Consider the following 121,896-nt stretch of genomic DNA (forward strand, 5'->3'; position numbering starts at 1 on the left):
GCGCACAGGGGGACCCAGTGGGGGCCCTGCCTCCGGGGCTCCTGCCTACAGGGCTAGAGGGGAGGGCGGCAGACACGCGGGCGGCAACTCACAGCACAGCCTGGAGGGCTTCCTGGAGGCAGAGGTGGGCCACTGACCGGGAGGGGCAGACGGATGTTGTGGGCGGCGAGGGAAGGAGGGGAGGGGCCCAGCAATGCCAGGGCTGGGGGCAACAGCCCTTGGGGGCTCAGAGGCTGACAGCAGCCCCGCCAGGGTGCGTGGAGACCATCATCATGACCCTGGTTACTTCGGGTCCTTTCCTCTTTCTCCTCCTCAGACGTGCAGAGATGTGGGCTATGACCTCACAGTCCTGACCTGTGTTCAAGGGCTCACGCCTCCTTCACACGTGAGCACGGTGGTGTCAGGGCAGAGGCTCCTTCCGTCCCCACACCAGACCCAGGAGACAGAGGTGCCACCTGACCGCCGGCCGCACCCTCCGGGGAGCAGAGACAGGGCTTGTCCCCAAGGAGAGCCGGCCAGGCCGGGCACGCCGGTGGGGCCACAAAGCCCAGGACCACCCGGGGTCAGAGGGCAGGACACACGGACACCTGGGGGCCACGGAGAGAAGAGAAGGCACCAGCTGCCAATGGGACAGAAACAGGGCCCCTTTGCTCGTTGAAGGCTGAGGAAGGGACGTGCAGGGGCAGCAGGCCTCCTGGGCCCGGGGCGGGGACCCTGGGTCTGTCCCTCCTCTGGTCAGTCAGATCTGAGGCTCCCTCCACACGACACCACACAGCTGCCCCTCCCTGGGGCCTTTGGAACGACAGACGGCTTAAGTGGCTGTTGGGCAGGGGAGGGAACCCACAAGGCCTCTCAGGACCCACCCTAGGGGGCCGGTGCCCACCCAACCCAGCCAGACCAGGAAGGAGCCAAAAGGCCTCAGCTGGGCTCATCCGGGATCCACTCAGGCCCTTTGTCTCCTCTCCTTTGACCCATCAAAGGACCGCCCCAACCCAGCAGCCAGGCCGTTCCTCCTGGCCTCCCAGATGCTGACGGGGGCCCCACAGCACTGGGTGCAGCTCCTGGGTCACCGTCAGGCCAGGCTGAGCCTGGGGCAGACGGGGGACAGCAGAGGGTGGCTGTCCTGCCTGTCTTGGTCTGTCCCTCCTGATGTGGGGTCCCACTCCTGAGCCAGGCTAAGTGACCGACAAAGGGAGAGAAGACACCAGGGGCTCAGGGCCACCCCAGGGCCACCCCCAGGCTGCACCACAGAAGCACCCTTGGGCTACTTGGGGAGGGGTGCGACCTGCCACAGGGCAGGGTTGGAGGGGTCCCCATGGTCTCAGGTGCGCCTCCCAGAGCCCCACCTACCACCCAGCTCCTGCACCGGTGTGTCCACCCTGCGGCCGGGCCCTTCATGCTCCACACATTCGCACCGTGTGTGCCCCCTAAGGGGAGGCCCTGCGGGGCTGAGCTCTTTCCACACTGCGCACCCCAGGCCAGCTGTCCCCCCAGCTGGTCGGCCTCCCCCTCTGGGCCACCCGCACTGCCTCTGGGAAAGGGGTCCGGGAGCCCCCAACACATGGGAGGAGGCAGACGTCAGTGGGGGCAGGTGGGGGGCCCCAGGATCCCTTCCCTGTGGACCATGGTGGTGCCTGAGCGCCCCAGAGCCCCGGGCTGTCCACCACCACAGAGTGTGACGCGGCGGCCGAGTGGGAGCCCCCCGGGGTGCACGCCCCTGCCCAGGGTCCCGCGAGCTGGCCGGTGGGGCGCCCAGGGCAGGCCGGCGCTCTCCGTCTGCATCTCTCCGTGTTCGGTTCTCGTTACAGCGTGGGGAGCACAACTTGTTTGCTGCTGTCTACAACTAGCCTTCAATTAACTTTTTATCTTGAGAGAACTATAGATTTGCATGATGTTATAAGAAACTATATAAAGAGATGCAATGTACCCTTTGCCCACTGTTCCCCGAAACTACCGATCACAGGGGGACGTTGACACGGACACGACGGAGACGCAGAAGGCCCCGCGGGGGTCCCTCGGGGGTCCCAGGGGCCCGCCCCCTCGGCCGGCAGCTGCTGGTCTGTCCGCGGGCCGCTGCGCCGGTGGAATCCTGCAGACAAGCCCGGGCCGGGCTCGCCCCCTCTCGCTGGGTGGCGTCAGGGCTGTGGACGTCCACCGTGTGCTTCGCGGTCATTCACTGAAGGACATCAAGCTGCTCCCAGCTTTGCAGCCGTGGGGCTTCCGAAATAACGCTCCTTCAACACGGAGAGACAGAGACGCCCTCGGAGGCCTTACAGGAGGGTGCTGGGAGCCACGCCTGGCCAGCCCTCTGCCCTCCGCGGGGGTCTCCCCACCACTGCCCCAGGGGACCCCAATCCAGCCTCGGCTGAACCAGGCTGGCTGCAGTGAGGCAGGCCCCGCAGACCTGGCCAGCGTCCTCGGCCAGCACCCCTCCTCCCCACGCCGAACCACCACCGCCAGCCGGCCCCCTGCACAGGCCCCGCCGGCACACAGGACCGGGGTCCTCCCTGTGGTCCCGCCCTCCCGTGGTGGGGACTGACGCCCTGCTGACCGCCGGGCCCTGCGACACACCTGCCCGCCTGGCTGCCCCGCCCTGACCCCAGCCCCTCCCTCAGAACTGACCGCACGCAGACGGTACGGTGCCTTCCGCGGCGGGGCAGGCCGGGGGAAGCGACAGAAATGGCCAAACCTCCTTGGGGGCCCTCAGCCCTCCAGGACCTGTGCTCCTTCCACGCTGTCAGGCGAGACCCCCACGCACCCCCTCCAGGCTTCAGAGGTGACTGGGGCCGCGCCCACCGAGCCCAGGCCGCGGGGTGAGGAGGACGAGGACACGCCGTGCTGAGACCCTCACTCTGCGCCACAGACGGTGGCAGGAAAGGGACACCAGAGACGGCCGCATTCGAGAAATCGGGGGGCAGACTCCAAACATGGCCCTTCCCGCGGGCTTCACCAGCGCAGAGGGGCGCGGGGGGGGGTGTGCCGGGACTCCCGCGCCGGCCCGGCGCTCCGATCTCCCGTCCTCAGACCCAAGGCCGGCCTGGAGCGAGGCGACCCCAAACCACGAGGGTGAGAACAAACCTGGAAAAACACACAGAGAGAGGAGAGGGAGGTGCGGAAGGCGCCCTCGCGGGCAGCACGTCTCCTGGAGACAATTTTTAAGCGTGAAGAATTACCGCTGCTGGATCCTTCTGGAAGGCCCCCTTCCTGCGCGGGGGACTTTTCTCTGCATAGTAATGTGTCTTTAAAAAAACAAGAACCACTGATATATGTTACAAGAAGTGTATCTCTTTCACCGAGACAGAACATTTTAATTCCCCGACACCTTTTAGTGATTGCTTCAATTTCCGAAGATTTTGATAAAATCGTGCGGTTTAAGAGACTGGGGAAGGAGCGCCCGGCGCGGGCAGAGCGTAATGAAATGCTCCTGCTTCGCAGTCTTCATTTGACACAGCCCAGCTCCAGGGGCTAATAAACGCCGCGTGATAAATGTGGGAGCCACGATTGTAAAAATATACTTGTAATTGAGTTAATATGCCTTAAAATACTGCCCATCAGTTACCTTTCTTTCTGCTCTCTGTGGCGTGCGCAGGGGTGCGTGTGGGTGCGGCACCGCTTCTCCGTCCCACCCGTCCTGTTTCCCTCCTGCTTCCCTCTACCCCTTCCCTGCCTGGCAGACCCTCCAACACCACGGCCAGATCATCTGGGGGGCTGGAGGGCAGAGGCGCGCCCCGAGCCAGGCCAGGCACTCGGCGGGAGCCATCACGCGGCGGGACACGTGAGCCGGGGGTCCTCAGGTGGGAGAACGGGGTGCTCTCCCCGTGACCCCGAGGCATGCGATAAGTGCCTCGCTCCCTGGGGGCAGGGTGGCCCTGCTCGTGGGCTGTGGGGTCTCGGGAGAGGGCCTCCTTCACCCAGCCCTGACTCTGGGCTGTCCCAGCGGCGGGGCCGGCTGGAGACCCGCAAGGTGCTGGTGAGGCAGGAGTGGGGGGCTGCAAGCAAGGGCCCTTTCCTCTCTGCTCTGAGGGGCAGCCCAGGTAGGAGCAGGGCCACGTGCCTGGGAGGACTGGGCTTGGCCCCAGAGCAGGGGTTAAGGGAGACACACTGAAGCTGCATTGAGGGGCTCAGATGGGACCCCAGGAGGGACCCCAGGATGGACCCCAGTGGCCCCGTCGTGGGACCACCAGGTGCAGCCCAGCCCTTCCTCCTCCCTTATTACCTGTTCTGCAGACAGAGGTGGGGTCAGGAGACAGCACTGTGTTCTCCACAGTAGCTGAGACCCTGGAACCTGCCCTCTGGATTCCCAGTGCCCAGACCATGGCCCGGCCCCAGCAGGGTCCTATGCATGGATGGGCGGCTAGTGGATGATGGAGAGAGGGAAGAAGAAATGGTGGGGAGAAGGATGGACACATGAATGGATGGACAGATGGGAGGATGGAGGGATGGATGGACAGATGGGTGGATAGATTGATAGATGAACAGATGGATGGACGGATGGATGCATGGATGGATGGACGGATGGATGGGTGAGGGAGGGAGGGAAGAAGGAATGGTGGGGGGATGGGCAGACAGGTATTTGGGTGGGTAGGCAGGTGGTGGTGGTGGAGGGAAGGATGATGGATGCCTATCATGCAGGGCTAGGAAGCACCTGGGGTCAACCTGGAGTACTGGGCGAAGTCGGAAGCTACTATGTGGAGGCCAGAAGGTTCGGGGGGCCTTGACTCAGACCAGAAGGGGCTCCCCTCTGCCCCCAGCAGGCCGGCCCCTGAAGCCAACGCTCACAGCTCACTCCCTCCTTGTTCTCGCTCTGGTCTTGCTCTCAGCCGACCCCCTGTCCCCCAGTTCCCGAGGAAGCAGACATGGGAGCTCCAAGATGGGGTAGAGACTGGCAAGGACCAGCCCGGGCACCTGAGAGGGACCAGGGGCTCAGAGCCAGCTTGATGGGGAAGGGGCCAGGGGAGCAGGCAGAGAGGAGGAGCCACGGCTCCCACAGCAGAGATGAGGAGGGGGGTGGTCAGCAGAGCCAGACGCCAGCGGTCTCAGCTCGACCCTGGCCCCACGAAGGCATTTGGAATGTTCTGGAAGCTCCACCCCTGAGGGATGGGCCAGCCAGCTGGGAGCCCAGCGCCTGGACTGTTCCCTGGGCCACAGATGAGAGCACATGACCCGCACGTTGTTCGGCCCGTTTCACGGACAAGGAGGCGAGGCCCAGTGAGTGAACTCCGAGGTGAGGGCCAGGCAGGGCGGGCCGCGCAGCTGCCGGCCTTACCGAGCACCCGAAAAACAGTCGCGCTCATGGCAGGGTATGTTGAAAAAGGACGACTCTGGCCTCAGCCCGGGTAAGCTGGGGCCCACCGCCCCCACCGCCCCCACCACCCCTCTGCAAGAACCCGGGCAGTGTGTGCGGCTTGGCCGGGCCAGGAGGCCACGCTCCTTCCCTGGCGCACACCCCCCAGACAGACAGACGGACGCACGCACACGCGCCGACCCCCCGTAGTAGGCCCCGCTTCCACCCCACCATGCACACCCAGCTGCTCTCACCCAGGCCTCCCCACCCCCACACGCGGCCCCCACAGCGCCCCGGGCCCCGCCTCCCACCCAAACCCTCACCCAGCTGGGACGCCTCACGCTCTCTTCTTCAGCCAACTTCTGTGGAACCCCGTGGCCTCCAACAGTTTCCCCCAGAAGGAGAAGCGTCGTGGGTCCCCTGGAGCAGAAGGAGCCGAGTGGGTGGGCACGCCTGGGGGCCCCCGTTGGCCTCCTTAATCCAGGAGAGTGGAGCACGAGGCCACACATTCCACCGCGACCCCCCAGGCCAGCCCTCCAGCTCTGGAGGCACATCAGACCCACCGCGGCCCGGGCGTGTGTGGTCACGAGGCAGGGGCAGGCCAGCACCGTGCGAGGCTTCCTCACACCACTGCGGGGCCCGCAGGGCAGGTGGGCAGGGTCCCACCAGGTTTAAAGGGGCAAGAGGCTCTGGCCGGGCTGGCCCCGCATGCGCCTGGCAGGTGGGGGCCCAGGCCAGGGAGGCCAGGCAAGGACGAGGCCACGGCTGGGAGGGATGGTCACCACTCAGGGTCACCCAGGAACTGTAGGTGGACCCCACATCTCAGGGCTGGCTCTCCCCACGGCTGACCCCCCAGGGACAGATCGCAGACTACCGGGCACCAGGCAGCCCCGGTGGCCAAGAGTGACTCTCCCTCGCCCCAGGGGACCAGGCCCGGTCACTACCCCTCGGGACGACATCAACGGGCCCTGCTAACTAGAGGCAAAGGGACATCGCAGCGGGGGTGACCCCACAGGGCTGGGGGGCGGCCTGGTTCCCCAATGCCGGAAAGCCTCTGTGCTGGGGCTAGGGGAGCCATGCACTGTTGGGGCGTCAGGGGAGGAGGGGGTAGGACAGCCTAGGGAGGGGATGGGCCGGGCATGTTACCCCGGAGTGGGAGTCGGGGAGGGGGTTCTCTGCAGGGGAGGGCTGCAGCCTGGGTGGGCAGGCAGGGGCCTTGTGTGTACCCGGGAGCCCAGGGAAGCAGACCCCTTGCGGGCTGCTGGCCAGAAAGAGCCAGAAGCACCGCATCTGCAGGCAGATGGGGCCAAGAGAGGAACAAACCTCAATAGCTCTGGTCCCCCCACACCCCAACCCCAGCCCTAGTCCCAGGGAGCTCCCACCCCCATGCACCCCTATCCACTGCCCCTCCAGTCCCCGGGCAGCCCTCAGGGACCAGGTTCCTGGGCCGGGCAGGTGAGCAGCTTGCTGTCTTCCTCTTCAAGGGCTGCAGACCATGGTGCCCCGTGCCCCCACCACACGCTGCCAGCCCCGCGCCCTTGACCCCGGGGCCCTTGCCTGGGGCCACCACTTCTGTGGCATCTTCCTGTCTTAGAAGCATCTGCACGTGCTGCTGTTAGCCCTCTCCAGAGCAGGTGGGCTGTAAAGACAGACAGACAGACCCAGCAGGCTCAGGCCACGCAGGGCATTGGACACTGGGGACCCCAGAATCCAGCCCTGCCCTTGGGGGCGCATGCCTGGAGGGAAGTGGAAAGGGGGTGTGAAGCTCCCACACCAGCAAGTGGAAACCCCAAAGGCCCCAGAGACCCCCCAGTGCCACACTTGGGGGCAGCAAAACAAGGGTCACCTGGTCTTGGGGCTGGCTGTCCTCTGGGACCCGAGACATCTCCCCGCTCTAGGCTTCACTGTGCGGCTGTCAGCCCAGCCCCGTTCTAGCCACCAGAGACACAGCCCCAACTCAATATGGCGGCAGGAGCTCCCCCGTCCCTCGGAGCCCCAGGCCCCCCGGTCCCACCTCCAGCCTCCCATCACATCCGGGATGAGGGGTGGACGGGCTGGTCCACGGCCTGTCTGCAGCACCGCCCAGAGCCGCCTGCCTGGGAGCGGGGCCCGGGGGCCGGCCGAGGCCCAGGGCTGGGTGCATAATTGGATAATTCCATCTTAAGAGACCAAGCACAGGAAGGGCCAAGCTGCGGCTCCAGCTCCCCGAACGGCCTCTAAATGAAAGTCTGTGTAGGCGGGGGGCGCGGGGAGCCCAGGGAGGCCGGGGGGCTGCGACCCACCCGCAGGGGGTGACGGCCTCGCTGTCGATTCCCAGGCCGGGACGGAGACGACAGGCTGGGCCTCTGGCCCACACAAAGGCAGCAAATGAAATGGTGTTCGCCTGCTTATGTGCAGTGATGAAACTTCAAATGAATCGCTGACCTTTCTGGAATGACAGGTGACCCGAGCCATATCTGAGGTGGGTATCGAAAATTGCCACTGCTGCCGAAAATAAACAATAAGACAGCAAATGTGGTCTGAGAGAACTGACTCACTTCGACATGGGGCGGGGGCGGCAGGGCGCGGGGGTGAATTATTTCGGCCGCCGCTCTGAGCCCTCAGCTCTGGCTCTCCCCTCCAAGCAGCCGTGAGGCAGGCCTGCCAGGAGACCCCCCAAGGCCTCAGCACCCCGGGCCCCAGGGCATAGGCCCGCCGCTCGTGGGAGGGAGGGGTCAGAGCCGACGGGCAGCCCTGGGTCCCGGGGAGACACCTTCCCGGCCAGGCTCCCAGTTACAGGCGGGGACTCTGAGGGCAGAGGTCCCCAGGGCGCTGGGGCCTCCTGCCCGGGTCACAGCCCAGCCCCCGGAGTCCTAGCGGGGAGCCGAGGATGCAAGGAGCCTCTGTGGGCTGCCCTGTCCGCGACTAAGACACGGGCGTGGGTGCGTGGGGCTGCTCTGAGCCGTGAGCTCAGCCAAAGGTCTCACGCCGGAGGCCGAACCAGCTGGAACCCAGGCCTCCCACCCCTATGGGCCAGCAACGGCAACGGGGTGAGGACGCCCCCCACAGGTGAGCAGTGCCTCCACGAGGTCGGGTGCCCTGGGCGCATGGGCGGGAGGTAGAGCCCTCTAACCAGGCGCAGGGTCAGAGCGGGGGAGGCCAAGGCTGGGGCCCCGACGGGGGGCTGGCCAGGCGTCCACGTGGGCAGGCGGGAGCCTGAGTCCCCCGGGCACTGCGAGGGGCCCAGGCCAGAGCACAGTGCGGCATCCTTCTGCCTCGGGTGCCCTCGGGTGCCCTCAGGGCTCCCCCTGCCCCACCACGTGCCAGGGTCTCTGACCCTGGTGGTACAGCCCCCCTACCCTTGGCAGCCCGTGTCACCTGCCCGTGACCGCTGACATTGCCCCTGCGGCCGCCCCTGCCCCGGCACCACCTCCCCCACCCCCATCCCCTGCCCTCGGCAAACTGGTTCTGACAGGCCACCCCAACCCTGATGGGCCTGCCAAGGGGGCCACGGCTCCCAACGAGGCCTCAATGTGGGGGGAGGGCCCATGGGGCTCAGTGGGGGAACCACTCCCCCAGAGCCTTTGGATGCCCTGAGGTCATCCCACACCCCTCCCGCAGGGTGTGCAAAAGTGGCAGTCCCCGGGCCTTCCGTCCACCCTGCTAGACAGAGACGGGCCAGCCCGCGGGACCTGTGCCCGCCCACCCTGTCCTGCAGGGCCTGATCCCAGCAGCGGCCCTCGGGGTCCTAAGGGACGGGTCTCCACTGTGGAGCCGCAGCACGCAGCTGCTCGCCTGACCTCCCCCACCCAAGGGAAGGCCTCCTCTGGGCCATGGCGACAGCCCAGGGCCTGTAAAACGTGAGACAGCGGACAACCGGCTCCCCGAGACCCCGAGAGCCTGGCCCTGGGTGAGCAGCCGCCCACCGCCCACTGTGCCACGTGGCTGGGCCCGCAGGGTGTCTGTCCCTTCTCTGTCCTTCCCCCCGGAGGCCCTCGGAGCTCCCCCATGTGAGGCCTGAGCAGCCACGTGGAGGGGCCCAAGCTCAGAGCCCCCACCCCAGAGCAGCAGTCCTGGGGCCTGGCCCGGCACGCCAGGACCGGCTCACAGGCTGCTGGGCGGGCACCTCCCTCCCCGGCTGTCCACCAACAGGGCCCACATGGCTGGTGTCCTATGCGCTTGGCCGACACTTCCGGCCACTTCGAGATGTGACCAAGAGGGGCTGTCGGAAGAAAGGATTCAAGCAAACTGAAAGAGAAAGAAGAGACGTCACAAAGTTGGGCCCCCCCGGGGGACAGAGGCCCCCAGGGCTGTGGAATGTGCGCAGTGAGCACCCCGAGAGCCCGCAGCAGACCGCCCAGCTCAGCATCCACTCTCCCTTCTGGGACAGGGCGACGCCGGCCCAGCAGGTCCTACACCGCCTAGCACAGCCACCGCCTCCGCCCCCTGCCACGAATACGCACGAATGCGCTGGCCGCTGTCAGGGACCGCCACCGAGGCCCCCTCCACGCCCAGGGCCAAGCAGAGCCCGTGGAGCGGCCGGAGGGTGGACAGCGGGGTCTTTCCCCCAGCCTGGCTGCCCACCCCTCCCAGCCAGACGTTAGGCTGCAGGTGGGAGTCTCCGGAAAGGCCCTGTGGAGAGCCAGGACGGTCCTTGATTCTGTTACCCCCACCCCCGCCTGGCCACAGGCAGAGGGTACCGGCTGGGCTCCTTCCAGTGGGAACGGGGTCTGCAGGGCTGCCCTGGCCTGAGGGTCCCAGCAGGGGACGGGGCCCGCATTGTCATGAGCTTTCTGGGGGCAGGAGGCCCCAAGGCCACACAGATGAGGACGTGGAGGTCACTGCAGGGCCTAGGAAAGAGTGGGAGGAAGGAGTGAGCTCGGGGTGTGGGGCGGGGGCGACAGCCTGCAGGGGAAGAGGTCAGCACATCCCCACCAGACTCCAGAGAGCGCCCCCCACACGGAGCCCTCCTCACCACAAATGCCCCCAGAACGATGCGCACTGGCAGCTGACGCCCTTCACGATGGCCCCGTCCTCCTCCGGGGACCCTCCCCACTGGGGCTGCCATGGCTCCCAGGCCTGGCTGCCCCTCCCACAGCCCCCTCCCCTCCAGCCAGAGCTGGCTGTGACCGGTTCTAGAACCTCCAGCCTCCAGCCCTGCACCGGACACCTCGCCCCCGCCCCATCCCGTCTACACGGCCCTCAGTCCGCTCCTGGCCCTCCTGTCCAGCCCCCCGCGGCCTCCCTGCAGCTCAGGCTCCAGCCGCCTCAGCTGATCCCCTCCTCTCAGCGGCGGGGGCCCCAGGTTCTGCCCCTCCTGCTCCCCGCAGGCGTAGAAGCCGACACCCCGGGCTCTATCCCGGTCCCTTCTCTGCTCTGCCTACACGCGCTCCCGGCGTCCGTTATCGATTAGAGCAAACAAACCACTCCGACACCCAGCAGCAAATGCCGCCAGTTTACTAAGCTCGCAGGCACATGGTCAGGAGCTTGGACAAGACCCAGCGGGGCTGGCCTCCCCCACCGTGTCTGAGCCTCACCTGGAAAAGCGCAGTGTCCGTCTGGATCTGCCCAAACCACATCTTCCCCCACAGCTGTGGCTGGGGCCTCGGGCCACAGCTCCCAACACTGCCCTGGGGTGCCGGGGCGTCCCCCAGCACCGGCCGCGTCCCAGGAGCCCCGTCCCAAGAGAAGCAGGAGGAGCAGTCTCGCTTTCGCTGACCCTAGAAGTCACCCTGCTTCCAGGGCCCCGCCTCCGGGGGAGGGGTCAGCCCCAGGGAAAGCCAGCGTGTGGGGTGGAAAGTAGCCTTGCATCCATCTGCACATGCGGCCCACGGGCCATGGCTCCCTCCACGCTCGCCCCACTTCCCCACCGGCCAGGCTCCGGCCCACAGCACCTCAACGCAGGGGGTCCAGGTAGGGGTTGGGCTCCTTGCAGTGGCCTCTCCGGGCAGCCCGAGTCCTTCCTGACAGGAGGGCCACCCGGCGGGCACCCGGTGGGCACCTGGCTTCCCAGGACCCGCTCCTTCCTCCTCAGCTCTCAGGCCCTTGGTCAGCTTCTGAGTGGCCTCCTGTTTCCAAAAACGTAGCCCACATTGGCTACTAAAGGGTTCAGGAGCCACAAACAGTCTTCATTCTGTGCCATCTCTGCCCCTTTCAGTCCAAACTAGAAGAGCTTCCTCGTGTTTGAGCAGCTTTGGCAGACCCGCGGGCCCCTGGTCCCGGTGTCCCGGACCACTGCTCCCAGCCTCCACAGCCAGGAGCCCCAGCGCCCTGTCCCCTCCCGAGTTCCCGGGGGTGGGGGACTTCTCCACCGCCCCTCGGGCCACTGGCACGGAAGCTGGGTCCACGTGTTAACAAGCACGCAAACATGTACGTGATATAATTCACATACCATGCAATTCACCCACTTAAAGTACATCATCCACTGGTTTTTGGTATATTACATCATTTTTTAATTGTGGTAAAACATATATATAATATTTTATAATAAAAATAAAAATTAAATAAATAAATATAATAAAAATATATATACTATTTTACCATTGTAACCATTTTAAACCGGCAATTCAATGGCATCAGGCACGTTCACACTGTTGTGCAACATTCCCACCCTCCACCTCCAGAACTTGTTCATCTTCCCAAACTGCCCCCAAGAAACACTAGCTCCCCATCTCTCCCCGTCCCCAGCCCCCCGACACCCACCATCCACTTTCTGTCTCTATGATCTGACTCCTCTGGGGACTCACGGAAGTGGGACCATCCAGTGTTGCCCCTTTGTGGCTGGCTCATGTCACTGAGCCCAGTGTCCTCAGGGTTCACCCAGGTGGCGGCCAGTGGCAGCACCTCCTCCCTGTTAAAGGCCGAATAACACTCCATCGTGTGGATTGTTGTCTGTTTTGTTCATCTGTCCAACCGTCCGTCCATCCATCCATTTGTCCATCTATCTGTTGTCCATCTGCTCGTCCATCTTCCCATCTGTCCATCTGTCCATCCATCCTTCCATCTGTCCATCCATCCGTCCGTCCATCCATCTGTTGTCTGTCTGTCCATCCATCTTTCCATCTGTCTGTCCGTCCATCCATCCATCCATCCATCAGTCTGCTGTCCGCCCACCTGTCCATCCGTCCGTCCATCCATCTGTCCACCCATCCATCCATGCATCTGTCCATCTGTCCATCCATCCACCCATCCGTCTTTCCGTCTTTCCATCTGTCCATCCATCCATCCTTCTATCTGTCCATCCATCTATCCTCCATCTGTCCATCTGTCCGTCCGTCCATCCATCCATCCATCCATCCGTCCATCCATCTGTCCACCCGTCCACGGGCACTGGGGTGCTTCCCTGTGTCAGCTGCTGGGCATGATGCTGCCGTGAACACGGGTGCCGGCATCTCATCGAGACCCTGCTCTCCGTTCTCCGGGGAACACACCCAGACGTGGAATGGCTGGGCCGTGGGCTCATTCTGTGCTTAGTGTCTTGAGGACCCTCCACGGTGTTTTCCACGGCGGCTGCACCCCACGGTGCACGGGGTTCCAGTTGCCCCACGTCCTCACCGAGGCTTGTCGGTCTCCGCTCCTTTGAGAGCAGCCGTCCTGCGGGGTGTGGGGTGGGGTCTGCCCGTGGTTTTGACCCGTGTTGTTACGGAAATGTAGGGAGGCGTGTGCCCCGCTGGGATGCGCCCACCCCACACTCCCTTTCATCCACATGTGCTCCAGGGCCTATTTCTAAGAACTGAGGAGACTTGTACCACAACCACAACGCCATCCACTGAACATGACCACGACTCAAGACGCGGTGTGGTCAGTGCCTCCCCGGCATTTCCTGACGCCCAGCTCGCCTGCACTACCCTCCAGGCCAAGCCCCCACCTCACACCCTCCCTGCACCGGAGAACAAAACCCCAGGACCCCCAGTGCCCCCACCCATCCCACCCTGAACCGTGTGCTGCTGCGTCCGTGTTCCCTGCCCCCTCCCCGGGGACGGCCCCGAGGGCAGGGTCAGGGGGCGACTCGATACTGCAAGGTCAGAACCCACCAAAACCCCAGCAGGGCTCTGGCCTCAGAGCAACTCACAACAGGTGCTCAACAACGGCCCCCCCAGCGCCTCGAAAGGTTCCAAACCTCTAAGCACCAGGCCTGGATGCAGCCAGTCTGCCGGGGGGTTGGGACAGCCCCCCAGACGGTGGACAGGTAAGCAGAGAGGCCCTTGAACCGGGTGCGGGGCGGGGGGAGAGCAAGTGCCGCAGGCAGGCCCACCAGGAGCACCGCAGGCCCCGGCCCCTGATGCAGCCTTGAGTGGCACTCTGCCCCCCCACTGCCCTCCCAGCTTCCCAGGGCCCAGCGGAAGTCCCCAGCCGGGGTCCCACACCCCGGGCCCCTGCCCCGTCAGCAGGGCCACCCACCCACCGGGCATCCAGATCCCAGTCCCCTCCCGGCACTCACCTGGCCAGGTAGGAGGGCTGAGGGCGGGCAGGGCCTGGCGCTCCGAGCTCCCGGTGGGCGCCCGTCGGCCTCTGTGGAGGCTGGGACGTTTATCACCCGCTGTCCTTCACCGGCCCCCTGCTCCTCGCCTGAGGGAGAGCCATTTGGACCTGCCCAAGCTGAACAATACAATATTTCTGTTGAGCTGTGAAGTTGATTAATAATTTGGAAATGAAATCAATATGGGCTCTGCTTTTCATTCCTGGAGTGTCCCCGCGCACAGGGACAGGGCTGAGGCAGCTGGCTTGCCCAGACAGGGGCCGCCAGGTGGGGCGGGGGCGGCTGGCCCTGACAGGCTCTGCCGGCCAGACTCACACTCGCCTCCACTCCACTGCAGAGTCCTGGCGCCTGGCCCTGGGAAGGGTGCTTGTCGAGACTCTACTGTGCAGCCTTGGTGACCGGGGGCCTCCACCTGGAGCCCCCTCCCCGCCCCGCCACGTCCCTCAACTCACGAGGAGGCCGCGACGGCGCCCCCACGGGGGTCTCTCGAAGCCTGGGCTTCCACTGAGACGGGTGGCTCGGCCCCATTCCCTGGGGCTTCCTGAGCCTGGGGTCATCTGTGACCCCGGAGGGTCGCTGCTGAGCCCCCTGCCCTCCTCACATCCGCACTAACTCCTCCCCCACCCCAGGACCTTTCTGCGGGGCCACCACGCCCCACCCACTGCACTCACCCCGCTAGTGTGCACCGAGCCTGGAGCCCCCACGCCTCGATCCACCTGCCAGCGCTCAACTGCTGGTCGGAGTCGGGCAGGGTTAGGGCTGGTCCTGCGGATCCAGCCCCCAGACCCAGAGCTGCGTGAGGGAAAACCTGCAGGTCCATCTCAGGGCACAGAGGAAGCAAGCAGAGGAGGGGTGGGTGAATGAACAAATGAATGAATGAATGAACAGACTAATGAGCAAAACACACCCAGGGCAAGGCTGAGGGAGGGGTGTGGAGGACCACAGGGAGCTCAGGGGAGGAGGGCGGTGGGGCCCAGAGGAAGCGGGGCAGGTCCTGGGGTGGGGAGGGAGAACCAACCTGAGGGCCACCCCCACCCCCCATCCCGGGGTTGGAACGCTGGGGTCACTGCACCTGCTCCAGAGGGAGGGCCCCTTGGAGTTCATGGTTCCCGAGGCCACCACACCGCACGCCCCTCCCAGCCCCCCCAAAGGCCCTCCTGGTCATGTCCTCCCCAGCTGCCCCGGCAGGTAAGCCCAGCACCCCAACCCTGGGGCCGTCCCCCCTGCAGCAACGAGTGTCCAGCAGGCCCGTCTCCAGGGCAATACGTGGGGGGCAGGGGCCTCCACCAGGGCTGCTGGGACCCCAGGCGCTGGGGCAGCTTCCACGGCCCCCATCATGCTGCTGAGAACGGCCTCACCTGAGAAAGCCCAGCTGCGCTGTGTTAGTCTAGACCTCATGGCTTTGACCCTGGCTGGTGACCCCCCGAGGCCCCAACCACCTGGCCTGGGAAACGGGTGCTCAGGACAGAGGTCCCGGGCCACCCTGGTGATGGGTTTCACCCCCAGCCCAGGCCTGGAGCAGGGAGCACACAACAGGGGCAGACATTTCTGTCCTCAGCCTGGACCAGCATGGAGGGGGCTGTGGGGTCCGGCCCCCCGGCCCCTGGAGATCCTCCTGCCGACAGACCCCAGTCTGATGCCTCGCTGTCTGCAGTCAGTCTACCTCCCCCCCATCTCAGAGACCAGCCCTCAACCCAGGCCCCGGCCAGGGAGGGCAGCCCTGGCCCGGCCCCAAACTCGTCTACCAGCTCCCCGGGTGGTGACCTGCCGGCCGGGCCGGTGACAGCTGACAGGGCCTCTCCTGGGAACTTCAGGCTCAAGAGAGGACAGGCAGCCTCCAGGCTAACCAGTCTGGAGTGTCCCCTCGATGGGCCCCGAGACCCAGACGGGCACTGTGCCAGGCTGCGTGGGGTCAGCTGCAGAGCGGGGCCCCTGCGGAAGCCTGGCTCTGAGCCCTGGGGTCCCGTCCACTCAGCAGACAACAGGCCGGCATGGAGCAGGCCCCTAGGTCAGCCCGGGATTCTCCGCGGGCCGGGGCAGCAGGCCCCCTGCCGCCGGGTGGGCTGCAGCACATGCGGGGGCCGGTGACCCAGGCCGCGCGCGGCACCCGTCGGCCAGTGGCTCCCCAAGAGCCAAAGTCCCTTGACCCGCGCCGGGCGGGGGAGGCGGCTTCATAGGGGCCATTGACCGGCAGCATTGATCCCCGAGAATGTATCGCACAAATCATTTTGCACTAAACTGCGGAATCGATGGAGAAATCTCCCGGAAAATTTATATTAAAAGTCTCTGTTTGCCTAAATGAGTTCCCTGTGCCCCATATTGAATATTTGGCTGATGAATTGAATGGGTTTAAATTTGAACATTGCAGACCCATTAAAGAATGAATTCTTAAATCAAACCCTGCCATTTATGATTGAAATGAGATTTCCTCTGTGATGGGCCAGCCGCTATATAAATCAGCTGTGCGTTTTATACCGAACCATAAACAAGATATAATTCTTCTAATACACAACAGGTGCCTTAAATCTTTTGATGCATCTTGTATTATCTGAAGTTGGGATTGCTGTATTTACACCAGGTCCGTGGGGGCCTCTGAGGGCGCTGCCCGGGGAAGGTGACAGCGGCCACGCCCGTGGGGTCCCGCCCCCAGGACCCTGCAGAGAAGCCCATGCGGGGCCAGGTGAGGCCACGCCCAGGCGTCCAGCAGTGCCCCCAGCCAGGGCCCCCGACACTCGTGGACAGACACACACACACGCTCTGTGTGCATGCCGTACGCGCACACACACGTGCCCGCGCGGACCTGCAGACGCACACACGTGCTTGTGCAGGTGAGCACGTGTGCACACAGTGGATTCACACACACACCTGCACACGGGCCCCATTCCGTACACACGTGCGTACACGTGCTCAAGCGTGCCCTATGTGCGCTCACTGACACACACACAGGCAGACGGCCAGGACACATACGTGCACAACTGCTCAGAGTCACTACCCCAGGAGCCGGGCCAGGCGGGCCCTCTCTCCACTGAGCCCACCGACCCTCGTGCACGGTGCCTTCCCAGGGCCGCGGGCTCCACCCCCACCGGGCCTGGGCTTCTGGGGGCTGAGAGGAGCCCCCCACCACAGTACGCGGCTACCCCACTGCCCAGGCCAGGAGGGGCCTCCGCACACGTGCCCTCCAGCTGCCCGTGCCCCCCCCCCACGCCAACACATCCTCTGGGAAGAGCGCAGCTGGGCACCAGGAACCTCCAAGCCATTAGAGATGCTAGCTGGGCACCCAGGAAAGCCTCCTGGGGGCGGCGATGCCAGCCCTGAGCCCAGAGGATGAGTGGTCTCCCCCCTTGGCTTGGGGGCAGAGAGGGGCTCCAGTCCAGCAGGCACGTCTGTCCTTCTCTCTCCTGAGCCTCTCCAGCCAGTCACCCCTGCAGACTCAGGGTCCCCCCGGCGCCCGGGCCTCCCGCTCCTGGGCCCTCGCTGCAGAGCTCAGCTGCGTGCACCCAGGGGCCCCAGAACCCGACCACGTCTAGCCAGCACCCCAAACCTGTGCCCCCAGCCCAGCCTGATCCTCTGCCCCGAGCCCAGCCCTCCCCAAGACCCCAGCCCTGGTGTCCTCACACTCAGAGCTCCCATGCTCGAGCTTCTCAGCGCTCACCCCGGCCTCTCACCGCAGCCGGCCTTCCAGGTCTGGTCCATGGCACCCAGAGCAAGTACGCAAAAGGCCATCCAGAAATGCATCAAAGTGCGTGTTCTGAAACGTCCACCCTCCCCCACACAAGGCGCCAGAGCCGGCCAGCCCCCAGCCTTCTCTAGAGGCTCCGATTTCCCTGCCCACCACAAGCGGCTCCAGAAAACAGAAGAGGGACTTCCCACCTCGGCTCACAAGGTGGGGGTGACCCCGATGCCAAAATGACGCACACGCGGCCAGCACAGAACAGAAGATCAGAACCTGGATGAGAGTATGTGGACGCGCATTGTGTCCACGCGTGAGCATGAAGACGCGTGCAGAGGTACACATGAGTGTGCGTCCACACGTGTGTGCTCACAGGTACAGACGCGAGTGCAATGCTCATGACCAAGCAGGAGGTGCCTCAGAAAATTCCTCAGTGGGACGCGGCTCGACCAGGAGCCCAGGCAGAAAAACCACACCATCAGCTCAAAAAATGCAAAACGGATACTTGGTAAACATCTCTTTCTGGTTTTTTTAATCTCTCCAACACTAGGAACGAGGGGTCACCGGATCATTACATGGAGAACAACGGAGCTGTCCTCTGAGCTCTGACCGCACACAAAGACAGAGGGCTGAGGCCACGTCAGCAAGTTCTGGAAACTGATACGGAGAAGTTGGAAAACTGAACTGAATAAATGAGCAGGGAACTCACAGAGGGAGGCGAACCCGTTGGTGAAGAGGTCGCCCCCGACAGGAATCCAATTCAACGTCAGACCCACACGGTGCCCAGTGGACAGAGCTGGCAGAGCCCCGAGGCCGGGGGAACGGGGTGCACGCAGACCCCATGCCGGGCTCACGTGGCTAGGCTCCTAGGGGCCCTGCATGTACGGGCCCATCGCGGGTGGGGTCATCAGCTGCCCAGAATCGGTCGTCAAGGGAGGGAAGAGAGGCGACGGAAGACATCCACACCGTGGATCTTTTTTTTTTTTTTAAAGATTTTATTTATTCATGAGAGACAGACAGAGAGAGAGAGGCAGAGGGAGAAGCAGGCTCCCAAGGAGCAGGGAGCCCGATGCGGGACTCGATCCCAGGACGCTGGGATCATGACCTGAGCCGAAGGCAGATGCTTAACCATCTGAGCCACCCAGGCGCCCCCACACCGTGGATCTTAACTCGAAGGTTACGTGGAAGGGAGCAAGGGTGGTCCGAGGCCACACGTAAGCTCAGCGGGTGCAGTCCATTCTCGCCGTCCGCGGCTGCCATGCTCTGGAACCGTGAACGCGGGACTGCGGGGTCCGCGAACACACCACCAGGGCTCCTGGGGAAATGCAGGGTCAGCTTCCTGGGAGGCTCTGGGCACGTTTTCATCAACGGATCAACACAGAACCGTGTGTTGTGTGGCTTCTGTTTAAAGGCACCTCATCGACTGTACGGTTGAGTCATCAAGGACCCATCCGGCCGGCATCACCGAACCTCACGCCTCAACAAAACCCACCCAGCACGCGGTTTTCTCTGTGGGCCCATCATGGCCTCTGGCGCTTGGAGCCCTGGGTGGGACCTCAGGACCATGCTGGGGGGTCGTTATAAACAACGGAGTCACCAGCCAAAAGCACGAAAATGCGGGACATGTGGCACTAGATCGACAACGGAAAGGACACTTGTTTCCAGGGCGAGCTGAACCGAGAAGGCAGGGAGTCGCCTTCTCCTGTCTCCGCCGGGGACTTCGGGCCACGCTCCGTCTTCGCTGCTCTGGGCACATCCCCGAACGACCACGGACGTGCCGGGAGTGTTGACTGTGGGCTCACAGACAAGTTTCAGTGAGCAGGTGAATTCACAATTCCGGGATCCGTGAATATTGAATATCGGCTGCAGAAGCACACCTCGCACTGTTTCCGGAAGCCATGCACACGAAGGGTGCACGGCCGGAAGCGAGGGCACCGTGTCTGCAGTCTGGGGGGCGCAGGAGAGGGGGCGCAGGTGCAGATGCTCTGGGGACACTGGCTTGGAGGTTCTGACAGAGGCCAGCTGGCCTTCACTGCACCCCCGGGAGGGAGAACCTCCCCACACGCCTCCCGCCCAAACTCGGTCACGTGGCCACGAAACGGGCCACAGGCCATCTTGGGGAGTTCAGTTCTGAAAAGCAAGGGGAGGCTGGAGGCCGGAGGCCGGTGAACCACAGCGAAACAAAACATAACATGGAACACGAAACAGAAGACGGGCCTCGCGCCTGCTGGTGAGGGAAGAACCGCGAGCGTGACTCGCTCTGCTCTCACCTCTGAGCCGAGGAACACCGCCAGGTGGGGGAGCGAGTGCCCGGGTCGCGGGGCGGGGGGCACCCGCCCAGGGGATGGTTCAAAGGCCGTTCATTGTTGTCCTTATTTGTTTCATTTAATATCCAAATTTAACCCCAGAGCATGTGAGTTTTGATGTGTGATGTTCTCGGTATCACCAGTTTCTAAATTGCCCTTAATGGCTGGGCTTTTGTTTCCTCTTTGAATCAATGGTTATTTAGGGAATAAAGAAAGAGATTAAATTTTTAGCTGGCTGTGAGGATGTTTAGTCGGTCCGGCTTTTGTTATTGATTCTAAGCATTATTATATTGTAGCCAGAGAATATAAATGGTGTCACTTCTGTTTGAGGAATTTACTCAGATTTTCTTTGTGGACCATCAGATACCTCTTTTTATTTTTTTTATTTTCTAAAAGATTTTATTTATTGGGTGCCTGGGTGGCTCAGTTGGTTAAGCGACTGCCTTCGGCTCAGGTCATGATCCTGGAGTCCTGGGATCGAGTCCCGCATCAGGCTCCCTGCTCGGCAGGGAGTCTGCTTCTCCCTCTGACCCTCCTCCATCTCATGCTCTCTGTCTCTCATTCTCTCTCTCTCAAATAAATAAAAAAAGATTTTATTTATTTACTTGAGAGAGAGAGCACATGGAGGGGGAGTGGCAGAGAGAGAGACTCCCCACTGGGTGCGGGGCCCGACGTGGGGCTCGATCTCACCAACCATGAGATCAGGACCTGATCCGAAACCAAGAGTCAGACGCTGAATGGACCGAGCCACCCAGGCGCCCCCAGATACCTCTTTTTAATTAATGTTCCTTAAATGCTTAAAATAAAGGTAATCTGAGTGTATAATCCGAGGTTTGAGGCGTCTGGAGCCGCTCACTACCGCCGTGCCCCTCCTGGAGTTCTCTCTGCTGTTAGAAGAGCTGTTCTCTAAGATACTCCGATGCTGCACTGTGCACCACAGGGAAGTACAGCTCCCATGCCTTCATTGTGGATTTTACCTACTACCAGTATAGACTTTGTCTCCCTTTTAATGCTTCCTACCTTGAATCACGCCTGGTCTGCGGACGTTCTTAAACACCCACAGGCGCTCCAGCACACCTCCGCTCAGGACGAGGCCACTAACTCCTGCCCCCGAGGGCTGGCGGGACACGGTGACCTGCTTCTCACAGAGTGAAGGACAAGTGGTCGTGGGTGACTCCGGAGGTCACTCCAGCGAGGCCGAGAGTGGAGGAATGGCCGCACGAGCCAGTCCCTCGGGAGCAGACCCCAGCCCCAGCTGAGCCATCGGATGATGCAGTCGACAGCGTACCCGTCACCCAGTGAAAGACCCCCAGCCAGAACCCCCCAGCCACGCTGCTCCCCAATTCCTGCCCCGCAGAAACTGAGACAGTCGATGTTTACCATTTGAGCTGCTAAGTGCTGGGTTGATTTACTGCACAGCGAAGGATAACGAATCGTTTTGTGACATTTGCACCTCACTTCCCTCTACAGCTCGGTGGGACGTAGCTTTGCCTCGGGCACGACCCGGCGGGATCCCGGCAGGAGGCAGCGACGACCCCAGCCCCACCGAGGAGGGGCGTGTGTGTGAGCGTGGGTGCTGCCCGCACGGCGAGGGCAGGTGGGTGAGCGAACACCCGCACGCTGCGTCCGGCCGAGCGGCAGACGCCCGCCCCCTGGGCGCCGTCACACCATCACACACTTGCCCCACCTCCACCGGATTCCGCCTGGTTCCTCATGCTTCCTGCTCTCGCCACTTCTGCCATCGGCTGAAGAGTTTCGTTTTCCTTGCTTTTTTCTCATTAGTGATTTTAAGAGTAAACATGCATCCTGTTTTAAAATTTATGTATGGTTATGTTTGCGTTAAAAACATGACCTTGAACTGCATTTCTCTGTTCATCAGTTATCCTTATCTTGATTCATCTTTCAGGAGAACATCTTCTTTTTTTAAGATTTTATTTATTTATTTATTTGAGAGAGAGACAGAGATAGCAAGAGAGAGCATGAGTGGGGAGGAAAGGGAGAAGCAGACTCGTGCCGAGCAGGGAGCCCAATGCAGGGCTCAATCCCAGAACCCCGAGATCATGACCTGAGCCAAAGGCAGACACTTAACCCACTGAGCCACCCGGGCGTCCCTCAGGAGAACACCTTTAAGTAATTTTTATTTTATTTTATTTTTATTTATTTATTTTTTTAAAGATTTTATTTATTTGACAGTGAGAGAAGGAACACAAGCAGGGGGAGTGGGAGAGGGAGAAGCAGGCTTCCCGCGGAGCAGGGAGCCCGATGCGGGGCTCGATCCCAGGACCCTGGGATCATGACCTGAACCAAAGGCAGACGCTTAACGACTGAGCCACCCAGGCGCCCCTAAGTAATTTTTAAAGGAAGGCTACATGGTGGGATATTCTCAGAGTCCTTTCATATTTGAGAGTGTATTTCAATATCTTTACACGTTATGGAAATGATTAGATCATAATCTTGTTTCAAAATCTTATCGCTTATTCACTGATGAAATTATCGCTCATGTGGGAAAGCCTGGCCTGCTAGGCAGACTATAAGACGCCATGGTGGTACTCACCCCTTACCTGCCCTCCCTCAGTGTGCACTGGACCTAGTGACTCCTGACTAATGCAGAGGATCATGCGGGTGATGGGCGTCACTTCTGGGATTCAGCCATGAAAGACTGTGGCTTCCTTCCCGGGCATCCTCCCTCCCTACCCTCTCTCTCTTGGGCCCCTCACCACATCAAGGGGTAGCCCGGGGAGGGTCTCAGGTGTGTGGGTTTCAAGTGGATCCCCACCCACCCCGGGGAAGCCATCAGATGAGACCATGGCCCCAGCCAGCAGCGGGACTTGTGAGACCTTGAGCCTGAGGCCCCCAGTTAAGCAACACCGCTACTGACCCTCAGAAACTGAGATCGTAAATAGCTATTGTTTTAAGCAAATAACTTCTGGGAATGATTTGTCAAGCAGCAATAAGTAGCTAACATCCTGAGGAATCCACAGAACTCCTACGAGAACTGACAAGCGGCTCTAGTGAGATCACAAGCTACAAGGTCAGTACACAAAATTCAGCTTTATTTCTATAAGTTGGTAGTTAACAATTAGAAAATGAATTTTTTAAAAATCTATTTAGGGGTGCCTGGGCAGCTCAGTCGGTTAAGCCTGACTCTTGGTTACAGCTCAGGTCATGATCTCAGGGTCGTGGGATCCAGCCCCGAGTCGGGCTCTGGGCTCAGCGGGGAGTCCGCTAGAGATTCTCCCTCTCCTCCCTCTGCCCCTCCCCCCCACTCGTGCTCTCTCTCTAAAATAAATAATCTTTTTTAAAAAAATCTATTTAAATCAGCACCAAAAATTAGATGCATGGGAATAAATCCAACAAAACGTGTGCGAGACCTCATGTGTATAACTGAGAAATCGCAGAAGACAAGTAAGTGGAAGACAACCCGTGTCCATGCATGGAGAACTCAATCACGTCAGAACAGAAATCCTCCCCTAAACTGGTACGTAGATTTAGCACAATCCCAATCAAACTACCAATAGCCTTTTTTGGTAAAACTTGCTGAGTCATATGGAAATGCAGAAAGCCTAGAATGGCCTAAAATTTTTGAAAGAAAGGAAAAGACCAGAGGACTCCACTCTCTGATCCCAAGTCTTACTTAAAGCCACAGGAACCCAGGCAACGTGACAGGGTAATGAGACAGGCCAGGAGATCAAGGCAACAAAACAGCCCAGGTATACACACTTTATTCTGACGAGACACCAGTGCCCGTTAATGGTGCAGAGCAAGTCTTTTCCAAAAATGGTGTTGGGACAGCAGGTGAGTGTGTAACCTCCCTCATAACACACCCCAAATTAAGTCAAGATAGATCGCAGAAACAAATCTAAAAACCAAAACTATTAATCTTCTGGAAAAAAGCCACAGGAGAACATCTTCACGACTTTGGGGATCATTTATGGGTTTATCTAAAGTGATTTTGAGTGCATCCCCTTATGGAGCTTTTGAGGTTATTATTTAGAGGCGCTCATCAGTTTGCTCACGTCTACACTGGCCCAGGGTCCTCATGGAGAATCACACGACCTGTGCTGTAGTTCGGCTGCGCCATGGGAGGGAATGCAGACGGCTCGGGAGCGGGTGTGGGGGGGTAAAGGCGAGGGCCGCCCAGCCCCCTAGAGCAAGCATGCGCCAGGGTGCGCCTCCCGCCTGATTGGGGCCTCGAGGTGGAGACAGGGTTGGTGGCAAGAAAGCAACCGGGCCGAGGCTGGGCCCCCGGGTGCAAACACGCTGACCGTGTGAGCCCCAAGTCTGCACCCCGGATGTCCGCCCCTGATGCCCACTTCAGGTGAGCCCCGACAGGTGAACCCGGAGAGGGGCCGTGCCGGCTCGGGATGCGCCCGATGCTGGCAGGGAGAGGGGCCTGGCGTGTGCGAAGACAGAGGAAAGGCTGTTTGGTGGCTTCAGGGTAGACCGGCCAGCTGCTAAGTGGTCACCCAGTCCCTCCCTTGCTCCTGGCACGGAGTGACCCTTGCAGTCCCCTTGGACAGCGGAACATCCCAGAACCACGGACCCAGCCCCAGAACCGGCTGTGCACACCTCCCTGTGTCCCCCTCTGGCAGGACCCTGGCATGACCTTGGGAGTCTCCTGTTGGCAACGGAAGGAGCACGGTCCCTGGGCCATGCCAGAGGAGAAACAAGCCCAGACCTGTGGGGACCCCGAGGGCTCAGGGATTGTCTGCAGCAGCTGCGGTGTGCCCTGAATTAATGCCATACGTAAGCAGGTTCCTGCACTCAAACACAGGACACCGGACCTGAGCTGCGGGGAGGGACCCCAGGCCACGCCCAGCCCGCAGATGGACACAGACCATCAGAGCAGTTGCACGGGGACCTGTGCCCCTCGTCCTCCCGCCAGGCCCCACAGGCGCTCGGCCACCCTCCTGGGCTCTGGCACCTTCCACACAGACGCTGGGGAGGGGCTGTTACCCTCCCCGCCTCACGGGTGAGCAGCAGTGAGGGACCAGCCGGGGTGCTGTCTGGCAGAGGCCCTGCCCTCGGCCCCCCCCCAGCACGCGGAATGAGGTGGGGGGAGAGCACTGCACGTGGGCACTGCCCGCCGTGGACCCTGGCAGGGCCAAGGCCCCGTAACCACCGGAGGGCGTGCAGGGCCGGCAGGACCCAGGGGCCCGGGGCCGAGTGCAGGTGGGGGGAGGCCACGCCAAGACTGTCTGAACCTTCCCACGGTGTTCCTGGTCTTCGTGCGCCCTCTGGCCTGTGCACACAGGGCTGTCCCCTCTGGGACACGCTACCCTCCTGGGCCCCTGCTTGCCGCTTCGGCTCTTTCCATCACCTGGGCCGTCAGCCCTGCCCACCTCCTGCGATCCCCTCTCTCCTCCAGGCCTCCTGAAGCTGTAGCGGCCACCACCCCACCCGCACCACCATCTCTGACCAACTGGGGCCCAGGCAGGAGGGGCCTGGGACCTCCCACAGGCCAGGGAAGCACCTTCCACTGGGGGCCAGGAGGGAGCAGAGGGCCCTGAGCCGGGGAGTGCAGACAGGCAAGCTGGGAACAGGGGAGTGGGGGGGCGGGACGGCCTCAGTGGTCCCACAGGTCCCCTGGGACCCAAGCTGGCTCCCCTCCGATGTCTCACGCAACCACCTTATCTCTACGTTTTATCTTGTGTCTCCACGTTTCCTGATGATACGTTAAAAAACTCCAGTGATGCCTCATAAAGTGTGGTTTCGTTTTCTCGTGGGAGAGCGGTCCAAGTGTGTTTGGCCACCCACAGCTGCTGAATGAAAGGACCCTCCTTTTGCAGAACCTCCCACAGGACCCACCCCGAGCACGTTGCTTTCACTCTGTGCCCAACAATGCAGGCCTTTCCAGGGAGCTGTGTCCACATGGGGCAGATTCTCCTTGGTTCCTGCCTCAGTCGGGAATGGTGCTGGCTGATCCCCCACCAAAACACCAACCCCAGAAATACCACCACCAAGAGTGGCTTCCGTAAGTTACGAGTTCATTTCTCGTGGAGGAGACAAGAGCTGGAGGTGGCCAAACCAGGGCTGGCCTGGGTCCCACAGTCATCAGAGAGCCAGGTGCCTCCATCTTTCTGCTCCACCTCCTTGCGCGGGGCTTCCTGCCTCAAGGTCGCCTCCTAGTACAAATAGCTGCCAGAGCTCCAGCCATCACACCCCTGTTCAGGAAGCAGGAAAGAAGAAATGCTTTTCCCAGGCAGGTCAGCCACTTGTAAGGAGCTTTTCCCAAAGTTCTGGCCAACGCTTGTACTCACATGGGCCAGAAGAGTCACAGGACCCCACCCAGCTGCAAGGAAGATTGGGGAATGTGGTCCTGGGAAGGTATCTGGCTTGATCCTGACAAGCAAGGGCCACAGCAGCTTGGGATAGGGGCCCCAAGGCACAAGTCTGCCCCCCAGCTGCAGAGAGCAAGGACAGGGTCCCGGCCAAGGACAGAGGGCCAGCACCAGCCCCTCCCTGTGGGACTTGGGCCGACCCCCATGCCCTCTCCCTCCCTGACCCACGGCCCCACCCCCTCCAGCTCCGAGATCCCAGCAGGACCCACAGATAGGGGCAAACGTCAGGGCTTGCACGGTCCCCATCGCGGCACCCAGGGCTGATGTCCCCCCAACTCCACGGTTTGGCACCCTGCAGTCAGCTCAGGATACAAGCCCACCCTCAGGTCACACTGCTCAGCCCGTGTGACAGCCAAAGCTCAGGCCTGGCCGCCTGGGCCGACAACCCTTCCGCAGGGGGCTCCTCAGCCCCTGGGCCCCCAGCTGGACCCTCGAGGGGTGGTACCCCACCACCTCTTCCCCTGGGCCTCCCCCACCTCAGAGCCCTGCTCCTCCCCCACTGGGCCCACAGGGCCACCCCCACAGATGTCGCCCGCAGCCGTTCTGCCTCCCTCTGGCCCAGCACAGGGGCCAGCCCTCGGGGTTCCACATTTCCAAACACCCTGAGGGTCTCCAGGAACTCCCCATCAGGCCAGGCAGTGCACCGGCCCCTCGAGGGTCCCAGGGCAGGGGCAGAATGGGAGCTGCTACCTCCCCCTGCAGATCAGCATGCAGCAGGGGAGGCCTGGACAGCATAAGCCGAAAGGAGGGGCCCCACGTAGGGGCTCAGGAGTGTCCAGAGACCCCCCATGCTTTGTTGTGCTGGCTTCCTACAAAGGGGGGCACCATGTTCTTCCATCATACAGGTGGGGAAGCCAAGGCACAGGGCACGAAGGTACCTGCATGGTCGCTCAGCTGGACAGCGCCCCATGGTGGCCAATAGCCTGGCCTGTCCCCATGCTGAGAACTGGCCCCCTGGCCATGACCAGGCCCCAGGAGCTCCCCTCCCAGGACAGGAACACTTGGCTAGAGCCAGATCCCTGCCTCCATCATGGTTGGGTCCCTGGGGACTGGCCAAAGCTGTCCTGGACAGGAGGCAGCTGCCCCGCGCTGGTCACTGCTTTCCCAGGGACAACGCCCTCCCCCCCGCCCCCGCCCGGCCCCTTCTACAGAGGGGGCTGTCAGCATAAACCCGCCGGGTTCTAACTCCTCGTGAGGCTCAGCCATGGCCTCGGGCAACACAGGCCCCGAGGTTTACTCGCCCGTGTTTACTGGGGACATCTCTGTTCTGTCCGCCACTGGCCGGGCCACTTCGGGAGTCCACTTGGCCGCCCACCTTCCCGGCACCGGAGGCCTGGCCAGCCCCTCCCACGGCGGGTGGCGGCTGCGCCAGTGACCTTGTGATAACCCGAGTGCCATCCGTCAGCGGCCGGCCGCCAGGCTCCGGAACACTGCGGCAGCTCATCTGAATTCAAATTACCCTGGGAGACGCGCGACGGTACCAGCCATAACTCAGCGCGCGGCAGGAGGAGCGCGGCCCGCCCGCGGATTGGACATTACCATACATTCCTGGGGCGTCGGACAGGGCTGCTAATGAAAATATCAATCAAAAACTCGGCTGACTTAATGGTCAATTTAAATTAATTAATTGGGGAGGAGAAAAAAGTCGAGGGGGCAGCGTTGACGGGCTCCGTCTCTGGCGGGCGGTGAGAAGCTCGGTGCCGGGCTGGGCACAGCCCCCGGGCTGGGAGACAGGGCGTCCCCTCCGCAGAGACCCCGGCATGTGTGAGGGCCCGGGGCCGGCACGCCCCGGGGCACTGGCCTTCCCGCCTCAGCAGCTCCGGCCGGCTTCCGCAGGGAGAGCCGGCTGCCTCCCGCCCAGTCCCCTCCCAGTGCCGCGCAGTGGAAAAGCCACTTCGCCCGCAGGACCGGGAGGGGCTGACAGGGCACTGGGTGAGCTGACCGCTGTCCCCTCAAGGAGGCCTGTCCATGCTGCCCGGCCTCATCTCGTTGTCCAGTAAGGGGACGGTGGGACCCACCACCAGGGCACTGCAGGCTGGGGGCGGAAGGCCACGGCAGGGCCCACGTGGTGACTTCCGAGGTCGGGCACCCCGGGGGCCCCTTCAACATGCAAAGAGAGAGGGCAGGGCCCCAGAGCGCAGCCTCAGTATGGCAACGGCGGCTGGAGCCCAAGGGTATCGGTGTCCCTTGTAGCCACGTGGCATTGGGGAAACGCTCCATGAGCCCTGGGTGACGGGAGAGCAGGGCGCCAGGCAGGTCCAGGCACCCCACTGCCCAAGGAGGAAACGGAGCTCGCGAGGCAGCGAGACCACCCACTCCAAGTCCCAGATGTGATGCGCCAGGGGCTGCCAGAGAGGGGGGGCCGAGGGGGAACCCGGCGAAGCCCACTGACAGATTCCCACCCCGGGTCCTCCAGGAGAAGCAGTAACACAATCCTCCACGTGAACCAAAGGGGAGAGCTGAGAGCAGCCAGGCTGGCCCCAGCCCCCCACACCCCCGCAGGGCACAGGCCAGGCTGCTGGATCCTTCCAAGAAAGCCGGCCGAGAATTCTGTCCCAGCGGTGCTGCCCCTCAGGTCAGATGACCCCAGAAGGCCCTCTCATGCGGCGCCGTCCTGAAGGTGTCATCAAGGACATCAGCCACGGCATGAGAGGTCAGTGCCGGCGCAGCCCGGGTGGAGCAGCCCCAGGTGGCCAGCTGCAGTCCAGGGGTCCGCACTCCCAACGCCTGTCCCCCAGTATAGGACCCCACAGCCACATCCTTTGCAGGTGCCCAGAGGCTGGCCGGAGTGTCCCCACCCACTGACCCTGGGTCCGGCCATCAGACCTGACTCGACCAACAGGACACAAGGGGACGTGACATGCTGCGTGCTGGGCTTGCCTCGATGGCCCAGGAGGAGCCACGCCAACTGGGCCTGGCCTGCGCTTCCATGGGAGATCAACGGATGCTCTTGCCATCAGCCCCACCACGACAGAAACCTGACCGGTCCAACGCAGAGAGGCCTCCTGGGTTCACGGGCCCAGCAGGAAAACCCTGCCACAGGATCGGGGGGGGGGCAGTCCCCCAGAGATCCAAAGACAATGTCCTGGTCACTGGGGCTGGGATGGGGTCTCTGTGCACCTGTCCGAGGGGGAGGGACCAGCCCCCCACCTCAGGCCTCCAGGTGGGCAGGCTGCCGCAGGGCAGGGCTATGGGACAGGACAGGTACCTGCGACTTGGCATGGAGTGGCCCCCAGAGAGCAGAGAGAGGCCCCCACTAAGAGACGAGCCGGGTGGATAGGTAACAGGAAAGGGTTGGGGCAGCACCTGCCCAGCCCCCACCCCAGCCCCCCAGCCCACCCAACCTGTCTCGCTCCATCTCCACGGGCTGCAACCAGTCAGGATGTGGGCTGCCCCCATTTGGGAGGCTGTGGGGAGGGCAGGAGGGTCCCGGGCGCCTGACCCCAGCAGTAGCAAGTCCCAGTGAGTTAACTGGAGAGTGGGGTGGGGTCAGGGTGAAGCGTTGGGGTGGCCTTGGGATTTGGGGTGGGTGGGGGTTGGGGCTGGGGTTCAGGCTCAGGTGGGGTTTGGGGTCAGCACTGGCGCTGCTGTTGTGGTTGGGCTGGGGTCCCAGGTGGGCCCTGGGCAGCCCCCACACACAGACACACAGCCCCTCTTCCAAGGGAAAGGCCCACCACTTCTGCGGGACCCGTTGCCTGAGGGAGACCCCATCAGTTCCAAAGAGGGTCATCGAAGGACACACGGAGGGCTTGGTGTCTGGTACTGGGCCAGGAGGGTGTGGGAGTCACATCTGCCCATGAACTGGGCATTGCCTCTGCCCCCCCCAGGCCTGCACAGGTTATGGCTTCCTTGCCCAATGCCCACCCACCCGTGCTCCGGCCTGGCCTTGAGCCCCCCCCCACAGCCTCCCTGCACAAGGGATGCAGGACGCTGCATCTGGTCTGGCCAGACCTGACCCTGCCCGAGTCACAGGCAGCTGATTGGCTGGTGGTTCTGTCCCTCGAGTGACAGTTGGGATCAGTCGTGGAGGGCACACTTCCCGGGGCCCTTATGTGTCATGACCACTTCTCCAACAGCCTCAGGATCAGGGCTTCTGAGGGGTGCCCAGCCCGCCGCCCTCTGAGCCCAAACCCCGTACAGCCTGGGTCTGACCCTACTAGTGCTCCCCAGCCGGTGACAAGAGTGGCCAGAGCTGCAGCCAAGGCCAGCTTGCAGTGGGGAGCGAGCCCACGCGAGGGGGCTCCCAGGCCCTCACTGGCATCCTCCCTCTGGAGCTCCCCCTCCAGGGGTCCCAAGACCCTCATGCCTCCCTTGTGGTCCCAGCAGCAGCCCCTCCCAAGGTCTCCCCTCAGTGGGGTGGCTCCTCCCAAAGTCATGCGGCAAGTCAGTGGGGACCTAGGGCTTGAAACTCAATTTCCCAGAACCCACGTGGCTCCCCACCAACCACGGAATGATCCCTGGAAGATTCCAGCTCCACTGTGAGCTATGTGGTCCCAGGCAAGTCACCCCAACTCTCTGGGCTCAGGGTCCCCTCCATAAATTCTACACAGCCCACCTAGCCCACCTAGGACAACCCCCACAGCCCACCTGGGACCACACCTACAGCCCACCTGGGACCACACCTACAGCCACCTGGGACCACACCCACAGCCCACCTGGGACCACACCCACACTCACTTGGGCCACACCCACAGCCACCTGGGACCACACCCACAGCCCACCTGGGACCACACCCACACTCACTTGGGCCACACCCACAGCCCACCTGAGACCACACCCACAGCCCACCTGGGACCACACCCACACTCACTTGGGCCACACCCACAGACACCTGGGACCACACCCACAGCCCACCTGGGACCACACCCACAGCCCACCTGGGACCACACCCACACCCACTTGGGCCACACCCACAGCCACCTGGAACCACACCCACAGCCCACCTGGGACCACACCTACAGCCACCTGGGACCACACCCACAGCCACCTGGGACCACACCCACACTCACTTGGGCCACACCCACAGCCACCTGGAACCACACCCACAGCCCACCTGGGACCACACCCACAGCCACCTGGGACCACACCCACAGCCCACCTGGGACCACACCCACAGCCCACCTGGGACCACACCTACAGCCACCTGGGACCACACCCACAGCCACCTGGGACCACACCCACAGCCACCTGGGACCACACCCACACTCACTTGGGCCACACCCACAGCCACCTGGGACCACACCCACAGCCCACCTGGGACCACACCCACAGCCACAGCTCACCCTGTCCCACCCCACCCAGAGCTGGGCACTCAACAATCCCCTTGGATGGAAGGGCTTCATGGGGGGGACTGTCTCTTCCCCATCCATGTCCCCCAGGATGCCAAACACTCCTCTGGGGACAGCACCATAATCCCCTCCTCAGACCAGCCCTGGCTAGGATGTAGAAGGAGCCACCAGAAGGCCTGGGGTAGTGGGGCTGGCAGGGCTGACCAAGGTCCCATTGCCACCTCACCTCGAGCCCCAGAGGGTCTGCACCCCCAGCCCCTGGGCTCCAGGCCACCCCGGGCAGGCTGAGGGAGAAGGCACTGCTGGGGTGATCTTTGCTGCCACCCAGCGGCTGCCAGGGGCAGCATGGCTGGGGCTGCCGGCCACAGCAGGACCACCCAGCCACAGGGTGGGAGACAGCAGGGGCCTCCGGGGACCAGCCAGCGGAAGCCGAGCACTGGGCCTCGAGAGGCCCCCTCCCCCACTGGACTGTGTACCCTAGAGGCCATGCCCGAGGGCAACTGGGGACGGGGGTGGGGGCTGGTCAGGCCAGTTCTGGGCAGAACAGGACACCACCCCCCCGGACTGCCTGGGGCTCAGCTGGCTCCCTGGCTCCACCACTTCCGGGGAAGAGAAGGCGAGCCTCCCGCTGCCCCAGGCGTCCACCGTCCAGCTCCTGCAGGGGTTTCTGGCCGGCCCTGCAGAGCACCTCCAGCACCACGTGGGCTCCACGGCGAGGCGCGTGCACTCGGCGCTGTAAACCACGCAGCCCCTGACACAGCAGCAGCCTCTGGGAGCCGGAGGCCCCGCACCCCAGCCTGCGCGGGCCCAGCCGTGAGGCCCCCGGTCCTGAACGCACGGCCCCAGGGACACGCATCTGGGGCGGCACCTGGGCCTGTTGGCGGCAGAGGCTGGGTGCCTAAAGGGCACAGCGTGGACCGCCAGGTTGGCAAACTTACGTAAACAGCAGAGCTGGTATTTCCATTTCACGGGTCAGACGGTCTGTGCCGTGAGCCACAGACGACATGCAGCCTCATGGCGTGACCCGACAAAGCGCTTCATCGCCAGGGCCGCAGCCTGCCCACCCTGGAGCCCGTGCGGACACACCGCAGGAATGAGCTTTAGAAACACACACCCCGGGCCACGCATGCCCATAACCGTCAGCCGGCACGAGGCCGCTGCCCCAAGGCTCCCGAGCCTGCGCCGACTCTCCAGACACAAAGGGCCCTGCTGGAGAGTCCATTCCTGTGAAGTGCCCAGAACAGGCAAATCCACACCGACAGGGCAGACGGGGCACGGCTGAGGGAGGGGGAGTGACCACCCAGGGCAGGGGCACACGGTGTCTCAGAACCAGACGGCGGCCGCACGCCGGGCGAGCGCACCACATGCCGCCGTAAAATGGCCACAGCGGGTTTTATGCTGTGCACCACACCTCAAAAAAAGTTTAAGAAAAGACAATGAGTTTGGATGTACAGTAACATGTAAAATTAATACCCAAGTCAATAAATCCCTGACATACCAACAATAAAAAGGATGTTTCCAATAAATGATTCTAACAACACTTTAAAATCACAACAATATAATGGACAGAGGACGGCTTGTGCCCCGAGGCTGCCGCGTTCGCCCCGGCCCAGCGCCCTCAGCCCGCTCACCTGTGCTGTCCGGGCGCCAGCAGGGCGAGCCTCCCCGCACGGCTGACCCCTAGGCCTCTGTGTTTGGCCCAAGCACCGGCGATGTACCCTTACCCTCTGCAGGTCGGGGACAGGGCCTCGGGGTCTCACCTATCACTTAGCATCGTGGCTTCCTGTCCCGAGCGCACGTCCAGACAGGGAGCTCTTCGGGGAGGGAGCAGCCTGGCACGCGGCCCGTGGCGGCCAGCGAGACGGTCCTCTGAACTACAAGGACACATTCACCACACAGAGAGAAGGCTCTGTACCCAGGGCTGAGACACCCCAGGACCCCCACGTCCTGGGGCTCTCGCTGAGCAGGGGCTGCACCCAGTGGTTCGTGTCCAAGCAAACAGCGTGGCATCACCCCAAGGTCAGGCTACAGAGATGGTGGCCGCCATCGTAGGGGTCCCATCGCCTGCTGGTTGGCCCACCTCCCTGCAGAGAAGTCCATGTAGCAGGAACCCAGGACGGCCCCTGACGAGGCACGTGCACCGAAAGGGGAAGACATGCAACCGAAGCAAAAAGTGCACAGGTCACCAGATGGCCAGCCACACGGTGGGAGTGACAACTTGTGGGGCTGAAAACACAACTGCCCAAAACACAGCAACAGGACAGTCAAAGCAAGAGGGACACGGCCAGGTTGCCAGTGGCCCCAGGTTCTGGTTCAGTCCAGGAGGAAGGTCAAGAGCTGGATGACCTTCACACTTTATGATGGGAGGGTGCTCGGTACAACTGCTGGGGTCCCCACTTATGGATCCGAATAAGGGACACAAGGCACCAGCTCGGGTGACACAAGGAATAAATGAAAACCCACCAAATGTAAAAGCTGAAGGTCAGGTTAGGAAAACCACTCCAGTCTGCCGAAGACCTACTGTGTGAGGTTCCAGAGAGACTCAGCATGAAAGGATGTAAGACGTTCGCCTGCTGAGCTCCACTTCCGGGTAGAGGTGTGTCGAAGCCGCCGGTCCCGTGGCAGCAAGAGAGATGCAGCCAAATTCAAGCCCTGCTCTGTCACAGGGCCGGTGAGGGGCCAAGTTCCAGAGAGAGAGCCGCCTTTCCTGGCGGGTGGAGCCTCACCCGCAGCCTCCACACCAGGCTGCGCACCCGGCTGCCGCCGCGGGTCCACCTGCAGCGACCGGGGGAGTCAGCCAGGCTTGGGCCACGGCATGAACTACCCGTGGTCGGACGTGTGTGAAGTCGGAGCCCAGAGGGAAGAGAGGGTGCGGCAGAAAGCTACCCTGAGCTTCATTCCTACATGTGTCACGGCCAACTTGCTGGGAACCGAAAATGAAGAGAAAATCTTAAAAGCTTCCAGGAAAAACAAAACAACACAGGATACATTTCAGACAGGGAAAACAGTGAAACCACTGACTTCTCACTGAAAGCTATCCAAGCCAGGAGGCAATGGAACGGTTTCTTTAAAGTACAGGAAAGAAAAGATGAGCCAGAATTCTGTATCTGGTAAAACGATCCTTCAAAAATTAAGGCAAAAGGAATGTATTTTCAGATAAATGAAGGCTGAGACAGCATCCCTGATTACAACAAATGTTAAAGAAAAATTTTCAGGGGCACCTGGCTGGCTCAGCGGGTGAAGCGTACGACTCTCGATCTCAGGGTTCTAAGTTCGAGTCCCACCCTGGGTGTAGAGATGACTTAAAAACAAAATCTTTAAAAAAAAAAGAAAAATTTTCAGGCTGAAGACAAATGATACCTGAAGGAAACTCAGATCCACTGCAAGGAATGAAGGGCTGGCAAACATGGAGGCCGAAAGAAAGATGGCGCATCTACACCCACATGAGGCAAAAGAGAATGTGAGCAAAAGTATCACTAGAGACAGACAGCGTTAGTTTGTAATTATAAAAGGTTCAATTCAACAGCAATATATAATAATTCTAAATGCAAATGCAAGCACAAACCACCAGGAGAAATAGACAAATCAGCCACCAGAGTCTAACAGGCTTCAGTACTTGATGCATCAGGTAGATAAAAAATGCAGTAAGGACGTAGAAGATTTGTACAATAAATCTGGGCCTAACAGACATACACACAATGCTGCAGACATTTTCAGAATATAGTTTCTTTTCAAGCACAGGTGGAATATCTATAAAAGTTGGCCATGTTAGGCCATAAAGTTTCAATAAATTTCTTACTATAAGGCAGGTGCTAGGTATCAACAGCAAAAAAAAACTCCACAGACCCCACCCCACACCCCACAGGATGGCTGCTCTCAAAGGAGCGGAGACCAACAAGCCTTGGCGAGGATGTGGGGCAACTGGAACCCCGTGCACCGTGGGGTGCAGCCGCCGTGGAAAACACCGTGGAGGGTCCTCAAGACACTAAGCACAGAATGAGCCCACGGCCCAGCCATTCCACGTCTGGGTGTGTTCCCCGGAGAACGGAGAGCAGGGTCTCGATGAGATGCCGGCACCCCCGTGTTCACGGCAGCATCATGCCCAGCAGCTGGGACAGGGAAGCACCCCAGTGTCCGTGGATGGGTGGACAGATGGACGGACAGATGGATGGATGGATGGACGGACGGACAGATGGACAGATGGAGGATAGACGGATGGACAGATAGAAGGATGGATGGATGGACAGATGGAAAGATGGACAGACGACAGATAGATGGACAGATGGATGGATGGACAGATGGAAGGATGGACAGATGGACGGATGGATGGACGGACAGATGGATGGATGGATGGATGGATGGACAGATGGAAGGACAGATAGAAGGATGGATGGATGGACAGATGGAAAGATGGACGGACAGACGACAGATAGATGGACAGATGGATGGATGGACAGATGGATGGATGGACAGATGGAAGGATGGATGGACAGAGAGATGATGGACAGATGGATGGACAGACTGATGGACAGATGGATGAATGGATAGATTGATGGACAGATGGATGGATGGACAGATGGAAGGATGGATGGACAGAGAGATGATGGACAGATGGATGGACAGACTGATGGATAGATGGATGAATGGATAGATTGATGGACAGATGGACAGACAGAAGGACGGACGGAAAATGGACAGATGGATGGATGGATGGATGGATGGACAGATGGACAGATGGAAAGATGGATGGACAGATGGAAAGATGGACGAACAGATGGACGAATGGATGGATTGACAGACAGATGGATGGATGAATGGATGGATGGAAAGACAGATGGACAGATGGACAGATAGAAGGATGGATGGATGGACAGATGGATAGACAGATGAACAAAACAGACAACAATCCACACGATGGAGTGTTATTCGGCCTTAAACAGGGAGGAGGTGCTGACACCGGCCACCACCTGGGTGAACCCTGAGGACACTGGGCTCAGTGACATGAGCCAGCCACAAAGGGGCAACACTGGATGGTCCCACTTCCGTGAGTCCCCAGAGGAGTCAGATCATAGAGACAGAAAGTGGATGGTGGGTGTCGGGGGGCTGGGGACGGGGAGAGATGGGGAGCTAGTGTTTCTTGGGGGCAGTTTGGGAAGATGAACAAGTTCTGGAGGTGGAGGGTGAATGAATTCACAATCAACATTGTGAATGTGCCTGATGCCACTGAACTGCCCACTTAAAATGGTTAGAATGGTACATTTTATGTGTATTTTACCACAATAAAAAAATTGGACATAGGGTCTTTAAAGCAATTATTAGGGTAAAATGAGGTCCCTGGGATGGGCACCAATCCAATGTGACTGGTGTCCTCATAAGAAAAGATTAGGACACAGACACACACAGAGGGACGACCACATAAGGACACAGGAGAGGCCTCAGAGGGAACCCACCCACCCACACCTGGCCCTCAGACTCCCAGCCTCCAGGGCTCTGAGAGAATCAATGTTCCCTGGGCCATGGTCATTGTTTCAGCAGCCCTAGAAAACTCATATACAGATTAAAGAAGAAATATCATATGACCATCTCAACAGATGAATAAAAATAATAAAGTTAACATCTACTCATAATTTTGTGTAATTAGCAAACTAGGAATTAAATTGAACTTTGTTTGAAAATCGCCGGGTCCTCTCCAGCACTCCATGCACCTGCTCCGGCTGCTCCAGAGGGACGATGTGAGCCGCAGGACAAGCCTGCCCTCCGCCGCAGCCTGTGCTGGGCCCAGCGGCCCCCAGGTCACCCGGTGATGGGCCCTGTCAGTAGCAGACCTGGCCATCCGGGGTGTGGGGTCAGGAATATCGTTGTGAGCACAACGGGGATCTCGGCTCCACCGGGGAGGAGGCCGGCCTGTCAGACCACCGTGGGCGGCCCAGACCTCACCCAGAGACCCAGGATCAGGGGGACACAACTGGAGTGAGGACAAGGGCCTGCAGTCCTCTCGTGAATGTCCTTGACCGGGTGGCAGTCACCTGGTCAGAAACCATAGAACATGCTACATGCTACATGCATATGCGTACGTGTGCGGCCACGTGGGCAGAGCGGCACGTGCACGTGGACCCACGCGTGGGCATGTGTGCACACGGGGCATGCACATGCGTGTGCTTGCACACGTGCACACACAGGGATGCACACACACGTGCGCCTCACTGCATCCCAAACAATCAAACGTCTACAGGGCTCACCATTTAAACCAATACAACCAACCTAAAAATTAATCAAAGGATCTAAAAGAGAAGTCAGATGATTTGGAAATTCAAAAGTGCTCGCCTAAATAACTCCTAGGTCAGAGAGCAAATAAAAGTCGCCAGGACAGGAGATTTACAACCGTCCAGAAAAGGGAGACCGCACGTCCGCGGAGCCAGCTTCGGGAGGGGCTGGTGGGCAATTCACAACCTTAAATGCTTTTATTACTGAGCAAGAGAGACTGATAATAAATGCACTAAACATTCAACACGAGGAGGGAAAACAGAACAATAAAGTAAATCCACGGGAGCAGGAGGGGTAAAGATAAAGGCGAATTAATGAATTGGAAACAAGAAAAATGGAAGAACTCATCAGTAAATCCAAGAGCCGGTCCTCAAAATAAATAAACAAAATAAAGCAACCTCTGGCCAGGGAGCGAGAGAAGCGGGGCCATGAGGGCCGTGCACAAGGACTGGGAGCCGCGGAGACGCAGTGACGAGCTAACACGTCGGATCTTCTTGATGAAATGGGCCATTTTCTAGGACAATATAAATTAACAAAAGTAACTTAACGAGGCTTAAAGGAGCTAAATCTGCAACTGCAGAGAAATAGAAAAAGCACGTGACTGGACGTCGGGTGACGGGCACGGGCTTCCTGTCCGACGTGACACCAGGGCCAAAGTCGGGAGGGCTTGCGCAGCCGGGGGGCCGAGGTCAGGGGCGCAGGGAGAGGGAGTGAGGGGCTTGGCTCGCCGGGCTGCCGCCCCTGTGAGGGAACCAGGGCCCCCTCCCCGGCTGTCCGGAGGGTAGGGACGAAGGCTGCGAGAGCCTGACCCTGCTTGCCCATGACCTTGACCTTGGGGTGCAGTGGGAGCACCCTGAGCTTCTTCAAGCACACGGGACCCTGTGTGGGCAGCAGGAGAGCAGGCGGGAAGGGTGGCCTCGGGGCCTACTGCCCAGGCGGGCCCAGCTGAGGCTCCCAGTGGCCCTGAGGGCTCCGGCCCCGGCCCCCCAGTCCCCTCCACACCATCTAGAAGGGCGGGCAGGGGAGCAGGGAGAGGAGGCTCTCGGAGACCCGCCCCGGGGGCTTGTCCACAACCGTGGCCACAGCGGTCAGCGGACGGCCATCAGCAGCCCGTGTCCAATTTCATGTCAGGATCACACTTGGGTATTTTGCAGCACTTGTCTCCAAAGCCAGCCGGCGCTGGCCTTCCATACGGGAAGGTGTTGAACCACAGCTTCTCTTCACACTACGCTTCCCGGGACCAGCCCTGGCGTCTCTCTTCCCCGCTGGGTGGTTGGCGCTATTTCTCCAGGAACATGTTCATTGCTTCCAAGTCGCTCGGACCAGCCGCCCTCTCTTCAGGGCCTGCACGGCCCCTCCGCGTTCCGAAGACAACCTACTCGCCCCCTGGCCCTTCTCGGTACGGCTCCCGACCCGTCCCTTCTGGCAAAGCACCTGCTCTTAGGATTGCGCTCCCTCTTTTCCCTTCGGCTTTGCTCTTTCATTCCCCACATTCAGGGGTCAGCAAATGACAGTGTGGGGATGAAATCGGGGGTGGCGGGGGAGACACCACCTGCGCTCTCAAAATCCAAAATATTTACTTCCTTTCAAGGGCATTTGCTGACCTCTGCCTCGTTCTTAAATCGGAAGCTAGGCTGGCTGATTTCCCACTCCTATTTCTTCTAATATAATCATGTAGGGCTATAGATGTCCTTCTTCCTACAACCTAAGATATATTTGACAAGTTTTGATATGTACCGTTTTCAGGATCATTCGGTTTGAAGTATTGTCTAACTTGGATGATTTCTTCTTTGGCCAATGAGTTAGGTAAAGTGCATTTTTAAATTTCCCAAACACACAAGGTTTTGTTTGCTATCTTTTTGTTATCAGGGTGTGGCCAGAAAATATGGTGTGGGTGATACCAACGACACCGAGGCCCCTTCCCTCCCCCACCCGTTACTGCCCCGCAGCCCACGGCCGGGCTCTGCTCGCTCAGGGACCTCGCCCCCACCCCACCCCCGCCCCAGCGGATCCACAGGTCAGCCCTGGAGCGAAGCTCTGAGTGGGGGCACTGGCTCTATGCAGTAAGTACACAGAGCCCATCTCCCGAAATTCGACCCAAAACACAACCTCCCAGTTGTGCTGGAAATCCAATGCAGGGATCCCGGGACCCAAGTCATGTGCCCACCAAGGGCCTGCCTGTGGGTCCCGGAGGCTCTCTGGCCAGGCGGTGGCTCTGGGGACACTGGTGATGCCCGTGGGCACCAGCTTGACCCCCAAAGGCCCCTCTCAGAAACTGCCAAAGCCTTCTTTGCACTGCAGGTGGCCCGCAGGCTCGGGTCCCGCGCCAGACCCACACGTCGCCAGACGTCTGCCAGCCCCGGGAGGCCGCTGAGGACCGAAGGACCGAAGGGCTTCACGTCCCAGGGGAAACAGCTCTGCTGCACCTGGATCATCTATCTCTCCTCTTCGGGTTAAAGCCAGACAGCTCCAAACAGCCCCCCCACCCCATCCCATCCAGGCAACACCCCGGAGGGGCCCAGACACCAGTATTTTCTAAACTCCCCATGGTTGAGACCACTAACTGGCCAGGCGGACTGTTCTAGAACAAACTCTGTCTCTGACGTCTGACTCTGGCCACAGCACGTCTGCTGAGACGCAGGGCGCCTGCTCCCTCAGGAGGCCCGCCAGCGAGTGAACAAGATGAACTGGGCACCTCCGGAGTCTCAGGGACCCTCAGACTACAGCCCAGAGTGGGAGGAAAAAAGTTCCTCGACGGTCACTGGAGAAGCCATGATGGCCACTTCCGACTCCCAGGAATGCACGTCAGCCACGCGGCAGGAGGTCAGTGCAGGGTGGGCCTGAGGGATTGGCGGTGGGCCGTAGGACCCCCCATCCTGCAGGGAAGAGGCCAGCGGGCAGGCCCAAGAAAGCCCGGTGTCCTGCAGACCGGCACCTCCTGTCTACGTCCACACCAGGGACGGCAGTCCCTGTGCATGGCTGTGAGCTTGGAAAATGTTCTCGGCGGGGGGGACATCAAGAAAATTTCTCTGAAGGTTATCGCTGTTTTCCTTCACTACCACAAACTGCGCCCTCCTACCCAAAGCTCCTGAGGTCAGAGTCTCAGGGAGAAATCCCCCATGTCATTAAATGAAAACCCTGTGCGCATGGGACCCACAGGCCCGAGGCCCAATTGCTTTCAGCCAGAAACAAACACGGGGAAGCAAACGCCTTTTATTGAAGTCAGACCAGGTGCCGCCAGGACCACCATCCCAGAGCTCCCGAGCACAGGCACCCACTGCCTGGCTCTCCGAAGAGGAGATGGGCAGCGGCAGGCCGGCTGCTCAGCACTCACGGACCCCCGCGCCCTGCACGGCAGGGGTTTTAGAAAAGGAACACACACCTGTGCTGGGATCGGCCCGCAGGCTCCCGTTTCATAGAATGCCCTTCCGAAAATTCGTTCAAAATACAGCAGCTTTCTCCAGAACTGTAAAAGCCATAAAAATCCAAAATACTTCTTTAGGAAAGATTGGATCAAAATTACACCTAATGTTCAAAGTTCTGTGTAGCCCAGCTCCTGTCCGTGCGCCAGGAAGAAACTGGGGGCGGTGGCCCCGGGCCCCCGACCCCCTGCCGGGGGTCAGTTGCTCTCGATCTGCCCCAGGTCCAGCTCACCACGGCCGGGAGGGAAGGCCCCCTCCTCCCCAGCGCTCTCCCAGTCACTGGGGTCGCCGCCACTCCCGCCCCCACCCTCAGCGGCCATGGGCTCCCAAGAGGCCCACGGGCCGGGGCCGGTGCGGCAGGGGCTGGGGCACACGCTCAGCGGGCTGGAGCCGGGCGTGACAATGCCCGTGGGGCCGTGGGGGGCATACGGGGCCAGCTTCACTTGGGTGTCATCCTCCTCTTCGTCTTCATAATCAAGGGAACAAAGGCTTTTTGAATTTTTTAAAGTCTGAAACAGAAAAGATACGGGCTTAAAGCATGTCCACGGGGTTACACGGGAGGCAGCGTCCCACTGACCCAGGAGTGGATCCCCAAACTCACATACAGCGTCTGGTCCCTGTGCATCAGCCACACACCACACTCAGGCCCGCCCTCCATGGCAGGCCTCCGGCGGCTGACCGGGCATGCTGCCCGCTGAGACCCGACTCCCTGGATGGGCTGGCGCTGCCTCTTTCTGCCCCCCCTGCCCCCAGCCAAATCTTTGCCGGGCTGTTAAAGATGGAGGCTGCCGGGCTCTCCCCCAACTGCAGACAGAGCCCTGTCCACTCAGGTGGCACCTCTCCTTGGCGATCCCACCAGGGCCCTAAGACCCGGCAGGCCACCCCAGCCCTGGTGCTGGGAGCATGTACCGGCCTCCCCCCTCCACCCCTGGCCACAGCCCACCTCCAGACCACACACGACAGCAGCCCCCTTGGCCCGGCCAGGGTCCCGTCTCCCTGACACCAGCCCCCAGCCCTCGCCCTAAACTCCTGGCCCGGCATCTTGGGGCAGCACGTGCGTGTGGTCCACTGCGTGCCTACCCCGCTGCCAGAGCGGCCGCCCAAGCTGGCCCCACGTGACTCCACCTGCCCCGGTGTGACCTCAGCGACTCTGGGGTCAGCCTCCTCTCTGGGGCCACACCCAGGCTGCCCCACACAGGCGTCAGCACGTGGTTCGGGGCTGCTGAGGAGCATCTGTGCACACGGAGTGGGGTGAAGCGAGCCCGGACCGGCCGTGGGGACACAGCCGCTCCTGCACTCTGACCTGGGCTCCGGCACCCACATCTGAGGGCTCAGAACACGAGCTGAGCACCTGAAACCCAACCGAAACCCGAACCTTCCAGAGCCAGGACGTGCCTCAGAACGACCACCTCTTTGGCTAGAAAATTTCCTAGAAACAGTCCCACAGTGAATTCAAGTAAATAAACATTTCCCCCTCTTTCAAATCAGCACTTTTAAGGAAATTATTTGGCTCTATACAACAAACAACCTGACTTTTCTTGTTGTTCTATAATAATTAAGCCACTGAAAAATAAAATTTTAATGATTCAACCTTTAAAGATACAACTGGTCACAAAGTTTGGTCACAGAATGAGGACCCATGAAATAACTTCTTTATTCAAATCAAGGTGGATGTGACAGTGGCGGTCACTTCTTGAGGACCTGGACTGTCTCCGCAGGGCCCCTCGCCTGGCCCCCCGGCCGCCTGGTCTCGCTCTGCCCCTGCGCTGGTCCATGTGTGGACGGCGCCGACCCAGGGCACACACGCGAGCTAGCGGTGGCTGGACAGGTGGCGGGAGGACCTCCGCAGAGAGGTCCTGTGTCGCTGGGCCACGAGCCCATCTATGGGCTGCAGCTGGAAAACGCAGGCTCTGCGCAAGTCCACTCAGGCCGCCTGGGAGACACGGCGGCCACTCAACAAAACCACACACACAGAGCTGTGACCTGCACTCTGAGCATCAGCCACGTGGCCCCAAAAGGGGTGTCGCCCGCCACCTCGGTCAGGGGTGAGCCACCACACAATGCTGGGGATGACGGGAAGCCAGGCTGTGAGGCCCACTCGGAGTGGCGCGGGCCACGCTGCCACGCGTGACCCTCTCCCCGGACAGTCCTGCCGCTGCTGCCGTCACTCTGGTTTCAGGTTACCCGCATCGAAGCACATGAACGCAAGATATCTTCTTTCAAATACCAAAGGTCAAGACTCTGAGTCATAAATCAGGGGCTCTAGATGTTACAGGGTCCTTCAACTTGTGTGCCATCTGGCGGGACGCTGCAGCCCCAGAGCCAGGCCCCGGCTTCCTGCGGGGTACGAGCAGGCACCCCGTGCCTCCACCACCCCAAGCCGACGTACCAGCTCCAGCTAAGCAGATGAGACTGAAGGGAAACTAAAAACGTGCCTGTGAGCCATCCCAAATTCCCTCCAGCGGCCATCTGGGGCCTGGCCACCACGTGTACACTGGCTGAGGCGTCAGGCCATCTCCCAACCACAGCACGCCGATCTGCGCTCCTGGAGAGCACAGCCCCAGCTTCGTGTGGGAGCTCATAGTGTCTCTGCTCAGCCAGATCACACCCTGCCCACGGGGGCCCACGGGGGCCCGGCCGTCCCGAAGGCCAGGGCTCAGCAGGAGACCGGGGAGGCCCCCAGCTGCCTGCAGGCGCCTGAGGCCCAGCACCCACGAGCGCTTGTCCAACCAGGGCTCCGGCTGTGGAGAGAAATACAGACGCCCCAGCAACGAGAAGCCCCATGGGGCCCACGTGGCAAACCCGAGTGCCGTCCTCAGCCAGCTGAGGGAGAGGCCTGCAGGGCGTGGATGTCCACAGCACACGTGGGGTGTGCACAAGCAGGTATGTGTGTGCAGGGGTGCTGAGCGTGTCAGTGTGCTGGGTGAGGGAGCTGTAATAAGGAAGCCGGCTGAGAAGCAAGAGGATCCCTAGACCGACCCCCTCCCCCACTTCTGGGCAAGCGCCCCTCCCAACCTTCACAAGAGTAGGGGTGATTCGGGATAGCTGGAGGGTCTCAGCCTGGGGAAGGGGACATCACGTGCAAACAGAGGCCGAGCGAACATCTGCACCCTGAGCACAGAGCCCCGGCCCTGAGTCAGCTCCCAGCCTGCCCAGGCGGGGACTGGATGTGTTCTCCATGGAACCTGACCCCAAAGCAAACTCAGAGAGGTGGGGACATGGGGGCTCCCGGCACGCAGGAGACCCAGGTAGACCCAGCCCCCCCAGAAAGCTCAGGCTAAAGGGCCACACCCACAAGACAGAGCCCTCTGGCCCAAAACCCGGCCGACATGAAGTGTCACAGAACGCCCGTGGCCTCCAACAGGGAAGACAGGTGAGGCTGGAACCAGGGAGGACACAGTCTGGAGGAGCAAGCAGCGCAGGGGCAAGAAACACCCCCAAACCCAAGTCCACTACCAATGTCCCCGGAGAGAGGGCTCCAGCCCTGAAGTGGGGCAAGCAGGAAATCCCAGGCCCAGGAGGAGGCCCGATATCGGGACGGCTGGAGTCACAGAGGCCACGGGCACTGGGGCGGCGAGGGCCAGGGAAAGTGCACGCACTACCGGACCCCCCACCCCGTAATCCAGGAAACCACCTGATAGAGCCCCACACTCAGCACCATCGACAAAACAGACACACCGGGTCTGTCACCCAGATACCCCAGAGTGCACGGGGCAGAGAGGAAGCGAGTCCCAGCCGCGCCACCTGTCTCGCGGCAACGCTGGGCCGGAAGGCAACCAGCAGCGCCCCCAGAGCCTGAAGGAAGCTGGTCCCACGGACAGCGGAATACAAACGCTTTCGGATTCACGAGGCCTCCCACGCTGCTCCACCAAGTGAGACCGTGGCAAGGAGAGGCGCCAGCCGTGTGTCGAGAGGGCTGGTGAGGAGCCGGACAACCCACACGCCCGGACACCGTGGCCTGCGTGTAAAGCCCAGGGCGCCCCCGCCCACGCCCCATACCCCACCACTCACAGAGCACCTGCTGGGCCGCCTGGGGCCTCTGGGACCGCTCCTGTCATCACTGCAAGATCTGTGCTGACCCCACAGGAGAAAGCTGCAGTGGGCCCGACGGGCACCCACTCCCACGGTCCTTCCCCTACCTCATGCCCAGGAGCTGCCACACTCCCGGTGCCCCAGCCATCCGGACCCTGCATGTCCCACACCATGCCTGAACTGGTGCCCGCACCTGAGCCCAGCATCTACATCTGACCCTTAACACCGCTGCCCACACCTGACATCTGACCCCCGTGCCCACACCTGACACCCGACCCCAGCACCCACACCGGACACCCGACCCCAGCGCCCACACCCGACCCCAGCGCCCACACCTGACACCCGACCCCAGCGCCCACACCCGACCCCAGCGCCCACACCTGACACCCGACCCCAGCGCCCACACCCGACCCCAGCGCCCACACCTGACACCCGACCCCAGCGCCCACACCCGACCCCAGCGCCCACACCTGACACCCGACCCCAGCGCCCACACCGGACACCCGACCCCAGCGCCCACACCCGACCCCAGCACCCACACCTGACACCCGACCCCAGCGCCCACACCCGACCCCAGCGCCCACACCTGACACCCGACCCCAGCGCCCACACCCGACCCCAGCGCCCACACCCGACCCCAGCGCCCACACCTGACACCCGACCCCAGCGCCCACACCCGACCCCAGCGCCCACACCTGACACCCGACCCCAGCGCCCACACCCGACCCCAGCGCCCACACCTGACACCCGACCCCAGCGCCCACACCCGACCCCAGCGCCCACACCCGACCCCAGCGCCCACACAACCCCAGCGCCCACACCTGACACCCGACCCCAGCGCCCACACCTGACACCTGACCCCAGCGCCCACACCCGACCCCAGCACCCACACCCGACCCCAGCGCCCACACCGGACACCCGACCCCAGCGCCCACACCTGACACCCGACCCCAGCGCCCACACCCGACCCCAGCGCCCACACCTGACACCCGACCCCAGCGCCCACACCCGACCCCAGCGCCCACACCCGACCCCAGCGCCCACACAACCCCAGCGCCCACACCTGACACCCGACCCCAGCGCCCACACCTGACACCTGACCCCAGCACCCAAACCCGACCCCAGCGCCCACACCGGACACCTGACCCCAGCGCCCACACCCGACCCCAGCACCCACACCCGACCCCAGCGCCCACACCGGACACCCGACCCCAGCGCCCACACCCGACCCCAGCACCCACACCCGACCCCAGCGCCCACACCTGACACCTGACCCCAGCGCCCACACCTGACCCCAGCACTGACTTTGAAGTGGGGACTGGAGTGTGATCCTGAGGCCTGCTTGGAGTCCCCTCTGCCCACAGGGCGGTGCAGTGTTCATATTCATCACCTTCCACCTAAATGTAAGTAACAAAATAATACGGTGATGGAGTAAGAAGAGGAGGAAAGCAGAGTAGGCATGATACACCTACCACAGAGCGGTTCAGCTTCGGGGAACGCTGGCGCGTGAACAGAGGAGACGTCAAGCGTGGACACAAGCTGCTCAGACTGAGAGCCCGAAGCACACGGGGAAGGGACAGGCCCTCAGAAGACGGAGCACAAGCCCCACCCCGCAGGCGCCCCGACCAAGCCCGGCCTCCCCACCCCAAAAGCCAGCGGGCAGCAGGGCCAGGCCCCGCACATGTGCACACTCGCGCACGCACTCCCGACACCCCAGTGGCCGCGCTGCCGACCGTGCCTCCTGGACGGTGGCGGCAGCTGCAGACCCCACGTGTTCTCCGGCGCCTCTTCCGCCACGAGCCCCCGGGGAGCACGGCAGCGAGCATGCCAGAGCACACAAGACGTGGCCACAGCCACAGGACGGCAAGCCCCTGACTCTAGGGCCACGGATGCCACGGGCTGTTCAGTAAGTCCCAAATCTCCAATAACCACAACGGCCTGAAGGACAAGGGGTCCCTCCGCCTGCAGAGCCCTGCTCACCCGCGTGTCCCCGGCCTCCCCGCCGGCCACCCCTACGCTCCCTGACCTGGAGAACGGGGTCTCCCTCCTCCGCCCCACATGTTCAGGCCTCTGCCCACCCTGGTCTAGACGGTCATGAAAGGGTCGTGAACACCCCAATCTGTCCAACCCCAGCCGACACACCTGCTCGCTAGCTGCGTCCTCTTTCACAACTATCTCATTCAACCATCTATGCGGGCACTTTGGGACAAGATGCCACGAGTCACCACCTAGCCGTGCACTCGGGCCGCGAGTTGGTGCCCTTTTCCTCGCGAGGGGACCCTCCCGCAGAGAAGAGTCACAGCTAGCATCCCTGCCCAAGCCCCCAAAGCACCATGTGTGTGACAAAAATAGGCAAGAACCAACAGGCTTCTGTGGCAAAGTGATAGAAACCCACACTTGACCAACAAGCTGTGGGTCCCCAGGCCCGCCAGGCCACGCAGGACAGGCCGGTGGCTCCAGGCAGCTGAAGTGTGTGAACGCACCGCCGTCCGCCCCCGACTGCAAACACCCTCCTTGGCTGCTGAGTCTGGCACGGAGGCCACGCTGAGCCAGAGGCAGGGAGCTACGTGTCCAAACCACAGGCTGGAGCAGCTTCTCAATCACACTGTAGAAAGCTGAAGATCTCCTGCACATCACAAAAGCTTCTGAAAGCCCTGAAAACACACAATTTCATAAAAAAACAGCACCTGTGCCCATTCTCTGCTGGAACCATGACTGACTGGCACATTTTCCATAATGATATTTTAATTTCAACTTTGAAACCTAGGCTTGCCAATAAACATTAAAAATTCTATAGGCTTGGGAGGGGGGATTGGTTAGCCCGGTGATGGGTATTAAGGAGGGCACGTACTACATGGAGCACTGGGTGTTATACGAACACAATGGATCGTGGTCTCTACATCAAAAACCAATGACATATTGTATGGTGACTAACATAATAAAATTAAAAAAAAAAATTCTATAGGCTTTTCTGTGGAAACAATTGCTTACCCAGAATGAGGATTCAGGGGGCAGCAGTGCCCCCTCCTCGCTGACCAAAGCCAACCCTCAGGCCATGCTTGGCCCAGAGGAGGGCGGCCCTCGAGCCAAGCCACAGGGGCTGCTAGGCCGTCCCCGCCACGTGCCCGCTGTAGGGGGCAGGGCCGTGGGCTGCTCAGCCATCCAGCACACCACGTCCAGGCCTGTGGTCAAGGACCCTGCGCTCCCCCTGGCTTCAAGTCAAGGCACAGAACCGGCGTGCTGAGGTCGGGAGCCTCAGGCCAGGGCACGCACACGTGGGGAGGATGCGGTCCCACCTGCGCTTGCACAGAGTGTGAGAGCCACCGAGAAGCTCCTGTCACTGCCCACAGCCGCACCTTCACATGGACAACAGACGCATCCAAAGGCAGGCCCCGGGACAGCCACTGAAACCCTGCCACGTCCTGCCCTGAGTCTCCCCCACTGTGCTTTGCCCAGGCCCGCTCTGAGAAGGCTTGTGCCCATGTGAAACCACCTCAAGATAAGGGAACATTCGGGGTCTCCAGCTACGAACCTGACAGGATGTGCCCACTTCCCACAACCAGCAACATGCTTCCTAGAGCGGACCCCCCACCCCTGGGCAGCAAAGCACATGAGGGTACACGGGACATCTGGGCATGCACGTGGTGCCCAGCAACGCTTGGGGCCCCTGCACCCCCAGCCACCCCCAGAGCCCGACGGCCTGCGCCCGCCTCCCACACGCATGGCAGCCGCCTACCCACAGCCTGTCCTCCAGCACTGAAGAGTCACATCCACACTTCCAAAAGTGTTTTTAAGTTTCCTGCTCCCTTACGTTTATACACTAACCACAAATACCCACGAGTGCCCATCCCACTTGCAGGCAACATCAAGTTGAACACGCTGTGCCCCAGAGAAACCCACGGGTCTCGCCCAAAACATCAGTCACCAAACCCAGCCACTTAGCCCTTAACAGCTCGACTGCTGCTTCTACCCCTTTGTACGTTTAAGACAACGGAGTTCCCCAGATACCTGCTGATACAGTAAAAGGTACGCATTTAGCCTTTGCCCACTCCTGGTTCCCACCGTCTAAAACCCTTGGAACTTCCTGAGTGCTGGGGTGAGGGGTGTCTTTTGTGATTCATAACGAACCCCATTCAACCACACCTGGGTTTATGCTAATGTAACCCCTGGGGGCCCCTAGTGGGCTTCAGGATGGGGCAGTGGACAGAATGACCACACCAGGCTTAGTGGGTTGGACTTTAAGTCCCCCACCCCCACACCCCTTCCAGGGACAGAGAGGGGATGGAGAGGCGGTCAATCTCAGTGGCCAGCGAGCTCATCAGTCGCACCTGGGTAGTGGAACTTCCATGAATCCCCTGCCCAGGGGCTGGGGGGGATCTGGAGGGCTCCCAGGTTGGGGAGCACGTCTGGGTGCTGGGCGGGGGGGGGAGCTCTGCGCCCCTTGCCCCATACCTTGCCCTGCGCATCTCTTCCGTCCGGATGGTCCCGGGTTGTGTCCTTCATGATAAATGGGTCACGAGTTAGTATAAGGTGCTTTCCGCAGTTCTGCGAGCCGTTCTAGCCAATTATGGAACCCGAGGAGGGGGTCGTGGGAACCCCAATTTGTAGATGGTGGGTGGGAGGTACGGGAGGCGTCTGAAGCAGGGGTGGTCTTGTGAGGCTGCAGGGTCTGCACTCAGGGCAGCTGGTGTCACAATGGCGCCAGCTGTCAGACACCCGCCGGCTTCTGCAGAGCCGCAGACCCGTGGGCGGAAGACCGCACGCTGGGCGCCAGAGACGGTCTAAGTAGAAAGCATCACGCTGAGATGCCCTCTGTTTCCAGAGGCGGCCGGGAGCTGGAGAAGGTCAGGGCTGCAGCCCGACCGAGGTCTGGGCTGGGTGCTGGCCTCCATCCCCCAGGTCACCATCAGAAGTGTCCATCAGCTATCACAATTGCTCATAACGTCTCTATGCTCATACGTTTGATTATTCACAACATCAGAAATAAAAGAGACAGCTACAAACGCACCAGAGTAAACATTTTAAAAGTCCTAAGAGATACAATGAGCAACTTTGTGCCCCAAACTGACACCTTAAATGCAATGCCATTTCCCAGAAAAGGGTAACTTCAGGAAGCCCTAGTAGATTGCCCCAGAGACACTGAGTGTGCACGTCTGCTCACCTCCACACACATCCCAGGCCAAGATGGTGTCCCGGTGAGCCGCCAGCAAACCTCACACGTGATGGCTTGGGAGTGGCTCATCTGGCCTGTTGAGCCTGCGGGTGACACAGCCCCACGGAGCACGAGCGTGCAGGGGACGCTGAGCAGAGCCGCCCAGCTGAGCTGCTCCTGGATGCCTGATCCATGGAAGCCACGTGGGCTAAATGTGGGCTGTGACGCAGTAACCCTGGTGGGGTGCCAGGCTAAGCAAGGCACCAGCCCGGTGAGGCTGGGGACTCGGGCAGAGGGGCTGTCAGATGCTGGGGCAGGCTCCGGGGACCTCGAGGATCCAGGGGCAGAGGGCACCCAACAATACATCAACAATGAGGGAAAACGTTTTAGAAAGACAAGCAGGGCACCTGGGTGGCTCAGTTGGTTGAGTGTCCGACTCTTGGTTTCGGCTCAGGTCAGGATCTCGGGGTATGAGATCAAGCCCCATGGCAGGCTCTGCGCTCAGCTTGAGATCCTCTCTCCCTCTCCCTCTGCCCCTCCCCCAACCCACGCCCATGCCGCTCATGTGCTCGCGCTCCTTGCTCTCTCTCTAAAGAAAGACAAGCAGGCTTCCCGTCTCCTGGGCTCCTGTCCTCAGGGCTGCCGGTGCTAGTGCCCCGCCCGACTCTGCACCCTGCCCTTCTGCGTCTGGCCGGCCTGCCCACCTGACTGCTGAACCCCATTCACTGGCCCGTCCCGCACCCCGGCTTGCCGACTGCCCCACGGCCTCCCATACAGAAAGGTGGTCATGGCCGTCCCACGCCAGGGAGGACAGGGGACCCGAGAGCCACGGGGACTTGTGGGCCAGGATCCCGATGTCTGCCTGCACCTGCATGCGCACACACGCACGGGGCTGAGGACGGCTCACCCCGCCCAGGCGGGCAGGTAACACGGCCAAGGGTGCTGGGGACGCTGCGGCCTCAGGCCCAGCCAGGCCCAGAGCGCCCTCCCAGGCAGCTGGGCTCCCGCCGAGGGGCGGAGACCACCGAGGCCGGGGTGGGCCCATCTGGCCGCAGAGCCGCCCCGTGCCGCAGGGGGGCGCCCGCGAGGTGAGCACAGCAGAAACAAGGCGAGCCTCACCCGTGTCATTTTCAGAAAGTCCAAGGACGGGCGCGGCCAGTGGGCGCTCTCCTCACGCCTGCGCTTGCGCCGACACTTCCTCCCGACCAGCACACAAGGCTGTGAGCGGCACCGGAGCAGGCCCAGCCGCCGGCCCAGCTCGGGCGTGGACGAGGGGCTGCTGCCGGCGGAGGGCGGGGCTGTGCCCACTTGCACCAGGTGCCCCTGCGACAGGGACAGGCGGCGCCTGCAGGACAGAGCGCAGGGCCCTGCGGGCCGCCAGGGTGGGCCCGAGTCGCCCTCACTGCCGTCCGGGCAGCCGCCGCCGGCTGAAGGCGGCCGGGGCGCGGGGGACGAGGTGGGGCCGGCCACCGGGGGGGCGCGGCCCAGCAGCGTGGCGCTCCCGGGCAGGCTGGCAGCCGGGCCTTCCCGCAGGCTGGCGTGCCCGCCACTGTGGCACCGCCTCTTGGATACCGGCGTCCAGACCTTGGAGCCGCCGGGGCGCCAGGCGGAGCGACAGCGTGCCAGCTCATCCGGCTCCGACAGGGAGCGGCAGTGGCGCTTGGTAGGTGGTGCCGAGGGGGGCCCTGCGCTCTCCCTGAGGTCTGTGGCGCTCACGGCACCCAGGCCTGTGTCTGGGCCGCGTGGGCCCGTGGCCGTCTGACTCCCGACGGGCCATCCTCCACTTAAGACCTTCCAGGGGCGCCTGTCTTCTGAGGAAACACAAAAGAGAAGAGACGGGTGAGCAGGAGACAAGGCACAGTGTTTGCCAGGCCCCGAGGCCCCTGCCTGGCTGGGGACACGGCCTGACACTAAGCCTCACGTGGCTCCTCGGCCACAGAGCCGGTCAGCGCCGGCCCCGCCTGCATTCCCCCCGGTCAGCTCAGCCCAGGAGCCAGCCTCACTTTCCAAGGAAGACACGTCTCAGCGAGGCCAGCTCCCCGCTCCCTGAAGATGACCGGAGCACACAGTTCTCCTTTCCGGTTCATGGACAGACTTGCCCTGCGTCACCCACTTCTCTGTCCGTGGCCCAGGCCTCCTCCAGGTGTGTGACCTCACCCGCGAGACCCCCGCCCACCAGGCAGCTGCTTCCAGGCGGCCGGTGCCCCTCACCTACTCTCCGGGAGGCAGCTCTCAGCTTCCCGAAATTGGAGGCACGGCGACAGCACAGGGCAGGCAGGGACCGTGCACGGGGCCAGGACCCCCCCAGCCTCCGCTTCCTCCCACGGGGCCAGGACCCCACCCCAGCCTCCGCTTCCTCCCTTCACGTGGCTACTGGGAGGCTCACACGAGACACCGACAGTCCGGGGCCAGCATGCGCACCGGCAGACCCACATGTGAGTGCACACCATGCAAGCACCAGGGGCTCCCTCTGCCGGCCTGCCCCCAATGCCCCAGAGGAGCCCACCCCAGCCCTTCCTCAGACTCTCCTCCACACACCCCTTGGTGCCCAGACCCCAAATGCACCCATCAGGGCCGCCATCATGAGCTTTGCTGCACTGGGGGCTGGGGGCAGAGCCAGGTGAGTGGGTCTCCTGGGACTCCTCATGTGGAAGCAAGGTGCACCATGAAACCCTAACTCCCACTGACCCGGCTGAGAGTCCGCTCAGCAGCCCCCACGACTCCGGCCACTCCGCAGTCACTACCGGTTGGGAAACTGGGCATGGAGGCCGTGGGACCCAAGGGAAGAGGACCCCTGTGGGGAAAGGCACGAGCAAAGGCCCTGGGGTGACCCTGGGCAGCAAAGAGGCAGGGTCAGACCCCCTGGGAATCCCTGTTGAGGACTGGCCCCGTGTGCAGGGTGGACTCCCACTGAGGACACAGTGCCAAGGGCCCGGTGCTGGGCTCACACTTCCTACCTCCATCCATTCACACAAGAATTTGGTAAAAAAAACCTTCACTTTGGTAGTCTGGAGAGCCACCTAACACAGCGCCCCTGCCAATGGCCGTGGTGCCCAGGGCTGGCAGAGGGAGGACCTGCACTCGAGTCAGACCCCAGCTAACATGCTTCACCACAGCCTGTCATCCAGAGCCGAGGTTACCAGGAGCGGAGGGCAGCAGGCTCTGCACACACACTTGGGGTGGCCTTTCAGGTGGTGGGGGGCACATGCACTGGCAGGGGGCTGAGCCCCAACACGCACCGATGGCCCAGCGTGGGCCACATGGGAGCTACACACGCACCCCGTGCTGAGCCTGACCCCGCCCTGCTCTCCCTTCAGTGGCCACAGGGCCACACAGGGCGGGCCTCGACCTCGCGCAGCCGGCACCTCTCTGGGAGGGCCCAGCGGCCCGGCGCCTGCCACACTGGAGGGAGAGGCTGGGCCACGCCCTGACCGCCAGCCCAGCAGGCTGGGCATCACACTCCAGGTCCACGTCCACACCCTCCACGCACTGTCCCCGGCCCGCGGCCACAGCAGCTCCGGAGGACGGGTCAGGGCTTCGAACACTTACCGTTGCTCTCAAAAGGGAACAAATGACCCCTGTTGCTCAGTGTCCCAGCAGAACGCTGCAAGTGACAAGAAAAACCAGTATGAATACCATGGACGCGGACGCAGAACTCACAACAGCACGAAGTCAGGGGTAACGCGATGATCTCATCCCTGTGGGTCAGTTGCTTTTCCCCAACACTGCATTTTTTGGCAATGAAAAGGAAAAGCATGGACCCCAGCATACATCTTTTTCTTAATCAAGATTCTTTTTTTTTTTTTTTAAGATTTTTTATTTATTTGACAGAGAAAGACACAGCAAGAGAGGGAACACAAGCAAGGAGAGTGGGAGAGGGAGAAGCAGGCCTCCCGCTGAGCAGGGAGCCCGATGTGGGGCTCGATCCCAGGACCCTATCACTTAATGATCCCAGTCGCTTAATGACTAAGCCACACAGGTGCCCCTTAATCAAGATTCTTAAAAGCCGAACAACACTCAGCTGAGGGAAGGGAATCGGAAGCCGCGAGCACACCACTGTGGGCTCCTGCCCAGGCAGCCCTCCCCGCAGCCAGCCAGGGCCGCCCTCACGGCCTCCCCACTCAGGCCCCCTGAGGGCTGCTCGGGGTCTCCGCTGCGATCTGCCCCCACGGCGCCTGAGGGGCGGCCTGGCGAGCTGGGACTGCTCGCCTGTGTCTGCTTTTGCAGGCTCCCCCTGCCCAGCCCCAGGGGCGCCATCATCCAGCTGGGTCTCTGGGGCAAGCCCCCGGTGCTGTGGGGACACAGAACCATCCTGTGGGGTCTGGGAGCCATCGCTGCTCAATTGTCTCTGCCTTCCCACCTCCACCAGCGACCCCAACCCCCCCCAGGCCTTCCCAGTGCCCACAGCACCCCCATAGCACCCCCCAAATCCCTCCCAGTGCCCACAGCGACCCCACAGCACTCCCCCGGCCCTCCCAGTGCCCCCATACCCCATGTCCCCCACTCCCGGGCCGGGTTGGCCAGCCGCTGTCCCCCAGGTGAGCACCAGGAGCAAGCACCTTCCCAGGGCCGTCGTCCCCACACAGCGGGAAACCTGAACAGAAGCACCGTCCATCAAGGAGGAGCTCCAGTGGCTCCCACACAGGAGGCCCAGCTCCAGCTCAGCGTGAAGGCCCACGGCGGCCGCGTGGGGCAGCAGAGGACGTGGGTTTTGTGGCCAGCGCCTGTGCTGGGAGCGGAGCAGGGCTAGCCCCGGGCCTCTCTGTGGGCCTCCACGTCCAGAACGGGCCCGTACAGCCCGCCTCGTGCTGAGGAGCCCTGACCAGACTCTGAACATGCCCTGGGATACCAGGGGGTGCTAAGACCACAGGCTGGCACCGAGGCCGGCCCGGCCCCGCCACACCCACCATGATGCCACCCACCAGAGCCCAGGGACGGCCCGTGCAGCTCGCGGCCTGCAGTCCACTCCCCTGAGCATCCTTGATGGGGGCAGGCCGGCTGCTCTGTGTAAGCCTCGGTCTCCCCACCTGGGGCTGGAGTGAGAGTGGGACGCACATGCAGGGCGGCTCCTGGGCAACGAAATCCACCGACTGATGGTGGACAAAGGGCAGCCATTTCCAGAAAGGGCGCTGGGTCAACCACACATCCGTGCAAAAAAAAAAAAGAAAGAAAGAAAACCCACTCTCGGCCTGGTCTCATCCCACACACAAGACTCAGCTCCAGGGAGAGTGTAGTCTTCAAGCTGAAGTAAAACAGATGCTTGTAGAAGAAAACAGGAGAATAACTTCAAGACTCAGGGTAGCAAAGATTTCTTAAGTGAGATACAAAAACACACTAACTTACAAGGGTGCTTCCGTCTATGATGAAATTAGAATTTCTGTTCACTGAAAGTCACCCGTGACAAGGCAAACCATAAGACAGGAGAAAATATTTGCAAAATATTTTCAAGTCAAAAAAGACTCATAGCAGGACGTATCAACAACTTCCTACAGATCAGTAAAGAAAAAGGCACACAACCCGACAGAAAAATGGCCAAAGGCCTAAGTCACTCACAAGTGGCCGCTGGGCAGCACAAGAGGCGCAATCTCCCCCGTCATCGGGGAGAGCGGTCAGAGCCTGGGAAGAGCCCAAACGTCCATGGAAGGAAGACAGAGACCGCCCCACAGAGGAAAGGAAGGAAGGAAGGCAGCACCAACCACCACGGACCCGGTGAGTCCCTCAAGAGTTCCCGCCAGGGAAAGAAGCCAGACTCCGAAGTACAAGCTGCCGCGCTCCCGGGACGAGCCAGGACAGGCTAGGCCGCGTGGGGCCCTGAGAAGGCCAGAACCTGTCTGGGTGGTGACAGCGTTACCAGTGTGCGCCACCTGCGAGACCCATCCAGCCCAACTCATCAAACCCAACCTGCCCATTCCACTGCGTGCAACGTCTACCTCACTAAAAAAGTGTATTTTCAACAAAAGGCTTTTAAAAGCCACACTCCCCACCCTCCAAGCCTGTCCCTGCACAGCTGGACACAGGGCCCGCCGACAGCCCACACCACAGCGAGCGGCGCTGAACCTCCTGCCCGTCCACCCCCACCACACCCCCAGCTCGCGACCCTCCTCCTCAGCCCCCCACCCCACCGCAGCACCGTGGAGTGGGCCTGCTACCCTGACCTGCTCTGGGCCCGCCCTCACGAGAACAGAGCCCAGGCACCTGCTCCCACGGGCCTGCCGCCCACCAAGGGTCCAGGTCTGGCCGCCCTATGTCAACTCTCAACACCCCACGCTGCCTTCTTGTTCTACCGTCCACCAGCACAGGCTGGGGGCTCCCTGGGCTGCCCGCTTGCAGAGAAACCACACTCCCACCTGACATCTGGAGCCACTCCGCGTTCACTGAACAACCTCGACAGGTTCTGTTGGATCCTGCCGGCATTTCGGCGGGCCGGGCGGCGGGCCGGGCTGCGTGCAGTGACTCCTGCCCACCCCCCTGCTTGCACATCCTCCCCGCCTGAGGCCCCAAGACCCCCCCTCCTCTGCAGTGCACAGCCCCCACCGCACCTCCTCTCCTCTCTGCCGCCCCTGCAGCTCCACACAGCCCCCACCTGCGGTCCCAGGGCCGGCTGCGTCTATCTTCCCAGGAGAACACAAGCCCCTCGGGAAGGGCAGCACATGGTGACGCCATGGCCTCAGGTTGTAAACGAATGAACCAGAGAAGCTACAGCTCACTTGAGAACTGTAGGGTCAGCTTGCCAAGTTCCACAAATACCGTAGTGGGATTTTTATCAGAACTGCAACAAGCCTTCAGCGGGTGAATAGTACGCCCTTACGTGAGTGCAACCACGAAACCGCCCGGATGCATCTCCAGGGCATCGTGAGGAGCAAAGAAGGCCCCTCCCCAAAGGTCATGGACTTCGCACAGATCATCCTTGAAATGACAAATCACGGAGATGGGAGAGCTTGGTTGGAGGGAACGCGGTGTGGCCACAGAGGGTCCACGTGGGGGACGGCTGACACTTGGGTTACTGAGTTCACTCTCTATCTGAGCTGCCCCACACGACAGTCAGCAGCTACTGAAATTTAAACTTCAATTATATAAAATACAAATTCAGCTCCCCGTCACCCCAGCCACATCTCAGGGCCCAATAAACACATGCTTTAAGGGGCCACGTACTTGGACAGCGGGGAGCATTCCCGTCACCACAGAACATGCCCCTGGATGGAGCTGCCCCAGGTCCCCCACCCACACTCACTGGGGCAGCCGGCATTCGCCGACACGACCCAGTGCACCAGCTATGGAAAATACCAGAAGCCTGAAGACATGGGCCCGATTTCTCAAGGCGCTCACTGTCCTGTCTGGGCAGCGAAAGGGGCGGTGGGAACCGGACACAAACTCATGTGCTTCTAGGCCTTTTTGGTCACAGTTAGACCAGCCTACGTCCCCCAAGCCTCACAGAGGCAATGCAGGAAGAGCCGACCTCACCCCGCTGATCAGAAGGCTCTGTAAGAGACCAGGGGCCTTTGCAGGAAGTGGGAATGCACCTGAGGCCAGAGAAAAAGGACCATAAAATGAAGGAGCCAGCCCCACTGAATGGGGTGAGGACAGAGAGGACACAGAGTCGACTGGAACGTCCACGGAGAGGCACTAAGCACAGCATGGCCAGGCGCACAGAGCACTCCCCACATCTGGGCTGACGGAGCGATGGGACCCGGGTGACACTGACCCTCGAGACAAACATCAGCTCTCTGGCTGACAGGGCAGAGACCCTCAAAAGGGATCAACCCCTCAGGACTGGATGAGGTGCCCCTGTTGGCCTCCCGCTCCCACCACCTGCGCCTGACCACGCGGCATGTGACAGTACTCGGGGAGGGATGCATGAGCGACCAGAGTGGCACATGGCTACAGAGACAAAGCACCAAATGTTTAAGTGATTTCCAATTTTATTTACGTTTAACTATCTTGAATTTCAGTTTTAAAACTAATAATTCAATTTTTTGGAAAACTTCTCAGTGTGCTTAGAACAACTGGAGTATGTGAAATCTACTTTTTCAACTATAAATTTCATGAAATCTAAATACAGATCAAATATTTCTATAATGAAAATTGGTGTCCAAATTGAGATCTGCTGTAAGTGTAAAGTACACACTAGGTTTCAAAGACTTTGTTTTTAAAAACGTAAACTTTTGACAAGGGTGCCAAGGATGACTCAACGGGAAGGAAGAGTCTTTTCAACACATGGTGCTGGGTCAACTGGGATCCACACACGAGAGAACAAAGTTGGGCCCCTACCTCACACCACACACTAAAAGTAGCTCAAAAGGGATCAAAGACCCAAATGTAAGAGCTAAAACTATAAAACTTTTAGAGGAAAACGTAAGAGTAAATCTTCATGACCTTGGATTTGGCCAAGGATTCTTAGATATGACATTAAAAGCACAGGAGACAAAAGGAAAAAGAGATCGGCTGGACTTCGATAAAATAAAAGCTTTTGTGCTTCAAAGAACACCATTAAGAAAAACACCCACAGGACAGAAAAACGTTTTTTTCAAATCACATATCCAATTAGGGATCAGACTATATAAAGAATTCTAACAACTCAAAAATAAAAAGACAGACAACCCAAATTTTCAATGGGCAAAGGACTTGAAGACCTATTTCTTCAAAGAAGATGCACCGACGGCCGGCAGGCACGAGAAAAGCCCTTGACGTCAGCAGTCGGGGGGGGAAGCGCAGCTCAAACCACAAGGAGAGAGCACCTCCTAGGGCGGCGAGACTCAAAACGAGGGACAACTGCAGGTGTTGAGGAGGAAGAGGCGCGATCAGGACGCTCCCGCCTGGCGGGATGTGCAATGGTGTCGCCGCTGTGGAGCAGAGCTCGGTTGCTCAGAAGGTTAAGCGGAGTTACAACACGACCCACAGGTCCCACTGCTGCATGAACACGAAGAGGAACGACGACGCCTGTCCAAGCAGAAACCCGCACACAAACACTTGGAGCAGCAGTACTGAAAACAGCGGACAAGCAGAAGCAACCCAGATGTCCCCCGACAGACAAACGGAAGACAGAAGGCAGTCTATCCCACGGGGTCTGAGCACGCCCAGTCCAGGAGAACTTCCTGGGATGAGGGGCAGCCATCTGCACTGCCCACTAGGGCGGCCACTGGCCACACCAAACACGGGGGCACCTGACGTGTGTCTAGTGCAAATGAAAAACAGCATTGTTCGTTACGTTTAATTCTAACTTTAACTTCAATTTAAAAAGCCACATGGAACTAGAGGCCGTCACACAGGGCACAGGAGGGTCTGCACAACACCCCCGGGACAGGGGACACCCGAGAAGACATCTGTAGAGACGTATACGGAAATATTCCGAGGCAAACCGTCTAGAGCTCGCTGTGAGACAGCCGCAGGAGGGCCGTGGCTGAAGGCACAGACGGGACACGGGGCCAGGGGCGGACGGTGCCAACCTCAAGGTCTCTAACGCTCGCCTCCAACCTATGTTCAGATCTTGCCATGAAAATACCAACGTTAGTCGCCTTCGAAAACTTCAATTTCTGTTCTTATACAACAAATTGGCTCTTTAAGCTGCCGACTCCTTTCAGTGAACGTTACGAGTAGCGTGTGCTGAGACACATGCAGGTACCTTCGGGGGGCCGGTCACAGCTAAACCGCTGACCCCCAGGGACACAGCTGCAAGTTCCCTCTGCAGAGCTGACCACACCGTCCTTACTATAAAGGGACACTGGAGAGCCACATAAACTAAAAGCCCAACATCAAATGGGTGACAGAGACGACAGAGACTTCTTGCTCGAAAAGAGAGGGCCGTTGTGCCTTCCGCTGCCTGTAAGTTACACCTCATTTTTAAAAGTGAACACAGAAACAGCAGGTTTCTACAAACAAAGCGTCTGCAGTCATGCAGCAGAACCCGTGCAGAGGCAGGGACAAGCCTCCCCAGGAAGTCGGCAAAATGCCTACTGGTAACGAGGGAATTCTCTTCCAAACATTACGGTGTAAATTCACACAAAGTAAATCTATTTGCGTCACAATGGGAAGAATCATAGGTAGGATTTGTCTTGCCAGGGTAGTCTGTCTAGATGAACACCTCCGTGTGGGCCCCGCTCACCCACAGCACGCGCCCCGACCCCGCGGCGCCCCCCGCCCCCAGGCCACAGCGGGCTCCCCCACACGCACCAGAACTCTGCTTCCAACAGCAAAATGGCTCCTCGTAAAATTCAAGATGTAGATTTGGGGACAGGAAAGGTCTGTTCTCCCATTTCAGGAAGAAAAACCTACCATGTTAACAGGCCATCTTCTCAAAACCACGAGTCTTGACGAAACAAACAAATCACCCCCAATGGCAACAGAACGGAACACGGAACACGGAGCCCGCGGGCAGGGCCAGCGGGGGGAGGGAGGGCGGGCTGACCGTGCGCCCCCACTCCTGCGCAGGGTGCTCACAACGGTCCTTCTGTCTGTCCGAGGGGCGGCGTGTTCCCCAAATGTGCTAGATCAGCCATGTCTGCTCCTCCGCGGGGGCCCTGCAGGCCCAATCCTTGGCCCGTCTCCCCAGCAAAGCCACACAGCCCCTGGCCACCAGCTCCAGGCTTCTGACGGGCCTGTGGCCATCGGCGGCCACGCTGCGCTACAGCCCTGGTCTGGCTTAGTCTCTAGGAAGCGGTTTCCGCACTTGAGCACAAGCGAAGACGAGAACACGTGCATGGTGGCCACTGGAATCCCATCAGGGCTCCGAGTGCGAGGCCAGACAGCAGCGCCCCACAAAGGCCCCTGGGTGCCCCTGATCCCCCTGGGCGCCCCTGACCCCCCCGGGCTGCAGACACGGGCCCACCTCCCGTCCCCGGCACTCCGTCTGGAGCGCTGAGCCTCAGAACCTCAAAACCAGCCGCTGTGACAGTGGGCCCGAGCCCAGAACAAAGGCCTGGAATCACAGCTTCCCGCCGCCTCTGGGAGGCCTGACTCGCAGCTGGGCTGCACCAGCGCGGCTCTGGGCGCCCGGCATCAGTGAGGCCGCTCAGGAGGCCTCCAAGCACCATGTGGGGCCGCACACTCGGCCAGCTCTGTCCAGACCTGCAGTCGAACCAGGACATCCTGAAAGTCACGTTAACACGACCCTGAAAAACGGCTCCACCTACTCGAACTTCAAACCCAAGTGACAAAGCTGTGGAGCCCACTCAGGATGGAGGCTGTCAGGGGGGCTGGTGCCAGCGCGAGGGGCATCAGGGTGGGGGCAGGCGCCGCTTGCTCAGAGACACGTTTAACAGGTATGAAGATCTGCATGCTGCGCACTTAGGATTGGCATACTTCTAGGAGTCGGCTGGACATTCATTAAAAGCTGGTGTTTTTTTAATGAGAAACCCATCATCAGGACGCTAAGGAGATGTGGGGGCTGCGCGTGCACAACACGGCCCCGGGACACAGCCCCCTCCAGCCTCCTCCCGCCACGTCCCCTCAGACCTTGGCCGCACATCCTCCGTCCAGCTTGGGCAATCTCCCCCAGACCCTTGGCGGGGGACAGGGTCCCGTGTGTTGCTGCCGCGGCCAACTTACCGGGCCAGCATCGTAGCTCTTGCGGGCAAGGTCATCCAGGCTCTGGTTCTGCAGCTTCTCAGTGATGAGTGTGACCATGGTCAGGGACCCGTGTCCTCAGTCTGTACCGATGGGCACTGGGGTTCAGAGCAGCAGGCTTCAGGAGGCCTGGGCCGCTGCTGGGTCAGAGCTGACCCTCAAGGTGGATTTCCGCTTTACAGATGAGTGATCCATTTCCAAGGACTCTTCAGAACTCTGCATCTGTGTTTGTGGGAAAGAGAAAGAAGTGATTACACGCAAAACCACTGGGTCAGTGTTCCTGTTCTATGCTGAGTACTTCGTGCGCAGAGTATTTGTTACCTCCGCCTGATGAAAACCCTCCTGCTTTACAATACCGTATGAGCTCCCCGGGAAACTGTACTAGGAGCGGCATTCTGGTGGAAGGACGGAGGTTAAGTGCACACCTGAGATCCAGTCCTCCCAAAGCCCCGGTGGAAGCAGCAGAAAAGGCCACCCCACCCCCGCCCCGCAGTGGGCAGAGCAGACAGGAGGAGAGACAGGGGGCAGCTGGACAGTGGCAGGAAGCCACATCCTACACCCGAGGAACAGCTGGTTGAGAACTACTGAACCCCTAGGCACCACTGTCCCCCCTGCAGCGTTACACACCCCTCCCCCACTCTGTCCAGCTGACCCCGCGTGGGAGGCACAGGGGGTGCAGAGCCCGGCCCCAGGCCCCCGGGTGGGGTTGCAGGGGCAGCTCAGTGGGGGCGCAGGGCCCTCCATTCCCAGGAGTGGGCGCTCACGCTGTACCTGGGACCTGGCTGCCCACAGACACCAGCAAGGGGAGGGCCCTGAGCCCCCATGTAGCCCACCACCCACCCGCCAACCCCAGCTTCCACCTTCTTAGCAGCCCGCTGCCGAGCGCGAGCAGGGCCACCTGCCTCAGAAGCCATGAGAGCGCCGACCAGACAGGAGGGCCCCAGCCACCCAGAGGAAACAGCATCGGTCCTGCCCTCAGATGGAGAAGGTGCCCGGTCCACAAAATAAGATCAGAATATCCTTAAAAATAAGTATTTAGGGGCACCTGGGTGGCTCACTTAAGCGTCTGCCTTCGGCTCAGGTCATGATCCCAGGGTCCTGGGATCGAGCCCCATGTCAGGATCCCTGCTCAGCGGGATCTGTCCCTCACCCCGCCTGTGCTCTCTTGCTCTCACTCTCTCTCAAATAAATAAATAAAATCTTAAAAAAAAAAAAAGGAAGTATTTAAAGAAAAATGAAAGAGCTCTCAGAAATTAAAAAATGAGAGCAGTGACAGACCCTCCAGAATGTCGAGTTCGGGCCCCTAACCCGCAGCAGGCCTGGAGGCCCCCCTTCCCAGGGGCCTCCTCGGGCCCAGCAGACCATGCACAAGGCAGAGGACCCACCCCAACCCCACTGAGTCACGCCCCGGGGCAGCGTCCCTAGGATGTCTGCACAAGCAACACCTCCCACACGGTGCCGGCAGCCCCCATCACGGCCAGAAGTGCAAGGAGCACGCAGCTTTATGGAAACTGCCGGCAGAATGCACTGGCGGACCCCAGCAGAAAGCCTCTACAGACGCTGCTAGAGACCAGCGAGACTCGCGCCCTCCTGCACCCCCGCACACACACGTGCACTCTCCACGGGAGGGCACAGACACTGTCCTGACAGCGCCCAGTGAGGTCCCACCGCACGCCAGTCAGAATGGCTAAAATTAACAAGTCAGGAAACGACAGATGTTGGCGGGGATGCGGAGAAAGGGGAACCCTCTCACACTGTTGGTGGGAATGCAAGCTGGTGCAGCCACTCTGGAAAACAGTATGGAGGTTCCTCAAAAAGTTGAAAATAGAGCTACCCTACGACCCAGCAATTGCACTACTGGGTATTTACCCCAAAGATACACATGTAGGGATCCGAAGGGGCACGTGCACCCCAATGTTTACAGCAGCAGTGTCCACAGTAGCCAAACTGTGGAAAGAGCCAAGATGTCCATCAACAGATGAATGGATAAAGAAGATGTGGTATATATATACAATGGAATATTATGCAGCCATCAAAAAACTGAAATCTTGCCATTTGCAACGACGTGGATGGAACTAGAGGGTATTATGCTGAGCGAAATAAGTCAGTCAGAGAAAGACAATGATATGATCTCACTAATATGTGGAATTTAAGAAACAAAACAGAGGATTATAGGGGAAGAGAGGAAAAATGAAAAAAGACGAAACCAGAGAGGGAGACAAACCGTAAGACTCCAGGGGCACCTGGGTGGCTCAGTTGGTTAAGCCTCTGCCTTCGGCTCAGGTCATGATCCCAGGGTCCTGGGACTGAGTCCTGCATGGGGGTCCTTGGTCAAAGGGGAGTCTGCTTTTCCCTCTCCCACTCCCCCTACTTGTGCTCACGCTCTCTCTGTCAAATAAGTAAAATCTTTAAAAAAAAAAAAAAAAAGGGGTGGCTGGATGGCTCAGTCATTAGGTGTCTGCCTTCGGCTCAGGTCGTGATCTCAGGGTCCTGGGATCGAGCCCCGCATTGGGCTCCCTGCTCAGCGGAAAGCCTGCTTCTCCCTCTCCCACTCCCCCTGCTTGTGTTCCCTCTCTCGCTGTGTCTCTGTCAAATAAATAAAATCTTTTCAAAAAAATAAAAAATAAATAAATAAATAAATAAAAAGAGAGACTCTTAATCTCAACTGAGGGTTGCTGGAGGGGAGGGGGGTGGGAGGGAGGGGTGGCTGGGTGATGGACACTGGGGAGGGTATGTGCTATGGTGAGCGCTGTGAATTGTGTAACACTGATGAATCCCAGAACTGTACCTCTTAAACAAATAATACGTTATATGTTAAATTAAAAAATAGTAATTAATTTAAAAAATAAAATAAAATAAATTTTAAAAAATAAAGAATAAATAAAACAGCATGCCCCAAGCCAGCCTTTTACGGAGTGGGGGAAGGAGGCGTCCCAGCAAGCGTGGGAAGCAGCCCAGAGACAGCCCACCACCGCTCTGCACTTGGGCACCTGTCCAGGCAGCCAAGGGATGGCACAGGGCTCTCCCTTCAGTGGAGCATGTGGACGGGCTCACCAAGGGCCCCGGAATTCATGAGCGCATCCCAACCAAAGGCACTGTGCACACTCGGGCTTATTCCAGGCCAGAAGCACTCACTGTCTGCGCTGTTCACCAGCAGCTCTCCCGGGCTCCCCCCGTCCTAGCCAGGGACCCCGAAGCCCAGGCCAGGGCCCGTCGGTTCCCCAGGGGAGTGTCTCTGTGCCCTGGGAGTGGCCCTACTTAAGTGCGTGTAGAACCGGGGAGCCAAATCAGAGCCAGCCAGCCACACCCCCATGCCTGCACCACTCACCCGGTCACCTGGGCAGGACCCACCAAGTCTGCAACCTGGCCTGGTTCTCACCGCCTCTCCCCACAAATTCACCCTGAGCTCCAACTTAGAACCTCCCTCACAGGACACAGGCGTTACAGGGCCCCTCCAGCCTGACCACCTCTGCTGCAATCACACCCACCCACAACGGCCAAGGCCCTGCCCTTTGCCTCCCGTGCCTGCCACGCCCACCGCTCGGGGGCTCTCCCATCCTCCTGTCAAACCCTCCTAGCGGCACATGGCACGAACGACCCTGGAAAGGCTACCGCAGCCACAGCAACACGTGAGGAAACTACAACATGACCAGCATTTCACTGGGAAACCAGGCCACACGCCCCTTGGGGAGACAGCGGGTTTCCAGGGCTGGGGCGCGGACGAGATGCAGAACGCCAGGACGTGTGCAGAGAATGGGGCCAGGGCTCCCAGGAGGTGAGGGTTCCACTCCACAGAATAAAGCAAGAGCCCACGAGTCTGTACTGATGTAAATTTTAGCTGGCAAAGATCGGTAAGTAGAGGAGGGAAGCTCGTCCCTCGGGCAGAGTGCAGACCAAGGAGTGCAGACGGAATGACGGATTCCGTCCTTAAGTCAGCGTGTGACAAACACCCCACGCTGGTTCAGGCAAGAGTCATCCATGAACACCACACTGGTGGGTGACCCTCACACGGTGTGCAAGCATCTCCCTATGAGATACTCGCTGATGACAGGGCGGGAACCGGCCTCGTGTGCGGGGAGACTGGCAGACGGCAGCCCCAGCAGCGCAGCAGGTGGGTCCCGGGACAGCTGACAGCGTGTGGCGTGCGGGCAAGATGCAGCAGCCGCCTGCACCCGGGGGCTCTGCCCGGACTGAGGAAAAGTCCGACAGAGCCACGCGAGGTGAAGCGCACGAAGGAACTGGTCAGTGTTCTCCCACGGTGTTGGGGGCACGAAACACGGGAGTGGGGCACGGGCCAGCCCGGAGGGGACAGAGGAGACGTGACAACCTCCCACAACTCCTGACCCGGTCAGAGAGCGGGCTCCAGGGCACACACACCGCAATCTGAACAAGCCCCGCGGACCGGACACCAGCACCGCCCGGCACATGATCCCCAGACCGTCCAACTCGGGCTGAGCGTCTGGCAGACGGGGGCGTGGGCCGCGGCCTGCACGGGGCACGGCGACACCAAACATGGCACGCCACACTCCGTCACAACTCACAACAGAGGTTCAAAAGAACAAAACAAAGTGCACGGTGTCCGAATGCAAGGGCCGGCCGGCGTGACCTTGGCAAGTAGAGGGCCACGGTGTGGTGCAGGGCGCATCTGCGGTAAGAAAGCAGCAGAAAAACCACCATGTGGAAGGGACTGCACCAGGCGGCTGGTGGCATCTTCCAGAAGCCGCAAAGGTGGGGAAGGAGTGCCAGGCATGCAACAGTTTCATTTCGTCATGCAGAAGAAATGCATGACATCACGTGTTCATACGGCAGGCCCCCCAAAACGCCTGAAACCACAGACGGTCCCGAACCCCACAGATGCTGTCAACCCCGAACAACACGGTTTGAACTGCGCAGGCTCAAAGTGGGGCTTTTTTTCCATAAATATAGGAGAGCACTAGAAATGTCTCTTCCTTATGATCTCAATAGCATTCCCTTTTCTCCAGCTTACTTTATTGCAAGAATACAGTATATAACCTATAAGACATAAAATGGGCGTTGATGAACTGTTTACGTCATCGGTAAGGCAGGTAAGTTTTGGGGGGTTCCTAGGTTCTACATGGATTTTTGACACCCCTAAACCCTGTGCTATTCAAGGGATAACTGTACTGTTTTCTCCTGTGCATCCGTACCTGTGATGAAGTTTAATTTATAAGTTGGCACAGCAAAAGATTATTAACAAGAATAATAAACTAGAACGAGTGTAACTGTACATTGTGATAAAAGTTGTCTCTCTCTCTCTCTACATGTCCTGCACTCACCCTTCTTGTGACCATGGAGATGATATAGTGCCCACATTTTATCATGAGGGGCACCCAGGTGGCTCAGTTGGTTGAGCAGTTGACTCTTGGTTTCGGCTCAGGTCGTGATCTCAGGGTCGTGAGATCCAGCCGTGTGGGGCTCCCTGCTCAGCGGGGAGTCTGCTTGAGTGTCTCTCTCTACCCCTCCCCCCACTCTCTAAAAAAATTTAAAACAAGAACTAATAAAGTCGCCCACGTGAGGTGAAGGAGGGGAGTGACATGGGCCTTGTGACCTAGCACCAGGCTACCGTGGACCTTCTGACCACACGTCAGAGGGCGGATCACCAACTTCTGGACTGCACTGACCGTGAGTGACTGAAAGCACGAAGGCAAAGCCGTGGCTTTGGGTACCACTGGATGTGCACTGGAATCTAAGTGTAGCAGCTTCTGGGGGCCGCCGGGAACCGGAGGCCAGAAGTGGGAAGTCGAGATGTGGGCAGGGTTGGCTCCTTTGGGGGCCCCACAGGATACGGGTTCCCTGCCTCTCTCCCAGCTCCTGGTCATAGCCAGTGATCCCTGGTGCCCTGGGCGCTCTTGCGCCACATGTTCTCCCACGGCCGAGTTCCCACGGCCATCTCCCTGTCTTGTATCTCTGCATTTCTTCTTTTAAGGGCACCGGTGATCGGATTGGGGTCCATCCTAAAGCAGTATGGCCTCATCTTAATTTACATCTTAATTACATCTGCAAAGACCTACTTCCAAATAAGGTCCCATGCACCAGTCCTGTTGAGCCTGTCTTTTAGGGGACACAATTCAATCCACAATGCCAAGCCAGCTCCCTGTATAAGAGATCCAACCATCAGGATGGAACGTCATGGTCAGCAGAAGAGCCAGGGACGGAGGCGCTCAGGACAGTGTCCTGGCCCTGAGGGGATGCGCTGCCCTTGGGAAAGGCACGAGACAAACCAAGCCAGCTGGGGGCAGGTGCGAAGAGCAAGCAGCAGCCACCCGGTGCGGGGGGCGCTCAGAGAAGGGAGCCAAGACTGAGGCTGAGCAGCAGGTGCCAGGAGACCGGTGGGGGCGGGCGGGGGCAAAGCCAGGACTCTGGGCACCGAGGCCAGACACGGGCAGGCCAGAAGCCCGGGGCCAGGTGAGGTAACGCCGGCCCCAGGGACAGAGAGGTGAAGGGCGGGGGACGGTGGCTCGGCCCCCCACGAGCCCCCACGAGGACGGGCCCCTCTGGCAGCACAAGCGACCAGATGCCCCCTGCAGCCCCTGCGCACGAAGCAGCCCTCTGCGACCCCCCACCTGGAACGCCCTCCGCCCCAACAACACAGTGAGGGTTGGAGACTCCCCACCTTCTACCTCCCAACCTCCCACAATGGCGGTATGAACACTCCACGGAGCCACCACGGACCTTACCACGTCCCTATGAATAGCACTCCCAGCTGAGCCACACGGCGCAGTCTGTTCCCCAAAGTTAATGACCTGCCTTTTCTCGCTCGCAAAGTCTCTGCCCGATACAAACTCCTCCCCAAAAGGAGGATAAAAGTCGACAAGCTCAGTTCGGTACGAGACCTGGGGACACCATTTGCCCTTCTGGACCCCCAGCCTCCACTGAGGTGTGGGGGGCAGGCCCAGCTAAGCCGAGGACTGCACTGGTCTGGCAGCTTCCAGAGCAGGGCGCTTGGGCGGGTGGGGCGCCCACACCCCGTCCCTCCTCCCTGGATGCCTGGGGGCTCTCAGGGTCTTCTTTCTCCCCGTGTCAGGGGTCAGGAAAATCGTAGGGGCACTGGGGGCGGGGTCTTCCTAACGGGATTTGCTGGCATCCCTGTGGAGTGCTGCCTGCCCGCGTCCCGGTCTGTTTCTGGAGCGGCTGGTTGTCTGACGCCGCAGGCCTGGGCTGGCCCTCCCTCACATTCGGTCTCAGCCCATCTGCTGCTGATCCGCTTCTAGGAGTGGCCCCCAACCTCATGTTCCAAGCTTTCCAGGGACACGCTTTATCTCAAAACCCCTCGGTGTCCGCCCGCCGGGGACCCGTGCATTTGCGAGCTGCCGGAGCGAGCTGCCAGTGCAGGCCTCCGGCGACTCCCGCGCCTCCGTGGCTACACAACCCCAGCTTCTCCAGTCCCTGCACTAGACCATCTCTGCGCCCTCGGTCCTCTCGGCCTGCTCTGGTCTCTGCTTTCAGGCTGGGAGCTTCCTCTGTGCCTGTCATCTTGGCCCTCCGCTCAGGCTGAGAGGGGCCCTGCGCACACATGGCCTCAGGGCAGGGGGACTAACGGGGCCATGCCCCCAGGGCCACCAGCAGCAGGCTGTCCCACACAGAAGCTTGCAGAATAAAGGAAACTGTGCGGCGCCTGGGGGCTCAGTTGGATGAGCATCCAGTTCTTGGTTTTGGCTCAGGTTATGACCTCAGAGCCATGGGATCAAACCCTAAGTTGGGCTCTGCTCAGTGGGGAGTCAGCTTGAGATTCTCTCCCTCTGCCCCTCCCCCCACTTGTGCACGCGCTCTCTCTCTCTCTCTCTCTCTCTCCCCCTCTCCTTCAAATAAATAAATAAATAAAATCTTTAACAATATACGTAAAATAAATAAACCAAGGAACGTGCATGGACGACCAGGTGCCAGAGCTGCAGGAGACTAGTGTGGGGATCAAGCCGGCTCCGTACGCAGCCTCTCTGCCTCCTGAGTCCCAGGCAGAGGCCTGGCCGGCCTGGACCCCTGAGCTCAAACCTGGGCCCTGGACCAGCTACCTCAGCAACTCCATGCTGGGTTCTGGAGCATGAAATGGGAGAACAGCTGCAAGTACCCATTCAGTCTGCTGTGCCCAGAAACTGCCCCAGAGCACACGGTCAACAAGGGTTCCCAGTCACAGAAAGCAACCCCAGGAGTGAAAGGCCAGAGCCGGGCCCGTTTCCCAGCCCAGAACCATCAGGTGCCCAGGGTGGTTTTCATGGAAAACAACAGCAAGCAAGCCCACCAACACTGTTAGACCGAGTGTGTTCCAGACTCAAGGACCACCGTGTAGACTCACGACCCCCTGCTCACACAGGAGAACCGGGTCCAGGTCTCAGGGAGCACTGGGCAACAACCTGGTCTGGCTGGACATTAGCTATTAACCAGCCCTCAGTAACGTGCTGGTCTGAGCACATGACTGCAGATTCTTTGGCACGGCTCCCATAACAAGGAACGGTGACTTCCAAGACTCCAGTGGGAGAGGCCCTACAACGGCCTGGCTCTCTTGCAGGACACGCCCTAAAGTCACAAAGTCACTGCGCTCAGGGAGACCGAGAGCCTGGGGGGGCCCTGCCGCTCAGCCTTCCCAGCCCAGGTACCAGAGGCGGAGTGAGGATGCCCGCAAGGAGGCGCTCCAGCCCAGGCCCCATCCGACCAACCCGCACAAGACCCGCCCCCCCAGCAAAGACTGCCAGACCAGCTGCTTGAGAATTCTGGGCGCCTGACACCAGGAGCAATAATAAGTGGTTACTGTTGTTTGAAGCCACTGCGTGTGGAGGCTTTGCTAATGCCGCCAAACAAGTAAATAAGTGACACTTAGCAGAGCCAAACGGAGCCAAACTTGCCTCCCGTGCTCTGGAGCCAGGCCTCGGTATCACTCCTGCATCACACAGAGGCTGGGGACAAAGGGAAAGGGGCCACGTCCTCACACACACTCCAGGGACGAGCCACACAGGCGGAGCTACTGCAGAGCCCCAGAATCACTCAGCTATTTTTGTTTGGTGGAGCCTGGGGTACAGCTCCATTTCAGGGGTTCCGTACCTTCTTTAACAGGGCACGCGTAGGTGCTGTCTTCAGCGGTTCCTGGAAAAGCCTAAGGCAAAGCCCTGTGTTGGCGCCACAAAGCTGGTGCTATTGAGACAGTGGACATCTTTTTGAAAAGATTTCAAAACAAAAAGACAAATGTCATCCGTCCTAATGAACCAATATCGTGCTAACATTAACACCTACAACTAAAAGGTTTGGACAGCCACACGTGGAATTTAAGGGTGCACAGAAGGGGCGCCTGGGGGGCTCAGTCTGTTGAGCGTCGGACTCGGTTTCGGCTCAGGTCAGGATCTCAGGGTTGTGAGACTGAGCCCGGCGTTGGGCTCTGCGCTCAGCAGAGTCTGCTTGGGACTCTCTCTCACTCTCCTTCTGCCCCCCCCCCATGTGCGCGCGCTCTCTCAAATAAATCAATACATCTAAAGGTGCACAGAAACCACGTCTGAGGTGATAGCTCTGCAAGTCAACAAAGAGGAAACTCGCATCTTAAAATACACTATCATTGTTCCCTCAACTGCTATGTGGGGACTGTACCCCACTGAAGAAAAAACGCAGCAAGTAACTTCATTCTGAGAGGAGGGACGTAAGGCGGGCTCTGCTGGACGGGAAGGAGGACCGGGTTCAGCCTCACTGGGCTCTCCCAAGCAGGGGACCGCACCTCCCTGGGCCCACCTTCCCGCACTGGAAACAGAGAGGAACCATGCACTTCACGAGGCCACAAGCAATCAGATGACGTGACACACGTGAAAATGCCCAGGTTCCTGGGACGTGTTTAAAATGGTGGCCGGGCGCCTGGGTGGCTCAGTTGGTTAAGCGACTGCCTTCAGCTCAGGTCATGATCCCAGGGTCCTGGGATCGAGTCCCACATCGGGCTCCCAGCTCAGCGGGGAGCCTGCTTCTCCCTCTGACCCTCTCCTCTCTCATGCTGTTTCTCGCTCGCTCGATCTCTAATAAATAAATAAAATCTTTAAAAAATAAATAAATAAATAAATAAATAAATAAAATGGTGGCCACTCAGAGCAGATGCTCAAAAGACTGTGAAAGTCAACTTTCCTTCAAGAAATATTACTGCAGAAAAAGCCAAAGTGGTTTCTATAAAAATTTCAATTTGCTTAAAAAAAAAAAAAAAAGTATGAGGGCACGTGGGTGGCTATCAGTTGGGCATCTGCCTTCGGCTGGGGTCATGATCCCGGAGTCCTGGGATGGAGCTCCGTGTGGGGCTCCCTGCTCAGTGGGGAGTCTGCTTCTCCCTCGCCTTTTGCCCCTCCCCCCAACTCGCACTTGCTCTCTCCCGAGCTCGCTCTCTCAAATAAATAAATAAAATCTTTTACAAAAATAAAATAATTTTTAAAAAGTTTGTTTCGAATGTTTCCAAGGCACCTGTGAAAAACATCTGTGTTCTCTTGGATCTTCTGCCTCCCAGTAAAAAGATGCCCGTTCCCTGTGCACGTAAGGGCACACGAGCAATGTGTGTAACTAGGTAAGGTCCCCATACATCCACTTAAAAAAAAAAGTGACAACTTTGGTGTGTCCTCCATTCTATATTTGCAGTAGCCATCAGAACTGCTCTCTTTTCCACGGCACCCAAATCCAACCGGAGTCGAGAAAATCCCCGGGCTCCCCTGACACCGCACGCTGCCCCCACAGCAGTGACCGCAGGGCCCAGCGCAGGGCCCGGGCTCCCGACCCGCCGCGCACTGCCCGCGGCACAAAGGGGACTCCGGAGGGGCCGAGGGCAGCAGACCCGGGAGGTGCCCGGGGAGGGAAAGTCCCGGAAGGCCGCAGGGAGGACGGCCCCAAAGAGCCGCGGTCTAGAACGGCGGCACACACGCACCCAGCTCGAGGAGAAGCCAGGGCGTCTAGCGAGCCCCAGCCTTCCCGCTCTTCCGGGGAGCTGTCACCGCCCTTCTCGGACCCGCTCTCCTCCGGGACACACTCCAGGCCGTGCGGCGCCCCAGGGCAGTTGGAAGCGGCAGAATCTACACCTTCAGCGTCGTGCAGGGAAGGCCGTTCCTGAGGCCAGACTAACGCCTCGTCCGAAGCCCCCGCGCGCGGAGACGCTCCACACCCAGCTCTCCGCGTCGGAAGGGACCGTCCGTCAGGCGGTGGGCGCCCCGGGACAAGGTGCACCCCCTCGAGCCCACGAGCCCCGGCCCACCCGGCCGCCCCTCGGTCGCGGCGGAAGGCCGGCCTCCCTGGGCTTCGCCGGCTGTCCCGTCCGGCTTCCCGCCCGCTGCGGCTACGGAAAGACAGCCGCGCTCCCCGCCACCGGGGCCCCCGCGGACGCAGCCCCTGCAGCCGGCGGGGCCAGGAGACCCAACGCCGGGTCGCGAGCCCCGGGGTCCCCGCGCCCTCGGCGCCCCGCCCGCCCCGCTCTCCGAGTCCAGCCGCGAAAGCGCTCGGCGCCGACGAGAATGTGGGAAAGCACGGGGCCGCGCGGGCAGAGCTCTGCGCGCTGACAGCAGCGGGGACCGTCCGGCCCAGGTTCACGCGCGGCCCCGCGGGGGGCGCGCACGCACGGCCTCGGGGGGGCGCGCACGGGCGGGGGCGCGCGCGCGCACCCGGTCGGGGCCTCGCGGGCCGACGCCGGGCCGCGTACCTGAGGGCGGCCGAGCGACGGCCGCCACGGCCGGACGGGCAGAGCGCGGAAGGCGCCGGCCCACCTCAGGCCGCGTCCCTCCAGCGAGGAGCCAGGCGCCTCAGCAGTGGCGGAACACAACCGCGGCCGGCGCCCCGCCCCCTCCGGCCTCGCTCATTGGCCGCCGCCGCCGCCGCCGCGCGCCCGTCAGCGGGCCCGCGCCGAGCCTTCACCTCAGAGACGCCGCGCGCACGGGGGGCGGGGCCTGCGCCGGTGCGTGGGCGCGGCGTCCCGCCCGCAACTCCGCCCACCGTCGGCCCTGTCGGGAGCGCGCATCCGCGGCGGGCTAGCGGACGGCGCGTTCGCCGCCTGGCCCCGCCCCCCGGATCGGAGCTCCGTCCGCCGCGCGCGCCGGCTTGCGGGGGAAGTGACGTTGGGGTACGGGGCAGCGAAAGCTGACGGCGGCGGTGACCTGCGGTGGAGGAGGGGGTGCTCGGTCGCGGCGGGCGAGAAGGGTCGTTTCGGGTGCCCACTCCCGGGCCGTACGCTGGGGCGGCCGGCGCGCAGGCGGTGACCTTGGCAGGGGGCGGCCGCGGCCTGCCTGCGACCCTCTGTGTGACCTTGGCCAGGGCGCTGGTCCTCTCGGGTCTCCCTCCAGATGTGCCTGGTGTGACGGGCAGGGCGGTGGAGCCGGCCGCGCGCGCCGGTGCCCGTGGGCCGTGGTGGTCCAGGGCTCCTCCCGGGCAGGAAGAGCGGGGCTCCCGGCCCTCCTGAGCACGGTGGCCCGCTGTGACCGGACCTCCGGGGGCGGGGGGGGCCCTGTCCCCGCCGCAGACGCCGCCCTGACGGCTCAAGTTCACTGGGGCGGCACTGAGGCCGCGCATGCGCGTTCCTGGCTGGCCACATAACACTCCTGGGCCGGGAGAGGTCATTAGGGACCGCGTGGCCCCGGGCTCCCCCATTGGAGGCCCTGAGCTTTGCATGGGAGTAGTGAGAGGGGTCAGAAAGGCGACGTCGCTCCCTGCCTGACCCGGGGCTCACCTCGGCCTGGGGGCAGGGGCGGGATTGAGGACGGGGCTCCACACTGGCCAAATGCACGGGACACCTGGGGGTAGAGCATGAAGCGGGGAGGGGGGTTATTTTTAGGTAGAAAAGGGAATGGCACTTGGGAAGACACCCAAAGGAGGTGAGAGCATGAAGCACCCAGCATCCCGGGGTTGGGTAAGGGGGGGTGTCAGGGATGCAGCTCCCAGGCACCAGCCCGGGGCCCCCACAGTCCTAGAAGGACTCTGGAGCCAAGCCAGCTGTTGCCAAGACTGGCGGGAGAGATGCGGCCTGCGGCCGACTGGAAGAGGAGTCCCTGCGGGGCTGGTGCAGGGGCAGAGCAGGGACACATGAGGGCCATGGGGGCAGGTGCTCAGGCCATTTCCACAGGCAGGCCTGCAAAGCCAGAGGTCATCACTGCTGCCCTTCTAGGCCCTCCAAGAGTCCATCAATAGTAGCCAGGTACGCCAAGGATGAGTGGCTCCGTGACCCAGGCCGGAGCAAGACTCGGATACCTGGGAGCGCCTGTGCCAGGGAAGGGGAGCTGGGTTTTCCTTCCTAGCCTACCGGGGCCAGTGACTGGGCCTCAAGTCACCCAGGGCACCTTTGCGTGTATCAAAAGGCTTGTGACTGACCAAGTTCTGTCCGCCTGCCCCTCTCGGCCTTACTGGGACAGTTATCGAAGGCTTCCAGGGGAAGAAGAGATACCGTCTGTGCCCCGTGAAGGTCTTTCAGGAGATGTGAGATCATTTCAAACCCTCCTGCAGCCAGGGGCGAAGCTGTGGAGGCGGAGTGGCAGGCCAGAGGTCATCACTGGGCCTCTGCTCACGTGTGGGAGGGTCAGACCCGGGCCAAGTTTCTTGTCCAGCGCGATGGAATGCGTGTTCCAGCCTGCCGTGGCTTTGTGTCACGGGGCTCGGCCCACACTGGCCGGGAGCCCAGTCATCACCGTGCCATCTGTCAGGCCCGTGCTGTGCATTAGCCAGGGGGAGGGATTCGAATGGTCCCCGTGTTACAGACGAGTAAGCAGAGCTTAGAGCAAAGGAAAGTCAGAAGAAAAAGTGAAACTTCAGGTCAAAGAAAATGTTTTAATACATAGTATTAATCTATTTGTCTTTAGACCAATGCCACCATAAAATGTGATTTTTATGTTTTGTATTGTTTTGTTTTGTTTTTTGGAGGAAGGGCCCACGCATAATGTGGCCCTGAAGGGGTGAGACCAGAGGCGCTGCAGGTCCCTGGGGGAGGCTGTGGGCTTCCTGGAACACGCTTCTGCCACGGCCCGTGGCCACAGCCATCACCCAGCCTAGAAACTAGAGCGCTTACGGTTTTGCAGAGTGGACGGAATCTGGACCGCAGGCTCTCCGCGGGAATGAACCCACACTCGGCACTCGGCAGCGGGCCGTTAAGGCAGCTCCCTGCGGCCGGCCTCTGCCCCCATCAGGAAGAAGCTGAGCTGTCGCTAATAGACCCCGCTGACGGGAGGCTGTCGATGTTCTCCAGGGAGATAATCGTTCTCACATTTTTATTTTACATGGTTTCCTAGTTCTCTCCATGCTTAAGGGAGTCAACTCACTCGACCTTTGACACAGGAATTAAAAGTCCCATTTGAAAAGAGGAAGCCAGGGCCCTGCAGGCTGGAGTCATAACCCCAAGAGGGACGGTGCGGGGCCGTGGCCGCTGTGTGCTGCTGCCCCTGCACACCCACGGCTGCCGCTAGGACGGCTTCTACGGTCCCCCTTGCTCCCTCCGCTCAGCCCTCAGTGCTTCCCGGCATTCAGCTGCCAGCCCCCCGGGGAAACGCTCCCTCCACCGCTCCCCAGCCCTCACTGGGGGACTCAAGCAGGCCCACTGAGGCCTCGCCAGGCAAAGGGAGAGATGTCCCAGCCTGCCAGGGGCCATCATCTGACCACCACCGGCCGGAACTGCCAAGGCCATGACTCCGCAGGAAGCAAGAGCCAGGTCACGTAGCTTTGCTGCAAATGCTTCTAACTGGCAAGTCTGGGAGGCACTCGGAGAGAGGGAGGTGCAAATGGGGATGTGAGGCAGAGGAGCCTCTCAAGTGACCTGCCCCGTCTTATCCCAGAAGGAGCCACAATACAGTATTTTTGGCCTTTCGTTCAGTATGCGGTCTGTCCATAGGTGTTCGCTAGGCAACTCCATGTTATACCAGCTTCCTTGTTGCAGGACTTATCAGAGCCGTCAATGTGCTGATGTCACTGGACAGCTCTAAGGAGAATGGAATGCAGCTTTGCCGGAGTTAAGTGAACTTCTGATCCCAGAGCATCTCAGGCCGGACTTTGAGGGAAGCTTTTTATAAACGCCACAGGGCGGGGGAGCCTAAATGGTTTCCTCACAGGAGGGCTCATCTAACTCAGGAGCTGAGCTCCGGGAGAGAGACTAACCTGGGATGCCGTGGCCTGCCCTCCACTGCTGTCCCCAGCATTCACGGGAGCAGCCTGCGGTGCTGATGCAAGGCTGGGGGCCCGTCCACATTAATGCCTCTGACGTGCACACAGCCACTCCCCCTCTGCAGAGTGTCCTTGCATCCAGTCAATCCTGGGCATGCTCATTTCCCATTTTACAGATGAGAAAACTGAGGCCCAGAGAGGCTGTAACCTGTGTGCCAGAGGTGGGTGTGGAAATCAGCACCAGCCTGGCAGCCACCGGGGTGGCCAGGGAAGCGGCTGTCGTCCAGACTGAGCGAGGGCTCGGCCATGACCAGGGCACCGTGCACACACCTGTGCCGTGGGCAAACCTTGGGGCCTCCCTTCCGGACCTGCAACCCTTAGAGCTTTGGGCTCTAGGCCATTTTTGTGACCTTGGTTTGCATAATGTCTCCTGTGTTCTGGCAGGGAGTGGGCACAGGACCTGAGGGACCGGGACACCGAGACTGTGGGGTGATCCTCTGGGGAAAGGCCCTCCTCCAGAGCAGGGGTGCACAGGCTGGGCTGAGAGGAGGACCATCACCCTGCGCAGGTAATGGAAGCAGGGGCCCCCAGGGAACAGCAGCAGTCGAGATTTGGTCTGGAGGCCCAGCAGGGAGCCCTCAGGCAGGTGAAGCTCGGGGCTCAGGGCGCAAGGGGCAGCAGGGGCAGAGCCAGCTTTTTGTGAAGGTTTTCACTCGGTGCCATAAAAGCCCAACAGACAAGTGTCCAGACACCTGCTGTTCACAAGGAGCGCACCCACACAGCTGGGTCTGAGCCCTCCCCACGGGGCCGAGAACCCACGTCACACCCACAACTGCGGGGTCCCTGGCCGCCGCCCCGTGGCTGTGCTGTAACACTGTGGGGGGAGGGGGGCTGCACCCCACACACACACAGCCCCAGAGGGCTCACCGTTAGCACACCCGCTCGCCCGCTCCTGGGAACCGTCCCCGAACACACAAACGCATCTGCGCTAAGTAAAAGGCTGGAAAAAGAGACCCCACGTCAACTCCCGTCAAAGAAAGCTGGAGCCGCTGCCCTCACTCGCAGGGAGACGGGGAGGAGCCGGGCGGGAGCCCCTCTGCCGCTCGGCTCAGGTCACTGTGCGGCTTGGATTTGGGGGGCGGGAGGGGGTGGGGCTCGGACACGGAGGCACACGGGAGCCAAGGCACCTGAGGCGGCAGCAAGGACTCCCGGCGCGACCCCGGTGATCACGATGTTTCTCGGAGGACTTCACCAGGGGTGTGAGCAGAGCCATCTGTCCGAATGTCCGTGTCCCTGAGACCCAACCTGGGTGCTTTTGCTCATCTCATTAAAGATGCTTGAGGGGGCGCCTGGGTGGCTCAGTTGGTTAAGCGACTGCCTTCGGCTCAGGTCATGATCCTGGAGTCCCGGGATCGAGTCCCGCATCGGGCTCCCCGCTCAGTGGGGAGTCTGCTTCTCCCTCTGACCCTCATGATCTCTCTATCTCATTCTATCTCTCAAATAAATAAATAAAATCTTTAAAAAAAAAAAAAAGATGCTTGAGGTAACTGGTTTCCTTTTATTTTCCCGCAGGCTTTTTCAGAAGTGCTTTTTTTTTTTTTAAACAAATCCGTATGGCTCCCCCCCTTACTTAGTTCTGCTATCAGCTGCTTTGCTGAGCTGGCCTAGTATGCCTGCCTCACAAACGCATCAGCCACGGTGAACTCTCTTCATCTCTGTAACAGTTCGTCTGTGCTTCTCCCTAAGGACGTTTTATTTGCTCCCCCTGTAAACAACAGAGGTAGAAAAACAAATTGTTTACCACGGGGGGGGAAAGGCTGGGAGAGTTACCAGGCAGCAAGGAAGACGTCTTCTAAGGAGAAGAGGATTGTTTCTTCAGAAAGATGCAAGGACCCTAAGAGCAGGGCTCAGAGACACATGAAGTAAAAAGCCAACGGAACTAAGGGGAGGAACAGGCAGACCCACAATTATATGTGGAGGTTTCAACACTCCTCTCGGCCCGTGGAGAGCGGCTTACAGAGCGAGTCGGTCTGAAAACTCAGGAGGGATGCCACGCACATCAGCACCACTCCCCACCAGTTTCAGCCCGTTCTCCAGCGCACCTGGAACATTCTTCATGACAGACCGCGTGCTGGGTCACCATCTACTGAACACACCTAACAGGACAGAAATCCGACAGAAATCCTACAGGGCCCATCCTCTGACTATAACAGAATTAAACAAGAAGCTGGTAACAGAAATATATTTTAAAATACACAAAAGGCACAAACAATAAAGTTTCTAAAAAAATTGATAAATGGAACTTTATCAACATTGAAAATATTTGCTCTTCAAAAACCACTGCTTTAAAAATGAAGAGGCAGGGCGCCTGGGTGGCTCAGTTGGTTAAGCGACTGCCTTCGGCTCAGGTCATGATCCTGGAGTCCCGGGATCGAGTCCCGCATCGGGCTCCCTGCTCAGTGGGGGGGTCTGCTTCTCCCTCTGACCCTCCCCCCTCTCGTGCTCTCTATCTCTCATTCTCTCTCTCTCAAATAAATAAATAAAATCTAAAAAAAAAAAAAAAATGAAGAGGCAGCGATGGTGAACAGTACAGGGCTTCTTCAAAACACTACAAACAGACTACCGTGTGACCCAGCAAGTGCACCTCTGGGTGTCTATAAACCCAAAGAATGGAAGATTGGGTCTTGAAGAGATATTTGTAAGCTGTTCATAGTAGCAATATTCACAACAACCCGAAGGAGGAAGTAACCCAAATGCCCGTCGATGGATAAACAAAATGTCGCCCATCCGTCCAGTGGAATATCACGCAGCCTTCAAAAGGAAGGACGTTCTGAGGCCCGTTAGAACAGGGATGAGACTTGAGGGCACTGTGCTCGGTGAAACAGGCCAAGAACAGGACAAATACTATCCTACCGTATGAACAGGGACAAACGTGGTACTGTAACATATCCATGTATCTCTCCGCACACTGTTGCTTCTTTCTCCAGACCCGACTACAGATGCCAAACATAACGGATGAACAGCATATTGACAGTTTCAAAATACTGCCCCCAAGACACCTGCCTTCATCAGAGGAAGAGAGCAACTCTGGAGCATCCTCACCCAGAGTCCACAGATGGCCGCAGGGCCCCCCCTGGTGGTGCACATTCTGGGGGTTTGGACATGGGCATCAGGACAGGTGCCCACCACCGCAGCACCACCCAGAGTTGCTCCCCGGCCCCCACGTCCCCCGTGCTCCACCTGCTCACCCTCCTCCCCCAACCCCTGACAACCGCCCATCTTGGTGCTGTCTCTGTGGTTCTGCCTTTTCCGGGATGTCCCACAGCCTGGAAGCTCACTCATTTTTGATATTTACGTAGTAAAGAAATGATGCAGCTTTCTTTTCTGGCTTCTATTTCTGTTTGCTTTATGATTACCGAACTAAAAACAGGAGGTACGGGGCACTGGCCTCAGGGACAGATGTGTATCAGAGCCCTGGGAAGAAGGGCTGGTTGAGACGCAGGGCTGCGTAGCCGCAGTTAGGTTCTAGATCCGACAGCTCGATTTTCACCTGCTCCTCTTGGTCAGCCTCGGGGCTCAGGGTTCCAGGTCCTCCAATCACCCCACTGCCTCTGCTTGCCTTCCCCTGGGCCAGTTTGCTGGAGTCGGCAGGGCCAAGGAAAGGGGTGGTGGCCCCTCCAAGCCTGGCCCAAGGCCATCTTCCTCAAAAATTCCTTTTATTTAGGGGCGCCTGGGTGGCTCAGTTGGTTAAGCGACTGCCTTCGGCTCAGGTCATGATCCTGAAGTCCCAGGATCGAGTCCTGCATCGGGCTCCCCGCTCAGCAGGGAGTCTGCTTCTCCCTCTGACCATCTCCCCTCTCATGCTCTATCTCATTCTCTCTAAAAAAAGAAAAAAAAAATTCCTTTTATTTAAGTTCATTCCCCTTGCTTTGGACGGTCAGTCTCCTTTCCCCATCCGAAAGATTATATAAACTTTTCCCAAAATCATCTTCTAAGATCTCATTTACGTTTAAATCCATGACACATCTGAGGCTTCCTAGGGCTAGCCGTCCCCCCGGGAGTGGGTGACCAGCCCTGCCCGTGCACCACTCCACACCTGGATCCTTCCTGTGGGGTGGGCACCACCATCACCTCTGTTCTCCTTATCTGCACCCAACAGCTTTTACCGGTCGCCCTGTGCCTGGTGAACAAGCAGTGTGGGCGGCCAGACGGGTCGGCCAGTGCCCAGGCCCGATGTGGGACCCAACTCGGCATTCAGCGGACAGCGAGCAGGTGGGGAGGCCAGGGGCCTGCCGTGTCCTGAACAGCAGGGACAGGAGATGCAGGCGACACAGGCCGAGGCAGGGGCCAGACTGCAGAGGAGCGCCCAGTTCTGTGATGCACTAAAAGCCACTCAACTGTGCACCTTAAACAAGCAAATTGTACGGTATGTGGATTACAGCTCAAAGCTTGTTTAAAACACGGCTCCCCAGGAGGTGCTCATGTGCCCAGACACGCCCCCGGGCTCGCTAGGTGGCCATCAGCCTGACTTCAAAATCCTCACTGCCTTGCCTTTAAAAATCGTCGGACGCCCACCGCCTGTGTCTGTACCTGATGCCCCTTCGGTGACTCGGACCCACAGAGGTGTCATCTGTCCTCTCTCTTGCCCACGGCCTGGAGGCGGTGGCCGTGTCCTCCGGCCCAGCCCAGCAGTCTCCCTCCTCTTGAGTGCCTGCCCGTGGCAGCTCGGATGTCCGGTGGTGCCTCTCACCGCGGAGGTCGAGCAGCCCCTGATGCCTGGTGCCCATCAGGCTGCACACACAGACGTGCACACATTCCACTCTTTCTGCATTTATCCCCTGGAATCCTGGCGTGGACACTGCTCCACGTGGGGACCCTGTGAGGAGGTGCGGGGGCGGGGGACGGGTAAGCGTCCCCCACACTGAGAAGGCGCTTTGAGCCCGGAAGATGAAGCAGGCCAGTCCAGCCCGTCTCCGGGTTCGCGCAGGGTAACTGACAGGGCCCCGGGCAGAGGACGATCCATAGCCACTGCAGCTCTTCCCTGAAAATCCAGACCTCAGTCCCCGAGTCCGTAGAGCAAGGGGACACACAGAAGGGCACAGTAGTGAGACCCAAGTGCTTGCACACCCGACAGCCGACCTTTAACAGACTCGCGGTCCCACCTGCGCAGCAGGAGCAGGAGGGCCGTTCTCTCTAGCAGAACCGCAGGAGGCAGAAGCATGCCCCTGTGCATCCTGGCCTTGGCGGGTACTCTAAGTATGCCTACCAGTCTCCAGGGGGCCCAGAACACGTCGCTCCGAGAGAGGTCAGCCAGTGAACAAGACGGAGGGCCAGAGAGGGAGTGCGTACTGTCAGCAAGCCTGCTGGCCCCATGGCACAGCTCATTCAGGTCGGGCCAGAGACAGATCGTCCCCTCCACTCACCAGCTCGCAAGCGAGACCTGGCTCTCATCATCCCCCAAAAGTGGCCCATCTCTTGCTTCTTCTAAAATATCGTTATGAGCTTGTGCATGTAAACCATTTTGATGGGTTTTAATTCGTTGCATTTCTTGTCCCCACTGAAGATCAAACTGTCCCGGCTTTGGCTGGTGCAGCGGTCTCTTCGGGTCACTGCTGAGTCCCTTGGGTGTGACCCTCCTAGACTTTCCTGGAAGCCCAGGCTCATCGCCGACATCCCCACACCTGGGATCAGCCACTCTGCCAAGAGGCCCTCATGGTGACTCACGGTATTTCAAGACCACAGCATGGGGGCAAAGGATGGTCACTGCCCTGGACCGGTCACTGTTTCTAGAGCTTTTCAGCAGCAAGAGCGGGGGCAGGGGGGTAAAGATGACACAGCTGAGATATGGATGTGGGTTAAGTCTACATTAGATATAGACTAGAGATAAGATTTAGATCAGCTGTTGATGTGGTGGGACACAGACTAGATGCGCGGTCTCTTACGGACGAGACCCACATGCACAGCACGTGCAGGCTCCTGGTGGCCACTTCCCACCGTGTCACATGAACGGAGTCAAGCAGTACGCAGCCTCTCAGACTGGCTTCTCTGCGGACTCACTGCTGCGCGTCTGGACAGCTCGCCCCTGTCTGCGGCTGACCGGACTCCGCGGTCCGCCGGCCACTCCGAGTCGAACCGCTCACCTGCCGAGTTTGGCAGATCCCAGACCACACAGCTCTTCCGGAAGCTCCTCTCCACTGGGAGCAGGTGTGTCTCCTTTCTCCCACACGGAGGAGGCTGGAAGATCCCATAACTTCTCACTGGGATTTCCAACAGTGCCAGAGCAGTGAGGCTGGTACCCACCACGTGATCGCTACCAACACGAGCCTCGTGCCTGCCCCTCCTCCCCTGGCCTGTTACTAAGGTTTTATCTGTCAGAGCACGCGCGCACAGGCGGGGGAGTGGCAGGCAGAGGGACCCCTCTCTTTCCCAGCAGCCGCCAGAGCCCACGCCCCCGCCCGCTCGGCCCTCTCCGGCGGACCACGTGTCCTGGTGCTACAGCCCACCGCGCGTGTACCAGCACGATGGCTAAGAAGACTGTGGCCCGATCTTGTCGGCTGGCACAGCTCATTTTCCGGAAGATTCCTCAGGAAGGGCTCCCAGGAGCAGGTTCTCAGAATTCGGAGTTCTCCCAAGTGGGGAACAGTGCTCTGTGCCCTTTATACTTGAAAGTTGAGTTTTCTGCATATAAAATCCTTGGTGCACATTTTCCTTCTTCAAATCTCTTAAACATGCTACTACTCCGTCGTCTCCTACCGTAAAGCACTTCTGTCGAGAACTCTGATAATCTGGGGCTCCTGGGGGGCTCAGTCGGTTAGGCGCCTGCCTCCGGCTCAGGTCATGATCCCGGGGTCTCTGCTCAGCGGGGAGCCTGCTTCTCCCTCTGCTTCTCCCCCTGCTCGTGCTCTCTCTCTGACAAATAAATAAAATCTTAAAAAATAATTTTAAAAAAAGAAGTCTGATAATCTAATGCTTTCCCTTATAAATAATATGCTTTTTTCTAAGATGTCCAAAGGATTTTTCTTTTTCTTTAAAGTCCAGTAATTTTGCTAGAACATGTCTTGGTGTTGGTCATTCTGGGCCAGTATGTTCAGGATGTGGCATGCTTTCAGTGCGTGGTTTCGAATCTTGTGTACTTCAGAAAAGTCTCCGGGAATGGTCATTCCCCGTAGGAAAGGGTCTTGCAAAAGGAGAGTACACTCTCACACCGACCGGGTCCTGGTGACACAGTCCCCGCGAGGATCCCGTGCTCAGCCCTGACAGGAGCTGTGGTTTCACCGTTCACCTGCTCAAGGCGTCGGGCTTGTCTCCAGTTTGGGGAAGCTACGGTTCCAAGCGCAATGAACATTCACATACCGGTTTTTGTATGAATGTGTGTTTTCCCTCTGGGATTAATGTCCAGGAACACAAGGACTGGGCTTTACAGAGGCTGCGTGTTCAGTTTTTAAGAAATCAGCAGACCATTCAGCCTCCCGCCAGCGCAGCCAGGAGGCCGCGCCTGGTGCTCAGCCGCGCTCAGTGTTGGTACTAAGGACCACCGGCCACCCGGCAGGTGGTTTTCAGATGCGTGTCCCTGAGGACAGTCCCCTCCTCAGGCTCCTCTGCCATCCGGGTGCCCCTCCAGTGAAACCTCCGCTCGCCCTCTTGCTCCCTTTCTTTTTTTAAAGGTTTTATTTATTTATCTGAGAGAGAGAGAACGAGCAGGGAGGGGGCAGGGGAGAGGGAGAAGCAGGCTCCCCGCTCAGAGCGGAGCCCGGCCTGGGGCTCAACCCCAGGACCCTGAGATCATGACCGAAGGCAGACGCTTCACCGAATGAGGCGCCCCCCTTCACTCACTTTCTAGGTGGAGTGATTTTGAGTTTTAAGACTTTTGATATATTCTGGATACAGGTCCTGTGAAGTGCGTGGTTTACAAAGGTTTTTCTCGTCGTCTGCAGTTTGTCTCTCCATCCTCCTAACAGGCTCCTTCACAGAACAAAAGCTTTTAACTGTGATGAGGTCCATTTTAGTAATGCTTCCTTTCATGGATCATGCCTTTGGGGTCAAGACTAAGAACTCTGCCCAGCTCTAGAGTGCAGTGATTTTCTACAAGTTTTACACTTTACATTTAAGAAGACTGTGGCCCATTTTAAGTTAACTTTTGTACAACATGTGAGATTTAGGTTGTGGCCCATGGCCGTGGATGCCCAACTGCCCATGAGGGCCCTCTGACTTCTGAAACGGCTCCAACAGTCCCCTCCCGGTCTCATATTCCTGTGTGACCCCCTCCCCTTGAGTGTCGGCTGGCCGGTGACTCGCTGCTAATCAACAAAAGTGACAGGCTGTCACTCCCGAAATCAAGTTACACAGGCCCGTGACCTCCACCTGGCTGGCTCTCTCCCTGCCTGCTCCTCGCAAGCTGCGATATGGAGAAGCCACCCAGTGAGGAACAGAGGCCACCTCCGGCCACTGCATGTGAGTGGGGCTGGACACGGACCCTTCCCCAGTCAAGCCTGCAGATGAGACCCCAGCCCCAGCCCACTTCTGGACTGCAGTCCTGCGAGAGCCCGAATGAGAGGACCCAACTAAGCCACAGTAACGGACATCCGGTCGTTCTTGTGAGCCACTAAGTTTCGGGGAAACCTGCTGTGCATCAAGAGATGACCCGTATGGCCTCGCACCACCTGCCTGCGTCAGCCACAGGCCCAAGGAGACTGGAAGGGAGTCCCTCTGGAAACTCAAATTCCGCCTTTTCCCCAGAGTGCACACCAACACTGGAAAGCACTCTCAAAATCACCTTCAGGGCCACTGGGGAACATGTGACATGGCCCACACGTGGCCTGGCACTGACTTGAGGGGGTAGCATGCACTGGCCTGAGCCCTGGGACCCCTCCCCGGGCACACCCACCCACATCTCGGCCTCCGTGAAACGGCTAGAATGCCTCTTGGTCATCGGCTTCCCGCTTCTAAAGGCCTGTTTTCTGCCCGAAGACCGTCCCTGCCCTGAGTGGTAGTGAAGGAATGAACCGACGTGCAGGGCTGTGGTGACGCATTAAGTGGGTCTCCCGGCAACCACAGCTGCTCGTGTGGCATTCACTGTCTCCTTGAATCCCCAGACGTCCCATGGAGTAGACACTATTATCCCACTCTTAGAGATGGGGACGTGAAGGCCCCCTCCCACAGCGGGAAGACGGAGCTGGGACTGAGTGGCAGGCCGGCATCCCACACCCCACACACGGTGCCCCTGATGCGCCAGGCCAGGCAGAGAGCCGAGGACACGTACACAGTTGGTGCCTTTGTTAGAACACAAAAGTCATCAAAGCCCTTAGTGCCAATAATGGGAGACTTGGCTTCCTATACTGCACTGAGGGAATTATTTTTCTGGAAAACTTAATGTCAATCTTTGAAATGTGAGTTTCACAAAGTGGCGTAAGGTCCAAGTAAAGCCTGCACATTGGAAAGCAAACAAAACAGCAACAATAAAGCAAAAAAAACGCATGGGCACACGCACACACATGCACACGTGAGGACATGCACACGCGTGCACACATGCATGCCCGTGCACGCGCACACAGAAAAAACACACTAAAACCATCCTTAAATGAAATATGCAGGCCCGATGATCAAAAAGGCACACTTCCTCCCACCCAGTCAACCCAGGTTCGAAGACGACAGCTCAACTGTTAGCGTGCAAGGTACCTACAGTCTGCCAGGCACCACGATGGGACTCTGCCTGCGTGGGATAAAAGACCTCTGCTAATCCAAGAGCCACCCACACGGGTCCTGACGGCCACAAGTGCAGCCTTTTGGTTCTGCAGACTGCTGACTCACCTGAGAGTCTCCGCAGACATCCTCCTACAAAGGGAAAGGATGCTGATAGACCAGCAAGAAACAAGAATGGCTTTCCAACACACGAAGAAAAGTTGGGGGACACAGGATGACAACCCTGATAAGCTGACCACGTCTACGCCTAGGGAGATAGGAAAATGAATCACCAATGGGAACGAGATAGCAATCAGCCTGGAACTGTGAAGAATTAATCATGCTGGACAAACTTAATTTAGTTCTGACACTTCTTGGTTCGATGTACAAGAGTCAAGAATAAAGACGACTCAATCCTAGCCTATTGCTTATTTGTAACACTCATATAGAAAATACCCGATTATGGGGGTGCCTGGGTGGCTCAGTCGTTAAGCGTCTGCCTTCAGCTCAGGTCACGATCCCAGGGTCCTGGGATTGAGCCCCGCATTGGGCTCCCTGCTCGGCGGGAAGCCTGCTTCTCCCTCTCCCACTCCCTCTGCTTGTGTTCCTGCTCTCGCTATCTCTCTGTCAAATAAATAAATAAAATCTTTAAAAAAAAAAAAAGAAAGAAAAGAAAATACCAGATTATGTTAACAGCATTAAAAGGCAAAAACTAAAGTCTGAAGATTGATTTCCTTGTTGCTTAAGAGCATTCCAAGAATTTAAATGTGAAGCAAAAGCTAGGAGCCAGAATGATTCTTCTAGAACCTAAATCCGATGTCACGTCCCCTACTGCCCATCGCACTCAGCCCAAGTCTCTGTGTACAACACCCCCACTCCAGCCAGCCCAGCCTCCTCACCCTCGTATGAGACCACCCCAGTCCACTCTCCGGCCATGAGTTGGGGACAAGCCCCTCAAGGCCCCCAAGTCTCCTCCTCCAACACCAGCCCGAAGGCCAGAATCTCCTCCCCAAGAGGGGCTCTCCTGGTGTGGAGTTCCTCTCAGCCTGAAGACCTGTGAGCTAGAGACATCGTATCTGCCCTCTGTCCCCAGCCCCCGCTAACCCCCCCCCCACACACACACAGGTACACGCACTCGCGCACACAACACACAGCAACGGGCCAGGCCCGGGCCGACTGCTCCAGACACCGCGATTCAGACTGGGTGGAGGCACACGGGAACCACTGGGCCTGCTCGTGCCCCATCAGGGGACTCCACGCTTCCCGGCTCTGCCTCTGGGCTCCTGGGTCCACCCTCTCAATTATTCTTTTCCCCAAAAGGCAGCCTGTGTTTGGGGCGCCTGGGTGGTTCAGTCGGTGAAGTGGCTGACTCGTGATCTCTGGGTCGTGAGATCGAGCCCCACATCGAGCCCCAGGTTGGGATCCGCACTGAGCGTGGGGCCTGCTTGAGTCTCCCTCCCTCTGCCCCCACCCTCCAAGGGGGCGGGGAAGGCAGGCCGGTTTGCAGCCATGCAGCCGAGCAGCTTCCTTCCCGTGGGTCCTGCCAGCTGAACTGGGAGGGTCCAGGGCCCCTTTCAGCACGAACCAGCAGGGTTTCTGACGACGTAATTCTCTCCAAAGCTTTCCGAGCCTCCTGTGAAACTTCTTGGGTTTCGATTCCTTAAACAGAAGCCACCAGCACAGGTCTCCTCAGAAGCAGCCCCTCTGGCTTGAGCTTCCACTGGGGGACGGCTCTGGAGTTTCGTGGAGCCTGGAAGCCACTCCCGACTTTCTAGGGTCTGAACCAGCATTTCCCAGCCACAGCCTCACACAGAGGACACCTTCCTGGTCATCCCGGGGGCTGACCTTTGCTAGGACACCGTGTCTAAACGAGAGCCCTGCGTGTCCCCAGGAAGGCTGAGGGCCCCGGAGACCAGCGAGGGCCACTCCTTCGGCTCCCGCTCTGCTCGGGCCTTACAGCCGGGGCTTCGGCAGGAAGCGGACACCTGTGGTGCTGCCTGGAACTCTGCCCAGCCCGTCCAGTCCATCCTTCTCCACCTCCACCCCACACGTAACAGTGCTGCTCAACTCCGTCGCCACATGGCCAGGACCCATTCTGCGCCAGCTCCTAATATCTGCACACCTTCCCACCTTCCTCCCCTCCCCTGGTCTCCTCAAAGCCCCAGGGCACCCGCCCGCACTTTACTCCTCAAGCTCCTGCCCAGCTACAAAGTCTCTCCCACGTGAGGATATTGCTGGCAGTCTATACACCAAACTCCTACTCCAGGGCCTTTGCACTTGCTGCCTTCTGAGGCAGATGGTCCTCCCTGAGACCATGTCTGTCCAAATGCCACCTCATCAGGCATCTTTCAACCAGCCTATAAAAAATGACAACTTCCCACCTCCCAATCCTCCCCAAGGCCCCTGCCCATCTCTGCTCTTACCCCTTAACCTGACACTGTACTTACAGTCTTCTGTCCCCAGTAGAGTGTGAGTGCAGATTTTGGAGCACCCTGTCTCCTGCAGGTCTCCAATACCAATAGAACTGCGCCTGACACAGTATGGGCTGAACAAAGTGAACAAGGAAAGGCTCCGCTTTGTTTTTTAGGATTTTTATTTATTTGACAGAGAGAGATAGCGAGAGCAGGAACATAAGCAGGGGGAGTGGGAGAGGGAGATGCAGGCTTCCCGCGGAGCAGGGAGCCTGACATGGGGACTCCATCCCAGGACCCCAGGATCATAACCTGAGCCGAAGGCAGACGCTTAACAACTGAGCCACCCAGGCGCCCCAGGAAGGGCTCCTTTTGAAAGACCGTGAACAAAGCTGACAAAACCCATCCTTTGCTTGAGATAACATCAGCATCATGTCTGAGGGACCATTCTTAGGGCACGTGGCCGTGGCCTAGTGGCCATGTCTGTAGGCCAAGTTTCCAGGGTTCAAGTGCGTAACTACAGAAGACACGAGGTGGTCAGGGCTGCCCCTCGAAACCCAGGTCCGATGCTCACTCTGCTCCAAGGCAGACTGCACAGCCCTGGTCTGTCTCAGGAAACAGGGAAAGGCCCTGCCACTCACCCCAGCTGCTGAATGAGCATCAAACCCCGTTAAGTCTGCTGGACACACGCCGAATGTGGCCAGGCTCTGCAGTCACAGGAGATCCAGATGTGACTCTGGTCCGACCAAGATCCGCCATCAGAGCTCCAAACCTATGAAATAAGGTCCTCACTGGGCAGAGTTCAATGAGCCAGGGCCATGCTTCCTTCACCACCGTGCGCTGTCCTCCCCAGTGCCACTCGGTAAGGACAGATACTTAGGTCCTTCAAACGCAGGAATTATCTCAGCAGGTAGCCTATTTGGCAACGTAATAAATCAGGTAAGAAGGTTCTTTTTTATTTTTGTAATATCATTCCATACAAAAGCAATAGAAACATAACAGTCTTAACAAGAAGTTTACAATTGAATATTTGAACAGAAAATCTGTACACATTATCATTTACAGCAATTTTACATGGTAAATTAACTGACTGTAAAAAAATGTTCTTTCTAAACCCCTCTGCTGCCTTAACTCTTGGAGTATTACAGGTAGAAGGCCTACCTAGCGCTATTTACAAGTACCAAATTAAGACTGTATAACTTACATAAAATCCCTTAACAGCTCAATTTACTACCTTCAACTATTCAGTGCTCTGTAGGAGGGAAAAAAAACACACCTTGACATACTGACAAAAGGCCCAAAATTAAGTTTCCGTAAAGATACTAAAATTATCCCATTATGAGAATACTCAGATACCAGTAAAGAAAGCCGATGCGTAACTGGCCCCATGAGTGTGTGACTAACCCCAAACCAGCCGTCTGACAAGTAACAACGTAACATCTAACATACTGGCGGAAAATCAGTTAAAATATGCTTGTCAGGTTAACTTGGAGGATGGTAGAGATTAAGCAATTAAGTTTTCAAGACTGCGTCAAGTTCAATTTTCCTTGGATTTAGTTTCATTTACAATTTAAAACATGCAAAATACATTCACTATACATAAAATTAACGTTTCTTAAGAAAATAAGGCAAGAATAACAATTCACCATGAGATAATGAGATAATGAACTAGGAACAGAAACCATCCGGTTACCAACACAGGACACATGCTCGGCCAGCCCCCAACCTGCCAGGTGGAGGCAACTCTTGCTCCCAGTGGCCTCCAGGTGGCATCAGTTAGCTCATGGCTGAGAAATCTTTCAAGGGCTCAGTTAAACAAGCTTCCAAATCAAACTCGTCCTCCACTCGGCAGTCCACGTGCCTGACTTTAGTGGGTGTGCCAGAGTACACGTCCTAGAAGACAGGAGCACAGTCAGGGCTAGCTCCCAAGACACGACGCACAAGGCCGCGCACCACACCCCTACCAGGGGCGACCGCCGCCTCCTTTGCCCACAGCGCCACAGGACTAAGACGGAGCAGTACCAGCGAAGGTCTATGCGTGCTGGAATGCTCCTGAGAGAATTCAAAACCATTACCTAATTAAAATTCACGGATAACATCAATCTTTCCTCTCCGTGGGTATGTCAAATCCCTACCCACCAACCAACCCATTAGAAACTAACAGACCCTTTACGGCGTCTGAGCCCCAGCCCTTTGACCCTAAGGGCTGCATCGTGACTGGTGGAGCAGAATCCCACCAACCACTGAGCACGTGCTCACCTGCCGAGGAGGCTCTGGCTTAGCTGCTCTGCACTCAGGCAGAGGACAGCCCCCTCCCAAGCCCATCCTGCACGGCACAGCTTTTGGGAATCAAGTGACAGAGCGTCTGTCAAGGTCTATGCACTCACTTACAATTCCCAGTAACTACACTACCAAAGGAATCGTGTGTGCTACACGGAACAAAAAGCTCAGGTGTGCACAGCCACGTACACCTGTGAGCACAAAAACACTGGAAGACGGGACAAAACTCAATAGTGCTCTCAGGGCCGGAGACACCAGTGTTTAATTTAGTGTATTTCTGAATTGCCTTACTAAACAGGTTTTGCTTTTTCATTAAAAAAATTTAATTACAAGGTCACACAATCAAATGTTAAGAGTTTATTATTTAGGGCATTTAAACCCAGTGAAGCTCAATGTTTACACCAACTAAAACCGAAGTTTTAAATGAACGTTAAAAAAGTGATTTTTAGGGGCGCCTGGGTGGCTCAGTCGTTAAGTGTCTGCCTTCGGCTCAGGTCATGATCCCAGGGTCCTGGGATCAGGTCCCACACCGGGCTCCCTGCTCGGCGGGAAGCCTGCTTCTCCCTCTACCTCTGTAACTCCCCCTGCTTGTGCTCTCTCTCAAGTAAATAAATAAAATCTTTAAAAAAAAGAGAAAACAAAGTTACTTTTACAATGAAGAAATCTGGTTGATACCACTTGAAGCATATTATAAATTTAACATCCCCAATAATGGGACAAAGGGACATACACCCCCCGCCATGGTCACATTCTTGCCTGAAGTGTTCAATCTGAATCTAGTTCTTAAAGAAACAGTAGGAGAACTCCCAAATGAGGAACTCTGCATTACAAAAACTAGCCTGAAGTGTTCCCAAAAAGTCACTGTCATGGGAGGAAAAAGGCAGGAAGACTATTCTAAGTTAAGAAAATGTAAGAAATGGCAATTTAGACAAGTAATCCTTGATTAAACTGTGGATCAAAAAAGAAAAAAAGACCGTTCTTAGGGCAGCCAGGAGGCCTGAACATGGACAGCTGACTAGCCAGGAGCGCTGTTCTGTCAGGATGACACTTCTGGAGCACAATGACGTAATGGCTGTGTGCAGCAGCGAGGGGGGTGGTTGAGGGACACAGTCACCTGGGTGTTCGTAGTACTAAATAAAGTGCTTAGGCCCGGGCTTCTCTTCCCTTCAGCACATCCAGCCATCTCTGAACCACCTCTTCTTGGACCTGCCAGGACTCCCCCCAGGACCCCTGCCCTCTAATCTTCATGGTCTGGCTCCCCTCCCCTTGCCCCCTGGGCCTGAGCATCTCCCTCTAACTTCTGATTCTGCAGGTGGTATGTTCAGAATCTGTTTCTTGAGCTGGGACAAGGGTTACTTTTGATCCAAACTACGGAGGCCACCAGTTGAGATGTTCATGGGTTCCTTTTAGTCCTACATACACGTCAACAGCCACAAAACTGGCATCATTCCATCATTAAATATCCTGCTTTTATTTATCTCTACAACTTTCCCACGTCATCAGTCTTCAGAAACAACCTGTAATAGCTCTATTCCTTGTGACACAACTCTGCTATTGCTCTACGGTTGGACATCTGTGTTACTCCTGACCTCACAGTCACATACGTGGGTCACAGAGAGTGTGAGGTACGCGATGGGCCACAAGACCAGAAGGACACATGCCAGGCTTGCCACAGTGGGGGGACACAGATGGAAGGCAAAAAAAAAAAAAAAAAAAAGAGAGAGAGAGAGAGAGAGAGAGAAAGAAAAAGGCAGCTATGCACCTTTATTTTATAGGCTTCCCCACTGTCCAAACACGGTACAGGATGATCCCACATAAAACAGAAATACTTCACAACGAACGTTTGCTTTTTTCTAGTTTCAATCTGTTTTTTTTTTCACTTAATATGTTAAGTATTTCCATACACAAATATCAAGGTGGTCTCCTTTATAAAAGTAATAAAGAGCTTTTATTATAAACTGCTCACATAGATTTGCTTGTACACATGCAGAAAAGTCTGAAGGAACATGCACCCAACCAACAACTACAGGATTAGATGAGGTAATTTTATATATCGTTTTTAATCTTTATAGTTTTTTTTCCCCTCAAAAACCATGTAATTTTTAAAAATCGGCAAATGTGGGGGAAACCCTTAGGCCCAAAGCATACCTTTATATAGTAGTAATTAGCAAATGATCTTGTACTAGCAAATCACCCCCAAAAACTGTATACAGCCTAAAATTAATGCCAGGGACGAGGCCTACACAGACACTGGAATCAGAGGAAAAAAGGCCTTTCACTTTTAAAATGAAAATGGTAGAACTTATTAGGTGGATTGAACCAAAAACCTCAATTAAGGCCACTACCTAGGAACGCCATCAAGTCTACATTTCAATGACGTCAGAGAAGGGATAAAGGAACCCCTTCTTCATAAGCACCAAAACCGAACTTCGGCTTCCACGTCAGCTCATCGAGGGGCAGATGCAGTCAGCAACTAACCCGACAGCCGCGGCGAGAGACGGAACCAAGAAAAGGCACTTACGAAGTTATCCTGAGAGCTTGTCTGGGACTCGGAGCTGCTTTCTGCAGACTCAGTCTCCATCTCCCCGAGGTCCACAGGATGTCTGCGAGGTGAAAGCAAACACGTGCATCAGCCACCACTTCAAGCAGGGAGGTGCTCCAAGCCTGTTCACTCAATACGAGCGCGATCAGTAGCGCGCTGCCGCATGCAGCAAACACTGACTGACAAGCGTCTCCTCTGCTCCTGAAGCCATCGGGACAGTTTCCAGTGAATCCCCCCCATCTTCCCCCATCTCCCTGCCCCACACAGGTAATGCTGGCCACAGTGATGGCAAGGAGAAACGTCCACCTGGCTCAGAGCACACCACCACCTGCCCATTCTCAACTGTGGTGCGACTATTTACGCACCCACAAGCACCCTTCTAAGTGGAAGCGTCAATATAGGCCCAATTAGGGGGGCTGATGAACACTGCAATTGCTAATTTTCCAATTTTCTACTCCTAGAGAAGGGACAATAGTGTCACAGCGGGAAAAAAATCGGTATGACATGATGACATCTGTGAGGCCAAATCTATAAAGCCATGTTAGAAGTCATTTCAAACATGACAGGTTCTAATAAATTTCCCCAGCACAAAGCAGAAACTCAAGTATTTGCTGAATGAATAATCTGTCTCTGAGGAAGGCAGAGACCCAGGTCAAGGAGGAGCTGAGAAGAGGTGCCCAAAGAAGGGGCGAGTGCAAGACAGTCCTTCCCACCTCCCTGTTCAACGGGCGTCCTAACCCTAGGGCAAAACCTCAGGCCTGAGGCCCTTCCAACTGGGCTTGAGTTTAAAAACCAACAGGGAGGGGCGCTTGGGTGGCTCAGTCCGTGAACGGGCTGCCTTCGGCTCAGGTCCTGACGCTCAGCAGGGAGTCTGTTTCTCCCTCTGCCCCTCCTCCCTGCTCATGCTCTCATCTCTCTCTCTCTCCCTCTCTCAAATAAATCTTAAAAAAAAAAAAAAAAAAATTAAAAAACAGGGAAAAGATAAAAGGCTTCCTTAATGAAGACAGGCCTTTTATTTTCATAGTTCAACATGTTCCTCAAATACCTTTTAGAATGTTTATTTAAAAAAAATTTTTTTTTGAAGATTTTATTTATTTGAGAGAGAGAGTGAGAAAGAGAGAGAGCACAAGACAGGGGAGCGGGAGAGGGAGAAGCAGACTCCCTGCTGAGCAGGGAGCCCGATGCGGGACTCGATCCCGGGACTCCAGGATCATGACCTGAGCCGAAGGCAGTCGCTTAACCAACTGAGCCACCCAGGCGCCCTATTTTAAAATTTAAGAACATTATTTGTTCAAAACTTAAGAACAACAGCCTGCATATTACTAGATTTACTGAGCTCCATTTTCTCTAGCTACAAAGTGAATTAAATCCAGGAAGCAGATTCCTCCCTCCACCAGCCTCCCAGAATCCACCCATCCGACTTTATGCACTCGCGCACAGGGAAAACAGACATGAAGCTGTGGCCACAGGCTACTCTGCTCTCTCAGAACTCCAGGGGGAATTAATACCATGATAACCTGCACATAAATGATCAAGTGATTTCAGTCACTGCACAAATCGCAGAAACAGGACAAGAATGCAATGAAGACATACATTTCTTGCAAATCACATCCTTCTTCAGCTGGAGGATCCCAAAAATGCAGAGCCACCTTCCAGAGCTTGATCTGCTGGTCCCACGATCGTCGACTATACTTCTTGAATTTGTTGGGGGTCTTGGGGTGGACGCCGGGTTGTCTAAGGTGTCTACAGGAAAGAGGGAGGCTGTCCTGATACATACCACCCGCATCTATACATCCGCTTGAAGATTAACCAAACTCTGAGACTAGAGTTATCAAAACATCATAGGTCAACTGAGACTCTATAAAATGAGCAAAAGTAACATATGAAAAAGCACCACCCCTTTGACTCTACTACCCCTTTACTATCTGTGCTCCAGAAACGCACATCTGAACCCCAGTCCTACCGAGAAATGGATGCCCTCTCTAAGCTTTCTTTGCAACCCTGTGAGGAGCAGGCTAGGAAGAGCATGCTGCTGGGACAAGAGGGGGCAAGGTTCATGTTTTTCTCCAACACCATCTTTACAACCTGTCACCTGAACTTTACTCTTCCCCCATCACACACGTTAATAGCTTTATATTTCTGAGAGCGCAGGAGTCCTGGGACCTGAAGTGTTAACTAACACCCTGAACTATAACACGTTAAGTTTCTTATTTTCGTGTCCCTGGGTTTTCAGTCACCCATCCCTTCCTCGTCATTAACATAAGTGCCTCAAAGTGGTTCAATGGTCCTCAGAGAGCGTGAAGTACGCCCAGAGTCAGAGGCACCATGAAAGCAGACTAGAGTCTAGACTGCAGTGCCCCACAACTCCATCAGGATGCGCCAGTGAGACAAGACTACCTCGGGACTTCTTTAATATAGCGGTCGTAGGCGATGGTGTTCTTCCCGTAGTTGATCTGCTTCTGCCTTCTCATCAGGACGCTCTCATCTGTCTCTAGGTCAGCTGGCACCGTGGACCCCGCCTCCTTGGAGTCAGAACTGAAGATGAGATGGACAGAATGAGCCTCAAGGTTAAGACCGCTACGTAAGAAAATGCTGAAACACAATGATGAAAGAACATCTGTCCTCTGGATTCCAAACCATGTTAATCCCAGAACAGTCCAGAACTCTCTCCATGGGAATGTAGTACATAAAAGGTACAAATTCCAAAGCAGGGAGGAAAGGACCAGGCAGCACAAGCCGCTGAGAAACCAGCATCCCATGCACAATTCTTCCCACTAGCGGGTGACAGGCCTATCAAATTAGAGAAGAAACATTTATATGGCACTTACCTTCCTGAGGAGGATTTTCTCTCTCTCCCAAAGTCATTTATGAGGAGTTTTCTTTTATATCTGAGAGCAAAATAAACATTGCTGTTTTAGAAAGGTATAGAAATTAACTGAAGACAATGCTTTTAAGACAGCCCCCAGAGGTCAGGCCTTCTCCCTGAGCAGTGTGGTCTGGTGAGTGAATCAGGGCAACAGCACAGTGGTTCCGTTTATTTTCAGTCTCCCTCAGTCACCTTCTCTCATTAGAAGGTGTTACAGGCCACGCTCGTACAAAGTGCTCGGAGCAGCCAGGCCCTGTGAGTAAACAAACACCTCAATGACCCTAGGTACCACCACATGTAATGGAAATTCTCTAAGCCAAAAAAAGCCCCTAACAGCAGCAGGTTAAGTAGTGAGATCCACTTTCGGAAAAAAAAAAAAAACGTGAAGTCGAGATAAACAGTTTTTGTTTCTAATACCACAATTACTTACGTGCGTGCCTACTGGGTTGTGCTCGCTTTCTCCAATCTTGCAGAGAGACTAAACACCAGTCCCCAGTCTTGTTCCTCATTGATTTCCATCACAGCAACTACCAAAACCCCGCTTTGCCAAGGTACATCAGCCAAAGGAGTGTAGCTCGATCTAACACTGAAACCATGAATCCATCTCAAGCTAAAAGTTCATGTGTCTAAAACATGTCATATATTACTGTGTCTCCTTCCAAAAGTGCCAGGCCCCAAGTCTGCTGAGGCACCAAGGAGTTTGGACACCAGGAAGTAATGAATGAGTTTGTTTCCTGTGTATCTAGAAAAGCACCGATTCTATACCAGCCTATGCAAACTGAGAAAGCAGGCCCTCAATATCCCTTTCTGTAGGGCTTCATTCTCTCAGGGACTCCATTTGAAAAAGACTGGCTTCTAGTATGGCTAAAACCCATTTTCCAATTTTCAGACAGCTGGTGTGTAGTGTGTATTATGCTCCTTGAAGTACAGTGAACTAAATTCTGGTAAAAAGGCAGACTACCATCAGCAGCAGGTCAAACCACCTGGGTCTTACTAAAGCAGCAGCTTTCCATCAGGAAGGGTGTGATCGGCAGAGTGGCCCAAAAAAGAGCAGGACTGTTTTGCAAAGAACACTTTTCGGAGACAGACCTGTGGGACAACTGAGGAATAAAGCGGGATCCATCAAAGGAGGGTCAAGACAGAGAGGGGTCGGGGCGCCTGGGTGGCTCAGATGGTTAAGCGTCTGCCTTCGGCTCAGGTCACAGTCCCGGCGTCCTGGGATGGAGCCCCGCATTGGGCTCCCTGCTCAGCGGGGAGCCTCCTTCTCCCTCTCCCTCTGCCTCTCTCCCTGCTCATGCTGTCGCGCTCTCTCTCTCTCTGTATCTCTGTGTCTCAAATGAATAAATAAAATCTTTAAAAAAAAAAAAAAAGACAGAAAGGGGTCTCCATACATAGCACAAGATCTGCAGATAGTCCCTGGCAAAGGTCAGAACACATAGGTATGTGAGAAGAGCTGTTATAAGCCTTGGGAGCGGAACACAGAAACTACACAGACCAAATCAAACATCCTAGCTCTACAGCTGGGAAAACTGACGTCCATATGAATAAAACAATGAATTCAAAACACTGGAGGAGCCCACGTCTGTGAACTTCCAGTTCACTTTTCTAACCAGGCACACCGCCCACCCACACACATATATTTTGATGCCTAAAATAAATTAAAGCAGCCCTTTGAGTGGTCCTAACTAACCCCCACGTGCGCCTGTGCTTTTCCTAAGGAGGCAGCTATAAATACCACCAACCACTACAGAGGTGAAACAGGCAATCTGGCCCTGCTTCCCTGCTGAGAGGACACATTTTCTCATAAGAATTAAGAACCAATGGACTCGGTTCAACATACTCCAACTGATTATGAGCCACAGCATTTTAACTCAAAGCTCAATCAGCTGGGTTGGATGGAATATTTCAAAGGGAAGGAAAACCCAAAAATACCAGAGAGAATGTAATCAAGAGAGAGAAGCAGGGCTTAAGAATGCATCATTTGAACCGTAATGAGTCGAGGCAGTGGCTTAGAGTTTGGGAGAACTTGGATATACACAACAATTCTGGGTACAGCTGCAAGGGGTTAACAAGCCCCACGTTGGGGACCCCCCTGTGCTCTCCCACTCCCGAGCTGTTACCTGAACCAGGTGTCAGACAAGAGTGCGCTCCCCATCTAAAGAGAGAGCCACACAGTCTGCTGGGGTGGCAGAACCCAATGTGGTAGGTTAGAGCACATCATGGTAGTACCATCTTCCCACCTACTGCCATGGTGGATGGATGGCCACTAAGACAGTAGCCCTGAACCTTCCGTGAGCAGGCTCATCTGGACGGCTTCTTTAAGACATGGCTGGACCCCACCCCGAGTTTCCCATTCAGGAGGCCTGGGGTGGGGCCTGAGAATGGGCATTTCTAACAAGTGCTCAGGCCCTGCTAATGCTGCTGGGATGGGGACCAGACTCTGAAGAATCATCCTTCTAACACATACCTCAAAGCTAACATATGATAAGAAACACCAAGGATAATGCTTCACAAGGGTCTGGGATGTATACCTTGCAATTTCTTTGTTAACTCTGGTCCTCATTTCATCCTCTTCAACTGCACTTGCCCAGTCTGAACATCTAGAATGGGGCTTCGGGCCTTCAGGAGTGGTAAAACTGCAATACAACAAAAACGTGCATTTGAACCACGGCACCTACATTCAGTGTCCTTCCAAGCAGCACACCAGGAGATGCTCAGATGTTGCTTGCAGAGTGCCATGGGCTCCAGGATACTCTACGCTCCAGCGCTTACTCGCTCCCTGAGTTTGGGCAATTCACTTCAAGCCTCTCTGGGCTTCATCTGTCGAGCTTGTAAGCACCCACCATGTGCCCGTGTTGGCTGGATCATGAGGAAACAGTCCACTGGGGGGAAGGCCAAGTCAACAAGCCATCTTCAGCAGACAATGGTGCCTAATACAACTTGGTCTTTTATTTACAAAATAAGAGACTATTTTTCAGTATTTTAAAAAAGAATTAAATAACACTTCATACTAAGCAAAGTGACCAGCACATAAAAGGTACTTAATAAATGGTGGCTACTGTTCACTTTTAAATGCACGTAATTAACTATTCAGAATATATCACCTAACTAAAATAGAGAAATAGGAATATACGTGGGAGTCCCTGCTACATTAGAACTTAGTGTACTGGTAACAGCACCCCTTAGAGTTGGGCTAAGTGTAAACTAGAAGCCCAGTTCAATCCAGAGATCAAGGAAACCTTTCGTCAAGGGACACCTGGGTGGCTCAGTCGGTTAAGCATCTGCCTTCGGCTCAGGTCATGATCCCAGAGTCCTGGGATCAAGTCCTGCATCGGGCTCCTTGCTCCTCGGGGAGCCGGCTTCTCCCTCTGCCTCTGCATCTCCCCTCCGCTCATGTTCTCGCTCTCTCTCTCAAACAAATAAAATCTCAAAAAAAAAAAAAGGCAATTTGAAAAAGGCTTAATGCCAAGAATTCTTGCAGTCAGAATTGTTGGTATGTCTATTATTTGTAGATTAGATATAAATGGAGTTTTATTTTTCCTCCTCAATTTTCTACTGGTCACCGCTGATGCATCAAAGCTAGACACAACTTCATTTGCCACTCTAGGCGACCGGATGCACCCTAGCTGCAAACCACACGGCACGCTTTGAAAAGGCAACTGCAATAACAAATGAATGATCCCTGTGTGCAATTACCATAGTTCTTCTCTTATAGCTACCTCACCCAAAAAACTAAAATTAGATTTCTAAAACTAAATTTCCAGAATCTAAAAATGATTGGCAAGGTCTGAAGTCAACTTAACGAACCAAAAGTTAGTATGACTCTGTTAACTGTATCCCAGATACAGAGAGGAACCAAACGGAAGGCTGTCCAGAGCTGGACCTCAATGTCATCACTCGCGGGCCAAGAGGCTAAGGCCTGGGCCATGAGACTGCTGAACTCTTAAAAGGAGCTTACAAACGACCTTCCACTACATCACGTATTTTGGTAGAATAATGGAAAATACCTTTCGTAGAACTAAAGCCAACTTTTTAGATTAAGCAAGTCGTATTCACCAACCTATCCTATCTTAGGACAAAAGTACATTTAGGGAAAGTGCTCGAATGGAAAACAAAGCGTACCTTGCACAACGAGCTAAGTGCCTGCACAGGAACCACGTCCCACACCCCGTGATGGAAACGCACCTGGCTCTACTGCAGGCACCTGTATGCACCCCCGCGCATCACCACAGCGACTGGGGAGACGAGCAGCAGCCACAGCGCCAAGAGCAGGAGCCAAGGCCTTTCTGCCACGTTAGATGAGTAAGGAGGCCCAAGGGGCTAACTGCTGAGCTAGAGGAGTACCCATGGGGATACAAAGCACTTTTAAGGCAATATAAGGATTTAACGTTTTCTTCTCAGCTAAACAGGAGACCACAGGGGGACTCAGACCTTGATCTCCGCGGTGTTTCATCGCTTCTCTTCACATCCAGCTCTAACACTGTCCAGGCGCTCTCCCATACTCAGCGTCTCTTCCCGAGTATCTCTTCTAGCCCCAGATCTTTAAAATTAACTATATGCAGCGAGGCCACATCGTGCAGAACGTGGGCAGCCTCCGCATCCACACTCAGGCCTCATTAATTACTGCCTCCTTCCCCATGCCAGGTCTGCTCTACCCCCACCTCTCCATCTTAGCAAATGGTTCCCCAAGGAACAAAGGTGTTCAGAGTGAAACACGTGAGTCATCCTAGACTCCTCTCTGAATCCCCCTCAACCCATCCACAAGTACAAGAACGGCCTTAAAAAGTCTAACGTGCACCACACATTCCTCCCCACCTCCCCTTCCACCTGAACGCCCCCCTTGTCCTCCGCTATCAGGCTTCAGACAGGCCAAACACATCCCCAGCTAAGGGCACGTAGGCCATCAGAGCGACCACATCCCTGTCACCCCCTGTCCACACAAAGGTCGCCAACAGAGGTCTCCCTGACTGTGGCCTCTGAAGAACACACTGGCCTTCCCCACCGTCCCCTGGTTTTCTCAGCCTCTCCTGTCCCTCTGAAATACCCTGACTAGCTGAGCCACCCCCGTCAGAGTACAGGCACAGGGAGCACACGACCCCACCTGGAAACTGCCGGCGTGAAGACCACAGGAAAGGCTCCTCACGGGGCACCCGCAGCACCCGGATGAAAAGAGGAATCTGCAACTTACACCCTCATTTGCATTCTGGCGTTCAGACACCTTTTTTGACCGTGGCGGGACACTTCTCTAAGAGGATTCCTCTGAGGCACAACCTAACTAGCTGTGCTGGGACATCCTGAGGAGTTCACGGGAGCCTCCCACACCGTCCCTAAAACAGAGTAGGCTCCCAGAGACCGAGGCCAGTTTCTGCGGACACCTGTCACCAGAGGCTCTCGTGGGATCCTCAGCTACCTTAGTCACGTTGGCACACGTTGGTGCCTTAACAGTCCAGTGTTCAAAGATACGAGCACCGTTAATTAGTCAAGCGTTTGAGGCACAGGTGCCTTAACAAGTCAGCTACAGTGACCTTCAGGCGCCACGACTAACCAAGTGTTGTGACCCACAAACACCTTAATTAGTCAACTGATGCGGAGCACAGACACCACAAACGGTCAGGGGGCAACCCACAGCTACCATAAACAGTAGGGCGGGGGCCCACAGGCACCTGAACCAGCCGGGCGGGGACCCGCGGATACCTTACCTAGTCACGTAGGGCTCCCACGGTGCCTCAACCAGCTGGGTGGTAACCCACAGGTGCCTTAACAGATGGGTGGGGGACCCCCCCAGGCACCTTCACCAGCCAGGTAGGAGGCCCCCCGGTGCCTCGACCAGCCAGGTAGGGGACCCCCAGGCAGCTTAACCAGTAGGTGGTGACCCTCAGCCTCTTTGACCAGTCAGATGATGACCCCCAACAGCCTTAACCAATCGGCGAGGACCCCTGGGCGCCTTACCCTGTCGGGTAGAGACGACCAGGGCACCTTGACCAACCAGGACGAAGCCCCCTCCCCAGAAGACTCAACAACTCGGGTAGTAACCCTAGGTACCTTAACAAGCAGCTGGGGCACCCACAGGCACCTTAACCGGTCAGGTGGGGCGCCCCGACTCAATCGGTCGGGCAGCGGATCCCCAGGCGCCTCAGCCAGCCCGGAGGTAACCCACAGGTGCTCTAACAGTCGGGCGGTAACCCACAGCCCGGGGGACCCCCAGGTGCCGTAACCTGTCGGGTAGGGGATCCCCAGGCGCCCCAACCAGCCAGAATAAAGACCCCCCCACCAGGCGCCGTACCCAGCTGAACGTGGGGCCCCAAGCCCGCGGTGCCCCCGCAGGCCGCACAGGCCGGACGGCGCCCTGCAGACCCCAAGCTCGCGCCGCGCGCCGGGCCCACCTGTCCGGTCGGCCGTCGCCCGCCGGCTCCGCGGGGCCCTCGGCGTCCTCGGGCTTCCTGCGCCTCCCGTCGGCTCTGCGCTTCCGTCCGAGGCTCCATCTCGTCGGGGGCGGCGGGCTGCCGACGACAAGCGGCGTCAGAGGGGAGGCGAGCCGCGAGGCCCCCGGAGCGCCCGCCCGCGGACCCCCACCCCGGCCCGCCCGGAACGCCCCGGGGCGCGCGGCCCGCCTCACCTGGCGTCGCCGTCGCGGCGGCTCCCGTAGCCAGAGGGGCTTCGCGGCCGGCAGGCCATGGCGAGCGCGGCGGCGGCGGGCGGGGGTCCTCGGGCGGGGGTCCTCGGGCGGGGGTCCGGGACCGGCGGCGGCTGCGGCAGCAGCGTCCTCTCCCGCGCCGACGCTGACAGGCTCTGCGCGCGCGCCCCCCCCCAACCGCCTTTATGCGCCGCCGGCCCCGCCCCCCGAGCTCCCGCGCGCGCCGCGGCGGGCGAGACCATCGGGCCCACGCCGGCGGGGGGGCCCAGGCGGCAGCGCGCGCTTCGCAGGCGGCCCGGGCCTGGGCGGGGAGACGCGAGGCCGCAGCCCCGACGCTGCCTCTGGGAGGCGGCGGATCGACGCGTGCGGCCGAACGAGGAGAGGCCCGAGGAAAGGCTGCCCCCCTCCCAGCATGGGGACGGCCGGGGCTGCGGCGCCTCGGCGGGCAGGGCGGGGGGAGGGGCTTTGGCGGGAGATTCGGACGCGCGCGCGACGCAGGCGCTCGGAGGGGCCAAGACCCGGGAGAGGACGCGCCTCTGGTTGGTCGGCCGGCGAGACGGCCTCTGATTGGTCGGCCCCGCGGGGGCGACCTCTGCGCAGGCGGGAAACTGGAACCCGGAAGGCGAGGCCGCGGGGGTGCGTCGGGCAGGGCCTCCGTCTCAGCCGCCGGCCCTGTCGGTTCTCCCCGCCGCGCAGAGCTCGTTTCCGTCGCCTCCGGCTCCTGACCCCTGCCCGCCCTCCGCGGGCCCTCCACGGCCCTCCGGCCCGCCACCCCTTCCGCAGAACCCCAGGCCCGCTCCCGCTGGAGCCCCGGGCACGGGCTTGGCGAGACCCCTGTCGTGCGGCTGCGGCTGCCGCAGCGCCCGCCTCCCTCCTCAGTGTAGACGGAGTGGGCGCAGTGCGGTTACTTCCCAGTCGGCTTCTCCCCGTTACCAGTTCGAATATCAGGAAAAACAAAACATTCCAGTATGTACTTCAGACTTTTATTAAATACCGTATCGCTCAGATACAATAAATTTGTCTTTATAAAACTAAGTAACTTTCTTTTGTAGTAAAAATAACCCAACTCAGTCCTTCGGCGGCACCTGAAACCCTGGGCGGAGGCTGGGCTCGCCGTCCCCTCTGATGGCCTTCGTTTGCGGGTACCCTGGCGGCCCACGAAACCGAGCCGCCTCAGCTCCCAAACCCCTGGGCTTCAGTGCGGCCTCGGGCAAGTCAAGCCGGCCGGGTCCAACACCCTTGCTTCAAACAGCCGGGCTAAGGGGGCTTAGAGCTACAAATACGAGGGCGCCCTCCAGCAACCCCATCGGTCAGAGCTGGGCCTCATGGCCGGGCTGCTACCGCCCTCCTAGATGTGCCACCGGGAACTGGGAAGAGGCACATCACTTTCTGACCCAGGTGGACCCTACAGAGCTGTGGCCAGCCCTGTGCCGTGTCCCAAGTCTGTCTGCATGTGGTCTGTCGCTGTCTTCCGCGCAGTATCCCCTCTGGCTGGGAGTCGGGCTTGGCCTTTCTCTGGACTCACCGGGCAGCAGTAGGCACGGACGTGCATGCCCTCCAGGAGATAGGCAACCCCCACAAGCATGCAGCTAAAGAATAGGAGTTGAGAGAAGCCAGCCCCTAACAGGAAGTCCAGGATCTCCCCAGGCCACATAGCAGGTGGGGGCCACCCCACCCAGGAAGCCCCAGGCAGTGCTGCCACCCTGCAGTGGCACCCCAGTCTCTCTCTGCACCACCAGACTCTCCCCCAGACCCTCAGAGCCGCCTGGTGGGATGCAAAGGGGACACAATAGCACAGAGCCAGCAGCCAGCTTGGAGACAGGAGCCTGGAGGACAGACTGCAACCAGTTTGGATGAACCTGGGTCTGGCACGTAACCGAAAGGCAGGTGTGTTACACAAAATTAAGGCAAGTGGTTCAGGGTAGGGCCATGGGGGCAGATCCCTGGTGTCCAGAAGACAGCCCAGGTAGCCTCACAATGCTCTGGAAACGGGCCCCACACCATACCGTGTTCCAAGTCCAGCACCTACCCCCACCTGGAGAAACAAGAAGCAAAGGAAGCGGACGCACTGAAGTCCCATCCCAGTGACACTGCTGCAGAGGAAAACTTCCTTTTTAAACAAAACCCTCGTCCTTCATCATGCTGGGGAAAGAACCCCTGGCTGACAACACAAATGAGGGCCTGGAGCCCTGGCTGCTCCTCATGGTGGCTGTGGGGTCCCTAGCAGGGCTCGCTGGGACCCCCAAGGCCACTCCCTCGCTCCAGCCAGCAGGCTCAGCGCACGGCACACACATCCAGGATGCAGAAGCGTGCACGGCAGGTGGGGCAGGGCACGTGGCTGGCAAGCCAGGTGTCAGGGCGCTGTGGGTCCTGGCGGCTGGCGAACCACTTGCCCATGCAGGTGAGACACCACATGGGGCGACAGTAGCACTGCTGGCACTCGCCCTCAGCTGCCTCTTGGCAGGTCTTCACCAGCTTCACACTGGCACGTGTCTGCATGCAACCAATGCATGCCTCCAGCTCCTATGGGCGGGCGTAGAGGGTCACAGGGAGCCTGGCCAGACGGCCCTGTGCCCCCCCCCACCCAGGGGGCCTGGCCTGTGGGAACCCACCTGCCCCCACCCAGCCCTCACCTGGCTGCTAGGGACCGAGTAGGTTGGGTTGACCTCCACCAGGGAAGCAAACGTCTCCAGGAACAGGTCGCCCAGGCTCTGATGGATGACCACGTTGGCCGCACTGCGGATGGGTGCGCGGAGTTTCTCACACAGCTCACCATACTCCGTGGAGTTCAGCCTGCACAAGGTGGGGGCTGCTGGGCTGGGGCCACTGAACCGAGGCCCCTCTGCAGGGCAGGGCCATCATTCCTGGTGGGGACGCCGGGGTGCCTAGGGTGACGGCACCCACAACCACATGGCATTTGGGAGCCCAGGCACAGCCCAGTCGCCTGATAAAGACCAGCCAGCAAAGACAGCCCTGAAGCCAGAGCCCACAGAAGGAGCACCGACCACCTGCCCTCAAGGGATGCAGGGAGGGGCAGAGAGAGTGGGGAGATTGCAGCTGAGACACAGAATGCCTGGCTTTCAACAAGTTCAGGCACAAAGGGGATCACAGAAGAGGGACAACAGACTGTCCGAAGCCTGAATGGGACAGGAAGACCTCGGCTTGGGCCCCAAAGCCAAGACAGCCACCAAGCCTCAGTCCTGTACCACCCCCCCAAACATCCCTAACATGCTCCCCTGAAAAGAGCTGCAAAAGGCAGCTCAAACGAGAACACAGAGAAAGCAGAAGCAGAGAGTACCTATGGGGGTGTGAGGGGACAAGGGGCCTTGAGGGAGGGTTCCGCTGGAAGGGTGGCGAGAAGAACGTGCTCCACGCGTCATCGCCTCCCAAAGAACCCAAGACTAGAACCTGACTGCTGGCTGCCTCCGGCACGCCCCAGCCTCACTGTGACCCTGGCCACAAGCGTACCTACCGGATGTCGAAGGCCCGCACGCCAGGGCTGGCACTGGCCACGTGGATGGTGAGGAGCTGCACAGGCAGGCTGGAGTCCGCTGAGAGCGCGTGCTGCCGTGACCCCGTCACGGTCAGGTGCACGTCCTGCTGCCGAGCCGCGTGCACACGGTACGTGGTCACCTTCATCACCCACGTGTCCGTCACAATCACACGAGCCCCTGGTGCCCCCGTGGCAAACTTATCGATCCGCCGGAACTCAGTGTTGACTGAGGAGGCCACAGCCCGCCAGCCTGACTGCGGGAGGGCGTAGAGGGCCAGGGTGCGGGCCAGCGGGTGGCGGGCCCACTGATCACAGGACCAGTAGTAGATCAGCGTGCTGGCGATGGTGGGCAGAGTCACTGCCAGCAGGAGGAAGAGCCGCCAGGCCTCTGGGGCCTGGCCGAGGGAGTAGAGCTGCTTTTCTGAAGCTGCAAAGCACATGCCCACGTAGTAGCCTACAAAGGATGGGGAGGGCCTCAGCAGAAATCAGGACTGCCAGGCCACTGTTCTCCCCCCATACTGCCCACCAAGGGCCACCCTGGTCAGCTCTCAGGGCCAGGCGACAGTACCCCAGGGCAAGTGCGCTTTACCTGCCTCCACGCTGACCCAGCTCAACCCTTGCCCAGAACAGTAATACAATAAATGAGGAAAACACGTTTTTAATTTACTACTTCAGTTTTATACGAGTAATACATGATCACCGAAATAGGAAAACCTAAAAAAAACGCAAAAAACAAAAACAAGGATCTGGTGTCACCCAAAGCAGAGCTACACACTGGCCCTCCCAGGGGCGGGATCTTGGCCTCTCAACCCTACCCCCTCTGAGGAGGCAAATCAGAGTGTGACCCATCCCAGAGCTCAGATTTGTGTGCCAAACAGTAAGCAGAGAACAATGGGGAACACCATAGCTCCAGGGCCCCTGCTGGCCAGATCAGGGCAATCTGCATATCTGAACAATTGACGTAGATAATGGATACCTGCGTGAGCTCATTTAAGGCTGCAAAGTAATAGTAAACATTTACTGTTGATCAAGTTACCACATTTCAGGTAATTTATCTTGCAGCGGTAGATAACATGCATACAAGTTTCAAAGCTTTTCAAAACAAGTTGAAAAGGAAGAGAAAGACCCCAGGACTGGCCACAAGGCCAGGCTCCTCCACCTCCATGAGTCACTGAGCTCCCTAAGTTCTGGTTTCTCTGTCCATGTGTAGTATGGTGATGGTCCAGCCACTCACGGGCTTTTAGAAAAGATGTGGCTAAAAGGACTCCAGAAAGCTGTGGGGACCCTTAGTTCCCAGGGCAGAAACCCAACCCACGACCCTCTCAGGAGCTCAAGTTCCAAGCCGCGCTTTCCTCATCTGAGGAATCAGCTAATTGGTAACCCTGCCTTACGGGGGTGATGGGGCCTCAGGCTAAGAAAGCCACATAGTTACCCCAACAGCAGGCAGAAACCACTTGGCCAAGGAGACCACCAGACTGCCACCAAGAAGGCCCTGTGTCCTTCTTGGCATGGGCAGGCAGCCCTCCTGCACAGACCTGGCCTCAGCCCAGCCCCCTCCAGGAGTCTCTCCACACCTGGCCCAGGCTGCTGTGCCCTGCTGACAGCTGGAAACTCCTGAGTCCACTGAGCCAGCGACCGGGGCCCAGCAGCCACCTGCCCTTCTAGACCTGCTTCTGTTCTGTATCCTCCAGAGAACACACACACACACACATCTAGTACCCTCTTTCCAGCCAGTCGCCTGTCCAACCAGCTGACAAACCAGCCTCTCAGAGGCCAGGAGCACCTGGGTCTCCGCCCAGGCCAAGCCCTGGGCCACGTGTGAGCATTTTGCCCCCGCCACACACACAAACACGCCCCCCCCAACCTCTGCACCTGTGACACCCCCATGGGGTTACCCATCTCCGCCTCCTTTCTCACACCCACCTTCCAAAGCCTGGGACAGGCCACCTGCTCTCCCAGATCCCTCCACCTCCGTTAGAATCAGTTAACTCATGCCGCTCTCCTGGGAACTGCCCCCACAAAATGACCTGCCCCAGCTAGGCGAACCATCATCCCCTTTGCCCGCCCCCCAATATTCTAAGCCTTCATTTCTGCCACCTGCAAGCAGCCACCTGCCGCCAGCACCTTCCTCTCCGCTCTCGGGAGCCGCGGACGCGAGAGGCCCGTCTCAGAGCGCACGGGCTGTTAGTCCACAGCCGCGGCTCTCGGAGTCAGCGTCTCTCCTCAACTCGGAACGACCGGGGGTCCGCGCGCCCTCCCCCGACTCTACTCCACTTCTGGGGTCCCGGAACTCGGCCGCGAGCCCGCGGGGCCACTTACGCCCACCAAGGGGTACACAGGCCGGTGCCGCGCCCCGAGGACCCTCTGGGGGAGGGTCCGGCCTGCTCACCGAGCGGCAGCAGCGAGTGGCACAGCAGCGTGGCGGACGTGCGGCGCAGGTGGTAGGGCACAAAGGCGGCGTCCTCGCTGCCCAGCCAGCCCGACAGCAGGTTCTGCACCGTGAGCCCGGCCGAGTGGAACTCGGTGGGCGTGAACACGAAGCACACGGCGAACACCAGGTAGGCCAGCGTGAAGGTGACCTCCGGGCTGTCCATCGCGCTGCCGCGGCCGCCAGGAAGCCGTCGGAGAGAGTCCCGCAGCCCCCGACGGGAAACAGACCCGAGAATTCCGAGCCGGTGGGCGGTGGCAGGTCAGCGCCAGGCCGGCGCGGGGCGCTCTGGGAGATGGTGTCCCCGCCCGCGGGGCATTCTGGGAGATGGCGTCCCGTCCGCAGGCCGGCGTGGGGCGCGCTAGGAGACGTCACATCGACGCGGGGCACCCTGGGAAACGCAGTTGCCGCGTCCCGCACACAGCCAGAAGTGCTGAGGCCGCGCCAGTCCTCGCGAGGGTTCGGCTCCATCTCACGACCCGCCTTAGGGGCGGCTGCAGCTGGTCCCATTTTACAACTGGGGAAACCGAGGCCCGGGCCAATGGCTCTCAGGCCCTGGCCTTTCCGCGCAGCCCAGTCGCGTCCCCGGCAGACCCCGCCCCCGCCCCTCCGCAAGCTCGGCGAGCCGGGATTCCCATGGCTTCCGGCGCCCGCCGCGCCCAGCGTGCCCCTCTCCCCGGAAGCGGAGCCGCCGGCGCCCTGGAGGCGTGGCCGCGGCGCCCTGTGCGTCCCGCCCCCGGCCTCGCGCTGATTGGCCGCGCGCTCCAACCGTCGGTATTTGAATCGGCGGCGGGCGGACGGTCCCCCGGACTCGGCGCCTCCCGCTCCCTCGGCTTCGCGTGGCCGCCGGCAGGTAGGCGGCGGCCGGGTCCCGGGCTCGGGCATCCATCCCCAGCTCCTCCTCCAGCCTCCGGGCCTCGGGCTCCGCGCCCCGGCCCCGACCCCCGCGGCAGCTGGGCGGCGCCCGCCCTTGACGGGCCCTCCTCCCTCTGCGCTCCTCCCGCGGCTCCGGGGTGCGCCGTCCGCACAGCACCCCTGCTCTCTTGGGCCCACCCCGCCGGCTGTTGCGGCCGCCCTACCAGGGGCGCCTTCCTGCCGGGGTCACCGGCAGCCCGCGTGCCCTGCTGGTTTCCGGCCGCAGCCCGTGGGCGGAGACGCCTGGGGGGGCTCCTGCCTTACCGGTTCCTCCTCGGTCTCCCTTGTCGGCCCCCGGGAGGTCGGTGTGTCAGGGTCCCTCGCGGTCCAGTCCGTTGGCCTCCCCCGCCGTCCCCTGGTGACCGTCCAGCCTCAGACACCGCCTGCATCCGCGCCACCGGCTCGCGGCCCGCTCCCCAGCCCTTCCCGGCTGTGCGGCGCCGCGCCTCCCTCCCCGGGGCAGCTTCGTGCTGCTTTCTCCACGCCCCACCTGCGAGCCATCGCCGACTCGGGCTGCACCGGGCCTCCCGGGCCTGCTGATTCTCCCCAGCTGCTCGGCGCAGCTCCGCCCTGTTCCCCCCGCAGACCCGGACCTTCGCCCACTGGGCTGTCTGGCCTCGCGGCCTCTGCTCGGGAGCCTTCTCCCCATTGTCCGTGGAAGCCAGACCTGCAGAGCCTGCCACGGCTGTTCTCCCACCTTCCTCAGGAGAGGGACTGCGGGAAGGTGTCCTCTGGGCCCCCTCCCTCGTGTATCCCACAGCCGTCCAGCTGTCCCTTCCCGTTTTACCCAGTGTTCACGCCAAAAATCTAAAAGTCGCCCTTCTGTTTCTCTCCGCCTTCCAGATGCCTTGTGGGCCCGCTGGCCAAGCCAGGGCTGCTCTCTCCACCCCTGGCTGGCTGCGGGAGTCTTTGACCCCCACTTCCCTCCTGCCCTTCCCTGGCCTCCACACACATGGCCCCACCCCCATACCTTCCAGGGCATCTTGTTACCCTGACTCACCTCTTTCCGGGGCACCCTTGCTCCTTCTGCCCCCGACACCCCGGCCTTGCTCTTCAAGCTGCAACCTCCAGCACCCCCACCACCAGCAAATACCTGTGATGTTCCCGTGGACAGGCCCTCCAGCGACTCCTGGGTTGGGAATGTCATGCTGGCGACCATCATGAGGACCTTGGGAAAGGGGTGGGGACTGTTCTAGAACCTTCTGGGTCTCAGTGGAGGTCGCTGGTATATATTTCTAGACTCCAAATCTCAGTGTAGAAGCTTTTCAACTCCCCACCAAGTAATTCTGGATCTGCCGGTTGCTGCCTTGTCCCGCTCTTCCTCTGGGCCTCGGCCCTCACGATGCCCCAGTGTGCTCCTCCTGGCCTGTGACGGAAGAGCAGGCCACAGCACCCTTCTGCTTTCTTGCTCTCGGCTAACTTGGCAACCTGCTGCCTCTGGGCTGTGGCCTCAGCGCCTTCAGCGGAGGCCTGAGGGGAGACCCAGGCTTTCTGACAGGCCAGCACCCCTGTCTCCTGACCTTTACCCACTAAGTTCAAATTTTTTTTTTTTTTTAAGATTTTATTCATTTATTTGACAGAGACACAGCGAGAGCAGGAACACAAGCAGGGGGAGTAGGAGAGGGAGAAGCAGGCTTCCCGCGGAGCAGGGAGCCCGATGCGGGGCTCCATCCCAGGACCCTGGGATCATGACCTGAGCCGAAGGCAGACGCTTAATGACTGAGCCACCCAGGCACCCCAAGTTCAAATTGTTTTGAGGACCTGATTCTTCTCCCTTGTCCTGTGGGCTGAAGGCCCTTGTGGCTCTTTGTCCTGGGAGGTGGCAGCTGCCCTAAAACAGGACAAGGACTGCCTGGCAGAGGACATGCTGCCTGAGATGTGACCCACCTGTGCAGGAAGGGGACATCTGCCCTGTGAGGCTCACTCCTTGCCCTGGCTCTTAATCCAGACTGCACAGTCCTCATACTGACGTAAACTGTCTGCTTTTCCAGAATGAGTCTGCAGACCTACAGTGATGAAAACGTCACTGGTGACAAAAATGCAGAAAACTGCGAGTTCCTGTTTTCACCACCGGAACTTACCGGAAGACTATCTGTTCTTCGTCTGTCACAGAAAGAAAATGTGCCACCGAAGAGTGTATTTAAAGCTATGAAAGTAAGCACACTTTGCCCGTGTAAATCTACTGTGTGTCACTCATTAGGTCACCCTGGGACTTGCTTTCCTGGGGACTTACGGAAGTGGGCAGGGCACTGCCGCATAGCGCCATAGTGGTTGAAGACTTGAATTATCGAACAGGTCTCCTCCTCCCCCAACAGGTGACTTTTCAGACTCCTCTGCGGGACCCACAGACGCACCGGATATTAAGTCCTAGCATGAGCAGCAAGCTCGAGGCTCCTTTTGCTCTGGAGGATGCTGTTGGGTTAGAAAACTCTCCTCAAAACCGGACCCAGAAAGAGAAGTAAGTGCTGATGCTGCTTGATGCACTGTAATTTGTAACGTCTCCAGCGGAAACAGCAGAAAAATTCTGTTTTGTCGTTAGTCACATCTGGTCGAGTTCCTCCTGGTTTCTGCTCTGAGGTCATGCGATGTGTTGCCCGGCATGCTCGCATTAGAAGCCACTTGTTAGTAGAAAAGCAATTAACAAAATGTGTAGAATAAGTTTTTTTGTTTAAGATTTTTTTACTTATTTGTAAAGAGAGAGCACGAGTGGGGAGGGGCATAGGGAGAAAGAGAATCTCAGTCTCACGATCCTGAGATCTGACCTGAGCCAAAACCAAGAGTCAGATGCCCAACTGACTGAGCCACCCAGGCGCCCCAAATAAGTTTAAGTTTTATGTCCCAGTCCTGTACTGTGCTTTTGCCAACACATTGGCCTGGCTTTTGTTTCTCTAATTTCATGAAACGTCTGAGCACATCTCCGAGGAAGGATGCTTTGTGGTTAGGTTTCTTTTTTCATACCCACTGGGGTCTCCTTTCTGTTTGCAAGTCAGCCTTGGGTGTTCTCAAGAGCTCTCAAGCTTGCCTTTCTCTTCAGTGAAAACCTTGATCCTCCTGTGCCCCGGATTATGTAGCCGGTGGTCCCCAATTGAAAGGGGGAAATAGGCAAGCAGAGAAAACCTTAACTGTGATTACGTGTCATGTTTCCGCTCTCTCGGAAACCTGCATGATCTAGTTGGACCACTAGTTTTGATTTATGAGGATTTACTTGGGAAAGTTAGTCCTTCTAGGAAGAGGGTTGACTGTTCTTTTTTTCTGTTTTTAGGTAATGTTTCCCCGGGGGTTAAATTCTAATTAAAAAGCTAATAGGTTCCTTAGCGTTAACTAAGTTTGTTTCTGAAAAGCCAACAGTTCACCAAGGAAGTTGACACCAAAATGACCAATGGAATTCTCCAGAAACGAATGGTGGCCAATGCCAATCCCCCTCCAGCAGATGTGAGACCAGCCTCTGAAGATAGGCAGCATTCCAGTGGGCCCACCTCAGCTCACCTGGCCAGCCTGGATCCCTCAAGCTCTCCCCAGATGCCAGAAACTCTTGAAGATCAAGTGGCTTCTCTAGGACAAACATCTGTGAGCCCTGAGCAAGCCTTGGAGGAAAATGTTCATTCTCATTTCTTAGAAAAAAGTGTTACCTCCACCTCGGAAATCCTAGAAGACCCTTCCCAGATGGCTCCCCAACACCGAACAGAAGACCCTCCCAGAGGTGCCAGAGAAAGCTCGAACCAGGTCCCTGCTTCCTCAGCCAGAGCTGCTCTGCCCCCTGGTACTCCCCCAACAGGAGCACGTGAAGAAGGACCCCTCACAGACCTGCCTGGCGAGGCCCCGGCTGGCCCTGAAGACCCCTCTGGTCCTGGGAACACCATCCTGGCCAGCCCTCTGAAGGCTGCAGGGGCCACGTCCCCAAGTCCTCAGAAGAAAGAAGCTGATGGCCAGAGGGCCAGCTCTTGGAGCAGCGCGCCCATAGGACTAGAATTTGATTTCTCTGACAATGCCACCAGCAAAACGTTGTCCCCACCAAGGGAACTGGGGAAGAGACCCGGCCTTAAACCTCCCTCTAGGATGTCAGAGGCGAGGCAGGAAAAGGCCCCCGAGGAGGCGGGTGAGGGGCCCGTTCCCCTTCCCCAGGGGTCTTACAACCTGGACTGGAACAAGCTGGAGGACCCAAACTTTAACCCATTTGAAGGTGGAGGAGGGGCCCCGCCCCCAGAGTGCCCCCAGAGCGGGCCAGCCGAGCCCGTGGCCGAGGAGCTGTGTGCTGGTCCCGAGGCCGCAGGGCGCTCCTCTCCGAGCCAGTGAGTACTAGGTGGCAGTGGTGGCGGGGTAGCTGCTCAACAGCGTGCGTGCCGGGGACCCCAGGCCAGAGAAGGGGCCGGGGGGGCGGCTGCCGGTCGTGGGTCCCAAGGCTGAGGAGGGTGCTCACAGCCACTGCAGGTGGCTAGGGAGAAATGGGGGGCGAAAGCACACAGTGGCGCCCTTTTCCGTCCCCGTGCTTTCTCAGAGCGTTTTCTATAAAAAACCCGGAGCTTTAGAAAGATCTCCGAACGCCGTCCGCGGCTGCGAAGCCAGTGGAGTGGCTCCGTGCACTTGCTGCGGTGCTCCAGGCTCTCGTGGCGCCCTGGGGACGGCGGCTTCACGGCCACCGAGGGCTCGCACGGGCAGCTCTCAGCCACGAGTGCACCCTGACGGTCCTGGAGGCCACCTCCCCGCTACTGGCCCGGCCTGGCCCTCGGTGACCCTCCCTCCGGCGCGTTTGCCTGTTTCCTGGTGAAGTAGGACAAGTGAGCCCTTGGGGTTTGCTCTCTGAGCTGAACCGGCCTGAGAGCTCCTTGCCGAGGCCCCTGGGAGGCTCCTGCTCCTTGGGCAGTGGAGGTGGGTGGGGACGGCTCTGCTGGGACTCCCGCGTAGCCCCTGACCTTCGAGGCGAGGGTTCACAGGGCAGGAGGCAGCTCGGCGCCGGGGCACAGGCCCTGCTGACCCCATCTGTTCAGGCAGGTGCCTTCAGCCTCCACGGATGACACACCTATGGCACAGACCGCGGCCGGGACCCCGGGCACAGCAGGCGAGGTATGGAGGCGGGCTTGGCCCGTGCTGTCGTGCTGCGCGCACACGGGCGGAGGGCGGCCGGCGGAGACCGGGCGGGACACGGCGCGGCACGGGCCCTACACCGGACCTTCGACCTCACCAGATGCCCGAACTGAGTCGCCCTTCTTCCAGGAGGGAGCTGCGGACTGGGCAGGTGCATCAGCTCCCGCGGGCAGCCCGGGCGGTGAGCCTGCGCCCCCCACTCCTCCGCGGGGCCCGGAGCCTGCCTCGGAGCCGGAGGAGGAGCACTTCCGAGACCCAGCTGAGGGTACGTTGTCCCCGGGTCACCTGTCTGTCCCCACCAGCTGGTTGTTGTTCTGTGAGTGCCGTGTTCAGTGGTGTTTTCGGGAGACTGCCCCATAGGCAGCTTTGTTCCCTGACTTGAAGCGACACACGCAGGGGCTGTGGACACTTTCAGGACATACCCCTGGTGTAGGGATTTCCAGGACCGGAAATCAGACTCGGGAAAGGTTCTGTGCAAACACACAGGCGGCAGGGGCCTTGTTGGTTGGTGGAGAGATCCTGATGGAAGGGTGAGTCCAGACGGAGAACACACAGCTCTGACCTTCAACATGGGGGGTCCTCCGGACTCTGAGATGCTTCCAGGGAAAATCTATGATGCAATTGAGAGAGCAGGCAACTTGACAGGGTCTCGATGTGGCTTACTTAACCTTCAGGCAGAGAGGAGACTGGGAACAGAGTGCAGGGTTAGGTCGTGGCAGGATGATCCCAGGGACCCCAGAGTCACACGGGGGGTTCTCGGGTCTGGTTTCTCACTGAACGTCAGGTTCTCACGGATCCTCCACCTTGTAGCGCGTGTCGCTGCTTCGTTCCTTTCCCAGCTGAGTAGCCTGCCACTGTGCGGATGGACCACAACTGACGTTTCCCTTCACCAGCTGATGGGCGTCTGGGTTGTTTGCTCAGTGAGAGTGCCGCGAACATTCGTGTCCACGTGTCTGTGTGGACGTGAGTGCTCGTTGGCCTGGGGAATAAACCTAGAAGGGGAACTGCGGGTCACACAGTAACTGTGGGTGATGCTGAGGAGCCGCCAGCTTGCTCTCCAAAGCGGCTGCACCACGTAACGATCCCACGGCAGCAGTGTTCGAGGTCCCGATCTCTCCACGGCCTCGGCAGCTCCGCGGGGGCCTCCGAGACTTCGATTCCAGCCTCCAGCCGCGGGGGGGGCGGGGGGGGGCGTTGCCCCCTCCGTGAATTTTGATCTGCATCTCCCTGCTGACGAGCACCTTTTCGTGTGCCTTTCACACCTTCCGTGGAATGTCTGCTGGGTCCTTTGCCTCCTGTTTGACTCCGAATTGTCTTTTTGTTACCAGGTTGTAAGGGCTTCCAATCTATCCTAGGGAGGGATTTCTTACCGGATAGGTGACGAACGTCTCCTGGTCTGTGGGCTTTCTCTCTCCCCGTGGCATCCTTGAAGCACAGATATTAACCCTAAAGTCCCGTTTACCTTTTTTTTTTTGTTCTTTGTGCTTTTGGTGTGAAGTCTAAGAATCTTTGCCAAATGTGATAACACGAGGATTTATCATTACGTTTTCTAAAAATGTTATAGTTGTAGCTCTTATGTTTGGGGTTTTTATTTATCTTGAGTTAATTTTTATATATGACATGAGCTATCCTTAGGTTTTTTTAAGTGAAAGTTTATATTATCCGGAATTCAAGGAACATCTAGGGTCATTTTAAACAGTAGCTCTAAGCCCGGGAGATTTGGTCCCTTGGGACACTTTTGGTTATCACACCTGGAGAGGTGCTGCTTCTCTCCCGACAGCCCACAGGACGGCCCCACAAGGCGACCCGGCCCCAGGTGTCATTAGCATGAGGCCGGATTGGTGGTGCCCAGTGTGGGGTGGGCGGGAGAGGGCGGGTCACCGCTCCGGGCAGGGCTGCCGGTCACTGCGCCGAGCAGCAGAGTGCACTGCGTGTGGGTCGGTGACCGCCGCCTATGGGTCGGTGACTGCCACGCTGACGCTCTCCCTCTTAGTTCTAGGCACAGGAGCCGAGGTGGATTATCTGGAGCAGTTTGGGAGTTCCTCGGTGAGTACCTGCACCGTCATGGCAGTCTTTTCCAAAGTAGGCTTCTCCAAAGGGGGCTCTTTCTAGAACAGCCCTGAGCCACTGTCCCGCCTCCAAAATGATGAAGGTCCTACTCGCGCACCAGTGGTGTCCGTGCTATGGCGGGCGTCTGAGGCTCCCCAGGGCCCCTTCCCGAGCCGCACCTGCGGTCTCACGCTGCCCGTCTCAAGCTCCCATGCAGAGGGGAGCTCAAGGGCACACTGCTCTGTGCTGGGGTCTCCCCAGGCCCAGCCTTCGGGGCCGTCATCCATCAGGTGACGGTGAACCTGCTGACTCGTCCACCCCTTAGTTTAAGGAGTCAGCCCTGAGGAAACAGTCCTTGTACCTCAAGTTTGACCCGCTCCTGAAGGACAGCCCTCCGAGACCAGTGCCTGTGGCTCTGGAGACCAGCAGGTACGCCCCCCTCTGGCCGTGGAGCTTAGTGCAGGCGGGCGGGCTGGCGGTGGCCGTCGACCGGAGATTATTCTAGATTAAGTGGGGACATTCGTGACTCCGCCTGAGAAAAGTAGACCCCAGCGGAGCTCTCTGGAGCCCCTCAGGTGCAGGAGCAGTGACCGTGGGTCAGAGCCAGCCTTTGCCGGGCCTCATGAGTAAGGCCTTGTGGGTGCACGTGGCTGGGTGGCGGCTTGCACCGCGGTGGCAGAGCCACGAGGGGGAGTTGAGCGGTTGTAACAGAGGTTGTTCTCGGTCTTTGGGGAAAATGGGTGCATTTACCTCCTGTTCTGGGGTCTCAGTGCGCAGGACGTGGCCGTGCCCTCCTCAGGAAGCCCGCCCGAGGCGAAGCTAGTGGAACTTGACTTCCTAGGAGCCCCAGATGCTCCCGTGAGTGCTCCTCCCCGGTTATGGGTCTCACTTCACGCTGGGGGGTGCAGAGCCGCTCCTTGGCACAGGGTGGGGGGCTCGCTGTGCTGCACTGGGAGCCCCGGCCTCTGAGGGCTTGTCCTCCCTGGCCCACAGGTGCTGGACCCCCCTCCCTGTGGCTTCGGGCCTGGGGGTCCGCCGCTGCCCGTGGGGTCCATTGTGGACGTGCTGCAGTATAGCCAGAAGGACATGGACGCGGCGGTGAGGACAGGGTGCGGGGAGCCTGGGTTCCCGGCACGCTGCGGCGGCCACGGGCTGACGGGTGACGGCTCTGAGCACCAGCTTTCCCCGTGTGGCGGCAAGGAGAATCGTGAATGTCCGCCTCCTGGTTTCCCAGCCCAGTGTTTCCACCCAGCATCTCCCGAGAAGCTGCTTACACCCTGAGGGGCTCGGGCGTCCTCCACAGGCACTGCTCCGGCCCCCCCGGGGGTCGCGAAGCGGGAAGCCAGCCCCTGGGCAGTGTTTGGCTCGGCCCCTCTTGGGAGGCCTGCGTGCTGGGCGCGGGCTGTGTGCGCCGGCTGCCAAGTCCTGCCCTGGCCTTAGTGCCCCGTGGCCGCCTGTCCTGCTCAGAGCTGGCCCGGGAGCTCACGGCGTGAGGCCCCCCGCCCCCGCAGGCTGCTCTCCCAGCCTTGCCTGCGGCAGGAGGTGTCCCCCACCCACCCGCATGCTGACGTGGTTCGTGGGGGCCGATGGGTCCCCTGGTGCGTGCCTGCCCACCGAGGGGAACCCATAGCATCTGACCGACGATGCCCGGGGGGCCACGTGCCCTCTCTGGGCACCCGCTGGCCCCACCACCGCCCCCAGCGGGGCACAAGGTCCTTGGCCTGACCGGGGCTCCTCACAGCCCCTCCCCCGACTCAGACACATCGCCCCAGGGAGTCTGGGCGTGAGGGGTGCCCAGCATCCGCGTGCTCTGGTTTGCGCAGGTGGAGGCCACACGCGAGGAGAACGCGTTGCTGAAGAGCAGGTGTGAGGCGCTGCACGCCAAGAACCTGGAAATGGGGTAAGGCCCGCGGCGCGCTCTGGGCGACTCGGGCTCGCCTGCCGCGGGTGCTCACGGGCACCTCCGTTCTCCCCGCAGGAGGATAATGGACGGGTTCGAGGGGATCGTGTACCAGGCGATGGGTGAGTGCTGGCGCAGCTGAGGCCCGTGAGGGGGCGTCTGGCAGTCGGGGCCGGGTGGCACCAGGACTGGCCAGACCCTGGGTGCGTGTGTGGGGTCCCTGCCATGGTCGCTGTCCCCACGGTCTGCCCCCCACACCCCCAGGGGCTACGCGTCCAGTGTGGCCTCCGGGTGTTGGGCGCTGGACGTGTCAGGCAGGGCTCGGAGTGAGTACCGGTCCTCACCCCGGGCGAAGCCTCAAGCTCCAGCGGGTTCCTGTCCCCCCACCCAGGGCTGGCCCTCGGGCCCCCCCAGGCTCTGCTCGGGAAGATCATGTCGGAGGGGGGCCCTGTCACCCGGCCCTTAGCGGGACCACGGGTGGACTGCCCACCTCTCCTCCACCACTGCGCGTCTCCTGCCTCCTGTGTGCTGTCTGGGGGCCGGCACCTCTCACCCAGGTGCTTTTTGTCTTCTCAAGAGGAGGCTCAGAAACAGAAGGAACTTGCAAAAGCGGAGATCCAGAAGATTCTGAAGGAAAAAGACCAACTGACTGCTGATCTGAGCTCCATGGAAAAGTCTTTCTCTGACCTCTTCAAGCGGTTTGAGAAACAGAAGGAGGTGATCGAGGGGTATCGCACGGTAGGTGGTGCCGAGTGGGCCCGTGCCTGTCCTCCTGCAGAGGGTCCCCAGGGGGTTGTGGTCAGCCACGGAGCCAGCCTGCCCCGTGTCCTCGGCTTGGTTAGGAAGATAACCCAGGTGGCACCTGGCCGCGCCTTCCCCTCGCCGCCAGGCCCAGGCTTGGAGGACGTTACTATTTGTCCAGGGACGTGAGCAGGGGGGCCGTGGGGCCCAGATGGGAGACAGCCACGGCAGGTCGAGCGGGTGCCTAGGTGTGCAGCGGGCACCGAGGAGCTCCAGTGGCTCCCTTCTGGAGCAGGGCCTGGGCCACTGGGACGTCAGTGGCCCCACTGCATGGGTGCATTCTGGGCACACGGCCGGGCAGGGCTCCCCCTGCGGCCAACCCTTTCACCCTCTGCAAGGGGAGTCCCCCGAAGGAGCTGGTCCCCTCCCAGAGGGCATCGGGAGGCACATGCGCGGCACTCGGGGACCGCACGCACAGGTGCCAAGACGGGCTTGTGCTGGGCGCGGGGGCAGGGGGCCTAGAAGGGGCCGCCTGACGTGGAAGAAGGAAGCAGAGGGCAAAGCTGAAAGGGGGGCCTGTGGCCATAAGGGGCAAGGGCTCAGCCTCCAGCCTTCCCCCTGACCACGCGCTTCCCTACACCCCTGCCTCTCAGCTATTGACTTTGTCAGACCTAAGACTCTGCTGCAAGGCTGTAGACAGCCCCGGCCACGCGTCCAGATGTGCCCTCCTGCGGGCAGCAATGCCTGCCAGAGGCGTGGGGGCCGCGGCAGCCAGGAGGGCCAGGGGTCAGATGTGGCAGGGGGAGGGGGAAGGCCTCCAGCTGTGTTCATGTGGCCTGCCTCGTCGGAGCTGCTGTTCTGTTAACGTCCCAGAGAGCCTTGATGGCGGACCCATCCACACCTGACCAAAAGGCCAGGCCTGGGGGGCTCCGACAGTGGCCAGCTGCAAGCGGTTCACGTCTGCTCGTTCTCTGAAGAATGAAGAGTCGCTGAAGAAGTGTGTGGAGGATTACATAGCGAGGATAGAGAAGGAAGGCCAGCGGTACCAGGCCCTGAAGGCCCACGCAGAGGAGAAGCTCCAGCTGTGAGTGCAGGTGGAGAAAGGTCTAGCAAGCCTGGAGGGGGGGACGCCCCCGTCCCCGGCCTCTCAGCCCTGCCCTGTGTGTCCCCAGGGCCAGCGAGGAGATGGCCCAGGTGCGTAGCAGGGCCCAAGCGGAGGCCCTGGCCTTCCAGGCCAGCCTGAGGAAGGGACAGATGCGCATCCACTCGCTGGAGAAGGCAGTCGAGCAAAAGGTGGGCACACAGGACCCCCGGCGCCTGGTGGGGGGGAGCCCTCCCGGCTCGGGGACCTGCCCTGTAGCACATGCCCTTAGCCAGTGCCTCGTACGAGGGCCCGTGGCCTGCTCCCAGGCTGCCGCTTCGGAGAATGGCAGGATTCGGGGTGCCCGGCTGGCTCAGTCGGAAGGGCGTGCGACTCTGATCTCGGGGTTGTGAGATCGAGCCCCACGGGGGATGTAGGGAGGACTTCAGAATAAAATCTTCGGGAAAACAAATAGGGTTTTGACTTTTCTCCTTCAGACTAAGGAAAACGAGGAACTGACCCGAATCTGTGATGATCTCATCTCCAAGATGGAGAAGATCTGACACGGAAGCCCCCGCCCCATTTGTGTGTCTGTCTGTGGAAGTTTCTTCTCTTCTCTCTTGATCTCTTGTTTTTAAACTAGATTGCTTTAAAAAGAAGAGTAAATAAAGTTTCCCTTTGGTTCAAGTGTTGAAGTTGCCTGGTTTTGACTATAATGTGGGTTTCTGGCTTTGGCCAGAGGCTGACCCGGCCGCCGCTGCCGTGACCCGCAGACCTCGAGCTTGCCCGGAGGGCGCCAGCCCTTTCCTCGCACGGCCACGTGGTCCCCGGCAGGGGGACGGTTGGCCTGCGTCCCCGGGTGGGGCTGTGGCCCCCGCGTTACTGAGGTGCTTTGTGGCCACGGTGAATGAACACCTACCGTCGTGTTGA

General features: G+C 58.9%; 4 protein-coding genes across 17 annotated transcripts; 1 reads left to right on the forward strand and 3 right to left on the reverse strand.

The window, feature by feature from the left end:
• Positions 1-40,808: 40,808 nt before the first annotated feature.
• On the reverse strand, positions 40,809-74,281 carry FAM53A (family with sequence similarity 53 member A). 10 transcript variants are annotated; one of them, XM_036070171.2, is made up of 6 exons: positions 72,668-73,329; positions 70,831-70,920; positions 61,759-61,998; positions 53,767-53,821; positions 51,337-52,028; positions 40,809-41,542 (listed from the first exon to the last, which is right to left on the reverse strand). In XM_036070171.2, exons 3-6 carry the CDS (start codon positions 61,834-61,836, stop codon positions 41,231-41,233), a joined length of 1,137 nt encoding a protein of 378 aa, XP_035926064.1. In that variant the 5' UTR covers positions 61,837-61,998; positions 70,831-70,920; positions 72,668-73,329; the 3' UTR covers positions 40,809-41,230. The 10 variants fall into 10 exon arrangements, with proteins under 10 accessions (XP_035926064.1, XP_077924415.1, XP_035926061.1 ...); XM_078068289.1 differs by having other exon boundaries at positions 70,831-70,939; XM_036070175.2 differs by lacking the exons at positions 70,831-70,920; positions 72,668-73,329 and adding exons at positions 46,371-46,462; positions 73,433-73,650 and having other exon boundaries at positions 41,412-41,542.
• A 4,204-nt stretch (positions 74,282-78,485) lies between these two features.
• Positions 78,486-103,429, reverse strand: SLBP (stem-loop histone mRNA binding protein). Of its 4 annotated transcripts, none has more exons than XM_036070177.2 (8): positions 103,260-103,429; positions 103,027-103,143; positions 99,175-99,279; positions 96,606-96,665; positions 96,175-96,312; positions 95,371-95,520; positions 93,757-93,838; positions 78,486-78,631 (listed from the first exon to the last, which is right to left on the reverse strand). In XM_036070177.2, exons 1-8 carry the CDS (start codon positions 103,316-103,318, stop codon positions 78,608-78,610), a joined length of 735 nt encoding a protein of 244 aa, XP_035926070.1. In that variant the 5' UTR covers positions 103,319-103,429; the 3' UTR covers positions 78,486-78,607. The 4 variants fall into 4 exon arrangements, with proteins under 4 accessions (XP_035926070.1, XP_035926071.1, XP_035926069.1 ...); XM_036070178.2 differs by lacking the exon at positions 78,486-78,631 and adding an exon at positions 89,120-89,870; XM_036070176.2 differs by lacking the exon at positions 78,486-78,631 and adding an exon at positions 89,120-90,848 and having other exon boundaries at positions 103,260-103,426.
• Positions 103,430-104,244: 815 nt separating this feature from the next.
• Positions 104,245-109,589, reverse strand: TMEM129 (transmembrane protein 129, E3 ubiquitin ligase). Its single transcript, XM_036070182.2, has 4 exons — positions 109,160-109,589; positions 106,750-107,224; positions 105,911-106,070; positions 104,245-105,800 (listed from the first exon to the last, which is right to left on the reverse strand). Exons 1-4 carry the CDS (start codon positions 109,362-109,364, stop codon positions 105,552-105,554), a joined length of 1,089 nt encoding a protein of 362 aa, XP_035926075.1. The 5' UTR covers positions 109,365-109,589; the 3' UTR covers positions 104,245-105,551.
• Positions 109,590-109,902: 313 nt separating this feature from the next.
• Positions 109,903-121,653, forward strand: TACC3 (transforming acidic coiled-coil containing protein 3). Of its 2 annotated transcripts, XM_036070181.2 has the most exons (16): positions 109,905-110,051; positions 112,105-112,267; positions 112,429-112,571; positions 113,455-114,402; positions 115,099-115,174; positions 115,325-115,460; positions 117,189-117,241; positions 117,570-117,673; positions 118,015-118,102; positions 118,238-118,342; positions 119,068-119,144; positions 119,223-119,266; positions 119,722-119,882; positions 120,863-120,969; positions 121,058-121,178; positions 121,464-121,653. In XM_036070181.2, the coding sequence occupies exons 2-16, from the start codon at positions 112,106-112,108 to the stop codon at positions 121,527-121,529; spliced, it is 2,391 nt and encodes a 796-aa protein (XP_035926074.1). In that variant the 5' UTR covers positions 109,905-110,051; position 112,105; the 3' UTR covers positions 121,530-121,653. The 2 variants fall into 2 exon arrangements, 1 of the variants encoding a protein (XP_035926074.1); XR_013446229.1 differs by lacking the exon at positions 121,464-121,653 and having other exon boundaries at positions 109,903-110,051; positions 120,759-120,969; positions 121,058-121,090.
• Positions 121,654-121,896: the final 243 nt, after the last annotated feature.

Source organism: Halichoerus grypus, chromosome 3 (genome assembly GCF_964656455.1).
Source record: "Halichoerus grypus chromosome 3, mHalGry1.hap1.1, whole genome shotgun sequence".
Lineage (NCBI taxonomy): Eukaryota > Metazoa > Chordata > Mammalia > Carnivora > Phocidae > Halichoerus > Halichoerus grypus.

Excerpts from the sequence above, each read along its gene's own strand:
- FAM53A (XM_036070168.2), bottom strand. The coding sequence starts at position 61,836 with ATGGTCACACTCATCACTGAGAAGCTGCAGAACCAGAGCCTGGATGAC. Across the intron at positions 53,822-61,758 it reads AGAGCTACGATGCTGGCCCG|CGTTCTGCTGGGACACTGAG; the intron begins GTAAGTTGGCCG and ends TGTCACTTGCAG. Across the intron at positions 52,029-53,766 it reads GTTCCCTTTTGAGAGCAACG|AAGACAGGCGCCCCTGGAAG; the intron begins GTAAGTGTTCGA and ends GTGTTTCCTCAG.
- SLBP (XM_036070176.2), bottom strand. The coding sequence starts at position 103,318 with ATGGCCTGCCGGCCGCGAAGCCCCTCTGGCTACGGGAGCCGCCGCGAC. Across the intron at positions 93,839-95,370 it reads GGATGTGATTTGCAAGAAAT|ACATCCTGTGGACCTCGGGG; the intron begins GTATGTCTTCAT and ends TTCACCTCGCAG. Across the intron at positions 90,849-93,756 it reads CAAGCTCTCAGGATAACTTC|GACGTGTACTCTGGCACACC; the intron begins GTAAGTGCCTTT and ends CCTGTCTTCTAG.
- TMEM129 (XM_036070182.2), bottom strand. The coding sequence starts at position 109,364 with ATGGACAGCCCGGAGGTCACCTTCACGCTGGCCTACCTGGTGTTCGCC. Across the intron at positions 107,225-109,159 it reads CCACTCGCTGCTGCCGCTCG|GCTACTACGTGGGCATGTGC; the intron begins GTGAGCAGGCCG and ends CATCCTTTGTAG. Across the intron at positions 106,071-106,749 it reads GTGCGGGCCTTCGACATCCG|GCTGAACTCCACGGAGTATG; the intron begins GTAGGTACGCTT and ends CACCTTGTGCAG.
- TACC3 (XM_036070181.2), top strand. The coding sequence starts at position 112,106 with ATGAGTCTGCAGACCTACAGTGATGAAAACGTCACTGGTGACAAAAAT. Across the intron at positions 117,242-117,569 it reads AGCAGTTTGGGAGTTCCTCG|TTTAAGGAGTCAGCCCTGAG; the intron begins GTGAGTACCTGC and ends TCCACCCCTTAG. Across the intron at positions 118,103-118,237 it reads TAGGAGCCCCAGATGCTCCC|GTGCTGGACCCCCCTCCCTG; the intron begins GTGAGTGCTCCT and ends CCTGGCCCACAG.